Source organism: Capricornis sumatraensis, chromosome 17, assembly GCF_032405125.1.
Source record: "Capricornis sumatraensis isolate serow.1 chromosome 17, serow.2, whole genome shotgun sequence".
Lineage (NCBI taxonomy): Eukaryota > Metazoa > Chordata > Mammalia > Artiodactyla > Bovidae > Capricornis > Capricornis sumatraensis.
This window is the reverse complement of record NC_091085.1, coordinates 72,761,155-72,905,333: the sequence shown is the minus strand read 5'-3', so window position 1 is coordinate 72,905,333 and position 144,179 is coordinate 72,761,155. Positions and strand designations below refer to the sequence as shown.

Here is a 144,179-nt window from a genome sequence, read left to right as displayed (position 1 = left end):
ATGGGTCTAGTCACTTTAGCAACTGGGTAGCATTTGCTGAAACAAATATGTATACCCTAAGAACCAGTAATTTCACCACTCCATATGTACCCTAGAAAAATCCTAGCATAAAGGAACAGTTACATTTTCAAGTTATATAACACTGTGCAGCTATTAAAAAGAGCTACATGTATGTATGAAAATATAAAGCTCCTGAGAAAATGATAAAGCCAAAATAAGAATTATATAAGCAGTATAATTTCATTTATATAATACACACAAATACAACACAAAACATTATGGTGTTTGTGTTGTATAAACACATATACATATTTATGTAAGGCAGGATAAAAGCACTGGAAGAAAACCCTAGTATCTTCTTTTTAAAACCTGAAATGAAATAAATAAATAAATAAGTAAAACCTGAAATAACAGGACTTCCCTGGTGGTCCAGTGGTTAAGAATCTGCCTGCCAATGCAGGGGAAATAGGTCTGATCCCTGGTCCAGGAAGATCCTACGTGCTGCAGGGCAGCTAAGGCCTGTGTGCCGCCAGTGCTGATCCAACGCTCCAGAGTCCAAGCGCCACAAAAGAAGCCACCATAACGAGCAGTCCGTGCACCGCGACCAGAGTAGCTCCCGCTTCCCGCAACTAGAGAAAGCCCGCATATAGCAACAAAGGCCCCTTTTTTCCCAGGGAAATGCTATCCATTTGCAAATATACAGAAGTATTTTAACTTTTAAAAAAGAAAAGACACAGAGGTTCACTCTCATCACTCCTACCCAGCACTGTACTGGGCCTTCTCACCAGTGCAATATGGCAAGAAAAAGAAATAGGAGATATTGGGAAGAGTAATTGGGGGGAAAAATTATTCATAGTAGCAACAATACAAAACTGTCAGGAACTCAGGAATGAATTTAATTAGAATGGGGAAGATGAAAAAAGTGAAATAAAAGTATTGAAGGGCACAGAATAAATCGTGAATAATGACAACGTATGCACAAATTCATGGATACCAAAGAGACGACATCATAAAACTGTCAGCTTCCCCAAATGATCTATAAAACTTAAATCAGTTTTTATGACAGTCCCCCTATTTTTCATGCAACAAGATAAACTGATCTCAAAAAGTTTATAGAGAAAAAAAGCAAAGGGCCAAGAAAGCTAAAGACAAAATGAAATTACCTAATAAAAGATAAGCCAGGGATATGAGCAGGCAAGTCACACAAGAGCAAACACAAGCAGCCAATAACCAACTGGGAAGGTCGAGCATGCCCTCTGCTCATGAGGGAAAGACAAACTAAAACCACGAGACACTGCTCTGCTTTCATCATGCTGGTCAAAATGAAGAGGCCAGCTGATGCCAAGTACTGGCGAGGCTATGGAGCAACTTGTATATGCTCTTGTATACTGCCGGTGGAGTGTACATTTGCAAGCCCACTTGGCCCTCTGTCGTCAACTCTGAAGGTGTGCACAGCCCCCAGGGCTGCCATGCTTCTGCCACGCTCCTTCCTGGTGTGTATATGCTCCAGGGCACCAATTTTGAAACGGAGGTTTCCACTGGTGGTTGCAGAATTTATACAGTGAGTCATGACCGCAGTTTAAAATGATGAAATAGCTAAGACAGTTGTCTTTTGTTTTTTTCAGCTAAGACAGGTTGTTTTATTTTTTTGGAAAGCATCCTAGAAGTACTGTGTATCTGTGTATGTATGAGTGTTGCGCTGGGTCTCAGCATAACATGCATTTCTGATAGCTGGTGGCAGGCAGGTCAGCTTGAAAGCCTACACGCTAAAGAAGTGTTCAGGGTGGGACGTGTACAAGAATGTACACTGCAACAGTTTGTGAAACACTGGAGGCGGCAAGCATCCACGGGAGGAAAGTGCACACATAAACTCATACAAACAAATACGGTGCAGCAGGTAAAGTGCTCGAGACAGAGCTAAATGCTTCAACACGGATAAATCTCCAAAATCTACAGTTGAGCTGGAGAAGGAAATTGTAGATTAGTATGCATAGGATGATAGAGATGCTAAATGTGAGCTCATGCAAAGAATGCTCACAGGAAACATACATATATTTTATATGGTATATATGCATGCATAGATACATATTTGTGTTCACAGAAAATATATATTTTAATATATGTATTAATAGTAAAAATCTTGCATGGGGACAATTAATGCAAATTCAGGGGGAGTTACTTCTGAGGAGGGTGTACAGAGGAGAGAGGAGAGGGATTGGGGAAAGGGTACGTGGTGAAAAGGGCTTCAACAGTATTTTTAATATGTTTCCCTTGGAGAAGGAAACGGCACCCCACTCCAGTACTCTCGCCTGGAGAATCCCATGGAGGGAGGAGCCCGGTAGGCTACAGTCCATGGGGTCGCAAAGAGTCGGACAAACTACTACTACTATTCCTTTACAAAAACCAAGGGCTTCCCAGGTGGCGCTAGTGGTAAAGAACCTGCCTGGAGACGGTTCAATCCCTGGGTCGGGAAGATCCCCTGGAGGAGGGCATGGCAACCCACTCCAGTATTCTTGCCTGGAGAATTTTTGAGCAAACAACAGGAGAGAGTGAAGGACAGGGATTGCAAAGAGTCTGATACGACTTGGCGACTGAACACCACAAAAAACCAAAGCAAAATGTTAAGATTTTCTAAAAGTGAGGGGTGGGTCCATAGATATCCTGTCATTCCCTATGAATGTTTGAACTTTTATACAATTATAAATTATAAGGAGGCAATCTGATTAGGTAAAACAAACTTTGCTTTTAAATGTTTGGGTTGCAAGTTTCCAAAATGACCCGAGCTACTGGGAGATTTTCCAGAACAGCTATTTCAACTGCGTTTCAGGTTGGAGGTTCCTAGTAACCCAGTAAGGGCCAGAAGAGGGGCTGAAGGGAGTAGGGTGACAGGCACGTGCCCAGGGTGGCTTAGTTACTTGCCTCTGAGCAGCTGGCTTTTCATTAGCTTCCCTATTTGGGCACCAAAAGATCCTAAGACTAGAATAAGTTTGTAAACTATTGCCCTAGGCTACCCCAAATAAAAGGTAGGAAGCACTGGGAGCAGGGTTGGGAGGAAGGGTTGGGACTTCGAGGTCAGCAGATGGAGACTCGTATATGTAGGATGGATGAAGAGAAACGTCCTACTGTATAACACAAGAAACTCGATTCAGTAAACATCCTGTGATAAGCCATAATGGAAAAGCTTAGGAAAAAAGAATAGATATGTAAAACTGAATCATTCTGCTGTAGAGCAGAAATTCACACAACATTGTAAATCAACTGTACCTCAGTGAAAAAAACAAAGCTACAAGGCTTTGCTGTGGACACTATCAGGATAAGCCTGAGGCAGCAATCCTATAGGGAACGAATCTGCATCTCCCCAAACGGCTTGATCACACTGGATGATACACTCTGGTTGGGGAGCATATACAGAGGCGTAACTCTATCCGCCCAGAAAGCAGAGCCACACTTCCGTGTCATCAAATGCCTAATGGGCTCCAAGAACACATTTAAATCACCTTGAGCAGATCCAGTAAAGTGCCGCTAACATCGCCTTTGTGTCTGAACAGACGGTGAACTTCCTACTTACAATGCAAAGAGGGAGAAGCAGATGTGAGCCTGCCGCTTGTGACACCCAGGAGAGCTCACCGTAGACACTGGACTTGCAGTGAATTCATCAGAATTTCTTCCCAAAGCCAACACCTGTTTCCGCCACTGCCTTCCACTGGGTCACCCCACCCTTGAGCTGGCTCACTGCCTTCATCTGGACCACTCCAGTCATTCCCCCATCTCCAGAGGCTTTGAAGGGTAGGTGTGAGAACCTACCGGTCTCTGCGATGGAAAGACAAACATCAGAAGCATGACCGGGTTCATAAGCTCTTTAAGAGAACCAGCCCCTCTACCCAACCTGGAACAGACTTCAACCTCTAAATGGACTTTGGTGGGTTTTGCTCTCTTTCCCATCTTTAAGAGCCCTTCTTGGTGGTCATTGACTGTGATCAACATAGGCTTCCATTTCTGCACCCAGTGGGGGCTGATATTAAAATTATTTCACAACCAGCACGCCATAGCAGCAATCATCAGAATGGATGCAGGCTACCAAAACAACAGGCACAGCCAGACCAGTGCCTACAGGCCTGCAGCAGCCTCAGACCAAGTGGTAGAGAAACCTTATCTTTGTGGAATTTCATCCAGGCTGCCTCTGGGCTCAGCAGCAGACACATCTTAAAGCTCCCAGCTAGAATGGAGAAGCATCTTCTTGCTCGAACCCCACTTTTCTACATTCCCAACAGTAGGAAACTGTACTGCCCGTCAGCTACTTCCAAGCTCTGAGAGGTCACCTGAGAAGACTTTTTTTTTTCTTTCCTGAGTAGACTATTCAACACAGAATTATTGAACATACGCTCTGTGCTGTGTCCACAGAATACGCAGCACTGATCGAGTATTGGTGGCCTCGGGGTTAAATCCAGCACAAAGGTACGTTCAGTGTGGCCTGCATGGGGCTTTTAAAAATTGTCAGTCTGAAGACAGAAGACCTAAATAGACACTTCTCCAAAGAAGACATACAGATGGCCAATGGGCCCGTGAAAAGACGCTCAGTATCGCTCGTAATTAGAGAAATCAAAACTACAGTGAGGTATCATGTCACACTGGTCAGAATGACCATCATCAAAAGGTCTGTCAAGAATAAGTGCTGGAGAGGGCGTAGAGAAAAGGGAAGCCCTCCCACGTCACTGGTGGGAATGTAAATTGGTGCAGCCACTGTGGAGAACAGCGTGAAGGCGCCTTAAAAAATTGAACTCAGAACTATCCCATGATCCAGCAGTTTCTCTCCTGGGCATATATCTTGACAAAACTCTAATTCGAAAAGGAACATGCGCCCCAGTGTTCACAGCCGCACTACTCACAACAGCGAAGACAGAGAAGCAGCGTAAGCGTCCATCAACAGACGAGTGGATAAAGAAGATGTGATACGCACACACTCACACAGAGGAATGCTGCTGCTGCTGCTGAGTCACTTCAGTCGTGTCCGACTCTGTGCGACCCCACAGACGGCAGCCCACCAGGCACCCCGGTCCCTGGGATTCTCCAGGCAAGGACGCATGGAATGTTAATCAGCCACAAAATGAATGGAATAACGTCAACTGCAGCTGCATGGATGGACCCAGACATTATCGTACTAAGTCAGTAAGCCAGAGAAAGACAAATAACCATACAATGGAATCTAAAACATGATACGAACCTGGAATCTAAAACATATGATGTGTGGAGTCCAAAATATGATACCAATGAACTTATTTACAAAACAGAAACAGACTCACAGACATAGAAAGCAAACTTAAGAGTTTCCAAAGGGGAAGAATAAACTAGAAGTTTGAGGGGAAAAGATACACACTACTGTCCATAAAATAGAGAAACAACAACAAAGACCCACTTTATAACACAGGGAACTATATTCAATCTCCTGTAATAACCTATAATGGAGAAGAATCTGAAAAAGTGTGTGTATATATAAATCGCTTTGTTGTACACCAGAAACAGAACACTGTAAACAACTACACTTCAATTTAAAAAATTGTCAACCTAAAAAATTAGGGGACACCACGTGCAAACCTGGATTTCCAGCTTATTTTGAAAAAACGGCGATTTCTGGCCACATGGGGCCAGATTTCAGCAAAACAGCAAATAGGCTGGTGGGAGGCTTGCTGCCGTCAGCCCCCAGGGTCGCTGCTCCCAAAACCAAGCAGGACTGCCGCTTGCTCCCATCACTGACTCTGCACTGGGTGTGTTTTTATGCTAAGAACTAGTCCCTGCTTTCATGTCTCTGTCAAAAGTGGGAAAACAAAAGCCAGACAGAGAGAGCTGAATGATTTTTATTAGCCTTGGCCACCTGCCTTGTTTATGTTACCTGACATGTTCCGCAGGCACTTGAGTTTGTAGCTCCCAGAACACAGTGATGCCAAAAAAAAAAAAACTTTAAAAAATGAATTTCTGCCTCTGAGAACTTGCAGGAGTGAGGATGAAACTTGACAAGCTTCGGAGCCAGCAGAGGGGAGGAAGGAACAGTGAGTGCAAAAGGCTTACAAGTGTGAACAATCTGGGCATGTTTACAAGTGGACCCAGGGCGGGACAAATTGGGAAATGCGGATTGACGTGTGTAAAGTGGATAGCTAGTGGGAACTTGCTATATGGTCAGGAATCTCAGCTGGGTGCTCTGTGATGACCTAGATGCGTGGTGGGGTGGAGGTGGCAGGGAGGACCAAGAGGGAGGGATGTAAATATGCATCTGGCTGACTTCACTGAACAGCAGAAATTAACACAACAGGGTAAAGCAGTGACACTCAAAGAAAGAAAAAAAGAAAGAAATGGCAGGAGGCCCACATGGCTGGGGGAAGGGAGGGAGAGGGCTTTGGAGAGAGAGCAGGCTCAGATCTTTTAAGCCCTGGGAAGGAGCTTGGGTTTTATTATAAGTGGCCTGACCTGGGTTCCACTCAACACCACGCAGGCTCTTGAATGAGTCTTGGTTACTGGTCCTTGTAGATCAGGTCAGGGTGGTGCCAACAGCAGGGGAAGAGGAGAGGTGGGTCAAAAGATCCCCAGTTCACCCTCCAGGAAAAGGAAACCACATCCCAGCGTGGATGAGGAGCCAGGCTCAGGCGCAGGGTCTGCTGACAAGGGCTATCTATGGCCAGACATCTCCAACTTCAGGGCAGAAACGCCTCCTGGTTCCAGGAAGCCCAGGGATGCAAGCAAGAAAAAAAAAACCTTCAGGATCTGGTTTGGAAGATAAGCTACTTGGATGTGGACTCAGAACTGCTGAGATGGAGTGAGGGCCCCGATCTGATCTTACTGGAATCTGCAACTCTTGTAAAATGCTGCCCGGGGCATGACTCACAGAGGTGGTGTCCAAACCACTGCCTCCATCCCGGCCCCCCAGGCTCCTCCCTCTTTCTGCAGCTGCAACCCGAGAGGCCTCTGCTCCCTCCAGGGAGGGGCCCCGGGACCTGGCGTCAGCTTCCTGGCCTGGCCAGCTGCCTCTGCACACTGCAGGTCACCCGGATGTCCTGGATTTCAGGGCAGAGCAGCATGTTGGGAGAGTCCAGACAGCGGAAGTCTCCTCGTCTCAGGTCAGGTTCCTAGAGGGAGCAGGTGAGCCTGCGGAGACACAGCTGGAAACCACCTGGGTCACTGTTACAGGCTCCCGCTCAGCTCAGTAAATAAGCCTAGGGTGGCTCCTCAGACCTAAGTCATCTTTGCATTTCTTATTAACGAGTTTGGTTTTCATGCATCTGGGAGTTTGCAACAGCCCGAACCAGATGCACGGGGGTTTAGGTTTTTTTTTTTTTTTTTTTTTTTTTTTGCAAGCTTCTATTTTGCTGTCTTTGGCTCTGCACTTCCCCCTTGCTTCTTTCTACCTGTCTGAGGTAGTCATTTAACAGCCCTACTAGATTCTATCTAGCTGATTCCATGGTGGCGTGGGAAGGTGGCTGGGTCACGACGTGGTAGCAACTCAACCTGCTGGTTGACACGTACACCCTCCCTAGAACTGAAGCGCTGTGTATTCCAAGTTCCTCGGAGTCTTCTGATGGCAAAGTTGTCATGGTTTTTCTTAACCTGAGATGCACTGTTGGGATTTTTTTTTTCCCTTTACAAACTCACACTGCACTTGGTGGGAAAAAGCAAGGAGCTTTAGACTCAGATCCAGGTTTGAACGCCCAACTCCATCCATCACTGGCTGTGTGGCCTTAGACAGGGGTTACCTGAACTCTCTGAGCCTCAGATGTCCACCTGTCAAAACAGGCTAACTACCAAGTTCACGGTATGGCTGTAAGGACTCAGTGGGGTGACATGAATCCCTTACACGGTCAGGTCTAGAGCAGATCCAAAATATCAGCATCCTCCTGCCCCCAGCCTTCTTATTCCTACATTTCAACCCTTTTTATCCATGCTGCTGCCCTCAGTATCTTGCTTAACCACAGAGGAGTTGCTGTGATCACGCAGTTCATCGCCCTTCACAGACTCCACTACTCCTCAGAGCTTCAGCCAGCATGGAGCCCTTGCCAAGCCTTCTAAAGGGTGTGTCCTATAGAGTGCAATGTTTGGAGCACCATGTTGATTTGAGAAATTGGAAACTCAGAGCGATGGACTGGAAGTACAGAGGGGAGGGGGGACGTGGAAGAGACTTGGGGGATCAGAAAGGGCTGTGAAAAACCACGGGACCTGCTGAGAATCGCAGGGAACAGCCCTGATGAGGCTGGCCAGCAAGTGCTGGAGAGATCTACCTGGCACACAAGAAGGACACCTTCAATACGGCTCAATGAATGAACCTGGGAGGATGAAGAACTTCTTGACGAATGGGCAAACCAGCCAGCAGCCTCAGGGCAGTTAGAAGGATTGGGTTTTTGCTCAAATGCCACTGACGAAAGAGGACCTCCTTGGCCTGGGACATACAACAGCCCTCGAGTCGATGTCCTGCCTGGCTTCCCCCAGTGCTTACCACCATATTGCATATTTATTGTATATTTATTGGTTTGGCTCCTCCACTAGGATACAAGCTCCAGAAGGGCAGGGACACTTGGTCTCTCTTGTCCCATCCTGCATCTCCAGCTCCTAGAACGGAGCTAGGCACACTGCAGAGGCTTGGTACCTACATGTGAATACGTACGTGACTGAATATATGAGCGCCATCAAGGGGATAGGTGGGGATGGGAGGACCCTGGAGATAGATTTGCCATGGTTCTCAAACCTAGGATGTCTCAGGATCAGTGGGGCTGGGTTCAAACGGGGATTGTTTGGCCCTGTGGGACTCAGAATCTGAGGGACTGCATTCACCAGCTCTGCAGACTGTTCTGAGGACCTCAGGTGTTTTGAGGGTCCCACTGACAAAGCGTGGACTTGCCTTAGAAGTTGCTGGATTTCCCCCCATCACTCTCCCTCCTGGAATGATCTTCCCTGCACTCATCTCAGAATCACTTTGTGATATCCAGGTGCTCACCTTAACAGCTCTTCTATATACAAATCTTGATCCATCACCTTGGGGAAGCCCACCCAGAGTAACTTGATGAAGAAGCAGTGAGAGCTTTCTCCAGATGGCTCCATTCCCAGATGCTGCTCCTGGGCTCCCCAAACACTCCTTCCTACGAATTCTAGTTGCCTGCACACTATGAAAATTAGTTATTTTCACCTTTAGCTATCTGCTGTTCAGTACTTCATGGCTCTGGGATCTTATTTCTCAGTGAATTTCTGTGTCTGATCTGCCCATGGTAGACAGCACCCTTGGAGGACAGGGACTGCCACTTTTACTTTCTGTCTTTCCCTGAGTGCCAGCTGTCTGAGAGGATGCTCTGTGAATGCTCGTCCCTCACTGGCCAAGTAGCAGCCACGGCCAGGCAGTGCCCAAGTGCCTGGGACGTGAAAATGATGATGAGAGCGATAACAGGAGCAGCTTCTCAGCTGTGCAGCCTCTGAGCGCCTTCCTTTCCAGAGGACCGGCGACTTGGTAGAAGAGGAATTTTCCGATTGTTATGTAACTTTCACTGTTTCTTCCCTACTCTTTGGCTTTCTTTCCTGCCCCAATAACGTGATCTGTCCCTAAAGGAATTTAATCATTTAGCCCGAAGAAAAATATGCCCACAGTGTGAATCTTTCGGTGCACTCGGAGAGCTGGAACTTTGCAGGCAGAACACATGGGGTGCTGATACCTTCACCTCTGCTGACTCACCTTCCACTGACAGCAGAAATCGGCAGGACAGATGGCTCTGGCCCTCTGCATGTGTGGAAATGTTATTTTACTTCTGTGCCCGTTGCTCACAATAAAAGCAATGGTGAAAATAATTAAAAGCCCACCATGCCCAGCCGTCAGTTGTTGCTGGTGGGGGTGATGTATGTATGTATGTATGTATGTACTCACGCGTGTGTGTTGCAGCAAACAGTCTGATTTTTCATGAACATGCTTCCGACGCTCCTTCAGTTATTCTTCCCAACCCCAAACCAAAGACTCCTCCTGTCTTTCCTGTCTCCATCGCTGGCCCCCACCGGCCCCCCCACCCCAGCACCCGTTTTGAATATTAGAAGCCAACTCTGATTTCCTTCCCCTTGCAAGTGCTTGCTGCAGCCGGTGGACACGGCCCCCAGTGTCTCTGCCATCAGCATCCCTCTTTCCCATTCTCCTGGTTACCGTGGCAATTCCCAGCTTCACCATTCCCCAGTCAGTATCCCCCCCATCCATTCACCCTGTATATCACCGACAATTTCGGCTTTCTAAAGCAACTTCTTAGCTTCCCTGATGGCTCAGCTGGTAAAGAATCCACCTGCAATGCAGGAGACCCTGGTGCGATCCCTGGGTTGGGAGGATCCACTGGAGAAGGGATAGGCTATCCACTCCAGTTATTCTTGGGCTTCCCTGGTGGCTCAGCTGGTAAAGAATCCGCCTGCAATGTAGGAGACCTGGATTTGATCCCTGGGTTGAGAAGACTCCCTGGAGAAGGGAAAGACTACCCACTCCAGTATTCTGGCCTGGAGAATTCCATGGACTATACAGTCCATGCAGTTGCCAAGAGTTGGACACGACTGAGCGACTTTTTCACTTTCAAAAAATCCCTGGTTTCAAAGCCTCACAATTTACCCATGGAAAAGATATGCAGATTCACTGGCTTGGTTGTCAAGTCCTTCCAAGGGAGCCCCAACCAACCTGGCCACACTCATCCCCTCTCCTCTGGCATCTAGGTATTTTCACAGGTCGTCTCTAGGTCCACGGCTGCCCTCCTTTATCGTCATGTCTGTAGAAACCCCGTTCACTACGCCAGGCCTCACAGCGTGACCATCAGTGGGTGCGTCAGTTTAGTCAGTCCTCACTGTTGAGGGCTCTGGGCACGGCGCTAGGTGCTGGGGATTACAAAGATGAAAAAAGCATGGCCCCTGCTCTCAGCGGAGGTCACAGTCTAGTAGAGGAAAGTGACGAGGGAGCAGTCAGTAAAGCTAATTGCTTCAATAATTCAGATTTCTGTGCAAGCAGAGAAAAGAGGTACCTGACTTTGACCTTGCTTGCGGGGCCAGGATGGTGGGAAGGGAGGGAAGTGGATATGGAGGGAGTGGTGCGGGGGCAGTCAGTTGAACGTGAAAGGGTGGCCCAGGAGCCCAGGAAGGAGATGAAGCAAGCACAAGGGGCTGAGGGAAGCCCAGCCAGGTGCTCTCCCACCTGGGACAGCTGGGAACAGGGAGCACAGAAACCCTGGGCCTCAGCCAGTTCGCTGGAGAGAGGAAGCGATGGGAATTGTCTCCTGGCTCTGGACGCTCACTGGTCAAAGTTTATCCCTTGGGGCTTTGAGTCCCTATTGAGGCCTCTTGAGAAGCTGCTGGGGAGATCAGATCCCAGGTCCTGATACCTAGAGCTTCATCAAGGCCTAGACATGATGGGAGGCGCAGTCTCCATGAGGCTGGTGTGCCCGCGGACCTGGGTACCAGAGCTGCTCTGGCTCCTACACGGCAAGTGCAGTGGACGGTGTGCCTGATTCTGGCCTCACTCGGGAGGTGGTGGGGGGCAGAGGTGGAGGGGGGCAAGGAAGTCAGCAATGGGGGCCGTGGAAATGGGTGATGATGGCTGGGCTTTCCAGGAAGCAGAGCATCAGTTCTGAGCAGTACCATCCACCTCTCGAATTCTCATTTATCCCTATGCCTTCTCATGATATCTGGCTTCCAGACCATAATGCCTGGTCTCTTTTTAAAAAACAAAGCTACCACATGGAAGGTAGATTTCAGGAGGGCAACTCTAGAGGGCAGAGAGATTAGCTAGGAGGCAACTGCGATTATCTTAGTAAGGGATGATAAGCATCTCAACTAGGATGGTGGCAGTGGTGATGGAGAGGAGAAAACGAACCCGGTAGATATTTGGGAGGCAAAGTGAACAAGATTTGATGGCTGATGGAAATGGGGATCTTATGGACTGCATCGTGCCCCCTCAATTCATATGTTGAAGTCTTAACCCCCAACATAATGGTATTTGGAGATGGGGGCCTTGGGTAGGCAAGTCACAAGAGCAGGCCCCTCATGATGGGATTAGTGCTCTTACAAGAAGAGACACCAGGGAGCTAGCCCTCCTCCTCTCTCTCTGCCTGAGAGAACAGAGCAAGAAGTTGCCTATCCATAGTCAGGAAGAGAACTCTCACCAGAATGCAACCATGCTGGCACTCTGATCTAGGACTTCCAGACTCCAGAACCAATGGGAAAATAATTTTCTGTTGTTTAAACCACCCAGTCTATGGTACTTTGTTATGAAAGCCTCAGCTGACTAATACATGGAGGTTGATGAAGAAGGAATTAAAGTTGATTCCAAGGTTTCTATCTCGGGTAACTGGAAGGAAAGGTGGCGATTTCAATGTGCGAAATGGAGAAGGCAGAGGTTTTTCCATTATTTGAATCATGGGAAAAACCAAGGGAACAAGGCCACTGGTTTTGAACGACCCAAACAAAACCCAAAGGCCAGAATAGGAGGATGCAGTTGACATGTTTTTATATCGCAAGAGAAATTTCAAAAATTCTCATTTGTCTAATTCTTTTTTGAATCTATTTTTGAAAAATTAATTAAAGGAGATGAAAGGAAAAATCTCACCTTCTGGTATGCCAACCTGACAACGGGTAAAGAAAAGCATTATCTTTCATTTCACGTTACCGCCTTACAGAGTGGATTTAAAAAATAGATATATAATCATCCCAGTTGCTGAGCTCTTTTTTAGCTCAGAGAGTAGGAGGTAGACAGGCATGCAAGAGGCTCATTTAGCAAGTGTATTCCCAGTTATGCTGCTGCACTGTCCTGTGGAGATTTAAACTCTGAGAACAGCAAACAGGCTTTGCTGTCCATAACAAAGCCACGTCTGAAGTCAGGAGCCCGTGGATCAGGAATCTGCTTCAGCCAGTATCTCCCTGGGACTGATTGTTAAAGGGCAGACTCCAGACAGCATGCTGGGATCCACAAACGGTGTCAAGCCGTTCTTCCTCTCATTCACCTCCCATTGTCTTCTTTGCCAAGTTGTGCTATTGTTTCTCTTTCAAATCAGGTCTTAGAAAAACACGTTACAAGGACAGTTTTGGACATCTTGAGATTTCCAGCAGCTCTTTCAGTAAGTGCTGTTCTGTTCCCATGGCAACCAGCAATGTTTTGAAGAGGCAGTGACAGGTTCAGCACAAACCAGCGACCATGGGGAGTGCGTGTCAAGTCTACCGGCTGAAGTCTAAGGCAGAATTACCACCTTCTAGGGCTTTCCTTGACACAGCCAACCTGACCTTCTAAAGAAAGAGAAACAGAATGATGACAAAGTCTTTCCCCATCCCCACTTCCCGGCATTCCAGGCCTGGATTCAGTTTCTCTCTCCATCAGCAAGTCGTTCTGACTGTCTTCGGTACTCCCACTTTGAAACCACTAGCAGAGCAGATGTGGGGATTGTGAAACATGTGTGATCGCAGTGCTAGCGAGAGGAGACGTGCTCTGGCAGGGGACGTGACTCGCCCATTGGCTGGCATTTCCTTTCTGTGGAATCCATTCCCAGAGAGCCTAGCCTGTCTTGCTAGGAAATTTCAAGTTGGATTAGTTGTTTTAAGTATTAGTTGTTTTAAGTGTTGGTTTCTATTGCATCAAAAAATAAAATACTTAGGAATAAACCTTACCAAGGAAGTGAAAGACTTAAATGAGAACTACAATAAAGGAAATTAAAGATGATTCAAAGAAATGGAAAGATATCCCATACTCTTGGTTTGGAAGAATATTATTCAAATCACCATACTACCCAAAGCAATCTACAGACTTAACGTAATGCCGATCAAAATACCCATGGCACTTTTCATAGAACTAGAACAAATAATCCTAAAATTCATATAGAACAATAAAATACCCAGAGCTGCCAAAGCCATCCTGAGGAAAACAAAAGAGCAGGAGGCTAACCCTCCCAGACTTCAGACAATACCATAAAGCTATCACAGTCCAAACAGTGTGGTACTGGCACAAAAAGAGACATATGGACCAATGGAACAGAATCAGTTCAGTCGCTCAGTGTGTCTGACTCTTTGGGACCCCATGGACTGCAGCACACCGGGCCTCCCTGTCCATCACCAACTCCCAGCGTTTACCCAAACTCATGTCCATCGAATCAGTGATGCCATCCAACCATCTCGTCCTCTTTCGTCCCCTTCTCCTCCTGCCTTCAATCTTTCCCAGCATCAGGGTCTTTTCCAATGAGTCAGCTCTTCACATCAGGTGGCCAAAGTACTGGAGTTTCAGCTTCAGCATCAGTCCCTCCAATGAATATTCAGGACTGATTTCCTTTAGGATGGACTGGTTGGATCTCCTTGCAGTCCAAGGGACTCTCAAGAGTCTTCTCCAGCACCACAGTTCAAAAGCGTTAATTCTTCGGTGCTCAGCTTTCTTTATAGTCCAACTCTCACATCCATACATGACTACTGGAAAAACCATAGCTTTGACTAGATGGACCTTTGTTGGCAAAGTAATGTCTCTGCTTTTGAATATGTTGTCTAGGTTGGTCATAACTTTTCTTCCAAGGAGCAAGTGCCTTTTAATTTCAAGGCTGCAGTCACCATCTATAGTGATTTTGGAGCCCCCCCAAAACAAAGTTTGTCACTGTTTCCACTGTTTCCCCATCATTTGCCATGAAATGATGGGACTGGATGCCATGATCTTAGTTTTCTGAATGTTGAGTTTTAAACCAACTTTTTCACTCTCCTCTTTCACTTTCATCAAGAGGCTCTTTAGTTCTTTGCTTTCTGCCATAAGGGTGGTATCATCTGCATATCTGAGGTTATTGATATTTCTCCCGGCAGTCTTGATTCCAGCTTGTGCTTCATCCAGCCCAGCATTTCTCATGATGTATTCTGCATATAAGTTAAATAAGCAGGGTGACAATATACAGCCTTGACATACTCCTTTCCCTATTTGGAACCAGTCAATTGTTCCATGTCCAGTTCTAACTGTTGCTTCCTGACCTGCATACAAATTTCTCAAGAGGCAGGTCAGGTGGTCTGGTATTCCCATCTCTTTCAGAATTTTCCACAGTTTGTTGCGATCCACACAGTCAAAGGCTTTGGTATAGTCAATAAAGCAAAAGTAGATGTTTTTCTGGAACTCTCTTGCTTTCTAGATGATCCAGCTGAGCATCTGGAAGTTCACAGTTCATATACTGTTGAGGCCTGGCTTGGAGAATTTTGAGCATTACTTTACTAGCGTGTGAGATGAGTACAATTGTGCAGTAGTTTGAACACTCTTTGGCATTGCCTTTCTTTGGGATTAGAATGAAAACTGACCTTTTAAGGCCTGTGGCCACTGCTGAGTTTTCCAAATTTGCTGCCATATTGAGTGCAGCACTTTCACAGCATCATCTTTCAGGATTTGAAATAGCTCAACTGGAATTCCATCACCTCCACTAGCTTTGTTCGTAGTGATGCTTTCTAAGGCCCACTTGACTTCACATTCCAGGATGTCTGGCTCTAGGTGAGTGATCACACCATTGTGATTATCTGGGTTGTGAAAATCTTTTTTGTACAGTTCTTCTGTGTATTCTTGCCACCTCTTCTTATATCTGCTGCTTCTGTTAAGTCCATACCATTTCTGTCCTTTATCGAGCCCATCTGTGCATGAAATGTTCCCTTGGTAGCTCTAATTTTCTTGAAGAGATCTCTAGTCTTTCCCATTCTACTGTTTTCCTCTATTTCTCTGCATTGATCGCTGAGAAAGGCTTTCTTATCTCTCCTTGCTATTCTTTGGAACTCTGCATTCAAATGGGTATATCTTTACTTTTCTCCTTTGCCTTTTGCTTCTTTTCCATTCACATCTATTTGTAGGTAGCTACAAATACACAAATTTTGTATTTGTGTAGGTAATTAGTTCCTTTTTAAGGTGAACAGTATTCTATTGTATAGATGCACCCAATTTTGTTTATCCATTTTTCTACTAATAGATATCTGTCTACTAACAGACATTCCACTTTTTAAGCTATTATAAATAGTGCTGCTATGAACACCCATATACAAGTATTGGTTTGAGTCCTGGGTTTAAGTTCATTTGGGTCTATATCACCCAGAACCGAATTGCCTTGTCTTCTGATAATTCAGTGTTTATCTTCTGGAAGAACTGCCCAGCTATTTCCACATGGTTATACCCGAGTTCCAACTTCTCCACAATCTTGCCAACACTTACTATTTTCTGTTTAAAATTATGTCTATCCTTAGAGGGTGTGAAGTAACTCAATAAGTTTTCTATGTGTTCTTTCCCAAACACACGGAAAAGTTAAAAAAACAAAAACACAACCCAGAACACCTGTGTTCCCTCCACTTAGCTTTAACAATTTGGATTTGCCCGAGTAGTTTCTTATGGTCTTTCAACCCGTTCGTCCACCCTGGTAATTTTCTGTAAACTAGGAATTTTGTCTAAAACCCTGATAGGTTCAGGTGAAACATCTCAACATTTTAAATAATAATAGCAGATGAGAGTACTAAGTACTTACTAGGCTTCCATTGTTCCACAGACATATTCTTATGGAATCTCAGAATGAAACAGCAGTCGTCTCTTTCTGCCTGCAATCCACCGTCCTCTCTTCTGACCACAACACTTTGACTTTCTTCTCGGAAACCACAATTCCTTTGCTGGTCCTCCTGCTTAAGCGATGCAGACCCCAACCCTTAACACCGAAGAAGCACCTGTTAAGGCCTAACAACAACACCCGCAGTGATTGGCCAGCCAGAGGCATGTGATCTTCTTGGGCCAATGAGACACACTTGACTAAGGCGTAACAAAAGTCTCAGTGATTGGCCAGCTAGAGGCACGTGATCTGCTTGAGTCAATAACAGCCAGCCTTTGAACTACTCCAGTTAATAGAGTAGAAGGCCTTTAATTGTACTACTTCATTGTTCTTTTGGAGAAGGAAATGGCAACCCCCTCCAATATTCTTGCTTGGAGAAGCCCATGGATGGAGGAACTTGGTGGGCTACAGTCCACGGGTTGCACAGAGTCGGACACGACTGAGCGACTTCACTTTCACTTTCACTGTTCTTTTATGTAAAGAAAGTACTGCCAAGTAGTTATGAAAGGGCATCATTTGTCAGATTTACCCTGAGTTCAGAAATGTGCACATGTGAAAACAAGGACTTCCCTTGTGGCGGATTGGGTAAGAATCCACCTGCCAATGCAAGGGACAGGGGTTCAATCCCTGGTCTGGGAAGATTTCGCGTGCAGAGGGGCAACTAAACCCCTGGGATCCAACTACTGAGCCTTCGAGCTGCAACTACTGACACCTGTGTGCCTAGAGTCTGTGCTCAGCAGTGAGAGAAGCCATCGCAATGAGAAGCTGGTGCATAGAAACACAGAGTAGACCCCATTTCCCCCAAGTAGAGGAAAGCCTGTGCAAAAGGAACGAAGACCCAGCACAGCCAAAAATAAAAATAAATTTTAACTGTGGAAAGTTAAAATGTCTCAGATTGCTGGCCATCTCAGCCTCCCTAGAGAAGAGCTGTCTGAAGAGTGGGGCAGTATTTTCTGGGGAGAATTGTTTAATTCGCCAAGTCCTTTATCCTCGTCTCTAGTGACTGGAAGTGGAGAAGGAAATGGCAACCCACTTTAGTGTTCTTGCCTGGAGAATCCCAGGGACAGCGGAGCCTGGTGGGCTGCCGTCTATGGGGTCGCACAGAGTCGGACAAGACTTCAGTGACTTAGCAGAAGCAGCAGTGACTGGATGACAGCTGGGAGGATGCTGGCTGCAGTTCTGGAGGCTCAGAGAGCCCATCCAGTGTCCCCCAGCACGTGCAGAAAATGCCCTGTACTCACCCATCTTCCCTAATGACCAGGGTCTCTTGGGGCCCCAAATTTTCAGAGACTTCTCAGACTCCATTTTGATGGTGGCAGGGTTGGGGAGGGGGCGGAAGCAGCATTAGAAGCAGCTTCACGGTTCCCAAAGGCCGTCTGCGATGGGCAAACATTCCCACGGGGACTATGGATGGTGGTTCAGGGCACTGGGAGGGAGGTCCCAGGAGCCACCATACCCCCAGAGATCTCCAGGCATTAGAGACGTCAAAAATCAGAATGGTTGAAGGGTGACCACTCAGCTGTGTGATACTGGGCAAGTTACCCAGCCTCTCTGAGCCTCAGCTTCCTTATCTCTACTGGTTTACCACTTAGCTGAGAGACTTGATCACAAATCCAGGCAGACTGCGGGTGCTTACCACTTGTTAGCTGTCACTCTGCCCAAGGTCATCCAGACCTTAGGGCTCAGCCAGCCTTGAACCCAGGGAGGTCTGGCTCTCCTGCGGTGTTCTAACACCTCCCCAGGACCATTTCGCAGTCTAGCTCTCCTCCCTCTTCTCCCCAACTCTTGTCACTACCTTAAACTCACAGCTAAATTGTGATAAAAGAAGGTTTTGTGGCAAATGGCTCAGCAAGATTTAGAAGCAACTTCTGGGAACATCTGCGGCACATGTTGACAAACTCCAGAGGACAAAACTGGGATCAACTCAGCTCACCGCCAAGATTTACAGTGGGGGGTGAGAGGGGCAGGGGCGGGGGGCCTGGGTGTGGGGTCACACCCACCCGCCGGGCCCTCCAGGGCCCTCCCAGACCCTCCAGTTGTGTGTCTTTCAAAATCAGGAAGCTTAGGATTGAGGTTTTTGTCCATGCTCTTTCTGTTGGGCATCTCAAAGGTCAAAAGATATTTTAATGGAGGTGGACACAGGAGAAATCCAACGATGGATGTGCGAGGCAGGTTTCCAGGCAGCCGGAGAAATGTGCACTGCCTGACAATAAGTTCGTGGGAGACGGAGCTGGTGCGGGGGTGATGTGGTGGATGGAGGCGGGGGCGGGATACAGGCAGACATCAAGAGAGAAACGGGGACAGAGGGAGAAACAGAGAGAGACCGAGGGAAACAGAGACACAGAGAAACAGAGAAGAGACAGGAACAGAGAGAGACAGAAACACACAGAGAAGGGCAGAGAGAGAAGCAGAGACGGAGAGACAGAGAGACAGAATCAGGAGAGAGGGCAGAAAGAAGGAGAGGACAGGATATTTATTAACTTCAAGAGAAAGAAAAGAGAGAGCCAAGAAAAAAGAGGAGGAAAAAAAGGGGAGGGGGAATTTGAGGTGAGAAAGAGACAAAGATTAGGGAGAAAAAGGACACAGAGGAGAGAAAAGCTGAGGGGAGGGGAGAAAGGAGGTGGGAGGGCTCTGATTCGCCGGAGAGGCCCTTTTCCATATCTGTCTCCAGTGTTTTCCCTCCAGTAGGAGGGCTAAATTAGCAATAATCTCAGGCTTGTGGAAGCTCCATACTCCAGTCTAGTATCCAGGCTGTGTTAGAAGTTTAGGGACCCGCGTTTTTGTCCACCATTTCCTGCCCGGAGGTAGACCCCTCTCCCAGGCACTCAGTGCTCTATCCCAGGGCATGACTTTGGGAGGACCCTGTGAGACATCCATAGCTGGAACCGAGCATATGATTTGCAAAATGAAAACAGACCCCTTGCTCGAAAATTAAGACTTTCAAGACATTGGCAGCTGAGCAGTAATCCAAGTATGGGGTTCTTCCAAGTACAGGATACCTACCACCCCCATATAGGTACTGCAAGTCAGTGGGAGAGGAAGGAGCCCAGGGCCTCAGGGAACAGCGAGAGGCACTGACTCTACTGTGGGCTTCTCTGTTGATTTCATTCATTCATGAAACAGATATTTAAGACTGCTAGCCTGCGGCTACAGTCTTAACTATGGCAATAAACAGCGTCATTTCTCAACTCTTTTCACATGCTAAGCACTTTACTTGCATTGTTTCATTTCATTCTCGTTCATAAAAAGCCAAGGCTGTTATTACTTCCAGCCCCATTTTATGAATGAGGAAACTGAGGCCACTGGTTGAAGTCCCAGAGCTATTAAGTGGTAAAGCCACACTCTTTACTGTCAAGGCCAGTCTGTCTCTACTCCTCTTCCAAACAGGACAGGAGACAGAAACTGAGGCTCAAGAAAAAGGCGCGTCAGCGTCAGGATTTCTGGTGAACAGGGAGACTAGATCGATGGAAAGGGGAGTAGCCTGAACAGGGGTGGGTGTTTTCACAGAAACAGGGGCTTTTTCACACCCTGGGGCATGGGCAGGATTGAGAGGAAGCAACAAATGCCCCCCCCCCCCCCCCGAGGCACAGCCCTAAGAGCACAGGAATGAGCAGAGTTCATAAATTCAGCATTTGATGTGCAGTGAAACCCTCAGGTGCAAGGAGCTGCAGTTTCGTAAGCCTGGTTTGTTTTTTGAAGTCGCTAACACACCATATCAGGTTGCCCTGCCGTGGGCACCATTTGATGGCTATCCTCCAGAACGGGGTTCTAAGCCTGGGGGTAGGAGTGGGCTCCAGTTCTTCTGGGTTTGGGTGTAGCTTTCCTGGTGGGTACTCTCCCCAAGCAGATCTGGAGTCAAGACCTTTTGGTCCTTCCCTCTCCCTCCCCACCACAGCCCCCAGCTCTGTCCTCAATGTGTCTTTAGTCTTTGGGAAAAAACTTTAGCTAAAGAATAAGTTTAATCAGAGGAATGAGAAAAATGCAAGAGCAAATTAAAAGCTGTCAGACAAGACAAAACAGTAATTGTTTAGTCATTAAGCACAGTCAAAGACCCTCCATTCTTACTCAAGGGCTATAGATAATATTCTGAGCCATATCCTGTGAGCTGTACTTGATACTGAAACCCACACCTGGCGGAAGAAGTTAACCACATGATGACTGGACTGTAGCCTGGACATAAAGTGAAGTGAAGTTGCTCAGTTGTGTCCGACTCTTTGCGACCCCATGGACTATAGCCTACCAGGCTCCTCAGTCCATGGAATTTTCCAGGCAAGAGTACTGGAGAGGGTTGCTATTTCCTTCTCCAGGGGATCTTCCCAACCCAGGGATCAAACCTGGGTCTCCTGCATTGCAGGCAGCCGCTTTACTGTCTGAGCCACCAGGGAAGCCAGGACATAAGCTGCCACAATTCCAAGACTTGGCCTCAAGGAAATAGGAACAAACCAATCAATCCTAGAAGTGAAGATTAACTGTACTTAAAGCAGCCAAGATGATGCAGGTCAGACCACCATGTGACTAATTTCTAGGAGGCTGTCAGAGCGGACAGTGCTGTTTCTGCATGTACCCCCCCCCCCCCCCAGCCTATAAAAATTCGCGCCCACTGATTGTCAGTGGAGGGTAGTCTGCCTTTGGACAGGCATCCACCCTCCCCACTGGATGCCAGCATGCAACATAAAGCAAACTTTCCTTTCCACCAACCTGGTCCCTTCAATGGCTCTTGAGCTGTGAGCAGCTGGACCCTGACTTTCAGTTACTAAAAATGACACTAAAAGGGATTGTTTGGGAGGCGATTCCGGGAAGCATCTGAAGGACAATAGGCAAGAAACCCTCAGAGGGGAAGGAAGACCATAAAGAGTGTGTTCGGAGCACTGGGCCACCTGATGCAAAGAGCCAACTCACTGTGAAAGACGCTGGTGCTGGGAAAGAGTGAGGGCAAGAGGAGAAAAAGGCAGCAGAGGAGGAGATGGTTAGATGACATCACTGACTCAGTGGACATGAGTTTGAGCAAACTCCAGGAGACAGTGAAGGACAGGGAAGCCTGCCATGCTGCACTCCATGGGGTCACAATGAGTCAGACGCAACTTAGCCACTGAATAACAACTGAGCACTCGGAACTCTGGGGCCAGCATAGAACATACCTCAGTTATTCCTCCCAAGGGAAGTGAGAACTGTGATATTAATCCCTCAACTCCATCCCTCATTGGCTGAGAGCTGCTCCCAGGTGTATCTCTCTAGCACATCCAGATGCCCTGTAAGCCACATGGAGTGTGTGATTCTTACCTGTGGGTCTTGACATTCAGTATACGAGTTATTACTAAATATAAAATACTACAAATTTTCAGATATATGTTTATGCTTTGTGAATATGACTGCCTGAGTATGTTTGGGGGGACAGGCAGGAACACAAGATCTATTTTCTCAACTACTTGACATAAAAATAATGTTCCATTTAGTACTATATCTTTTAGTTTCAAGGGATAGAACCCAACTCAAGTTGGCTTCATCCCAAAGAGAAGGTTTGGTTCAGATGATTCCAAAGGCCAGTAGAAGTGAGTCTGACTTTCACTCCAATCGGATCCCAGAGACTCAACCACCTCACCAGGAATCGTGTCTTTTTTTCCACTTCTGGGCCTTGTTTTTCTTGGTCTTCTTTTCATTGTCAGCCAAGCTTGTCCCACGTGGAAGCAAGATGGCTGCCAGCAGGTCTGGGCATCCCTCTTGCAGCCTGGCAACTCCCCATGGAGACTGAGCCTGTTTCCCATTGGCCCACTTTGGGTCATGTGATCATCTCTGAGCTAATCCTGGAATCTCTGATTGGCCAGGCTGTGGTCTGCTCCAAGAGTCAGGCTGTAGGGTGGCTCCACCCAAGCACGTGGACTGAGATCTTCTCTCTCCCAGTGGCTTCCTGAAGTAAAATGGGGAGCTCTTAGAAAGAGAAGGGATCCTGGGTTTCCATTACAACCAGCATGTGGGGTGCTTTCCACGTAAAAGGAACTTTCCTTTTGGAAAATGTTGGGATATAGACCAAAATGTACCAGCATTTTCTTAAGAGATAAACAGTTGGTTACCCATGATTTGGGGATAAAATTGTGGTTCTTGCCTCATAAGCTGATGAAATCATTTTGATTATATAAACCTCCCAGAGGAACCTCCAGTAGAAAATAGTTGTAAGTCAGGAAGGGGGCACTGTGGGGGAGGGAAACTGAGGCAGATTGAGTACATCTCCATTGTAGAGAAGAGGTTCAGATGCAAGAGTCTCCTTCCAGGAGGGATCCTGCAGTACCGCGGGTTAAAGTCCGACTGATAAGAAAAAAAGACTCTGGAACTGCTGGCAGAGTCTTTCAGATAAATAAGCGCAGCGGTTCCCTACTGATTGTCCTTCACATTCTTCTTAGCTTGTGACACGCCATTCTGCTGCAATAAACAACCTTGTACAAAAATCCTCCACCCCTGGTGCCTTGTATTTCTGTGGGATAAGTGGAATAAATTACGATGTCGCACACCATGGGCTATAACTCAGCTTTAGAAAGAATGAGCTGGAGCTTTGTGTAATGTGACCTGGCGAGATGCTCAGGATAGATATGTCCTCTCGCTATCAAGGGGGATTTTTAAAAAGCAAGGTGCAGAATTTTTTCTCTTTTTTGAGGAAAATGAAATCTCTCCTTTGTGTTTTTAGGAGCGAAGGGAATGGCGTGGAAGGAAACCCATCGCATCGTGAATATCACTGTTTTAAGGATGTGGGACTAGACTTGAGAAGGTTATTAGCTCACTTGCTAGTCTGGTGGGTTGTGCGAATTGTTTTAATCTGCCTGGGCTATTTCTGTACACGTATATATTTCACGTGCAAGCAAAAATGTAAAGACAGAAACAAATATGTGGCATTTATGAATGACCTCAAAGTAACAAACTCTACCCTTTCTGCTGACCCCCACTTCTGAAACAGTTAAGGAAGGAGGTCCAGGTTGGGGGTTGGGGAAATGAACAGGCATATCTTGCTTTTGCAGAAGAGGGTGGTAGGGTTGGTAGATAAAATATCCAGTTAAATGTGAATTTCACATAAAGGATGAGTACATTTTAGTATAAGTATATCCCTAACTGCACTTTCCCACTGGCTCAGCTTGGGTCATGCTACCATCTCGGAACTAATCAAGGAAACTCTGATTGCTCAGAGGGTACTCAGGTGCTCACAGACTCAGAACTTACTTACACTACAGATTTACATATATTTAAAAATCTGATTTTCAAATGTAACTGGTGTCCTAGAGTTTTATTTTCTAAATTTGGCGACTCGATGTGAAAGGAAGGAAGGTGTCCGGTATGGGGTAGGGGTGGTGAGCAGCGGGCCCCAGTTCTATGAGCGGGAGAGCACGCTGAAGTCTGGGGAGGGAGAGCGATGAGGACAGGTGCCCAGGAACCTGAGACTCTTGGGGACAGAACTGGAGACCGAGGATTTAAAATAAGTTTCCTTGGCAGATACGCCTCCCCCTCAGTTCCCTTGAGGGACCGTCAATAGAATTCGATTCTCACCAGGCTTCCCCTGGTGGCTCAGATGGCAAGGAATCCACCTGCAATGCAGGAGACCTGGGTTCAATCCCTGGGTTGGGAAGATTCCCTGGAGAAGGAAATGCCTACACATTCCAGTATTCTTGCCTGGAGAAGCCCATGGACAGAAGAGTCTGGCAGGCTAGTCCCTGGGGTCACAAAGAGTTGGACACAACTGAGTGACTAACACTTTGTGAACTTAGAGTGGCTGAGGATGAAACTACATGAGCCCTGGGTCCAAGGTGAGCCCATTTTTTAACCATAACACCTTTGGCCCGGGTCTATCTCGTGGGCAAGGAGGAAGAACCAGGGACGTTTGTTTTTCTTTCTCTGTCAAGAGTCAAGGGCAGTGCACTCATCCTTCAAATTGAAAACCATTGTATCAGAAACAATGCATCTAATCGGATGACTTTGTCCAAAGGGAATGACCCACAGGCCGTGACGCGTGCCTGTACTCCTTTAGGATTAGGCAGACCTTCAACTAAAGCCAGGCGGAGGTTGCCACCTGGTGGATGAAAGCTACCCAGACCCTTGCAACCAGTCATACTTTGGTTGATATTCTTTCTTCACAAATATTTAAGAATGCTTGTATGTGTCAGGCAACAATGTTGCCAACAGTAGTATTAATAGCATTGTCTTAAAATGGGAATTTCCGAGACTTTCTGGTGGTCCAGTGGTTAAGACTCTGCCCTCCTAATGCAGGGGGCCACAGGTTCCATCCCTGGTTGGGGAACTAAGACCCTGTCTGCCATAGGGTGTGGCCAAAAAAAAAAAAATAGATAAAGGATTTTTATTGTTTTTTTAAGTTGTGCATTAAAAAATAATTAAAATGGGTATTTCTTAGTTGAATGTAAATAAAAACTTAGAAATGTGAGGAAATAAAAAATAGGTCTTTAAAACTTGTAAGCCATGAAATTCATATTAAAACTACTTTTTCTGTCCTGTGCCATCTTTTAGGTCAGAAGGTTAGTAAATCTTGGACAGGCTCATAACAAGGAGCGAGAAAGATGGGGAGAAGAGGGAAAACAAGGGAGGGAGGTGAGAGACTTGGAATGGAAGGTTGGTGGGGGCACAGGAGCTGAAACGTTGATAGAACTTCCAGAAAGTGGCATGTATACCTTATCTTTGCTTTTAGGTTCTGCTTGGGTGAAATATTTTCTCTGTTTATACAGTTTCTGAACATACAGAACCATCACCTGTGTTCATGGAGCTGGTTTCCTGTATTATTATCCTTGGGACAGGTAGGTGGATGTTGGCGCCATCAGAGGCCCAGAGTTTTCTATCCACTTAGTGTCTGTCCATTCTTAGCGTCTTGCCTTTGTCCTCATGCTGGAGTCTTTCATTGCACGATGGACACTCAAGTCCTGAAGCATCATGACTGGGCTCAGAGAGGAGGAAACAGGCAGCAGGGCTGTTGGTGCTGTATCAGCCGAGTCTGTCCCCTCTTCCCAGGAAGGCAAAGACTTTCGTAGACAACCCTCCCTCCCCAGAAACACACACACACGGAGCCAACTTCAGCTAATGCTCATTAACCAGGAGTTAGAGGATCAACCCTAACGCCAAAGGAGGCTGGGGAAATGGGTAACAGGACTGTCATAATTGAAACCAATGTTTGGGAACACATGTAAGAATTAAAGATTTTAAAATTAAAAAAAAATAATAAAATAAAATTAAATTAAATTTAAAAAAAGAAAGAAAAAAAAAAAAAAGAAACCAACCGTGACCTTTTGTTGGAAGATGGGCTCATGGCTGCTGTTGTTGCTGAGCAAAACTGAGGTTCTGTTAGCAGAGAGCAGAGAAACAGACATTGGATAGGGTGACTTTCAGTATCTGCCCCAACATTCTATCACTTTTAAGACAGTAACGTTTCCTCCCACACACAGGGATATAGAAGCCCCATACCAGGGCGCTTCATAATGACGTAGGAAGATATCTCCTCCCTATTGGGGTCCCTCACCCCAATACACTGCTTATCATTGATTGAGTCAAGATTCAGACTCGGAGCTCTAGCTCCTAACCACTGCTGAGTCCAGCCAAACACCCCCTGGGACAAAGCCAAGTGAGGCTGACGCTGCGTTCAGGGCGTCCACGGGATAAAAGCCTGCTTGGGTTCCTGGTGCTCCAGGACGGAGCGGCACTGCTCAGGCTGGCCTGCAGGCATTCCTACCCTGGACATGGACCAGGAGCCGGACCTCCTGCATCCCTTCCCTCATGGACGAGCTGTGTGGACTTGGGCGGGTGACTTGCCCTCTCTGAGCCTCAGATGCCACATCTGTAGGAGAATGACAATAATTTTACTAAGAGTAGAGCCCAAATGAGAGATTAAAGGGCATCAAATACCTAGGAAACCCAAAAGAGAGAGGGCTTCCCTGGTGATTCAGTGGTAAAGAATCTGCCTGTCAATGCAGGAGATGCAGGTTCGATTCCTGGGTGGGGAAGATCCCCTGCAGAAGGAAGTGGCACCCCACTCCAGTAATCTTGCCTGGGAAATCCCATGGACAGAGGAATCTGTCGGGCTACGGCCCATGGGATCACAAAAGAGTTGGACAGGACTGAGCGACTCAGTTCAGTTCAGTCGCTCAGTTGTGTCCGACTCTTTTCGACCCCATGAATCGCAGCACACCAGGCCTCCCTGTCCACCACCAACTCCCGGAGTTCACTCAGATTCACATCCATCGAGTCAGTGATGCCATCCAGCCATCTCATCCTCTGTCATCCCCTTCTCCTCCTGCCCTCAATCCCTCCCAGCATCAAAGTCTTTTCCAATGAGTCAACTCTTCGCATGAGGTGGCCAAAGTACTGGAGTTTCAGCTTTAGCATCACTCTTTCCAATGAAATCCCAGGGCTGATCTCCTTCAGAATGGACTGGTTGGATCTTCTTGCAGTCTCTCAAGAGTCTCTCAAGAGTCTCAAGAGTCTCTCAAGAGTCTCAAGGGACTCTCAAGAGTCTTCTCCAACACCACAGTTCAAAAGTATCAATTCTTCAGCGCTCAGCCTTCTTCACAGTCCAACTCTCACATCCATACATGACTACTGGAAAAACCATAGCCTTGACTAGACGGATCTTAGTCAGCAAAGTAATGTCTCTGCTTTCGAATATGCTATCTAGGTTGGTCATAGCTCTTCTTCCAAGGAGTAAGAGTCTTTTAATTTCATGGCTGCAGTCACCATCTGCTGTGATTTTGGAGTCCCCCAAAATAAAGTCTGACACTGTTTCCACTGTTTCCCCGTTATTTGCCATGAAGTGATGGGACCGGATGCCATGATCTTCGTTTTCTGAATGTTGAGCTTTAAGCCAACTTTTTCACTCTCCTCTTTCACTTTCATCAAGAGGCATTTTAGTTTCTCTTCACTTTCTGCCATAAGGGTGGTGTCATCTGCATATCTGAGGTTATTGATATTTCTCCTGGCAATCTTGATTCCAGCTTGTGTTTCTTCCAGTCCAGCGACTAAACAACAACAAATTTAAAATATAGAAAAAAGGGAAATGGCACACAGTCAACAAATGCTAGTGTCTATTACTATAATGGTTATTGTTGCTATACTCTCCTGGCAGCGGTCTCATTGGTCACTGCCTTAGGGTTTTCTTGCTCCTGGCCCAAGGCAGCGCATCCTGCTGTTTGTCTGAAGCACATTTACTGGTGCGGGTGGGTTCCAGTCTCAGGAGAGTTCTTGTCTCTCCACTATTGTTCTAAACCTGCAGGCAGTCGGGCCTGGGAAACACTCTCGGTTTCCGAAAGTATCCTAGGCACACTACCTTGACTTCTTTATCTTGTCTGTCCTCCAGCGCCTCTGTTCCAGGACTGATTGAGTGACAGGCCTATGGGTGAGTCAGCCCCACCCTGGTCCCGCCAGCGGCCCCGCCCCCTAGGAAGCTTCTCCCCAGAGGACCTATCAGAAGCCCCGCCCCTTCGTTTCATCGCGGAAGATGATTGGACAGCTGCGAGGAAGGAGCACGCCCCCACCACCACAGGGATGCTGCCACACGTGCCTCCCCAGCCCTTTCTCCATTTGTTGTGAGTTGTCCCTGAGATCTAGAGCGACCTTGGAGACCCTGTTCCCCTAATCCTTGAGAATTGCTCAAGTTTTGGATTCGATTCCCCACGTGGCCGCCAGAGAGAACGTTAAACATAGAGTCCACTCCGGTCTCCCTGCTTGGCGTCTGCCCCCGCCCACCCTCTCTGCCCCTCTCCCGCCAAGCAACCCCCTCGCTCCACTTTCCAGCCACACTTGCTTTGTCCTTCAAAGAGGACAAACTCCCATTGGCCTCCCTCTGCCCCAGGATTCCCCAACAGCCCGGTGTGGGTCTATTCCTCTAAAATCACCTCCTTGATCGGTCACCCCCAACCCCCTCCACACCTGGCTCCTGCCGGCACTTGTCATTCTTGGCACGATTTCTCTACTTTCTTCTGGGTACCACCTGGAGCATCGCTTTGTCAAACGGAGACAGGCTAGTGATGGTTAACTGTTTGTGTCAACTTGTCTGGGCTAAGGGATGCTCAGCTAGCTGGCCACACTTCATTTTTAGGTGCGTCTGTAAGGGTGTCCCCCCTAGAGATTAGCATTTGAATTGGGAAACTGAGTTAGAATATCACCCCCACCTAGTCAGGTGGGCATCTTCCAATCCACAGAGAACAAAAGGTGGAGGATGGGAGAATTTGCTGGGCTTGAGGTGGATCATCTCTGTTCTCCTGCTCTTGGACATGGATGCTGCTGATGTGTCCTGGATGGTGGTGTGTCTGATGATGGCAGTGGGCACAGTTCTGCACCTTCCCAGAACCATTGCCGAGTTGGCAGTCCTGCCTTGGCATCAAAGTGTCAATATGTGTCACCCCAATCAAATCCCCAGAAGCAGGAAACAGTTCCCTCAGTGCCATCCTGGAGTGTTTATAACAAAACCCCCGTAGCTTTGACTCTTTTTCATTTGTTTTATTAGCATCAATATATACAAAGTGGAAAATGACTTTATTATTTTAGCTTAGAAAGTTTGTTTTGCATTTAATTTGGGCAAAAAAAAAAAAAAAGGAAATGAAAACTCCCCAGGAGAAAGCCTACCTACCTTTGGGGCCTCTAAACAACTCAATAAAACCTGACCTCAAATGACCCAGTGACCTCAAAAAGCATAGGAAAGTCAGACCCTTTGGGTCGACCCCAAAGGAAAGGTCATTTTTACCTAAGGCTCACCCTCAGCCTCAATCTACCCATGTGTTTGCCAAGTCCCATCTGCTTAAACAACCATTTGGGTCACACAGCCACTTCGTTTCCTGCTAGGCTGTTTGGCAGTTTCCAAAGCTATCAGCCTGAGGCTCTCCAAGGAGCTGGCTTCAAAAGATAATTTTTTAAAGTATGTCTGTGGAACTAAGTAAGGATGGCCATCAAGTAGCAACCGGAATACTTATCTTGACTAAATAATTCTACCCTCTACCCCTGAAAAAAGCAGAAGGATGAGTTCCAAGCTGAAGAGGATTGAGTGTGTGCCTTTTAAAGCACAAGGTGGTAGCTGGCAGATACAGCTTATACGAATTAGCATGTAATACACACCATCACATGCATTCTTCGAAGCTCGAAATCTCTGTAAACGTATTTCCCCGATGTTTTACAAAGGGTAGCTAGTAGGAAGGTTCAGTCCATTCTCGAGTTTCTCAGGATTGTAGCCTATTCAAAAATATTTAATCCCAGCAGATTTTAACATTGATCTTAGAAAAACAGACAGGACAGGAGCTGAGGTGATATGCCTGGTAAATTTTTGGCACAATTATCATGATTTGTTTCACCTTTACATATTACAAAGACACATTCAGATATTTGAAAAAGAAAAAGAGACACCAACCTGTCCTTCAATCACACTGTACCTTGTCAAGCTTGCACGATCCAACTTTCAGCTTAAACAAACTTTGAAAACATGGTTACAGGGGCTGTACTACTAAGACAGAACTGATACATTGGAATCCTGAAAAAAAAAAAAGAAAACAAAACTCCACCTCTCTACTCCTTCCAACAGCCAATAAGAACGCCTAGGCCATGGCTTGGCCAGTTTTAGGGAATGGGGTTAGAATAAAGATTTTATTTTTTGTCAGTCTGTATGAAAGGCAAACATTTAGTGTTCACATAACCACAGTCTGTTCTAATATTAAATGTCATTAATAGACTTCTTCATTCTGGATGACCCAGGGTTAGGGCTAAATCAGCCACAAATAGATATCAAAGCAACGACTGGATTCTGCCCCCCCCCTTTCTTTTACAGGGTTTGCATTATTTACGTTGCTGCTGTTTCTCCAGACATGACGTTGCTCACTAACAGTCTGGAACATCTCTCCTCTGGCTCTTTCATCGAATGGGGTGGACTCTGGGCGGCTGGAAGGCAGCGCTTTATGGCCTCTTGCTGTGCATCACAAGTGCACACTGGAAGGAGCAAGTGTGCAGGATCCTTTTCCGGCAGAAGGAAAATATAGTGGGCCTCAGACCCCCCGAGACTGAGGCCCACAGTCCTGCTGGGAGGAGGGTGTGTGTGTCTGTGTCTGCAAAGCCAACTGCTCTATTCTGTTTCAGAGGCTTTCTAAGCAAGCGTCCAAGACATGGACTCCAGGCCATTGCCCCAAAGGCAGGGAAGCCCAAAAAGCCTTTTTATGTTTGAAAACCGGCTGATTTAAAACAATTCTAGAGAGCATGAGAAGGTGCCAAAGAGGACCCCCAAAGCCACCAGGCTGGTACACCTCTCTGAGCCATCGGCCATCACTTGGGAGATGAACTAGCCTCACGTGGACTATTACTTCCAAGCATCCTTACCCCTTGCCTTCTCTTTACACCTATATTTAGAAAAAAAAAATCTTCCAGATAATCACACGCTCCCCAGTCCTACTGGGGTGGGGCAAAGGACCCTGATAAAATACCAGGATGCTCACAGGATTAATGAGCTGCTGAGAATCCCTTTCTGGCCTGCAATTTCTCCTTCCCTCCTCCCTGGAGTGCAAATCGTATGATGGGATGCCATGGGGGTTTTAAATCCCCGTTCCTGTTCCTAAGTACCTTCATGGTCAAGCATTCACACCACCATTCAACATCTGGGCAGAGCTTCAGAGAACAGAAAAGGAGTTTCTTCCTATGCGACCCTCCCTCGAAAATACTTAAATGTAAGGGTCTTCTGAAGGTGCCACCTTGCTTGAATCTCCACTATTTTAAGGGCTCTGGCATTCTAGCATCCCGGGAGGGAATCAGAGCTCATCCCTGGATTCCTCCCATGCAACTCCACACCCTTTTAGCTATGCAGGCAACATTCCTCATGCCTCCAAAGCACACGGATCAATCATCACAGCTTGAGGGTGGCCTTGCTGAACACAGTGATCGATTCTGGCCCTGGGGGCATAAATTACCTGCTCTTTCATCATTGGAAGAGTGTCACGGAAAAGAACATTTTATCCACTCCATTCCCTTACCCAGCGATCCCCCTCATCCAGTTCTTCACTGGACCTCACTCAAATCGCTCATCTTCTCTGAAAACTTTGCTTTGTCACCTGTCACCTTTATAGAAAGAAAACATTTTCTTAGTTTGCCAGCAGCCAGGGAGGCTGGGGTGGTGAAAGAGAATGTTCATGTAACAACTTTGCTGCCCTCAGAGGGGCCAGGGGGGAAGAGGTTGGGGCGAGTCCTTTGAGAAGCCCAGGAAATTGGAAGGAAGGACGCAGACTGATTTTGGAGCAGAGCTGTTGAAGTCTCCATGCCAAATTCCAACCCCAGTTAATCCAACAAGAAATACCCCTTTCCAACCTAACCTTGGGACTTAGATTTGTACGAAAACACCATGGGCATGGATCCTGAAGATGCATGCAGTTTGATGCAGCCATAGTTGCTTATGGGAGAGACAGCCTGCTGTGTTCTGTTTATTCCCCTCTTCCCTCAGCTGCTGCGTTTGCCATTTTACAGGTCCTCCACCCGCCTTCATGACCGAGGCTGTGCCACGAATTTTGCTGCAGCTGCAATACATCCGACCACACACCTAAACTCGATTTTAAATATAATAAATACAGCGAAGAAAACAGGAAGTCTCCAGTAAAGAGTCTAAAGAAAAGCCAGCCAACACTCCGGGGTTTCCATCAAATGCCACATGGTCTCTGGATGAGTCTCTCGAGGAGGTTGTAGTTGAGTTCGTATTTTTAAGTTCCCGTCTCACATGGAGCTCCCTCTAGATGGAAACTTCATACTCTCTGGTTTCCTGCGAGACAGAGAAGCACAGATCTGGTGACCTCTAGTGTGGCAGAGAGGTCCTGGCGTGGTTCTGGATCTCCACTCCTCCCTGTACCCGACACTGGACAGAGGACTTTGCAGAGCTCTGGGCTCTGGCCTTGACCTGCTTTTGCCGGTGGATTATGGTAAGGTGGGGCTTGAAGAGTGTGTGTGTGTTTCTGCCTGTGTCTGCCCTTCTGCCATCAACAGAAGCGGAGCATGCCTTGATGGCCTCTAGCACCATCGAGATGTTGAGGAGAAGATGAGAGTTCTGGACAGCAGAGTTGGGTCATCGGCCAACAAGCCAGTCCCAGATGTGTACGTAAGGGCTGCTGAGCCAGGACTACTGCCCAGCTGAAACTAGCCAAAAACATTGTCCCATGGATCGATGAACAAATTAACGCTTTTTGGTTTGACCAACTGACTTTAGGGGCTGTTTGTTACTCAGAATTATCATAGTTCTAGGTGACTGATACACAAAAGTCTAATATGCATAATGATACACATAAGTCTTAATAAGGTCTACTTTCTAAAGTACTATTTTTCGCCCACTTGACCTTCTTTGAGGATTCAGAAACAAGCTACATATGACACAAGACACATGACTTTGTCTTACCAGTGGCAAATCTAAAATGACCACAACATGTAGGCAGCAATCAGTTCCATTTCTCCAATATTCATTGAGTGTGTGTGATACACTCCAGGCTCCCAGGGCAGAGAAGGGAGATACAGGAAGTTAGAGACTTGGACCTGAAAGGGGTTGCTGTCATATGCTTTAATGGAAGTCTGTATTTCCCACTGGGTCAAGACAGATAAGCAATTCTGTCTGTTTCACGGTAGATGAGACTGTGGTGGGAAGACTCCAAGGTGGTCCTCATGATCCCCACCCTCCTGGTTTTCACATTCTTGTATGATCCCTTCCCCTTAACTGTGGACAGAACCTATGATTTGCTTCTAAGCAACAGAATACACAAAAGGTGTCAGGATGTCACGCCCATATTTTATATTATATAGGACTGTGGCTTCCTCTTACAAGGGGACCCTCTCTCTCTCTGATTTTGAAAAACCAAGCTGCTATGTTGTGAGTCGTTCTACGAGAGGGACACATGGAAAAGAACTGAGGTTGACAGCCTACAAGAAACTGAGCCCCTCGGTCCAACAACCTGCAAGGAACTGGATGCCATCAGCATCCACGTGAACTTGGATGTGCTCCTTCCACAGTCAAGCCTCAGATGAGAATGTAGCCTCGACTGACACCTTAACTGCAGCCTGTGAGTCCTGGAGGAGAGGACCTGCATAAGCTGTTCCTGGACTCCTTACCTACACAATCTATGGAGTAATAAATGGGTGCCTTTTCAGGTTCCTAAATTTGCAATAATACTGTCACACATCAATCAATAACCAGCGCAGGAGCTCAGAGTAAGTGGGAGTGCAAGAAGGTTAGTAGGGACAAGGAACAAGTCAAGTTTATGCCCCCCAAATATTGGGAGACAGTTGTACGCCATCACACAGTGAATCTGAAGGGCTCTGATGCTGCAAATCCTGAGTAGTCTTCTGGGGTCTTGGTGGGGGTCAGCCACTGGCCATGCCTTTCTGTCAGTGGCATTGTGAGCAAGAGGAAATGAAGCCTCTTGTTTTGACGTCCATGAGTTCAGAGCAAAGAGGGAGATCCCGGGGAGAGAAGGGAGACCGACTCACCCCCGTCTCGTAGATGGGGTTGTCGAACTCGGTCTCCACGGTGATCTGGCTGTAGGGGTGGGAATACATCAGAGGCAGGCGGAGGTTGGAGTAGGAGCGGCACCTGGAGAGAGGCCGTCAAGGAGAGAGAAGTGACTTTTCCTGGACAAGGAGACCTCAGCTTGCTGGTTGTTGGGGGGTTGAGAGCCCCCATCCCCACCCGGAGCCCCGCCGAACCTGGTGATGTAAATGTAGGCTCCTCCCAGCAGTAAGGAGATGATGAGGACGGGGATGAAGATAGCCAGAGCCATGTTTCCTCCTTCCAGAGATGTCTCTGCTGCCGCTTCTGCTACTAAACACACAACTGGTAAGGGTACCCGGCGCCCAGCACGGGGGCCCCACTCTCCCAGCCCTGCACCCACTCCAGGAGCTAACGCCAGAGTGGGTGAAAGACTTCCTCCCTGGAGAGCTGTCTCCAGAAGGGAAAAGAGGCAGAGACCGGAGGAAACGGGGCTGGTCCTTTGCAACAGAGCCCAGACTCAACCCTGGATGGGGTGGTCATAGACACCACCGAGAATTACATGCTTTTAACTTCAGTTGGTAAAGAATCCGCCTGGAATACAGGAGACCCCTGTTCGATTCCTGGGTCAGGAAGATTCCCTGGAGAAGGGATAGGCTACCCACTCCAGTATTCTTGGGCTTCCCTTGTGGCTCAGCTGGTAAAGAATCTGCCTGCAATGTGGGAGACCTGGGTTTGGTCCCTGGGCTGGGAAGATCCCCTGGAGAAGGGAAAGGGTATCCATTCCAGTATTCTGGCCTGGAGAATTCCATGGACAGTCCATGGGGTTGCAGAGTCAGACACGACTCAGCGACTTTCACTTTCAACTCGTTTCTTCCGGGGAGGGGCGAGGTGATTAAAAGTTACAATCCGGTTAAAACCCAATCCAAGGGAAGACTTGCAGAAAACTCGCAATGTGCTAACTGGAAAGGCAGATTTGCTCGACTTCAATGGAGAAGACAGGGTTGTGTCTAGAATGGCGGGTCCCCCCAAGACCTGCTTAATCAGACTCACCAGCAGAGGGCACTGGGCAGCCAGGTCAGTGCGCGGTACCCACACGCCTCATGACACCCCAACTGTGCCAGCTCGGGTTTGATTATCAGAGGCCGCGGCTGCACGTTCCCGAGTAACCCTCTCGGCCTCACCTGGAGCCCCTCACTACCTCCCAGTAGTCTGCAGAAATCACAAGAACTATCAGAACTGACAGCGGATGAGATGGCTGGATGGCATCATCGACTCCACGGACAGGAGTTTGAGCAAACTCTGGGAGATAGTGAAGGAAGGGGACCCTGGTGTGCTGCAGTCCATGGGGTCGCGAAGAGTTGGACACGACTGAGCGACTGAACAACGACAAAATCATAATTCAGTGTGGAGGTGAAGGGGGTATGGGGGTGTTTTCCCAGCAAAGCCCCACATCCCTTTTGGACACTTGACCTCCGTTTTCCTCTGCCATTCTCTGTGGCCACGTCTAACAGAGCTCGCCTGCATGCCAATCTATAATCCATTAACTGCCACTGTCTGGGCCTGAAAAATCAATTTTAATACCTATGATAAATGTGTGAGCACAGAACATCACAATGGCATCATGCCCTCCAAACATCATGCCCCCAGGCGTTTGAGACGTTCTCTCGGTTCACCGGTTGGTGGAAGACAGCAAAGAGAGGGCCTGAGTTGAGACTGACAGCATAAATGCCCTCTTTTTCCAGAGGACTGGCTAATACAGGCTCTGTTCCTGTACACACTTGAGCCCCAGTTCCATCTGCGTGGATTAAAAATGTCATCTGTTGCAAGAGAGTGCCACTCATGACATGTAATTCCTACCGCCCCAGATTCTAAGTGAACTGCGTATAGTCAGAAAGACAAGCGGCTCCAAAAATAATTTATAAGTCATCCAGTTGGTTAAACTTAAAAAGATGGGTAATTTGTTTCGGCCGTGCTGGGTCCTCGTTGCTGCACAGGCTTTCTCTGGCTGCGGCATGTGGGTTTCTCGTTGCTGTGGCTTCTCCTGTTGTGGAGCACGGGTTCTAGGGAGCACCGTCTTCAGTAGCCCTGGTGCACAGGCTTGGTTGCTCCGGGGCACGTGGCATCTTCCTGGATCAGGAATTGAACCTGTGTCTCCTGCACTGGCAGGCGGATTCTTTACCACGGAGCCTCCAGGGAAGCCCTAGCACTTTTTATTTTTATGTTTTAACAAAATATTATTATTAGTTTTCCTGACTTGAGTGGTTTTGGACCAAACCAGATAAAGGTTATACAGAACAGAACATTTTACATATGAGAGGGGTTGAAAAGGAAAAAGAAGACAAAATCCTGTATCACTTTTAACATCTGTTCCCCATTAATAAGTCTCGCTTGGTAATTTCTAACCAAAGAAGAGAAAACAGGGACTTCCTCGGCAGCCCCTTGGCTAAGAATCTGCCCGGCAGTGCAGGGGCCGCGGGGGCCAGGGTTCGATCTTGGGTTTGGGAAGATCCCACCTGCCGTGGGGCAACAAAGCCCTTGCGCAGGCTGCGCGCCCTAGAGCCCGCGCCCCGCAGCAAGGGAAGCCACCGCGGCAGCCGCCTGTGCGCCGCAGCCTCCGCGCACGGCAGCTAGAGAAAGCCCGCGTGCAGCAGCGAAAGCTCAGCACAGCCACAATCAGAAACACACACACACACACACACACACAAGGGGGGGGGTGAGGTGGGGTGGGGGGCCCAGGGATAGCTATATTTGGGGGAAGAAAAAGATGGAGGGAGAACCAGGTCACAGAGCATCCCCCAGGGAAGGGGTTTCCCTCCTGAAACCAGGAGCCTGCTCAGCATGAAAGGTGAGGCTTCCCTGGATTTAGTTCCTCAAATAGCACCACATGGTTGAAAAGTCTGACAAGAGGAGCACGTCTTTCTCAGGCATGTGGACCCCCAGATGTTTTCTGCTCGGCATCATGAACAGAACTGGCGTCTGATCTCTTTCGGGTCATGGTTAGGACCATAAGTTGCAAATGCAATTTTTTTTTTCTTTACAGTATCATTTGTTTTCAAATTAGCTTCAGCAATGTGAAGGCAGAATTTTTGCTTCATTTTTTTTTAAGCACCTGGATAAGGATTTCCAAGGGCCTTCCCTTGCTTTCTGCTATTAGCTTGGTTAATGAGGTGTTTTTCTTCGTGGGACTCACCTTCTAAGGCGTGTTCAAAGCTGTCTTGATTAACTGAAAGAGAAAAATTAGAGCACTGGTTGGTGTCAAGTGAATTCACTCTGCTCGTATGAAACGAAGGTGCCCCTCGCCCCCCGATTAAGTGCCTAAGTCCATGCCCTGCTTTGCTGAAGTTAGGGCTGTATTTGTTTGTTTGAAATCTTGGGCTACTGGAATTAGTGGGGATGCCTGGCCTCATTCCCTCCCTATGTTCCTTAGAGAAGATGAGACATATGAAAGGAACAGGGCAGAAATCACTGAATACTCACCACGTGTCAGATTCTGGGCGTCAAGGCCTTTATGTATATTTGCGCTTAACATGACAATCCCATTAGGTGCTTACTATTATCATCTCCATTTAACAGATGAGCACACAGAGGCTCAGAGAAGGGAAGTGATTTCTCTGACACCACACAGCTGCTAAGCAATGGAGGCAAGGTTTGATCCTGCTTGGCTTCCTGCGGCCTCTGCCCTTAACTACACAGTTTGGATCTCTTCAGTTTTTGTGTCCGACAAAGCCTGACGGATGGTGAGCGGTGAGACAGAAATCTCCAGTCCTCAGCCCAGCCAGAGGGGAACCTGTTCTCCTGCTTGAAAATATGCATTTATGTGAGCCTTTCTAATTTCACTGTTCTTTTGTATTGATTCGGAATATAGGATTTATATTCCGTATTTTCATTCATCTACTGCCTTAGACTGGAACTCTCTGGACTTTGTTTATTCACTGTACAACTGCTCTGGAGGTTGAGGATGCTGGAGGCTGGCATCTTCACACTTTGGCATCTAAGTCATCATGATAACTGAGCACAAAAATACACCCACACAGGGACTTCCCTGGTGGTCCAGTGGTTAAAACTTCACCTTCCAATGTAGGGGTTGCTGGTTCGATCCCTGGCTGGCGAGCTAAGATCCCGCATGCCCCGTGCCCCAAAAGCGAAATCATAAAACAGAAACAAGATTGTAACAAATTCAATAAAGACTTTAAAAATGGTCCACATCAAAAAACTCTTTAAAAAATATACCCACACAGGTGGGGTTCAAGGATGAAAACCCCCAGAGTGAAGGGCTTTGATGAAAAGATTGTATGATAAGGTAATGAGAAGCGGTGACCCCCCCAAAGGCTCAGCGATCCTCATGTCCTACCTAATACCAAGGCTTCCTAATTAGAGCTTTGGTCAAAGTGACTCTGACTTCCATCATTACCAAGTGATGATAACAAAGCCCCTGAAAAAATAGTGTACTAACTCATTCACCGACCCCAGCCATCTCTGGAGCCAGGGCTTCAGGAAAATGGAAAGATTAAGGCAGATGTGTTCCACCCAAGACATGAATGGGGCCTTGACTGCGTGTCTTGGGGAGGGCACGTAAGCTTCCATGAAACCTTAGAGATGGAAGGAGATGTGGAGCCAAGTGTGATCAGTGGCCTTGTGGGGGGTGGGGACACATGCCCAAAAGCAGCTTCCTGGGCTCTTTTCTGGACCTGCCAGGGTGGTGTCTTTGGGGGTGCATGTCTGAAACTCTTGCCAGTTCCCCAGGATTCTGAAGCTGCTGGCCCAGCCACTGACTCTCCCTTAGAAGCCCTGACCTCAGTTCAGTTCAGCTGAGTCACTCAGTTGTGTCCGACTCTTCGTGACCCCATGGATCACAGCACGCCAGGCCTCCCTGTCCATCACCAACTCCCGGAGTCTACTCAAACTCATCTCCATTGAGTTGGTGATGCCATTCAACCATCTCATCCTCTGTCATCCCCTTCTCCTCTTGCCTTCAGTCTTTCCCAGCATCAGGGTCTTTTCAGATGAGTCAGCTCCTTGCATCAGGTGGCCAAAGTATTAGAGCTTCAGCTTCAGCATCAGTCCTTCCAATGAACACTCAGGACTGATCTCTCTTAGAAGCCCCGACTTGGGCTCACCCAGTTATCTCACACAAAGGGAAACCAAGGTCGGAGGTGGGGGGTGTGGGGCTCACCCAAAGTCATACAGGTGGTCCAGGGCAGAGCCAGGCTGGAGCCTGGGTCCCTAAGTCCCAGGGGGTGGCTTTATATTGGTGTTCAGTCATTTCTCCAACTCCAGACCATAAGCGATGAACCTCACGTATATTTGGGGAAGAGGAAGTGATTTGTTATTTCCTCGCAGAGCTTGGGGTAGGTCTCAAGAGTGGCAATGGAGCAGAGAGACAAAGGCACTTATCTCCCAAGGCAGTGTCTTTCCTGGTGGGCAGTCTGTCACAACTGAGGGGCCAGGACCAACTCAAACCTGGTGGGGTTTCAAAGGCAAGGAATTCACCATTAGCAGAGGTGGGTGCAAATCCTAGATTTATCTTGTTACCAGCTGTGTGGTTTGGGGAAAGTCACTTAACCTCTCTGAGCCTCTCTGTCCCCTTTTGTGAAATGGCTCACCGATCTCAGAGTAGAGTCATGAGGCCTCCATGAGGTGATTCGGGGAAAATCTTTTTTCTATGGGTAAAATTCACATTAAATTAACCATCTGAATTCTGTGTCCAGTTCAGGGGCACTGATTACATTCACAGTGCTGTACAACCATCACCTCTATTTAGTTCTAACACCTTTTTGTCATCTCAAACACAAATTCGTCCTTTGTAAATAATGCTGCTCTGGTCGTTTGCGCCAGTGTTGGTCTGAATACCTGTTTTCACTTACTCTGTGCCTATACCAAGAAGTGGAAATTCTGGCAGGGAAAGTGTTTTTAAGCCCTAATGCTGAACTTCATGAACAGGCATTTGGGGATCTGCTGAAGTTATGGGTTCCCAAGGAGAAATGTGGAACTGTATGTCTCTTTTCCCCTGGGGAGAGAATTCAGAGAATTTCTGCCTGATTCTCAAAAACGGTATTAATATCTTAAAAGGTTAAATCCACTTGCCTACAGCATTGAATGTATTTAGGATACGATTAAGAATCTCACACCTCCAAGATGCAAATAAGCGGACCCAAATCTCACTAGGTGCGTCATAACTTAATTTCAATGGTTAGAAAGAGTTCACTGATTCTAAAATACATTTCCCCTCTCCTACCCATCTTGGAGATGGGGGTGTCTTACAATCACAGGGGTGTTACAATCAGGGCCACCAGGTGGCGCTCACGATGCCTGCGCCTGTGCAGCCTTCAGTCCAGGACCCTTCGGAGATGGGGGTGAGCATCTCAGGGGAACACCCCAGAGATGACAGGGGAATACCCATCACCCTCGGGAAACAGGTGGTTGTGAGAAGGGGCTGCAGGCGGCGGGAAATGTTTAAGCCATGCTGTCCAAGCTGGAGTCAAAAACAGGCAGCCTCTCTTATGATAAAAATCGAAGCTCATTTAGGAAGTAGAAACAAAAACGCTAAGCACGGAGAAGGCACGGTGTCATAGTTTAATTGGTAGCGATTTCCTTTCTCAGAGGTGCAGAAAATAGCGGCGGTGTCTTAGTTGTAGCGCAAGTAGCTCGGCTTTTTAAAGCAAATTTAGAGTCACTGCAAGTCGGTCCCCATGACTGTGGGAGGGGGCGGGGTTCTTTACCTTTGCAGACGGGCAGCGGCCCGCTCCAGTGGGACGGCTGTCCCAGGATGCAGCGGATGGTCACTTCGCCCGTCAGCTCGAAGCCCTCGTAGCACATGAAGGTGAGAGACTCTCCAGGCAAGTAGAGCCGTTTGTAGAGGATTTGGTACCCGTTCTCCGGTAACCCTGGGTTGTCACAGGCCAGGGACTCCTCCGCTGAAGTGCAAGCCAAAAGGAGCTCTGATGAGAGGACGCAAAGCTCTGGGGCCTCCCATTCAGAGAGCGTGTGATCTGAGGCCAGGCTCTGCAGCCTTATTTCTCTGTAGCCCCGCCTCGCACTGAACTGTCTGAAATTCACCTTTTCCTCTCCCACCTCTGGGCCTGGGTTACATGTGGGCACAGTAGAATGTACTAAGCTGTGGAATCTGGGTTAAAAAATCTGGGTTCTGCTATTTGCTAGCTCTGTGACCTCCAGAAAGGGCCACCACCTCTCTGAGCCTTAGTTTTCTCAATGGTAAAATAGGAGCAGTACCTATCTCACAGGGATTTGGAAGATTCAATAAGATCATGTGTACAAGTGCTCAGCATGCCCTTGAAATGGAGGTACTCAGTAAACGATGGACTCGGTAAATTATTAACTATTCCTCCTGCTTCTCAACTTGCACCTCACCTGCTCAGCCAGTCTGGGTAAGTCTTGTCTTTCAACACGCAGTCCTCATGTCTCCTCCTCCAGGAAGCCTTCCCTGATGCCCCCTACCGCTAAGTGAGTCACTAGTCTCTTGGGTTCTTCCTCCACCACAACACTGCCTACGCTGTACTGTATTTAATAACAGTCCCTCTCACTTGAGATGAGCCTGTTAAGGCATACCCGAACCCTGTTAAAGCATACTTGAAGCTCAGGGCCTGGTATACAGAAGGAGCAGCATAAACGACCTCAAGAGATACAGTAGGAGCATCGTAAATGATGCCTACTAGCTTAAGAATGATTGGAGAGTTGAACTGCTGGTTTAACCCATTCCAGGGCCAGCGTGTGATATAGCTCCTTTTCAGCACCTGGATGGAATGGACACCCAGCGAAAACTGCTTTGCATACAAGACTACAAATCCTGAAACATTAAAACACGTTGATTATTTAAAAAATTAGACCCTGGTAAAATCTATAATACAAAATGGACCATCTTAACCATTGTAAGTGTGCAGCTGAGGAGTGACGAACACGTTCCCACTGTTGTGCCATGTCCAGAACTCTTCATATTCCCAAATGGAGACTGTCCCCATCGAACACCGACGCCCCATCGCCGTTCCCAACCAGCCCCTGGCAACCACCATTCTCCTTTCTGTCTCCATGCCTTTGACTGTTCTAGGAACAGTATGTAACTGGAATCACAGTTTGTCTTTTTGTGACTAGCGCATTGCACTTAGCATGATGTCCTCAAGAGTCATCCCTGCTGCAGCAGGTGTCAGAATCTTCTTTCTTTTCAAGGCTCAGTCATAGTCCATGGACTATGATGCTTAAATGATGTTTACTCCTTGGAAGGAAAGTTGTGACCAACCTAGACAGCATATTCAAAAGCAGAGACATTACTTTGCCAACAAAGGTCCGTCTAGTCAAGGCTATGTCTTTTCCAGTAGTCGTGTATGGATGTGAGAGTTGGAATATAAAGAAAGCTGCTGCTGCTAAGTCGCTTCAGTAGTGTCTGACTCTGTGCAACCCCACAGAAAGCTGAGTGCCAAAGAATTGATGCTTTTGAACTGCGGTGTTGGAGAAGACTCTTGAGAGTCCCTTGGACAGCAAGGAGATCCAACTAGTCCATCCTAAAGGAAACTAGTCTTGTATATTCCTAGGAAGGACTGATGCTGAAGCTGAAACTCCAATACTTTGGCCACCTGATGCGAAGAACTGACTCATTGGAAAAGACCGTGATGCTGGGAAAGATTGAGGGCGGGAGGAGAAGGGGATGACACAGGATGAGATGGTTGGATGGCATCATCAACTCCACAGACATGAGTTTGAGTAAACTCTGGGAGTTGGTGATGGAGAGGGGGGCCTGGCATGCTGTAGTCCATGGGGTCGTAGAGTCAGACACGACTGAACGACTGAACTGAACCGAATATTCCATTGTATAGAGAGACCACATCTTGCTTATTCATTCACCCATCAATGGACAGTTGAACGGCTTCCCCTTTTGGCTACTGTGAGACAATGCTGTTATACAAACATGGGTATGCAAATCCCTCTTTGAGACACTGCCTTCAATTCTGTGGGTATATACCCAGAAGTGGGATTTCTAGACCGTATAGTAATTCTAGGTTTAACTTTTTGAGGAACCTCCATTCCGTTCTCGGCAGGAGTAATACCCCTTTGCATTTGCACAGAGAACGAAGGTTTCAGTTTCTCCATGCCAAATCCTAAAACATTTCTTTCCTTCTAGATCTTGCTTTGCTGTACAAAGACCCAGGTCTTTACACATCACGGCTGCACCTGCCATCTGTGTTTCAGAGAAACCAGCTTCTGTCAAGAGCTCTCGGTGCTCATTTGATTAGCAAAACTTCTCGGAAGAGATGACATGCTGTCTCTTTTACCTGAAGGATTCCTGTAATATCTGAGTGATTTCTACAACTTAGTGGTATTATTCTCCAGCTTGTCATCAACCTGACCCTTCAGGCCCTCAGCTTAGAACATGGAGTAGGCAGTCTGTTATTATTTCATAGCTGGTGATTCTGTTCCACTCGGGGATGAGGCAGGTTCTCCTGGTTGGGCTGTCACAGCTTTGTGCATTGGCTTCTTGCCCTCCTCTTGGCTGGTTCCTGGCTTCACATCGAATTGGTCGTATAGGGCCAGGTGGGTTACACTGTTTCACCTGTTTGCGCTTTGTTGATTCTGTTCCCTCGGCCCGAAATGCCCTTCCCCTTCCTATGTAAAGGAGAGTACAGTGGAAAGGCTAAGACAGACCTCAACAATCTTCACCTGCTACATTAATGCTCTTTGTAGCAGGACCTGTGACTCACTTCCAACCAATAAAATCACAAGGAGAAACGCTGTCACTTCTGTGAGGATGTTACCTAAGAATGGTTTTGTCGTGCTGGCGGACTCTTGTCTTCGGAGCAACAACTGGCCATGCAGCAAGGCACTGAGGGTGACGGTAGCAAGGAACTGAGTGCTTCCATCAACCACGCAAGCTGGGAAGCGGCTCCTTCCCGTGCTGAGCCGTAAGACGAACCAGGGAACCCAGTGAAGCCGTTCCCCTGACTCCTGAGTGGTATCTGCAGTGCGGCAGAGTGGCCAGAAGGGGGCACTGGCAACTCAGAAGACTCCCGGCCCACAAACTTCCCCTGGAATTTTCTTTCATAAATGAACGGATTAATGAATATAACAAAATAATTCACTGAGCACCTTCTATGTGCCTGTCACTGTTCCTGGCCCTGGGGAGATAGCAAGTGACAAAGGACAAATTCTAAGACCTGGAAGCAAAGGACGATACAGCCAGCAGGAAGAGGAGAGGGAGGTGTGTCCAGCTGTTCTCGCCTGGCTTCATTCGAGAATCACGCTGGGTTATTCAGTGAGCTGGCTCTGCCCCCTAAGGTATTTTAATCAGTCCCCCAGAGCATTCTTTTTAAAGTTCCACAGGTGATTCTAAAATCCAGCCAGCAAAGACGACATACTGAGGGCCAAGAGGCACACGAAAAGATGCTTCACATCGCTAATTATTAGAGAAATGCAAATCAAAACTATAAGGGACCACCTCACACCAGTCATAATGACTGTCATCAAAAAGGCTACCAACAATAAATGCTGGAAAGGGGGTGGAGAAAAGGAAGCCCTCCTACCCTGTTGCTGGGAATGTCAATTGGGGCAGCCGCTACGGAGAACAGTATGGAGGTTCCTTAAAAAATCTAAACATGGAGTTACCGTGGGACCCAGCAATCCCGCTCCCTGAGCATACGTCTGGAGAAAAGTCTAGTTCAAAAAGATACATGCAGCACTATTTACAACAGCTAAGACATGGAAGCAATCTAAACGTTCATCAGCAGAAGAACGGATAAAGACGACGTGATACATTTAGCGCTTCCCAGGTGGTGCAGTGGTGAAGAACCTGCCTGCCAATGCAGGAGACACGGGTCCGATGCCTGGGTTGGGAAGATCCCCTGGAGAAGGAAATGGCAGCCCACTCCAGTATTCTCGCCTGGAAAATTCCATGGACAGAGGGGCCTGGTGGGCTACAGTCCACGGGGTTGCAAAGAGTCAGGAGTAACTGAGTGACTGAGTAGGCATGCCTACATGCAAGCCGTGGAATTCTGAGCTCAGTCACTCAGGCGTGTCTGACTCTCTGTGACCCCACGGACTGTAGCCCACCAGGCTCCTCTGTCCATGGATTCTCCAGGCAAGAATACTGGAGTGGGTTGCCATTTCCTCCTCCAACCATGGAATATTACTCAGCCATAAGAAAAAATGAAATAATGCCATTTGTAGCAACATGGATGGATCCAGAGATTATTATACAAAGTAAAGTCAATCAGACAAAGACGAGCATCATATGGTATCAATTATATGTAGAATTTTTTAAAAATGAGGCAAATAAATGTTTTTACAAAATAGAAATAGACTTTAACATCCAGCTAGAACTTTCGGGTTGAACGGTTTAGACTCAGAGCTGCTGCTTTGGTGTCTTGGAATGGTTAAGAAATTAACCACTTAATCCATTAATTTCCAAAATAGTCAAACACCCATTCTGTACCAGATGATTTGCAAACATTATTTCTAATTTCCCCCCAAATCCTTAAAGATGATAACAGTACTGACCAGAATAGCCAACATGTACTGAGAGCATTTTACGAGCCAGGCACTATTTGGAGTTTTTCTATCTACATGCTTAAACACTTAGTTGTGTCCAACTCTTTGTGACCCCATGGACTGTAGCCCGCCAAGCTCCTCTGTCCATGGGATTTTCCAGGCAAGAATACTGGAGTGGGTTGCCATTTCCTCCTCCAGGGAATTTTCTCAAATCAGGGATCGAACCTGAGTCTCTTATGTGTCCTGCATTGGTGGGCAGATTCTTTACGTTAAGCACCACCTCTTTTAATTATTACAACAACCCCAAGACACATTGTTATGGCTGTCCTCATTTTATATCTGTGCAAATGAAGAACTGTTGGGGTATCGCACTGGGTAACCTGTCAAGCCAGTGCGTGGGAGAGACAGGATTCAAATCCAAGTGGTCCTAATCTTCTGTTAATCACTACACCAGAGAGCCCATTTTACAGATGAGGAAGCTGAGGCTCGGGCAAAGGTCTCTTATGAAAGGTACACAGGAAGGAAGTGGCTGAGTTGTGGTTTGATTCTCTGCCTCCAGAGTCAGTCCGATTCAATTTTGACCCAATCATCAGTAACAGTGAGAAGAATTTCACATGGAATTCCATCCCTGGTAGAAGCCAACCGTCTTTGAAGGCATCTGTGTTTATCTCCAGTTCCCAGAAGATGGCAGGAAAGTGACATGGGAAGTGACTTGAATTTGAAACTGGAGGCCAGGCTCTGCTGTTCGCTTCACGTCTCTGGACTTCATTTTTTTCCTCCCTGTTAAGTGAACGGACTGGACCAAGACCTCATCTGTGAGCTGAGATGTGGCTGGACAATGGCATTCCCACTGTGAGAATGTACTCACACTTTGAAATAAGATTGATTAAGGCAGGTATTTTCCAACCTAGATGCTACTGACATTTTTGGGCTGGGTAATTCTTTGTGGGAGGGGGGTGGTCCTGAGCCTTGCAGGATGTTGGGCAGCATCCCTGGCCTCTGCCCACTAGATGCCAGCATAACCTCTCCCAACGACAACCGAAGATGCCTCTGGAAACTGTCACTGACAGCTGTCCGCTGGGCGGCACACTCAGCCCAGCTGAGAATCACTCGTCTGAGGTCTAAACAATTCTGATGGTAATCCTTGTGATGTCATCCTGACCTCTCCCAGGAATTCAAGTGAGTTGGACTTGTGGCTTATAGACATAACCACCAAGCTACCCTCATTCCCTCCCAGCCACTCCTCTCTCTCCTTTGGCACAGGAATAAATGTACATTTATGGAGCACATGTGAGCAAAATGCTCAAAACCAGGTTGCTTGCTTATTGCTATGAATGGTTTATAACACACTCTACAGTAGTGGAGCATTGAAACTGAGTGGTAATTAGCAACCGGTGTTAACTGAACACCTATTATATGCTAGACACACGGTTATGAGCATCTGTATCTATTGTTGTCATGATCCATTTTTCTGATGACACCAGCTTTGGCTTGTTTAAGTTGCGCAGCTGACAAGCGGCAGGGCAAACCTGACCTGCTGGATTCGAAGTCCTGTGCGCTTAATGGCTCTGCATAGTGAAGGTTCGTTCCAGTTGGAGCTGGTGGTAAAGAACCTGCCTGCCAATTCAGGAGATGTCAGAGACGCAGATTCGATCCCTGGGTTGGGAAGATTCCCTGTAAAAGGAATGGCAACGTGCCCCAGTACTCTTGCCTGGAAATCTCATGGACAGAGCCTGGCGGGCTATAGTCTGTTGGGTCGCAAAGATTTGGACATGACTATAGTGACTTGGAGAAGGCAACGGCACCCCACTCCAGTACTCTTGCCTGGAAAATCCCATGGATGGAGGAGCCTGGTGGGCTGTGGTCCATGGGGTTGCGAGGAGTCAGACACTATTGAGCGACTTCACTTTCACTTTTCACTTTCATGCATTGGAGAACGAAGTGGCAACCCACTCCAGTATTCTTGCCTGGAGAATCCCAGGGACAGAGGAGCCTGGTGGGCTGCCGTCTATGGGGTCGCACAGAGTCGGACACGACTGAAGTGACTTAGCAGCAGCAGCAGCAGCAGCATAGTGACTTCGCACCACACACATCGCTTTCTCAGAGACAGGAATTTCTAAACGAAGACAGGCACCCTGCTGCAGCCTGGCATGCTGCCTCAGGTGAGGCTGCTGGGGACAATTCATCAATGGAAACTTTTACTATGGCCACCGTTTGGCTATGTGGGTTCAGTTCAGGTCAGGAACTTTCCAGGTCTTGTATTTGTGGGTTCTGGGCTATGAAGGGCCAGGGCCTCTTGGGGGATCCCTGCAAGCCTCCCTGGAGATTCCATCCAGAAAACCCTCACTGACTGTCTCAGGTCGTCATGACTTTTCGTGGTGTGGTTTATGTCTTCTGGATGGGATTCCCAGGAGCCACCTACCACGCTGCCTCCAAAGAAGGGAGGTTGCAACGAAGCCGCAAAGTGCAATAAAGACCACGTTAGTACTGCTAACCGTGACAAAGACAGTAACTGCAACAAATACTGTCATTTTTTTGAGTCTGCTGGGACCGAGGGATATGACCAAATGGATACATTCCTAGTAAGTGTGTGACTCTCTGAACATAAAAGCAGGTCATTTCAATCAGCTGCAGCAAGTGCTGTGTGGCTATAGGTGCCGCGGGAGCACGGAGGAGGGAAGCGTGACCTCGCCGAGGCAGGCAGGGAGGCCTTCCTGGAGGAGGTGATGCTGAAGATTCACTGTTATTCCTTTTACTGACTTGTGTCTCTTCCCACATCTTCAGTAGATCCCAGGCTTACTGACTATGAGGATTGTGTCTGTTTATATATCGCTGTGTCTTTTGCTGTATTTTCAGGACCTACCACCACTATTCCCAAACTATGTACCGTGGTGCCCCGGGGTGTCACCATGAACTCATGAGGGTGCTGTGAGGTTTTTTAAAAATGTGGAGGAGACACGGTGACACCTTCCAGACCCATGTGAACTCCTACTTTGAGGAAGCTCACAATTTTAACACCAGACTGAGCTATGTCCTTTTTGATGATGCTAGGTTTTCTCTGGTTGCTCTGCTAAAAATCAAGGGCTGTGACAAAATCAAGGTGGAACAGGGGATGCAGGTGGCAGAGCCCAGCCTGATGCTAAAAGACTGAGACGTTTGGGAGAACCCAAAAGGCACATACATCCCCACAGTAGTAATTGTGTTATTAATTATAGATAAGTATTATTTAAGAATGAAATAAAATACAATCCTTTCTCTGAATTCATGGGCATTACTTTTTCAAGCAACTACCAAGTTGTCAGGATATAGCTACTTATTAAGTGGTTTGGACCTAACTGGTTAATAAGTATAACTGCTAAGTGTTCTAGCCTGGGAAATCTATGAAACAATCCTGGCATTCTAGAGATTCTGTGAGTTGAGAAAGTTTGGGGGCCTCTGTGTCAGCATCTGCTTGCGTATAAGAGGACTCGTTCAATGACTGAGCTACATCCAATAACCCTGCATGGTAGGAAGCAGTAATCCCCTTTTCACAGATGAGGGACCGAGGCCCAGGTCCCCTATTTGCCCAAGGTCACCCAGCAGAGCCAGGGATGGGTCTGATGGCAAACCCGACTCTTCCTTCTCTCCTGATCTGTCTCTTCTTCAATTGGCCTGGGATAAAGGAACCAAGAGTGAGAAGACATGGCTTTGAGTCCCAGCCTGACCAAATCATGGCATTGGCAAGTGACTGTGAACAGTGGCTGAGGACATCCCGAGCTTACACAACTTGCCGTCTGCTTCCTGATTCTCTTGGTGGAAGATCTTGGTCAACAGCAGCGCCCCGGAGCTCTGCCGAGGAGCTATGACTGCAGAGAGGTGAGGCGGGAAGATGATGCTTTGGGGGTTAATCAGGCTTGAGCTGGAATCCTGAGTGCTTCCCTTGCCTGCTGTGTGACTTTAGGAAAGGTGCTCACCCTCTCTGGGCTTTCTCAGCCTGCTTTCAAGTGGACACACACAGCTCATGCAGTTTTGTGAGTTAAATGTATGAATTTTGGGGAAGGGCTGGGCACAGCCACAGTGCCCATCAAACTGGGGCTGTTTCCTTGGCTCGGTGGAGGAAACCGCTTAGGGCTGCTTTAGGTTCAATAACCTCATCCTCATCGCGGAACTGGGATGTAGCCTCCCCCTCACTCTGGGTACCTCGCTGCTAGACTCTGACCATCCTCCCATCTCACGTGTCATCTCCTGTCGGCCTCGCTGGGCCTGGAACGATGCTGGAACCCCACACCAGGTTCTTCCAGCGTCTAGCAGGAGGACGGCATGTCTCCTGACACCGAGCTTGACTCGTGAACTCATTAGCACGGGTGTCAGGGACGCCTTCTCACCAGAGCACTGTGGATCCCGGGAAAGGCAGCAGCCCCGAGGCAGGGGGCTGCTTTCTGGGAAGCTCAGCAGCTGCTGCAGCCCGGAGGGCTTTGAAGACTGTGCCTGATGAGTAAAGGGCCTTTCCTTTCTTTTTTAAAAAATATCTCCAGCCTTCAGTATTTTTAAATCAGCATCTATTTTTAGCTTCTCATCTGTAGGTCTCAGCAGCTTGCATGACTCAAGATGCTTTCCACCACCCCCTCCCACATTGGGTGCGGTTCACCTTCGGGGCTTCCCTGGCGGCTCAGCAGTAAAGAATCCGCCTGCTAATGCCGGAGGCCTGGGTTCACTTCCTGGGTCAGGAAGATCCCCTGGAGAAGGGAATGGCAACCCACTCCAGTATTCTTGCCTGGAGAGAATCCCATGGACAGAGGAGCCTGGCGGGCTACATCCATAGGTTTGCAAAGAGTCAGACACGACTGAGCATCTTTCACTCACTCACAGTCACTGGGGGAGGGGGGGTGGGCATGAGATCTGTATTTGCTTCCTGGGCGGCTGTAACGAAGGTCACTAACCAGGGGGCTTAGGACAAAAGTCACTCCTTGTCTCCTAGCTCTGGAGGAGAGAAGCCTGAAGTCAAGAAGGCAGCAGGGCCCTGCTCCCTCCAACAGCTTCAAAGGTGGGTGCTTCCCTGCCTCTCCCCAGCTTCTGGTGGTTGTGGCTGTTCCTGGCACCCTCGACGCGCACGTGTGAAACTCCCATCTCTGCTTCTGTCATCACGGGACGCTCTCCCAGCATCTCTGTCTCCATCTCAGACCAAAATCTCCACTTTACTACACTTGCTTTTATCGTGGTTGTCTGGACCCGAACCCACAGTAATCTCCAAGGTCTGCCTGTATCTGTTTATCCAATGGAAGAGGACAAGGATTTTCTGGTTTTCCAATTGTCCTCCGACGGCGACGGCTTTTACCCGTCTGAATGGCAGCACTGCTTGTTTGTGTGGCATGAAAAAAGTCCATGAAGCCTGTTTGGAAGATTCGTGAGAAGTGATAAAACATAGCCGCTGGAGGGAAAGCCATGTCCGTAAGCTCGTTGCATCAGATGTAGATGAAGTGAAGTGAAAGTCGCTCAGTCGTGTCTGACTCTTTGTGATCCCATGGACTATGCAGTCATGGAATTCTCCAGGCCAGAATACTGGAGTGGGTAGCCTTTCCCTTCTCCAGGCGATCTTCCCAACCCAGGGACTGAACCCATGTCTCCCGCATTGCAGGCAGATTCTTTACCAGCTGAGCCACCAGGGAAGCCCCTAGAAGTAGATGAGTTTCCAGTAAACATGAATAATCAACATCTGCCTTCTTGTTGTTCTGACTCTGGATTCTCCGATACTATCGGAGGCCTCAGTGTGGCTCTGGGAGCTTGGGCTGGCTGAGGATTTGCTAGAAACACATGCACGGAAGACAGCACACAAACAGCAGTGTCGCCGACGCCTCTGAACCCCGGACGGTGCGTGAGGCTGTGAGCCTTCTGCAGAGCCTCAGGCTGTCCTTAAGCAATGGGTCCCATACCTCTCAGCACATCGAATCCCTGGGGAGCTTCTGAAACTCAGGCTACACGCCAGACCTACGGCATTCGGATCTCCAGGGAGTTTTCAGACATTCTAGACAATTCCCATGCGCTCCTGAGGCTAAGACCTCCAGACCCCTGCTCTCCACCTCCTTTGCCTGGTGAGGATATGGTGTTATCCTTCCATTCTCAGAGTGACCTTAGGAGCCTTTTTGGAGTTTTTATGGTAGAGAAACCCCCAAAAGAGTTTTTTTTTTTAACGCCAAACATTTGTTTTGATGGCTCCGTAGAGGAGGCCAAAGAGTTTAAATCCACTCTATTTACTGCCCTGTGGGCTGCTTGATTTTAAGCACGCAGGGTCAGGCCGGTCTGGGTTTGCCTCTGGCCTCCTGCGTAACTAACTAGGCTGTGTGAGCTGGGGCAACGATTTCACCTCTCTGACGGAGACGGTACTGCTGTGCTCACAGGGCGACTAGAGGAGGAAGAGAGGGGATCCTGGGAAAGGACTCAACCAGTGTGTGTGTGTGTGTGTGTGTGTGTGTGTGTGTGTGTGTGTGTGTGTGTCTCTGTGTGTGTGTGTGTGTCTGTGTGTGTGTGTCTGTGTGTGTGTGTGTCTCTGTGTGTGTGTGTAGGTGTGTGTGTCTCTGTGTGTGTGTGTGTGTGTGTAGGTCTCTGTGTGTGTGTGTGTCTGTGTGTGTGTGTGTGTGTGTAGGTCTCTGTGTGTGTGTCTGTGTGTGTGTGTAGGTCTCTGTGTGTGTGTCTCTGTGTGTGTGTGTGCGTCTGTGTGTGTGTTAGTTGCTAAGCTGTGTCCTTGGGACTCCATGGACTATAGCCTGCCAGGCTCCTCTGTCCACGGAATTCTCCAGGTAAGAATACTGGAGTGGGTTGCCATTCCTTTCTCAGGGGATCTTCGAGAACCAGGGACCGAACCAGGGTCTCCTGCATTGCAGGCAGACTCAGCACAGTGCCTGATAAACTAACTGTAAATCTTAACCATGTGCTGACGTTTACCATAAATGTTGGAGTAGCAGCACCCTCAATCCTGTGAGCTGTGGTCCTAGGATGGTAATCATAGGTCATAGGTCATAATCATAATAAAAGCTCCCAACAGTGGGTGCTGCCTCCTCACAGCCCAGCCCTCCACCAGTAGGAAAAGGCAGCCAGCCCTCCCGGCGGAGTCCCCCGGGGGCTCCAGTCAGTGCAGGGGACTCACAGACACAGTGGGGCAGGCGAGAGGTCCAGATGGGGCTGCCGGTCTCACGGCTGTAGCAGGTCAGGAGGGAGCTCCCTTCCAGCACGAAGCCCGGGTTGCAGGTGTACTGGATGGTGGTGCCCACCAGCAGCACGGGGTCCGAAATCAAGCGGGTCGAGTGGTCCACTTCCCCGGGGTCGGTGCAGTACATGACTGTGCAAGACAGATCAGACCAGGCGGGCGTTAGGGCCGCACGACCATCGGTGTGCTGAGAACTATAGAATGGTCTAGAACACTCCCCCACTTTGTCTTTTCCTCCTTTGAAAGACAATGCACGTGGCTGGGGAACAGGCCAGGACAAAAGAGACTTGATTTTAATTTCGCTTTTAAGAACTGGCGCCCCTGAGGAATGTTTGCGTCAGGGTGCGAGGACCCGTATACAAGGTTGCACACTGTACCTAAGGGTATTTGTAATGGAGGGATTTACGGTCTGATGACCTAAAGGAAACAAAAACCAGGATGGCTCTTACTTTTCTCGCAGAATGGGGGGTCGCTGCTCCAGCTGAGGTCCCACTGGCAGGTGAGGGTATCACTCCCCACGATGTCGTAGCCGGGGTCACACTGGTAGGTGATTCGGGCCCCCCTCACGAGCTCCGTATGAGAAGTGGTTTTCCAGCCGTTCTGGATCTCGGGCAAATCAGAGCAGGAGTCGTTCCTTGACACCTCTTTAAAATAAAAATGTCATCCTTAGACGGGAAGGTGGCCTCTCTGTTGGGGGTTTGTTTTATGAATGTCAGAGGAAGAGCAAATAGAAGATGAGGAAGCCTCTGGAAGTAAGCAATACAACTTCTGAAACCTGGCAGGAACTCTTAACCTGCAGGAACTCTTCTAGAGGGGGCTTTTACAGTGACTTCTTCCCACTGTGGATGTGTGACCTCCGGCCCCAGTCAAGCCGTCGGATGACGGCAGCTCCAGCTGACACCCTGACCACAGCCTCACGAGAGATCCCAACTCCAGGCCATTCAGTGTGAGCTCCTCAACTCTCGACTCACAGGAACTGTGAGACAGTAAATGCTTATGGCTAATTCGGGCACGGGGAGTCCTCTGTTACATAGCAGTAGGTTGCTCCTGTCCTCAGCCTTGAGCTTCCCAGGCGGCTCAGTGGTAAAGAATCCGTCTGCCAACGCAGGAGACACAGGTTCCATCCTGGGGTTGGGAAGACGCCCTGGAGAAGGAAATGGCAGCCCACTCCAAAATTCTTGCCTGGGAAATCCCATGGACAGAGGAGCCTGGTGGGCTACAGTTCACAGGATCACAACAGTTGGACATGACTAAGCGTGCATACATGCCCATAGCCTCAACCTTGTCCTAAGAAACATCCGTAGATCTATGGGCTTGATGGATTAGTCGTACACATTTTTTGTACTGCAGATTGAGACAAACACATAACTATTAAGATAGACATAACTATTGGTTGCATTCTTCAAATCCCATTGCCTGCCATCAGTGAACATTAACCACACTCCAGAAAATGCTACACACAGCTTATCATCACAGAGTTTTCCTCCAGAGTAACTCTGATTTCCTCCTGCCAACCTTCATTACTAAGGTAGCAGTCCAAAGCCCACTACTATGACTCTCGCTTCAGAGTGCCCACTGCATAGATTTTGAGACAAGAGCTAATTACACCATATAATTAATTTGCGGCTCTTCTGTGCTTCTGGGGGAAGCAAAGCACCTCCTCTGTCTGCGGGATAGTCATTCTGAGAAACAAGCAATGGTTTTTCCCCGGGATTTCATCATGATTTTATTTGAGGGAAGGAGATCTCCTGGGTGTCTGTGAGAAGGAGGGGAGCGGGAAACGGCTTCTAGAATTGCCTGGTGGGGAGCAGAAGCCTCTATTTTTAGGCCTTTGAAAAATCAGCCAAGCCCTGGATTTGGGACACAGCTGCAAAAGCTCAGACTCTGGATGAAAGAGGAGAAATGGGGGCAAAGACGGAATCTGCGGTCTGTCTCTTGCCAAGAGTTTTGAGACTGGGAACGATTTGCTTGCCTGACTTATTTTTTTGCATCTTTTAAAAAAAAATATTTATACTTTAATTAGTACAATTGCTTGGCAATGTCATGTTAGTTTCTGCTGTACAACAGTGTGATCAGCTATACGCACACATATATCCCTTCCCTCAAGCGCCTCCCTCCCGCTCCCCTCCCGCCCCTCTGGGCTGTCACCGAGCGGAGCTCCCTGAGCTAGACGGCAGCTTCCCACTAGCTGTCTATTTCACTCCGTGCTACTCGCTCCATCCGTCCCTCCCTCTCCTGCCCCAACGTGTCCACGTATCTGCTCTCTACGTCTGCATGTCTGCTCCTGCCTTGTGAATAGTTTCATCAGTGCCTTTCTTCTAGATTGCATGTATGTGTGTGACTTTTCAATGAGCTGACACGACTACACATTTCCACAGGGCCTCCCGTCTCCTCTGGGGCACTCATCATGTTTGCCATTACTCAGCGCTGCCACCGTGCCCCAGGGCCTTGGCTCAAAGTGTGGCCCCACGGTCCACTAACTGGGTGGCTTTGGCCCAGTCACGTACCCTTCTGTACTTCAGTTTCAGATTCAGGAGGCCCCCTCTGGAGACCCTGCTTCAGGAATCTACATCTTCACCAAACGTCCTGGGGGAAGGTCCTGGCATGATCTGTTCCTATGAAACCTCGTTAACTTTGCTAAACTTGCCTAGGAGTCACGTAACTTCCCTTCTAATTTTTTGTTGTTATCGTTCGTTTTTTGGAAGCTGTGTGATGCCTGTCACGTCAATAAATATCTCGGAGCCTCACTGTCCTCAGTCATAGAGTGGAGACGAGAATCATGACCCCGACTATCCCGAGAGGCAAGGTGGAAACTAATTAATGTGCAGGATACGAAAATAACACTAATATGAGACATATGGACTCAGTGATTTGTTTTGACTAAGACGTGAGTGCCTACCATGTGGCAGGCTCCAGGATTTAGGGATCTGAAGTCACGGCTCCATTTTCACGGTCAAGATCAGCACGATGGTCCAATTTCTGGCATATGTATTGAGTACATGCCACCACTTCCCAGTCTTACGCTAGCAGACATCACTAATCAATCACAGCAACTTCTTTCTTTGGGTCAAGCTGAAATCTCCCAATCCTTTTCCACACAACACTCCAGGGAGCCACAGTCATTTGATGGGAGCTGACCCACAATATGGAGCTTATTTATTATCCTGGGATTAGAGGAATAAACACACAAGTGACCAATATCTCTCTGCAAAACACTGCTTACTCATCTCTGCTTTTTAATTCCCTTCCCTCCCCATATGCTTGGCCGCAGACAATAGCAAAACATAAGAAGCAATGAGGAGACTGGGTCTTTGCCTCTGTCTGTGCAGAGAAGAATTATGGGAAGGCAGAACCATGTAGGTTCAGGGTTCCCATGGACAGTTCTGACAGCATCCAGGGAAGATAAGCCTTGGCTACCTTGCAGAGCTGGGGTCAGGCCTTGAGATCAGTCCAGGAGCTTCAGAATCCTCTAGATGACCAGAGAAACCCCCAACCCTCCCGTTGGACCCCTCTACTGGGTGGGAGTTGCATCTACGTCTAGCTAAATCTAGAGCCAGTGTAGCAAACACCTCTCCCGTGCCCATGACAGACATCACTAATCACTCATGGCACCCTTTCCCACTGACTTCAGACCTGGCTTCCTCTGAAGTCAACACGGTCTTCAGGCCAGGTAGTGATGAGCAATTGATTGACATCGAAATTAAACACAAGGCTTCCTCAGTGGTCCAGTGGTTGAGAATCCACCTTGTGATGCAGGGGACCCCAGTTTGATCCCTGGTCTGGGAAGAGCCCACATGTCATGGAGCAACTGTGCCTGTTGCACCACAACTCCTGAGGGGTATAGTTAGAGGCCATGCTCTGCAATGAGAGAAGAGGCCCCAACAAGAAGCCTGCACCCTGCAATTAGGGAGTAGCCTCTCTCGTAGCCACACCTAGAGAAAAGCCCATTTGCAGCAACCAAGACCCAGCACAGCCAAAAAAAAAAAAACCTGTTAAAAACATTAAATACAGAAATTAGCTATGTATTTCTTTAACAGAAATAAGAAAAAACGGAACTGTTCTCTCTTTTTGTGTTACCTATATGAGCCAGGCTGTGCACCCCAGGGAAGCACTTGCTGGAATCCTATGCTCATCAGGATATGGTCCTGCTATTGTCTGCTAATGGGACTCACTCTCCCATTTTTAGTAACTGGCTCAAGGGCAGGGAAAGAATTCTATTTGTTTCTGTATCCTGATGCCTCGCACAGGGCCTGGCATGAGTTTGTGAACCAGATTCTCTGGAAACAGAGACAATGCATTTGAAGAAGAAATAAAATAATACACACAATAGCGCTGGCCAATTTCAAATCGTCACCCGAATCTGAGTTTCTCAGCATCAATTAACAACAACACCTCCTCCTCAAGGTACTGCCAAACTGAACACTGGCCGGAATTTCTGGTCAACCTCAGGCAGCCTTGGAGAGAGTCCGATTTCCATCATCAAGCTGAATGCAATTTTGGAAGACTGACTTGGGTACCAGAGGAGACAAATGAGCTATGACCTCATCTTCCAGGAGGGAGGCAGGTGGGGAAGGAAGGTCTAAGGAGATGGATTGAGGCTGAGTCACCAGAAACTCTCCCTCCAAAGGCAGCTGACTCCGGAGGGCACCTGGCTGGGAAAGCCTCTGCCCAGGGCATTGGCCGGTAAAGAAGGCATGGAAAGTGGCGGCAATAACACTCTGAAATACTCAGCACTGCAATCAAGGGTAAAAAGGCCCCTGAGACACATAAAAAAGAGGACAGACACTTGTGATTGCTTTTCTGAGAGATGCATGCAGAGCAGGGAAGGGATGGGGAGTGTCCACCAGCTGGAAGTAAAAAGCAGGGGACCAAGAGGGCTATTTTGAGACATTATTCGGCCATCTTCTCTGTCTGCCAGCTGCCCAAATAAAGTCATATTCCCTGCCTCAACAACAACAACAACAACAAGCAAACACCACAAAACAAGTGCAAGGGACTTATTTTCAGACACAGGAAGCTCCTTAAGACAGCCAATGGCCAGGGAAGTAGCTGTATTCTGGAGGCCAGAGAAGGTACAAAGAGAACACGTCATTGGCTGAATATGGGCAAAGCTTCAAGCCAATGGGAAGAACCAAAGACATGGTATCGTGTTCAGGCAAGATTACTGACTGGAGATGTATTATGGCCACAGGAGGAGTTAAGTTCCTGCAAAAATCTCCAGGTCAATAATGTGTTAAAGTCATAATCTACTAAGTCCTGGCATCAACCCCGTGGAAGAGGCATCACTATTTCCATTTTACAGATGACAACAAGGAGGCTCAGAGAGGTTAAGTGACTTGCCCAAGGTCACACAGCCATTGATGACAGTACTAGGACTCGAATCTGGTCCTTCCAAATAGAGAGCCCACCTCTTAAAAAAATGAAAACACAATGTATATTTCCTGTGTCAATATATTAAAAAAACTCACATAGTACAACACTCCCCAAAAGAGACATCTGGAGGGAATGGTCTTGGCTTGCATCTAAACACAAAGACAAGTAGTAGCTGGCTGAAACACTTACCGATGTAGCTCATGATGAATCCCTGGCCCTTCCCAAAGATGAGCCCGGCGGGGTCCGAGTGGAATTGGATGGTTAGGTCCGGCGTGGAGGAGTACAGCTTCTGGGGGCCGCTGTTTCCCAGGTACTGTCCCAAGATGTGCGGCATGACCTCGTCCCCATCGTAGATGGTCAGGATGTCACTATTGCTGAGGTTCAGGCTTGGGGGACAGAGAGAAGAGGAGGTCGTCTTGAGAAGCCAAGTTACAGGCATTCAAGAAGACCATTATTTTTTTTTTTTCCAGGCAGCACTCCTTTTCTTGAGATATGCTATGTGGTCAGGGCCCAGGCTAAGAGGTGGGGGGGCGAGGGAGCCACAGGCTGAACCTGTAAATGGCACGTGCTGGTCCTTCCTGCACGCAGGAACGGATCTGCGGGTGGACTGGGCTTTTGAAGACTCATTCATGAAAGGACCATTCCTGCCGAGAGGTCACCGCAGAGCCAAGCGCTGCAGAGCCAGTAGGATTGCCTTCAATGCCCCCGTCATTAACAACTCTTCCCTTGGGGAAACAAGTGCTGGGCCCTGAGCCGCCTGCTGGGGGGTGTGACATGGGTCTTCCATTTTTCTCTGACGCAGAACAAACTGACTGCTTGCTAATTATATCCTGCCTCCTCATATTAAGCGAAATGATCTTTCCACTTGTTATGTGGCAAATGCCTCAAAATCAGCCAGGTTATCTATTATGTTTAGAGGATGGGACCGCGGGTGGGGTGGAGAAAGACGAAAGATGCATGGAAGATGCTCCAACCTGCCGTCACTATTCATAGCAGCATGGGATGACACACTTTTAAAGACCCAAACACAAGACGGTACGCTGATGAAGGACAGTTAACAATCCAGGAAGCCCTTCAATAAGGCCCAGAAACCAGTGCTGTGGCAGGCGTGCTGGACAAAACTGATCTCTGATTGTAGGGACGCCAGATAATTCAGCTTTGGCTGCATCAATCAAAGCAGCCCCGACTGTGTCCCCCCCTTTCCTTGTGCCCCCTCCCTAATATTTCCAAGCATTTACTACGTGTTAGGGCTTCCCAGGGGGCACGAGTGGTAAAGAGCCTGCCTGCCAGTGCAGGGGATGCAAGAGACAGGGGTTTGATCCCTGGAGGAGGGCATGGCAGCCCACTCTAGTATTCTTGCCAGGAGAATCCTATGGACAGAGGAGACTGGTGGGCTACAGTCTGTGGAGGTCACACAGAGTCAGACACAATTGGAGCGACTTAGCATGCACGCAGCATGTGCCAGGCACTGTGCTGTGCTCAGAAGACAGGAGGAGTCACAGAGCAGTGGTCTCTGGCTAGAGAGCCAGGCAGACTAGAAAGCCAGGCACTGTGGCAGGAGATAGCATCATAAGTGCAGAGAAGGGAGTCTAACACAGACGGGGGGTGGGGGGGCAGCATGGAAGCCTCCCTGGAGGAAGTGGTACTTGCTTGGGACCCTCAAGAAAGAGAAGGGAACCACAAGGCAGGCATGCAGGAGAGGCAGAGAGGGCAGTGCCTGCGGCAGAGGGAAGAAGGGAGGAGGGTCACGACTTCCGAAGGGACACACCTAGCGGTCCCTGTGCCCAGTTTTGGGAACAGACGTGGGAATGAAGACTAGACCATGAGGGATTTAGAGAGCCAAGTTTAGGTCACCTGGGTGTCACCTTGCAGGGGATGGAAGACATGAAAGGATATTAAACAGGAGCATCCTGCCGGACCAATTCACTGCCAGCGGAGCGGCGTTCCAGGAAACGGCCCTCAGTGACGTTCTGGGAACTGATGCGGAATGATGACAGCCTCCCCCCCAAGCCCCCACCACAAGCTTCAGCCAGTGCCCGAGGGCAGTGTTTGCTGCCACTCTGGGAGCAGGGAGGAGATAAGAAAACTGCCCATGGTGGTGCTTCAAGGGGTAAGCACAAAGCAACACAAACACAAACACAAACACAAACACAAACACAAGGGCTGCTGCTGAAGGTCGGCTTCCAGCAGACAGGGGATGTGCTTTATCCACCACGATTCCTCACATCTGGTTGTTTCAACGAGTGGCTTAGGGAGATTCTAATTGCCCCCACACCCTCTCTCAGCTTCCCCTGCACCACTCCCCAGAATATCCTCTCCTGAAAAAGAGTTCTGCGCTTGCTTTGCACACAGGGCTTTAAGACTAAGCTCCCAGACTCTGCCTATCCCCCGCCAGTTTCCAACTAGATGACAACCTCTAAACCCCTATTACATTGACATTCTGGAGTCACTACCTTCTTCTGCATACAGTAGGTGCTCAGTAGATGCTATGCTATGAGAGAGCCTGCTGGAGAGTCTATTTGGCAATAGAAATAGTAGGGTTAATGTCAGTGTTTGAACTATGGAAGAGCCTCTTAACTCTAAGTACCATGAAAACATCAATGGCTCACGAAAGCGCTGGGTCAGGCCAGTAGGAAACACAGCAGAGTGGAGATGTTTATTCCATAAGCCGACTTCACAGCCAATTCGCTGGTAACAGCTTGCAGACAGTGCATGACTTCGCTTTATTCTATCTTTCATCTCAATGATCTCAGTGCAGCAGAAGCATCTTCTAGGGTGCAAACACCTCTCATTCGAAAACCCAAGAGCAACTGTCTGTTCTTTCTAAAATAGGAAGGAACAGTGCTCTGAGAAGGGCACACAGCCTTGGGAACCAGAAAGGTCTGGTTTGATTCCTGTTTTGACACTTTGATGGAGGGCGTGTGGTTTTTCTGAAGTTCCTTGCCTATGAATTGGGCTTACCATTTCCAGTCTATGTCATGGGCTTTCAGAGTGAGGTAAGGGATACCAGAGATCTGGGATCAGATTCTAGGTTCACTGATAGCACCTGAGCAAAGTCTGTTCATTTGAATGTTATGTCATGTTGTGATGTTATTATGGGCATCATCACCACCACCATCATCACCATCACCAACACCACCACAACCATTATCATTACCATCAACATCACAACCATTATCATTACCATCAACATCACAACCATTATCATTACCACCACCATCACCATCACCACCACCACCAACACCACCACCATCAACACCATCATGACCACCATCAACACCACCACATCACAATACCCCCTTTGATGATTACCAAGAAAACAGTAATGACAAAAATCAGCCTGGAGCTGCCTGCCTTCCTGGGGGCAGAACAAAGGAAGAAAGGGGAGGTACTGGGAGTGAGCCGCCCATCACTGGCAAGAACAGAGATGTTTCCCAGGTCTGGATGTGAACCCTGATGAAAGCAGCCCCTGTGCATCTCCTCAAAAATGGTCCCACCCTGAAAGGGCAATAGAATCCAGCAGCGGGCAAGGTCCAGACCATCCAGGCTCTGCCAATATCAAGTACACCCCGTAAGGGCGAGGAAAAAAGAGTAGCACTCTATCCCTTCCATAATGTAACAGGGTGGTGACATTTGGCTCTCCTGTGAGAAAGCAGCAGCCCAGAGCCCCTTTCTCATTGCAGAATTCCCAGCCCAAGAAGCCCTGTAGAGGGAGGGGTGAGCTTTTACAACAAATAATGTTTAGAGCTATATGGTTATTAGACTCAGCTACATTTGCTGTGACCAGAAGGCCCATGAAAACAAAGCTTTCAACCACAGAAGCGAAACAATGGAGAAGGTGCATGAAGGACAGCGGGAGAAAGAACGGAGGTACTCTCTCCTGTGTCCTTCTTGCTCAGGCGCTCAGTCGTGTCCAACTCTCTGCGACCCCGCGGACTGCAGGACGCCAGGCTTCCCTGTCCTTCTGGATCCAGCTTTGAGAGGCTGGTTCCAATGATATACACAAATGCTGGTAATTGATTTTCCCTCCTGATCCAAAGACGAGCCTGTGTTTTTGCTTGCCTATTCAGCTGTGTTTGATACACTGACTTCATCCAGGGCCCCTGCCGCTGGGCCACCCCCCAGCAATCGAGAGGAAAACGCAGAGACTTAACGGCGGGCAGATTGGCCACAGGGCAGAGCAGGGCTTTCAGCAGGGGACAGAAGAGAGATGTCAGCTAGATACAATCCGAGGAGGCGCCGAGAAATCAGGATGTCAGTTTGACTCCAGCGCCAACGGGAGATGGAGAGGTGCTGGCAGGCAGGTGGGTTTGATCTGACTGGAATCGGGTGTAGCAGGTCCCCCGCAGGGAGGATTCCACGGGAAGACAGAGCTCCCCACGGCCAGCCCCTGCCTGCGCCAGCCCCCCTTAGGTGTCAGAGGGAAAGGCTTTCCTTGGGCACAGGGGTTTTGAGCTCCTGCCAGAAGATCGCAGCCTCTGCGTCTCCTTCGACACAACAAGCCATCTCTTTCTCCTTAGTCTCTGCCACTGGCTTTTCTCCACCTTTCAGCTGGATTGTGGGGCGATCTGAAGGCTTACTGACTCGGTCCTTCCCTGGCTCCCACCCCTCTGCCAGCAGCGGTCAGGTAAATCCTTCCCAAACACAAACCTGGACGCCTTCCCTCAACAGTTCAATAGAGGAGCAAACAAGGTCTATTCACCCAATGGAATCTTATTCAACCATGAAAAGTGTCTGGGGACACTTAGCATTTAAGTAACGCTACCGGCTCAGTATTACCCATTCAAACAGCAACCCCACAAGCTAAGGCGTATTACCATTTCCTCACAGAGAAAGAAACTGAAGGTCAGCCAGGAGAAGTCATCTGCCCAAGGTCACATATGAATCAGACCTTGGATCAAACCTATGTCTGTCAGAGCCCAAGATACGAACCACTGTTTCATACAACATCCCATGAAAGTCCCACACAGACGTGTCCCAAAAGTGTACCCAGACAAGGACCTATTGTATAGCATGGGGAACTATATTCAATATTTTGCAATAATCTATAAGGGAAAAGAATCTGAAAAAACACGTATAACTGAATCAACTTGCTGTATGTCTGAAACACATACAACACTAATTCAACAACACTTCAATAAAAACAAGAAAGAAAAAGTATGCTCAGGTTCTGTCTTATCTCAGAAAATGCAAATTAACAGTTACAAGTAAAACCTGCAGAATGAGGAAGCCTTGTTTCACTGTGCCCCTGCATCCCAATATGCCTTTGGTTCACATGATGTCATCACTAGAGTTCATTTGAATAGTTCTTCTTTCTACAGACTCCTCACGTAAAAAATATTTCGTCTCCTAAACATTTTACATTTCTTGGTCACAAATTTGTTTCATCTTGTTGCTGATGGCGTATAACAGAGTTTGTGATAAAGTCAGTGTTAAACTGATTACTTGGTCTGGGTGGTTTTATTTTAGTAGAATGAGATTTGTTACAGTTTTGCAAATATTTTAAGAGTCTGGAAAAGATGCTTAAGAAACCGATATAGCGGTTGCCTCAATGGAGGGGGCTGTTTGCCAGGGAAGGGCGGGAAACTTGACTTTCATAGTAGACCCTTCTGTACCTTTGGGGTTTGAATCATGTGGGTATTTTACCTCTTTACAAAGGATAAAAACAGCCTGAGGGACCCTCATCATAGCTTCCGCAAGGGTCTAGAGAGCCAAAGTTGAATCTGACATATATTAGCAAGTGTACTTCCTCTTGACCAGCAGAGGGCAGTGTGCACTTAAGCGAGACACAGGCATCTCTTTCCTCTGCAGGGCAACCCCATCTCCCCATCCTCACTCCAACAAACCAGGACCCTGCAAGTGGGGAGAAGGTGGTAGGTGAGCTTTGTAACTGCTGAGCTGTAGTTAATATTCCATAGAAGGCGCAGAAAGAAATGATGAGCAAGCCACCTTGCGTTTCTTATTCCTTTCCTAACAAACACCTGACCTTTGCTTAGCAATCTCGCCTTTAAAAGCCTCTCCTGAGTAGTATTCACAAGACGATTTGCGGTAGACAAACATCTTTGGAAATGTCTAATGGTTATGTATTTATTTAAATATGAATTAGAAAAATATATAAATATACAGTTTGCACATCAAATTTCTCATTTCATGGACATTATCTTGCTTAGAGGAAGCCAAGTGAAAAAGGCAAGCCAATTTAAGGAGGGAAATAAAAAGCAGCTGGTAATAGAATTGGACTGTGGAAATAGCAAAAATTAGCCCACAGAATTCCACTAAGTTTTTCAGCCTTCCAAGACTTCCAAGGGGTCCATGGGGCGGGGGAGGGGCAGGCAGCCCACCTCTTCTGTCTCAAACATCTTTGGACACCAGATCCTTTGCAGCCTCAAGACCTGCCTTAGCCAGGCTGGTCCTCTAATCTGGAATGCCTCTCCTCTCTGCCTGACGTCATTTTATAGGTCCCTCAGCACTTCCTACACCCTCCTGCATTTATGGCCGTATGATAGCTAGCCAAGGCTTTCAGAAGGCTTCCTCAGAGCCAGGAGCTGTTCTTAGCACTTCACACGCACCCCTTTGTTTTATCCTCAGGTGAACTCTCCAAGAAGCATTATTCTTACCCATTTCACAGATAAGCAAACTGAGGCACCCAGAGGTGAAGAAACACGCTAAAGCTCACACAGCTGGCCATACGGGAGAGCCGTGTAGTTAGAAGGCGTGATTCTAGCACTGAACCGTGGGACTCTACCTGCCTATGTTAGCTCTCATGACAGGCTGTGAGCTCCCTGAAGGGACATGCCCAAACTCAGGGCTTCACAAAGGTGAAGTAAATGCCATGTACACAGATGAATGATGGAGAATTTATTTCTGCTTTTTCCAGGTGAGCAAACTGAGGCTCAGAGGGATTCAATGACTTTCTCAAGAAAACACCACCTTGCAATCAAGTCAGGACCTCCACCGGACTACAGAGATGGGTGATCAAATATACCGTTGACTTTAAATAAGGGAAGAAAGAGGAGCAGAACCCAGAAATGCAGTTGTAAGTGCAATACAACTTTTATAAAACACATATATTTTTTCTGAAGGCCTTAAGAAAAAGACTTGTTTAGAGTTCTTTTGTATCCATTCTCTCTTCATATCCCCTCAGCCACATGGTGAGGAGACCCGAGAAAATGAAATCCCATTTCACAGAGGAGAAAACTGAGCCCACAAAGGCCTGGATCCCAAGGCCTCGGCTCCTTCACGAAGCCACACGGCCGGTGCCAGGCGCTCTCTGGCACCGTGGAATTGCTGAGGGACCCTTTGGCCCAGGGCTAATTTGGTTTCAATTTAATTTGATAAAATAGCAGGTGGGACAAGAAACCATGTTACCTCCGGGGAGGGCAGAGAAAACCAATCTCTCTGGCTCCCTAAAAAGACCCATGAAAGCATAAAAAGTGAACAGGTTTCTCATTTCCTTCTCTGTCCTTCCCCATTTCTCTGCTTTCTTTCCTTCCTTTCTCTTCCAGATGCTCACCAAGAACATGTCTGTGTAGGGCTCAGACCCGGCCTTCACCCAGTCCCGGCTACACAACAGAATCTCTGGGGAGATTTAAAAACTCCCAATGATGTCCAGGCTGCACTCCAGGTCAACGGGACCCTCAGCATCTCGGGGCGCAGGTCCCGGGCATCAGTGTCACTGAAGTTCCTCAGGAGGCTGTGCTGGCAGCCGGGACTGACAGCTGCTGCCCTGGAGGTTTCGATGTGGGTGAGACCCCACCTCTGTTCTGCCTCTCTTTCCTCCTTTTCCTCCACTTTTCTCCCTGCCTCGACCAATTCCCCCTCGGATCGCCAATGAGAAGGAGAAGAAAGACACCCCCCCGCTTCACTGAACGTGCCTTTCCTCTGGGATCACCCCACGGGCTAACCTGCCACATCCCTGGGCTGAGCCGATTCACAACACGGCAGGCAAGGCTTTGGCAAGATCAACAACACGGCACAACACTCCCAGCGCTGCGGACCAGCGGCAAAGCCCACACTTCTCAGCTGCCTTGCTGGGAAAGCAGAGAGAAATCAGTCTGTAACCACCCTGGCGTTTTTTGCTCCATCTTGAGAGGCAGTGTGAAGAGAATGAACTCTGGGTTCAAGTCCTCAGTGTGCTGGTTTCTAGCTAGGCGACCTTGAGAAAGTGACTTAATCTCACTGATCCTCAGTGTCCTCACCTGTAAAATGGGGATAATATTGTTGAAAGCTGTAAACATTATAATCAATGCCAGGAATTCAATTAACAGAGCATGCTTCTTTTTGTCTGTGAAAAAAATATATTCGTAATGAATTATACAGCCTGCTAAGGGGAGAGGGTTGTGGTGTCAGGAGATATCATTGAGAGCACCCCCCTCCCCCGTTGCTTCTTTGCTTTGTGACTATGGACAAGGCACTTGCCCAGCCTGGGCCTCAGTTTCTCTATATGAAAATCTCAGAAAGCACCACTTGTAAAAACAAAACAAAAAGCAAGGCAGTGTGGCCACTGTTAAGCAGCCACAATTCCCTTCTGCTTCATGCTTCCCTTCTCCCTAGGAGGCCGGGCCCCCATCTTCCCTGCCCTCTCCATCACTAGCAGGTAAGGGATGGGGCTGAGAACTCAGGGATTCAAATACAGGCTGGTGAAGCTTGGGTCTCCCACACCCAAGGGTGGCCAGAGGTGGCCTTGTGGCCCTTCTCGGACTTCCCTGTGTGCAGATGCCCACATCGCTCCCTCTTTCTGGACAGGAGTTTCTCCACATTTATATAGTTAGTGGGTGGGACCAGAGGCCTTCTTCATTTTAGGACCTCTGAGTCAGGGTAAAAGAGTTGAAATTGATAGAGTATAATTAAAGCATAAGTTAGAGTTTAATTAAGGGTGGGTTGGGACTTGTGGTGTGTGTGTTGTGTTGTCTGTGTTGTGTGTTTTGTGTGTGTAGTGTGTGTGGGGTATGTGTGTAGTGTGTGTGGTGTGTAGTGTGTGTGGTGTCTGTAGTGTGTGTGTTCTGTTGTGTGTGTGTGGTGTTTGTGTAGTGTGTGTGGTGTGGTGTGTGTGGTGTGTGTGTAGTGTGTATGGGGTATGTGTGTAGTGTGTGGGGTGTGTTGTGTGTATTGTGTGTGTAGTGGGTGTGGTGTCTGTGTAGTGTGTGTGTTGTGTTGTGTGTGTGGTGTGGTGTGTGTGTGTGATGTGTGTGTGGGTATGTGTGTAGTGTATGTGTTGTGTGTGTTGTGTGTGTAGTGTGTTGTGTTGTGTTGTGTGTGTGGTGTGCTGTATGTGGTGTGTGTGTAGTGTGTGTGGGGTATGTGTGTAGTGTGTGTGGTGTCTGTGTAGTGTTGTGTGTCGTGTTGTATGTATAGTGTGTGTAGTGTGTGTGTTGTGTTGTGTGTGTGTGGTGTGCTGTGTGTGGTGTGTGTGTAGTGTGTATGGGGTATGTGTGTAGTGTGTGTGGTGTGTTGCATGTGTAGTGTGTGTGGGGTATGTGTGATATGTGTGGTGTGCACGTTGTGATCTGTATGTGGTGTGTGATGTTTGTGTTGTGTACGTGTGTGACATGTGGGGTGTGCATGTATCTGTGTGGTTGTGCATGCATGGTATGTGAGTGCACACATGCGTGCACACACACACACTCCTGTGCAGAGAGACGCAGCCCTGGGCCCCATGGTGCTGGAGGAAGATGCTCCAGGCTGTCGCAGCGGGAGCTGACAGCTGCTGGATCTGTTTGCTGTCACTGAGTCCCCATCATGACACACCCTCTTGAAGACACCCCCTCGTACAGCCTGGTATGGCTCGTCTCAGCTGCCAAAACACATCCCGTGCAACCCAGGGCAGGCTCCGGGAGGGCAGGAATGGTCCTCCAGGAAAAAGCCAACCGTTGGGAACCTCGAGGGCTCCCCTGGGCTCCCCCTGGAGATGTGACGTAGCTGCACAGAGGCCCCCCGGCCGCCACAGGACCATGCTTGGAGCCTCTGCCCCTGCCTGGCTGCCAGACCCCACCATGTGAACTTGTGGGTTGTTTAGAGAATTAACTAAGTTGACAGAGGTGATGTACTCTGAAGAGTTTGGCGTGCAGTAAATGAGTGCTTTCTCCAAGCCTCTGATAAGCTAATGCAATGCCAGGCACGTGGTAGGTCCTCACCGAGCACCGGCTGGAGAGGAAGTGCCAGGGTCACTGCACATCAGACAAGCGGTGCGGCTCGTGGGACGTCAGATCTAACTCCATCTGAATGCCGTGGGCTCCTAGGTGAGCACCAGCAAGGCAGGGGCCAGGCTTGAGATGGGGGGTGGTGGTGGGTGGTCCCACGGCTGCAGATGCCAAGGCTGCGAAGAGCTGGCACAGCCGAGGAGTGGAAAAGGGCATGTGCTGGGGAGGACCTGTCCTAGGACTGCGTTTCCCAGTTACCACTCACACCAACAACGGGGGAAGGGGAGTGATCAGCCAGGCAGGACGTCTGGGGAGTGCCCTAGGATGAAGCTTCTTCATCCCTCAGTGCCCGAAGTTGGGGGCAACATGTGTGTGTGTGTGTGTGTGTGTGTGTGTATAGTTGTATAATAGAGCTCAATTTGTATACACATCATGGAAGGAGTTAATCGTCATCATCATCACAGCTGCCAAGTGGACTACTGAGTGTGTGCATGGTGTCAGGCCCTTGCCAGGAGTTCCACCTTCCCAGGAACTCTAAGAGGTGGGGACTTTATTATTATCATCCTCCTTTTAAAGACAGGGAACTGAAGCTCACAGAAGTAAAGTGATTCATCCAAGGTCACAGAGCCAATGAGGTGCAGAGTTAGGACCTGAACTCAAAACTTCCTCTGTTGTTGTCGTTCAGTTGCTAAGTTGTGTCTCACTCTTTTCGATCCCACGGTCTGCAGCACAACAGGCTTCCCTGTCCTTCACTATCTCCCGGAGTTTGCTCAAACTCATGTCCATTGAGTTGGTGATCCTCTGTCGTCCCCTTCTCCTCCTGCCTTCTTCAATCTTTCCCAGCATCAGGATCTTTGCCAATGAGTCAGCTCTTTGTATAAGGTGGTCAAGGTATTGGAGCTTCAGCTTCAGCATCAGTCCTTCCAATGAATATTCAGGGCTGATTCCCTTTAGGATCAATGGGTTTGATCTCCTTGCAGTTCAAGGAACTCTCAAGAGTCTTCTCCGCACCATAGTTCAAAAGCATCAACTCTTCAGTGCTCAGCCTTTTTTATGGTCCAGCTCTCACATCCGTACATGACTACTGGAAAAACCATCAGTTCAGTTCAGTTCAGTTCAGTCACTCAGTCGTGTCCAACTCTTTGCCACCCCATGAACTGCAGCATGCTAGGCCTCCCTGTCCATCACCATCTCCCGGAGTTCACTCAGACTCACATCCATCGAGTCAGTGATGCCATCCAGCCATCTCATCCTCTGTCGTCCCCTTCTCCTCCTGCCCCCAATCCCTCCCAGCATCAGAGTCTTTCCCAATGAGTCAACTCTTCGCATGAGGTGGCCAAAGTACTGGAGTTTCAGCTTTAGCATCATTCCTTCCAAAGAAATCCCAGGGCTGATCTCCTTGCAGTCCAAGGGACTCTCAAGAGTCTTCTCCAACACCACAGTTCAAAAGCATCAATTCTTTGGCACTCAGCCTTCTTCACAGTCCGACTCTCACATCCATACATGACCACAGTAAAAACCATAGCCTTGATTAGACGGACCTTAGTCGGCCAAGTAATGTCTCTGCTTTTGAATATGCTTAACCATAGCTTTGACTATATGGAATTTGTCAGCAAAGTGATGTCTCTGCTTTTTAATATGCTATCTAGGTTAGTCATAGCTTTCCTTCCAAGGAGCAAATGTATTTTTAAATTTCATGGCTGCAGTCACCATCCTCTATGACAGGCAAAAAGAAAGCCTTTTCCTCTTCCTGAAAAAGTCTCAGGATCTTTTGAGAGTGCCTTCCACATGTTAAGAAGCATCAGGTGGAGAAAGAAACATTTTCTGATTCTTTATGCCAGGCACTGAGCCCTGGGTAGAATTTATAGCTGTGGGATATAGGCAAGTTATTTCACTTCTCTGGGCCTCAGTTTCTTCATCTGTAAAATGGGGACAATGATAGTCATCTCCTAGGGACAGTTGTGCACAGGGATATCATTTGGAGCTTCGGACTGGGACCAGGAGACCTGAGTTTTCACCCCTACTCTTTGTTGGGTGTGGTAGCTTGAGTGCAGAAATGATTTCAAAGCTATGGGGGCCCCTCTGTGTCCAGACCCTTTGTAGGGAGGCTCTCAAACATCTGCCACCAAGAGATGGAGTCCACTTCTCCATCCCCTGAATCTGGTCTGGCCCTTGCTTTGTGATTCGCCATAGGATACCAACAATGTCACACCAATTCCTGGTCTAGGCTCACTCAACAGGCCATGAATGCTTCTGCTCATGGCTGTGGAATGCTGGCCAGTCACTACAGGAAGGAGCCCAAGCCAGCTGTTGGACGATGAGAGACCCACAGAGTAGAGGTGAGCCATCCAAGGCTACGGCTGCCTAGACTGACAGCCAGCCCACCCCAAATACGTAAGGCCAGCCGTGGACCCATGGGGCCACCTACCTAGTCCATAGTTGCCCACAGACACAGGAGGGAGTCAGCTCAGACCAGGAGAACCCTCCTTGCTGACCTGCAGACTCATGACACAAACTTGCTGTTTCTTATCACTGAATTTGGAGGGGTTTGTTATATGGCAATAGCTGACTGAGAAGGCAATCTCGGAACAGTCTTTCCCCATCTCTGGGCCACAGTTTCCTCATGTGAAACAGGGTGAAATTTGGCCTCTATGAACTGTGCTGCTCGAGATTCCCTAGAGTGTTTGGCTCTGGAAAAAAATCCCTTCTCTCTCCAACACTGGACTGGAGGGCTTGCTTTCTATCGTGGCGATTTCTCTTCATGATTTATGCTTGCTGTGTGGACATGGCTTCCCTGGTGGTTCAGATGACAATCTGCCTGCAATGCAGGAGACCCTAGTTCGATGCCTGGGTCGGGAAGATCCCCTGGGGAAGGGAATGGCAATCCACCCCAGTGTTCTTGCCTGGAGAATCCCATGGACAGAGGAGCCTGGCGGGCTACAGTCCACGGGGTGGCAGAGTCGGAGACGACTGACCGACTAACACACTGAGTGTCTGTGCTTCTTGGGGGCTGCCCTCAACTCTTTAAAAATATATATTAGTGGCATGCAGGAGCTTTGTGTCATCAAGCAGGATATTTCATTGCAGCACATGGTCTCTCTAGCTGTCGCTGTGGGCTCTCTAGTTGTGGCTGTGGACTCTCTAGTTGTGGCTGTGGGCTCTCTAGTTGTGACTGTGGACTCTCTAGTTGTGGTGTGTGGGCTCTCTAGTTGTGGCTGTGGGCTCTCGAGTCGTGGCTGTGGTCTCTTTAGTCGTGGTGTGTGAACTCTCTAGGTGTGGTGTGTGGTCTCTCTAGTTGTGGCGTGTGGTCTCTTTAGTTGTGTGTGGGCTCTCTAGTTGTGCTGCGCAGGCTCGAGTGCTTGCGCTCAGCAGTGGTGGCACTTAGGATCTTAGTTCCCCAACCAGAGATCGTAACCCTGTCCCTCATATTGCAGTGTGGATTCTTAACCACTGGACCAGCAGGGAAGTGCCTGCCCTCAACTCTCAGCTCTCCCTTCTTGCTTGGCTTTTGGGCTGAGTTCTCACCGCGCAAAGAAGCTATATCTGTTTGATGAACAGGAGTACCCCTGGACAGGCACTTAATTTTTAGGGCTTGGAATTGACTTAGCGCAGAACGGGTTGGCAGCAGCTGAAGAGACATATTCCATAGCTATCAATCATATAGTTACTGGGGTTTGTTATTAGGTTCTTTTATTTCTTGGCTGATGGATTGTGCTGGGGTCCATAAACAGGGAGAGATTTGGGGCTGTGCTCCACTGTGGACCCAAGAAAAGCAAACTGGAGCTAGGCTGAAATTTCATTTTTCCAGATATATATATATGAAGTAGGTGTCCAGGAAAAGGGAGGAGGGCATCTCTTTGAGCCTCACTTTTTCCTTCTGCGAAATGAGTCAAGGGGTTTCTCCTTTGCTGAACACCTCATTACCATTTACTGTGCGGTTATAATATTGGATTTTGGCCCCAGAGACCTGGGTTCAAATCCCGCTTGTTTTCTTTCTAGCTGTGTGACCGTGGGCAAGTGACGTCACCTCTCTGAGCCTCTTGAGTTTTCCCATCTGTAAAATGGGGGCAATCACAACGCGATCACACACGTTTCTCAAGTGAGAGGTAAATGACGTGAAGGGCACTTAGTGGCTGGCAAACAGGAAGTGCTCAATGAATTTAGATACTGATTTTGACGCCAATGATAACTGCCATCATCATTCATGAAATAATTCCTGCCAAGTGTCTGCCATAAAGTCTGGCATATAGTAGGGACGACTATTTGCCAGTTTGATGCCAGAAACCTTACTGAGAACTTTACATGTTGTTTAATAAACATACACACTCAAGATCTCTCTCTCTTTTATTCAACAGATATTTATTGAGCACTTACTGTGTGCCAGGCCCTGGGGATATAAACAAAATATCCCATTGCAAGGCAGCCACCTTCTGTCACCTTCCTGAAAATGCAGAGTCTGTAAGCAGCAGAGTCAGGGTTGAAAGGAACTCCCTCTGACCCTAAAAGAGGTGATACCCACTCTAATGGCAGAAAGTGAAGAGGAATTAAGAACCTCTTGATGAGGGTTAAAGAGGAGAGTGAAAAAGCTGGCTTCAAACTCAAACTTCAAAAAATGAAGATCATGGCATCTGGCCCCCTCACTTCATGGCAAACAGATGGGGAAATGTAGACGCGCTGGCAGATCTTACTTTCTTGGGCTCCAAAATCACTTCGGATGGTGACTGTAGCCACAAAATTAAAAGACACTTGCTCCCTGGAGGAAAAGCTGTGACAAACCTAGATGGAGTATTAAAAAGCAGAGACATCACTTTGCCAACAAAGATCCATATAGTATAAGCTACTGTTTTTCCAATAGTCATATATGCATGTGAGAGTTGGACCATAAAGAAGGCTGAGCACCAAAAAATTGATGCTTTCACACTGTGGTGCTGGAGAAGACTCTTGAGAGTCCCTTGGACTGCAAGAAGATCCAACCAGTCCATCCTAAAGGAAATCAACCCTCAAAATTCACTGGAAGGACTGATGCTGAAGCTCTAATACTTTGGCCACCTGATGCAAAGAGCCAACTCACTGGGAAATACTCTGATGCTGGGAAAGGGTGAGATAGAGGATGAAATGGTTGGATGGCATCACTGACTCAATGGATATGAGTCTGAGCAAACTCCAGGAGATAATGAAGGACAGGGAAGCCTGGTGTGCTGCAGTCCATGGGGTCCTGAAGAGTCAGACACGACTTAGCTACTGAACAACAACTCTTTGACTCTAGAAGCTTCGTGTCTGGCAGGCGGCACCTCCAAGCTTGTGGCCCCAGGGCTCAGCTCTTGCAGCCACGCTCAGGCTGTCTTTCAGGGCCTAACTCTAACTTGCTGTGTAGTGCTGGGCAAGCCACCTTCCCTCTCTGGGCCTCCTGCCAGGTATTCCATCCTCGAGCCTCTTCTCCAAGCACGCCTTAGTTTCTTTATTCCCTGTTTTATGCTTTACGTTTTGAGAGAGCAAGAAGGAAAAAGAAGAGAGAGGATTCAGGGACTTCCATGCTGGTCCAGTCACTGAGGCTGTATGCTCCCAACACAGGGGGCCAGGGTCCAATCCCCGCTCAGCGAACTAGGTCTCTTAGCTGTGGTAAGACCCTATGTGTTGCAAAGACGACCAAAGATCCTGTGTACTGCAACTAAGACCCTGGCACAGCCAAATAAATAAATAAATATATTAAAAAAAAATTCTGAAGGATTTAAAAGATTCACATCCAGACGCACTTTAGGGTAAGCAGCGGATTCCTGACGGAACTGGGAAGTACAAGGTGGGTCAGGGACTAGGTATTTTGGGTGTGAAGGAGGTACAGTCTGGGGGCTCCTGACTCATCTCACCCACCTTCTTACCTATGATACTGACAACACAATTAGAGGGTTCTAATTACTGCTGCTCCTTGGAAGAAAAGCTATGACCAAGCTAGATAGCATATTAAAAAGCAGAGACATTACTTTACCGACAAAGGTCCAAACAGTCAAAGCTATGGTTTTTCCAATAGTCATGTATGGATACGAGAGTTGGACCATAAAGGAGGCTGAGCACTGATGAATTGATGCTTTTGAACTGCGGTGTTGGAGAAGACTCTTCAGAGTCCCTTGGACTGCAAAGATATCCAACCACTCCATCCTAAAGGAAATCAGTCCTGGGTGTTCATTAGAAGGACTGATACTGAAACTGAAGCTCCAATAGTTTGGCCACCCGATGCAAAGAGCCAACTCATTGGAAAAGACCCTGATGCTGGGGAAGATTGAAGGTAGGAGGAGAAGCGGACGACAGAAGATGAGAAGCTTGGATGGTATCACTGACTCAATGGACATGAGTTTGAGCAAGCTCTGGGAGTTGGTGGTGGACTGGGAAGCCTAGCTTGCTGCAGTCTATGGGGTCACAGAGTCGGACAGGACTGAGCCACCGAACTGAACTGAACTGAAATGAACTGAACAGGGTAACTGCTGCAGTTCAGGGCATCCTGTAACACTGCTTGAGTCCTTTGTTCACAGGGGCCGCTCGGGCAATGCCCTTCTGCCATTACAGTTTGACCAAAGGACACTCCTCAGAATCCTGCTTGGAGGCCACCCTCTCTGTGACATTTCCATAACCCCAGTGCCCCAACCCACCCCCTCCAGCCACAGCACTGTGCCTGTATTCCGCGGGGTTGTCTGTTTATGGTCCTACTTCCCTTCCTGACCTGTGAGTTGTTGGAGGCCTGGGAGCCTTCTGGCTTCATCACTGAGACATATAGCTGATGCCCCCAAAAGGCTGTTCAAGTCAATGCAAGTGGAGGCTACGGTGTGCACACCAACCCTGGCTCTGTCCTTCCCTAGCTGTGACCTGAGGCAGCCGCTTCACTCTCTGTGGTGTCATTCCCAAATCCACGAAGCAGTGGGGATCAAGACGGACTCACGAGGATCCCTGGCACCTGCAGTCCTCATTTGCTGCTGCTGCTGCTGCTGAGTCGCTTCAGTCGTGTCCGACTCTGTGCGACCCTAGAGACAGCAGTCCACCAGGCTCCGCCGTCCCTGGGATTCTCCAGGCAAGAACACTGGAGTGGGTTGCCATTTCCTTCTCCAATGAATGAAAGTGGAAAGTGAAAGTGAAGTCGCTCAGTCATGTCCGACTCTTCGTGACCCCATGGACTGCAGCCCACCAGGCTCCTCTGTCCATGGGATTTGCCAGGCAAGAGTACTGGAGTGGGGTGCCATTGCCTTCTCCAATGAATGAAAGTGGAAAGTGAAAGTGAAGTCGCTCAGTCATGTCCGATTCTTCGTGACCCCATGGACTGCAGCCCACCAGGCTCCTCTGTCCATGGGATTTGCCAGGCAAGAACACTGGAGTGGGTTGCCATTTCCTTCTCCAATGAATGAAAGTGGAAAGTGAAAGTGAAGTCGCTCAGTCATGTCCGACTCTTCGTGACCCCATGGACTGCAGCCCACCAGGCTCCTCTATCCATGGGATTTTCCAGGCAAGAGTACTGGAGTGGGGTGCCATTGCCTTCTCCGAGTCCTCATTTACGAAGCGCCAACTACATGCCGGGCCCCATGTGATGTGCTCTGCGTACGTTATCTCTAAATTTGGGTAATTACCCCTCTGCAATTATCTCTGCTCACATTAGCACTAAATTATGTAATTATTATCTCCATGTAATAATGTTCACGTTCATTATCGCTCTCTGGGATGAATGATGCAGCTCAGGGCCCGGCACGCAGTAGGTCTTTCATAAATGATGACTAATTAGAGCCGCTATCCTAATGCCCACAGCATCAAGAGATGGGCCCAGAAGACAAGAGGGAGAAGAGTCTCCTCTCGCGGGCCACAGGTGGCTGAGGGCCTCATGACTCAGCAAACATTCCAGCACCTACTACAGGCCACCTACCCAGCTGGTCCAGCAGCGCAAACTCCTTCCCCTTCCCCGATGTGATAAATAACAATTGCAAACACTTAGGCCACGTGAGGGGCCCTGAGGATGGAATTATTTTTACTATCAAAGCCAAATTGGTTTACTAAAACTGTCAGCGGAAACCAAGCAAGATAAATTAAAGCCAGCAGCTCCTGGGCTGCGTGGCTTCCTCGCTAGTGAGATGCTATTTTCTCTCCCTCCGTGGGAGGAAGCGGGCGCCAGGCCCAGATACTGCTCTGCCAAGTGTGTGCTGGGGTTTGCCATGGAGAGACCCGGGCTGGTGACCCCGAGGGCTCAGCTCCCTCTTGCCATGCTTTAATCCTGTTAGCTGCCTGAACCCCTTCCCTTGCTGCCTGGTTTGGGCACGTCCAGACTCCCTGATGTGGCCTTCAAGGCCCTGCCTGATCCCACGGCTTCCTCATTGGTGTCGTGCCCCCTCTATCTCTGAGCTCCAGACAAACAGGCTAGGTCCTCTCACAGGCTGGCGAAGACCCCAGGCCCTGGAGACATGGCAAGCAGAGTTTGAATCCCAGCCATGTGATCACAGTCACCGTTCTACTTCTATGCACGTGTGTGTGTTAAGTCGCTCCATCGTGTCTGACTCTTTGTGAACCCCATGGACTGTAGCCTGCCGGGCTCCTCTGTCCATGGGATTTGCCAGGCAAGAATACTGGAGTGGGTTGCCACTGCCTTCTCTAGGAGAGCTTCCCGATCCAGGGACTGAACCCACATTTCCTGCATCAGCAGGAGGATTCTTTACCACTGAGCCACCTGGGAAGCCCTCTACTTCTATGAGTTTATTCATCTGTAAAGTGGAGATAACCACCAGACTTGCTGCCTGCGTTTGTTCACAAGGGATGTGAATGCCTGGGATGCAGTAAACGCTCAGCATATGTTCCATGTTATGGATGAATAATAAGAGAGTCACGCTTCCTGCTTCTGGACCTTAGCACATGCTGTTCCTTTTGGCTGGAACACTGTTCCCTCCATCTTTGCCTATCTTCTGCCTGTTACAGTTCACAGGCAGTGTGCTGGAACCAGTGGCTCCTTCTGGGTCATACGAGCTGATTGTTAAGGGTCCAGGCATTTGGTGAGCGTGTTGATGTTGTGTCGATTGCTTGAAACTGGTTTCACAGCGTAAGTATTTACATCGAGGAAATTGGCAAATGCTGCACATTGGGGAGCTGCTCCCCAGCCCACCAGCCAAGAAAAGCCACTGTGGAACCTTGACCAGCATCCTCCTGCTCTAGAATAACCCCATGTCTTTCGGGTCTGAGCAGCTAGCAGGATGGACGACTCCCTTCTGAGATGCGAAGATGAGTCGAAACAGGTTTGGAGAAAGGGAATCAAGGGGTTGAAGTCTGGGGACTTCACTGGAGATGCCTCTTGGACATCGAAGTAAAGAGGTGAGAAAGCAGGTGGAAATAAGGTGAGCTATATAATAGCTGGATATTCCACCTAGGATTACTTGGAGGAGCAAATTAATTAACCCTTGAGAATAACCTTGCAGACAGTAAGTACTCAATGATGAAAAATAGCTTTCCTCACCACCTCCATGAGAAACGACCTTAACCACTCTCTAGACTTGTAGTTCCTCAAGTCCGAATCTGGTAGGGAGATACTTCTTATAAAGAGGGGGCATTATTTCTAAAAAATTGAATTTATATTAGAGAAATGCAAATCAAAACTACCATGAGGTATTACCTCACACTGGTCAGAATGGCGTCGTTAAAATGTCTAGAAATAACAAATGCTGGAGAGGGTGTGGGGAAGAGGGAGTGCTCCTACACTGTTGGTGGCGATGTAAACTGGTGAGTCCCGCGGGGAGCAGAATGGAGGCTCCTCTTAGCACTGAAGCTACAGCTGCCATACGATCCAGCAACCTTACTTCGGGCACACAGCCTGACAAACCTATCGACATAATTTGAAGAGATAAATGCACCCCAATGCTCACTGCAGCAGCGTTCACAGCAGCCAAGACATGGAAGCAACGTGAATGTCTTTCAACAGGTGAACGGATAAAGAAGAGGTGGTGCACATACACGCGGCAACGCTCCTCAGCCACGATCAGGAACGACATGCCGCCACCCGCAGTGACCCAGCTAGACCCAGAGATGGCCACGGTAAGTGAAGCAAGTCAAAGGCAAACATCATACGACATCACTTCTATGTGGGATCTAAAACACGACCCAAACAAACGCATCAAGGAAGAAGCAGGCACACAGAGAACAGACTTCCGGCTCCCGAGGGCGAAGGGGGTGGGGGAGGGAAGGGTCGGGAGTTCGGGATTAGCAGATGCAAACTGTTATACACAGGATGGATAAGAAACAAGGGCTCATGGTAGAGCACACGGAACTGTATTCAATATCCTGCGATAAACCATAATGGAAAAGCATGTGAAACGATACATGTAACCCCTACCCAGCCTCCACACTCCAGACACACTGAACTCCCGTTTAGCCACTAAGTGGGCCACTTTCTCTCTCATTTCCAGACTTTGCACATGCTGAACTCACTGTCTGGACCCTCTTCATTTCTCTTCATGACTTGCGTATCTTCTTTCATCCCATCCCAGAAGTCACTACCTCCTGGAAGCCCTCCATGATTTCACACAGATGCCTGCTCTCCCCATCATTGCTCTTATCACACTGCACAAAGTTTCATGTCCTCATTCACTAGACAGTAAGAGCGGAGACTGTTCCACCTTTCTCACAACTGTATCTCCAGTGCCTAGCCTAGTGCTGCCACACAGTAAGTGCACAGCAATTTTTTTCCCCCCAGAGTTTATAGAGACCAGTCAACCCACTCTTTTCCAATATAAGCTTTACTGCTGAGTTGGCAACTATCAGAGCCTTTTCAGTGCTTGGCTCATAGCAGATACTCAGAAAACATGTCTTGAATGAATGAACACTTCATTCCAGGCTCTAGAAGTCAGACAGCTAAGAATGGGAGAAAGGGGTGACTTATCATTGAGGAGGGAGGGAGGCACTGGGCAAGGGAGGCTTAACTCCTGCCTCCAGTAGCCACAAAACACCCATGTTCCAGGAATCTCATTATAGACGAGAAAAGCCAAGGCCCAGAGAGAAGTCCAGAGTCTCACAGCTGGAGGTGGAGGAGACGAGACACAGGTTGGCCCGACCCCAAGGCCACCAAAGGCAACTGTGCAAATCTATGACTCAGGGCAGCCTCTGAGGACACTCCTGCCTCCAAGGGACTGCTCCAAAGACAGTCACTCATAGTCTTGCAAATCATCTTCCTTTTGCCAGGCTCCTCTGCAAAGCCAGGCAACCCCAGAGTTCTGCTTCCCAGTCAAGTGGGTTCTACTTCAGGCTTGTGGGGACAGCTGACCCCCAGAGGTCCTGTCTGCATCCAGAGAGGCCCTCCCAAACTTGGCACCCAACCATGTGTCTGAGTCTGCTGGCAAGCCCTTTCTTCTGCTTTTCTAGACACCACTGTCTGTCTCTGTACCCTTCTCCCGATCCCTGCGGGCTTAGAGAGGGCAAGTTCTGGATGGAGCATCTAATAGGTTCCCTCACTGAGTATTGGAAAACAGACACACAGCCAGGGAAAGTCTATTCGCTATAACATGTCTTTTTCATTCGGCAGTCACTGTCTGAGCATCTGCTGTGTGTCAGGCTCTGTGTAAGATGCCGGAAGAGAGATGAATCAGACCAGGTCCTGACTGCAAGGACCTTCTGCTCTAGTTGAGTGATCAGACGGGAAAACAAACTGCTGTGTGTGTTAGACTCCCTCCTCCTCCTGACCATCCTGGCCATCTGGGCCTCTGAAAATGCTGTCCTTGCCCTGGCACAGGGCCTTCAGGGGATTCTGTTCCTTTTGAATATGTTCACTCCAATTCATCTTTACATTCTGAGCTTTCTCAGATCCTCCAGGAAAAGCTTCTCTGACCTTCCTCTTGACGTCAGATCTCCATTATAGAATCGCATAGCATCAGGTGCCTTTCCTTACAAAGGTCCATTTACAAAGTTACATTGATGCATCTCCTCATTTAGTGCATGCTTCCTGAGCAGACTGAATTTCCTGAGGACAGGGGCTCTTTCTGGGTGTATGTTGTTTCCCCACCATAGGGACGCCAGTTATTTGCACAGCCCCTGACACACAGGAGGTGCTTGCTTAATAGTGGTCGAAACAATCAAGCAGGAGCAATTTCTTCCCCAACTGGCTAGACCTGGGGGTCCACCCATCAGAAACACTCACAACTGGATGTCTAAGAAGATCCGCTTCTCCTCGCTGACATGGATCTTCCAGATACAGTCTTCACCTTCCACGTAGGGCTCCGGCCAGTTTGGTGACAGCACCACCCCGGCCACGGCAGACAGCTCCCCACCACACATGGCTGTAAAAGGCACAGACAGACAGACATGATGCAGAAGGAAACAGATATGGCATAACAGCGAGGAGTGTGGGCTATGAGACCAGACAATCCATACATGTGTGGAAGGATTAAATTCAGACCGCCACCTGTCTCCTCCAGCTGAAGGCTGGCAAAGGCAGTATAAGGACATTGTACTGAGGGTTCTGCAACCCTGGGATTCAACCAACTGAGAAGCAAAGTCTGAAAAAATTCCAGAAAGTTTCAGAAACCAAACCTTGAATTTGCCACTCACCAGCAACTGTTCACATAGCATTTACATTGCATTTAGGACATTCCTGTATCATTTACATGGTGTTTGCAATTGTTTACTAGTATTTACTTTGTATTATAAGTAATCTAGAAATGATTTAAAGTGTATAAGAGACTGTGCCTTTTTATATAAGGACTTGAGCATCCATACATTTTTATATTGGGGTAGGGGGTAGCGCTGGTTCTGGAACCAGTCCCTTGCGGATACTAAGGGATGGCGGTCGGTCTTTCAGGACCAAGGACAGAGCCCAAGGTTTCAAGGAACTCTTCAACAGACTCCCCCTTGAGCAGGGGGTGTAGTGACCAAGAGCTGGTGCATTTGAATCACGTGGACCTGAGTTCGAGTCTTGCCTTGGCCACCGAAGGATCTGTTGACAAGGCATGTAAGTTCTTGGAGCCTCAGCTGTCTCCCTCTGGACAGCAGGGAGAAACACCAGTGCAGGCTTCACTGGATAATTCTGAGGCTTAACTGAGCTCATGGATGTCAGACACGGCACAGTGCCAGGCACAAGGTAAGCATTCAGTAATTCTTAGTTAAGGTTACTGTGGAGGGCCCTGGCTCCGAACTGGAAGTGGAGATGTGTGGTCGCACTTAGCCCTTTAAATTTCACTCTGTGTTTGCCGCTTTGGAAAGTTCTCAATGTGGCAGAGGCCAAAGCACCAATAAATTCCGCTCTGTTAAACCAGCACATTTAATACAGGGATCAATCCCTCACCACGGCAAGGCTATGACTTCACGCCAACTGCCATCTGAGCAGCGGCTGCCAGGAGCCAGGGCTCTGTTCATTATTCCACACTCCCCACATGAGTTCAGGCTTGGAGTGGCTCAGCGGGGAGGGCAGGCCATTGGGTGTCCACATAGCTGAGGGTTCCACAGAGCTAACACTGTCCAAAGGGGAAAAGAGCACAGCTTTCGAAGAACAGAGAGACCAGAGTTCCATGCCTGCTTCTGCCAATTACCCTCAGTCTTCTGAGGCATGTCACATCACAGCTGCTATTTCTTTGTCTGTACCTGGGATCAATAATAATATGCTCCTCAGGTACTGGGCTTCTCCAGTGGCTCAGCAGTAAAGAATCCTCCTGCCAATGCAGGAGAGTTCAGTCCTTGAGTTGGGAAGATCCTCTGGAAGAGGAAAGGGCAACCCACTCCAGTATTTTTGCCTGGGAAATCCCATGGATAGAGGAGTCCGGTGGGTAACAAACAGTCCATGGAGTCACAAAGAATCAGACATGACTTAGCAACTGAACAAGACAGGATTGTGGTGAGGATTAAATCATATAATGCTCAGAGTGCCTGCAACACAGTTTTTTTTTTTTTGCACTCCTCTTAACAACTATTATTATCATCATTATCATTCATTAGACTCAGGGTTGCCATGTGCTGTTGGGTGGGCTGTGCACTGCACAAGTCTGCACAGCGTATGTAGGAACTGAACTCCATGCAGAGATCATCTCACCAAGCTGTGCATGATGGGGCCTTGTATCTGGAGGAAGGGGCCCCTTTTCAATTTTATCCATTTTGTAATTTTCTCAAGGATCAGCAGCAAACCTGACCCAAAGAAGAGTGAGCCCTGGAAAGGGTTCTAATCCTAGAATCGGTACACAAGCTGGATCTCTTCATCTGAAGGAGTGGAGGGCCCTGGGACACCCTGGAGGGAGGGCTGTGACCCACTCACCTCTGCACAGGGGCTCCGTGTCGTTCCAGTACGGGTCTCGCACGTTGATGCACTCAATGATGGCCGGGCCCTGCTCCAGAGAGTGGCCGGGGTCGCAGGTAAACTCCACTATGGTCCCGATGTTATAGGTCGGGTCGGACGTGGTGAAGTTCCCGTTCTGAATGTAGGGCTCGTAGCAGTGGCCTTTCTCAAAGGCTGGGCCAGAACACAAGAGGGCAGCTGCTCACGCGAGTCGGGGGAGGCGCGCGGGGCTGTGCCACAAAAGCAGGCGCCCCTCCTGCTGCTAGGGAAGCCCCATGGAAAACGGGTACCAGACCCCCCACTTCAGCTCCTGCTGACCTGCTGAGGGCCCTTGGCCATTCACCTGGCCTCTCTACCTCTTTATTTTCATATCTGAAATGCGAACAAGGACCGTTGCCTCCCCAGCCCCAAAGAGGCAGCCTTTGGGGGTCCAAGGGGCAGTCTAGCCACGGCCTCTTCTCCAGTCTTAACAGGTCACATTTCTGCCTCCCAAGACCCAGCCCTGCCATGCTTCCCTCAATCCCACAGCGACAACCCAGCAGAGGGAGCCGCTCCCCAGGACCCTCACCCTCAAATCGGATGTTGAAGGCTGAGGCCGCCGGCGGCTGGTGGGACGTGAATTCGATGCGGATGGTGTGGCCGTCGCTCAGCAGGCCCTCGAAGGGGACATTCTCGGTTTGGAAGGAGTCGTAGAGAAGAGTGGACTTGTTGGTCAACCCGCTGTAAACCATCATCCTGGCAGTGCGGAAGGAGATGGGGGTCAATGAGAGGTCTCCAGGGGCCACTGACACGCAGCAGCAGGAGGCGTGTGCTGTGAGCGCCCGCTCTGGGACCGCATTCCCTGACTCACACCCCGACTTCACCCCATACTCACCAGGATACTCTGCATCATCTCACCAAATTTGTCTCCCTTTCTGTACAATGCTTATCCTAGACTCATGCATGGATTCTGAGCTTGTAAGGAAGATGCTGTGTATAATGTAATGACCCACTGAATTAATAGATACCAATTATTTATTACTAATGTGGGCTTCCCCAGTGGCTTAGCAGTAAAGAATCTGCCTGCAATACAGGAGACGAGAGCGATGTGGGTTCAATCCCTGGGTTGGAAAGATCCCCTGGAGGAGGAAATGGCAACCCATTCCAGGATTCTTGCCTGGAGAATCTCATGGACAGAGGAGCCAAGCAGGGTGTCCATGGGGTCGCAAACAGTCGGACACGACTCAAGCGACTTAGCAGTAGCAGTATTTATTACTCACTAAGAAGTTGGATGATTGGGCTAATAACATTCTTGAAACACTGATACACACACACACACACACACAAATACACATGTAATCACAGTCCCACCTTTAAATTCTGAGCTGTGGGACTTTGGACAAAAACATTTTACCCCACCGAGCCTCAGATTCTTCATCTGTAAAATGGGTACAAGAGCGTGGGGATTAGAGGCCAAGGGTATAGTGTGCAGGTATGCAGGTCAGACGACCAAGTGTTGGACCACTACCAGGCTCTGCCACTGACTCTTGCCTCCTGAGGACACTGTGTGTGCAGTTAGAGGAGTCCCACCTTCCAGTCCCCAATTTCCCATCCACTGAGGTTACACAAGTCTCAACCCATCTAGGACCTCACTTTCCACAGTCCTGAAAGGAGGGGTCACAAAGTCTTTCCTATCTGTCTTCCAGGGGGGCTTTGAAAAGATGAAGCACCCTGAAAACTGAAAGGTATCAGACATGTTGACATTCTTAGTGTTATTAAAACCCTTTGGCACTTGACTCTTCGCTAGTGGCAGTTTTAAAGAAATTATGCAAAGATGTGGAAGGAACCAGAACATAAATTGGATCACTTACTTTTATGGATGGAATCATAACTAGGCATTTTTAATTTTTCAAGTTTTTTTTTTTTACCATGACCCATATAAAGGGTTTATCATATGAATTTCTAATGTCATCAAAATGTAGAAATGTTGGAGTCTCAGTCGGTTTATTCTGCCTTGTGTCCACTGTGATTCAGATAAGGAGGGGGCTGGGGTAGAGGCCAAGGGCCTCTTCACAATCTTCTAATCCCTCTTGACTTTATTGTGTCTTTGGGGCCATTCCCAGGACTCTTCTTTAGGAGAATTGAAGCCTTTGGCAACAAAGGTTGCTCCAGGGCAAATCCTCAGGATCTCAAAATCTCTACAGTCAATGACTCTTCCCAAGATAGCAGTTTTCTAGCTATGTTCTCTAGAATGTCTGAAATAGTGAAGAGTTGTATCTTAAATCTATGTATAGTCTATGGTCAAACGGGCTTGGAAAATTTAAATGAAAATTAAACATTTTCTTCCCTTGCAGGACTTGTCAGTGCCTTTGCCAGTGAATGTGCCTTGATACCAAGATAGAGCCTGGGTATAGTGTCTCCCAAACATATTTGACCAGAGAACCCACTTTCTATGCTGCATATTATGGGACCGGAGTTTAGAAAGACTTCATTTTGGGGGGGTGCAAATCATCTTTAAAATTTCATTTCACTCCTCTACTCAAAATCCTTCCATGACTCTCTACAGCTTCTAGAAGCATCTGGCAGCCAAAGCCCTTCAGAAGATGGCCCACATTTACCTCCTCATCTTTGTCCATCTCCACTCCTATTCTCCCTGCTTGGGCGAGCTACTCCATCCACTCACCGTATTTTGGGTTCCCCGAGTGAATCTCTAAGGTTTAGATCAAGGTCCCATATCTTACATGGAGCCTTCTCTAGCTCTAAGCTCTTGCAACTGTGGTATTTAAGCTGTTTTTCCTCAATAAAGTCCACGGACAGATAAAGCTCCCCTTTCTTCTTAGCACAGCGAGTATCTTCGCTCCTGTGTGTGTGTGTGTGTGTGTGTGTGCTTTGACCTTAATGAGCGACCCCAAACTTCTTTCCCTAGAGACACTTGAGCACTGGTTTTTCCTGGTGGTTGTCAACACCTCCCTTTCATAAACCTTTGCAGGGCTCCACAGAAACACCCAGTGAAACTACAGTGTCCAGGTGTCTGTCGGCTCATTTATCAGGATTTCATAAACTTTCAGAAAATACTCATTTTGGTTAATTTTTCTTTCTCTCTGCTTCTCACTGTCTGGTCTAAACGTACACTTGGTTTATTCCCAGTACTCTTCAGAAGAGGCAAACTAGAGGTCTGAATGTTAAAAAGCATTCATCACTGAGGGCTCCCAGGTCTTGCTTCTCAATGAGTCTCCAGGGGGAAGAGACTGGGCATCTGTTTTTCTTAAAGGTTCCTGAGGTCATTCTGATGCTACAGAGAATCCACGCTCTGAAGCCCCTATTAGACACCTTGTACTTTAAGGCAGTGATTTATTGATACAGAGTTGTTCAGGATAAAGCTGAACAGTTTGGAGGGAAGTGGACTCCAGAGTTGGGTAAATTATTCAGTTGTCTGGTATTTTCTCAGAATCCTTTCCCAGAGGTTAATGGTTTAGGTCTGAAGCTTCAAAGAAGCCAGGACACCATAATTCTAAGTTGAAAGTCGGACAGACTCCAGGACTTGAAGGTGCTGGCATTCTGTGGGTGCCCTACCCGTACCCCTCAGCACTCTTTGCTCACCCAGTTTTGGCCAGTTTCCAGAGTCTCTGAGAATCAGCCAGTTCAGCCAGCTCAAGCAGTGAGAGCAATGCTGGGCAGTCAGTGTGTCCAGGAGCACCCCTCCTCCACAGTGGATAAGTGGGTAGATAAACACCCCAGCTCCCTTGCCCTCTGACAGGAAGTCTCTGAGCCATGCTAAATACAGCTTCCTGGGGGACCCCTGTAGATAAGACACCTGACTATTAACACACACTGTATCTACTCCCTTTTCTTCTCTGCTCATTTTCCTGGTGCTTTCTAGGATCAGCTGCTAAATAAACCACTTTCTCTCACACCATTGTCATCCTGTTTCCAAGGGAACCCATTCCAACACAGCAATTCTAAGCAGCCAAGATCCTAATTTTCTAGAATGTTTCAGAATATTCTGGAATAAGGTCTCAGCTTATCAAAGTTTTCCGATTCTGGCTTCTGTGCCTATTACTTAGCATCGACGGATGTGCTCTTAGCTAAATCCTCTCTTGTTATCGAAAGTTCCTTCATGTGCATACATCTGGTTTTTGAATCTCAATTTCCTGTCACACCAGGAACCAATGTTCTTCTCTCCCATTCTCCTTTGAGGCTAATACATAATTTGGGCACAGAGCAGGTGCTCAGGAAACGCTCTCTCCTTGCTCCACTGCAAAAAGGGATGTGCAGGAGAAGGGACGAGGCAGTGAACGGTAGGGGGACTCCCTTCCTGCCTCTCCCCCGTACCCTGCTGTGTGACTGGGGCAAGTCTCTTCCCCTCTGTATGCCCTGGTTTCCTTATGTGTAAAAGGAGGAGATCAAAACTGATGGTTTCTAATATCCTCACCTCCCTCCCCAGCTCTTCCTTTCTCGACCTCCGTGAGCCAACAATTTAGCCATTTCAAGACTCCAGATCCCAAGCCACATCCTAACAGTCTGGGAAGGCATGAGGCCGCTGGGGACCCTCAGGGGTTTACCTGTCTTTCTCGTGCAGTGCCAGCCTCTCAAAGTGCAGGTGCAGCTTCTGGCCCTCTGGAGCTTCGATCGTCCACACGCAGAACTGGCTCCCACTGGCATTTGCAGAGTGACTTGGGGACAGGACGCGGCCGATGGTGGCGTTGTGCACAGCCCCTCCACAAGGGGCTGGAGCCAGACAGTAGGGGTGGGTGGGCAATGAGAGGATCGCGGAGAGAGAGAGAGAGAGGTGGAGGGGAGGATAAGTGAGTGTTTTATCCTTCTCTGACCCCAACCCCTTAGGAAGAGGAAGACCATGGGCAAGTCCCCTCCTCCGGAGACAGGTTCGTTCTGTTTGACAGGAGATCCAGTCCCACGACTGGAACCACTGCCCCATGCGTCCACGGCAGGGAATGAATGACTGTGCCTTAACGCACTGGCTGTGCCCTGGTTCTCAGTTACAAAATGGTAATCAAGAAGGACATAAACAGGCAGTTCTCCAAAGAAGAAGTCTGCTTTTAGTACTTAGTTAAGCACTCAAAAAAGTCAGCCTAACAATAAAAGAAATGCAAATCTAAACTATATTCTATCTCCGTCCACCTAATTGGCCCAGATAAAGAGCAGCAATAAACGGGGAGCGCCATCTTCAGTGATGAGAAATGGTTGCTCTCCATTCAGGCCTGGTTAGAATGCAAATTGCTATGACCTTTCAGAAGGGAAATCTGATGAAAAATATGGAAAATGTATTTAAACACTTTGACCTGGTAATTAAGGTTCTGGGGACTTATGTCAAAAAAAGATTTAGAGAGTTTCACAAAAATGTATGAATGATGATGTTCACTGTTTGATTGCTTCTAAGAGCAAAACACTGAGAAATAACACGAATGTCCACTTACAAATGCTTGGTGAGATGCATGCCATTCATACAGTTTTTAAAAACCTTGTTATCAAAGAGTACTTCAGAGTATAGGAAAACGCTCTCTATATTTTAAGTGGGGGGAAAAAAAAGTTAGAAATGGTCTGCCATACCTATTTCAACGAGCTATATGCAAAGATCAATTGAGATCAGGGGTATAAAAGTGATTTGTCAGACTCTTCAGCACTTTTGTATTTCTTGGAAATACATTTTTTTTTACCAGAGTTATATATTACTTTTATCATAAAAACCTAACATACATGAAAAAATGGTTTGTGAACTGAGAAGAGTTCTGCAAATGTTGGGAGGCAGTTTTATTCTTAGAAGATATTTGGCTCTCATTAAATGTTTGTTGAATGACTTCATGACTAATAAAAAATTGCAGAGATGAGAAAGGCCAATAGCTCCCTTGCCTGCTCTGGACTCTGCTGTGACCTACAGCAAAGATGTTGCTAGGAAGACTTGCACTTTTTTTTTCAGGACCACGGACAGAGTACCGGCTCCTCCATCTCTGCACTCTGCCTCCTGTCCCAAAGTGGAGGTTGAAGTCTGCCCGGTGTCACTTACCCGCTGTGGATCCAGGACAAGTCACGGCAGCTCTCCGAACCTCTAGTAAAGCGGTGATAATAATTCCTCCCTCCTTATGGACTGAGATGAGAAGTGAAACACTGTGTCGAGAAGGCTTGTCGCCACCCCTGGCACAGAGTAGGTGCTCAGGACGCAGGCAGCCTCATTGCCCTACAGCTCAGGGGCCAAGGAGATGGACGAGCTGTCCCTGGTGGGGGGCTCCAGCCATCTGTCCTCTCTGAGCGGCTGGCATTTGCTGCCTCTCTGCTCCCCTTCCTTGCCTTATTAAGCCGACTGATGACTCTGTTTGGCTTCAATTTGCCAGCCGTGGCTCCCCATCCATCTTTCTTAGCACAAATTGAGGCTTAATTCCTCTCTGATTTCATACATAGATAAAAATTAACTCGAGGGAGGCATGGAGACCAACTGCCCTATGGTTTGGATTTTTCTTTTGTTTTTTTTAAACACACACACACACACACACACAATTCTGAACAGCCTTGTGAGAACAATACTGCAATAATTAAATCTCAGAATTTACCATCAGCTCTCATTTGCATCTTGAATTCTAGTGACTACAAATGCCTGGAGGGCAGGAATGACGTTTTTCTTATTCCCAGTATCCTGTTTATACATGGCTCATGGCCTGGCCCATAGTAGGTGCTCAGTTAATGTGAGCAGCCTGTGCTCTCCTGGCCACGGTCAGGACTTTTGAGAATCTAACAGGGTACTACTCTGTCGATAACTGAGGAAGGTCAAGGTTGCGGCCACTGGTGCAGAGAGAGTGCAGCATAGTGTGCTTCTCAGTCTATGATGTGCAGCAATGAACCACAAAAAGAGCAAGCTAAACGTAGATTTTTGATTCACTTGGTTTTGTGTGGGGCCCAGGATTATGAATTTCTAATAACCTCACCAGTCTGCACTTTAAATAGTGAATGTGTAACGGAAACAGCTCAAGAGAGAAGGACGCTAGATCCAGTTCAGTTTCTATCTGGTGACTTTGAGGAAGAAACTTCACCTCCGTGAGCCTCCGTTTCCTCATCTGTGAAATGGGGATAATGGTTCACGCCATGTAGGACTGCTGTGAGGATTCATCTCAGCCCTGGCTTATGGAGTGGGCTCATAATATGGCAGCTGTCACATCAAAAGCTCAAGCAACAGCAACCAGAAAAAAAATCCCCCATAAATTAGACTTTGCCAAAATTAAGGACACTAAGGGGGTGACAAAGGATGAGATGGTTGGATGGTATCACTGACTCAAAGGACAAGAGTTTGAGCAAACTCTGGGAGATAGCTAAGGACAGGGAAGTCTGGTGTACTGCAGTCCGTGGGGTCACAAAGAGTTGGACATGACTTAGCTACTGAACAACAAAAAGCACGCTACTGAGAAGCGAAAAGACAACCCACAGAGTGGGAGAAAATATTTGCAAATCACATATCTAATAAGACTCTAGTAATTAGAAAGCATAAAGAATTCTTACAACTCAAGAAAAAGACAACTAAATTTTAAAAATGGGCAAAGGACTTGAAAGAACTTTTCTCCCAGAAGATACACAAATGGCCAACAAACATATGAAAGGATGATCAATGTCATCAGCCACTGGGAAAAGGCAGAGTCACACTAGGATACCTTCACACTCACTAGGATGGCTGTCAGAATAAAAAGAAGGCATGGAAAAGAAGTGCTGGTGAGGATGTAGAGAAACTGGTACTTTCATACACGGCTGGAGGGAAAGGACATGGTGCAGCCAGTGGAAAATGCTTCGACTGTTCCTTCAAAACTGAAATGTGGAATTACCACGTGACCCAGCAACTCTGCTTACGGGTATATACCCAAGAGACAGAGAAGGCAGTGGCACCCCACTCCAGTACTCTTGCCTGGAAAATCCCATGGACGGAGGAGCCTGGAAGGCTGCAGGCCATGGGGTCGCTGAGGGTTGGGCACAACTGAGCGACTTCACTTTCACTTTTCACTTTCATGCATTGGAGAAGGAAATGGCAACCCACTCCAGTGTTCTTGCCTGGAGAATCTCAGGGACGGGGGAGCCTGGTGGGCTGCCATCTATGGGGTCGCACAGAGTCGGACACGACTGAAGAGACTTAGCAGCATATACCCAAGAGAAATGACAACATATGTCCACGTCAAAATGTTCACACACGTGTTCATAGCAGCACTATTCGTAACACCTCCAAAGTCCAAGACAACTTGAATGTCCCCCAATAAGGGAACAGATAAAACGTGGTCTATATAATGGAATATTATTCAGCCATCAAAAGGAATGAACTTCTGATACATGCTACTATATGGATGAACCTTGAGAACTCCATGCTGAGTGAAACAAGCTGGATTCAAAATATCACATAATGTACGACCCCAGGCATATGAAGTGTCCAGAATAGGTGAATCTGTAGAGACAGAAAGCAGGGGCTGGACACAGGGGGAAACAGGGAGTAACTGCGAATGGGTCCAGAGTGTCCTTTAGGGGGTGATGAAGGAAGTGGTGATGGCTGCATGGTACTGTGAACGTCCTAAACGTCACTAATGGTCACTTTAATGTCACGTGTATTTTTATCATGTAACAAAACCGGCAGCCACCACATTTTCGGAGCAGTCTCTTTCCTAAGGTCAGTCTTAGGCTTCCCTTGTGGCTCAGACAGTAAAGCATCTGCCTGCAATGCGTGAGGCCTGCGTCAGGAAGATCCCCTGGAGGAGGGCATGGTAACCCACTCCAGTATGCTTGCCTGGAGAATTCCACGGACAGAAAAGCCTGGCAGACTACAGCCCGTGGGGTCACAGAGAGTCGGACGTGACTGAGCGACTAACACTTTCCCTTTAACCCCCTGGGGGCTGGTCTCTCCTCTCCTGGGAGACCGCCCATGGCGGGTCCGGCGGAGGCTGGCGTGTACCTGAACAGATGGGCTCCCGGCTGCTCCAGTGGGGCTTGGAGGCATTGATGCACGTCAGCGTCTTGGCGCCCTGGAGCTCGTAGCCCAGGTGGCAGTGGAAGTGGGCCTCCCCGCCTGAGTGCAGGTCCATCACCGTGACGTCCCCGAAGTCAGGCCGGCGGGGGAAGCTGCAGCTTAGCATGAAGGCTGGGGAGAGATGCCGGGGCAGACAGTCGTTTCTCAGAGCAGGAGACAGAGAACGCGACCCACATCCCGGGAGCTGGTTTGTGCTGAGGAGAAAAGATGAGGCCCCCAGGGACTCCCGAGTGCTAAAGGAGTGTATTTCTGTGACTCGACTTGATCACGCGCTGCTGAGACTGCCAGATGAGCACTTTTCTCTAGGCTCAAAGCTCACCCTGCCCCCAACCCTGCCTAACCGGAGACAGCAGGTTTGGGGTGTCCCCACCCCTCCCCCGAGCCTCTCTCCTTGTGGAGACAGAACTACTTTCTCCTTGAGCACAGGAGGGGCGGGATCACCCAGGTGGGTTAGTCCCACCCACATGAGCAGCTTAGGCTCATTTGTTAAAAATGCAGGCTCTTGGGCCAGGGTTGGGAGAACCAGTTCTTTAGGAAATGCCAAGGATGTGAGAGCTGGAACTAAGTCCCGGGAGGTCAGGGCTTGGGCTGTGGAAGAGACTGATGTGAACGTACGTTCTCTTACTCCATCACATAAAAACCAGGTGACCGTGGGAAGTGAACAGTGCCCTGAACTCACTCTCCTCCCCTAGGACTGTCCCTATTGCATGGGGGGCGGTAAGGATTAAATGGCAAACGCCAGAGGAGAGTCTCTTTAGGTCAACTGCAGTGGACAGAGCTTGCTGGATGGAGTGGCAGAAGGGTGCCCATGGCCACGTTGAGCTCCTCAAGTTTTATTTTGATAAGAGAATGCGGAGTCCATCCCTGGACTGTGGTCTGATCTCTCCTGCAGTTGAGGATTCCTGCATTCCCAGTACTCATGAGGAGGACTGAATTCAAGTTCATGGCTCAATGAGCTATTTTTTCCCCCATTTTTTAATTAACAAAGACAACAGATGCTCGTCTGCATACTGAGAAGGTGCGAGGGAACGGATACTCCTGTATACAGTCATCCATCTGTTTCAGAAACATCCAAGGGGAAATTTTTACATGAAGTATTTTTCCAGACATTTGGTCAATGTGACGTAAACGTGGATGGCTGTTGATTTCCCGAGGTGTGGCGAAGGGCGCCCCCCTCCCTGGCAGATACTTGGCACATATCCAGGGAGAGCTCCCAGGAAGGAAGCGTCCCAGGAGGTGGGGGAAAATGGGATGACATTGAAGGAGAGAGAGAAGGAAGAGAGAAGAGGGGGGGTGGGAATGAAGCAAGGGAGAGGTGCAAGGAAAGAAATGAAGGAAGCTGGGACTTCCCGGATAGTCCAGCGGTTAAGACTCTGCACTTCCAATGTGGGAGGCCATGGGTTCAAGCCCTGTTTGGGGAACTAAGAACCCATATGCTTTGCAATGCAACCAAAGAAATGAAAAGAAAGAAAAGAGAGAAGAGAAGAGAGGGAAACGGTAAATAGGAAACAAAAGGAGACCAGAAGCAGACAAATACAGAAGCGGAGAAGGAAAAAAAAAGCAAGGGACCCTGGCAGCAGAGGCTCCCTCCCAGAAGCCCGTGGGCCTTCATGGGATTGGTGTCAGATTCAGGGGCCATGAACTCGAATGGGAAAAGGGGGCTTGCTTATTCTTCACTGAACAGGTTCAAGGTTAACCGCAAAGGTAGACGACAAACTGTTACACAGTCACAGCACCCGTGGCTTTGTCACCAAGGGAATCAGATATGTTCACATCAAAATGAATATCTTGACATATTTCTTATGCTCCTTTGAAATTACAATAATTATCAGAGCCACTGGGAAATATGATTTAATGTGTTAATAAAGAAGCACATAGATTATGATATCATAGATCAGAGCAATGTTTTGACAAGTGCTGTTCAGTATGAACGGCTTCCTCTTGAATTGTATACATTTTATTTTATGCTCTTAAAAACACGAATCTAAGGGACTTCCCTGGTGGTCCAGTGGTGAAGAGTCCACCCTGCAATGCAGGGAAGCGGGGTCTGATCCCTGGTCAGGGAACCAAGACCCCATATGTCTCGGGACAACCAAACCCGCACGCAGCAACTAGAGTCTATGTGCCACAATGAATGAGCCGGCACGTCGCAATGAAGATCCCGTGTGCCGCAGCTAAGATGAGATGCAGCCACATTAATTAGTTACAGAAGGAATCGCGAATCTAAGAAGGGGTCCATGGTGTTACCAAACCGGCACAAAGCGGGTGGCAGTCCTCGGCGCTGGAGGGGAACGGAGGCCAAAGGTACATCTCAACAGCCCCGACCCGGCCTTACCCTGGTAGTGCAGCTGGAAGGTCCCGAGGCCGTCGTCCTGGAAGGTGCGGAAGTACACGGAGATGGTGTTGGTGGGGCTGCGGATCACCTGGCCCTCGACCAGGAGCGTGTGGTTGGCCAGGACGGTCAGGGAGGGGCCGTCTACCGCTCGGATGGAGAGCAGCTCACCCTCGGACAGATTCACGCTCTTCACCTGGGTACGGGCAGGGGCAGACAGGATCTGAGTCGTGTTTGAGACAGGGGTCCTCCCAGGCTCTGAGGGTCCCCAGGCAGCACCCCCTCAAGGAGCCCCTAGTGCATGGGATGGATGGGGGGCTGCGCCCCAGCCCCGGAAACACTCGGAGCCCTGGGAACCTCTGGGCCCCCTGACAGCTCCTGAAGCTGCAGGGGAGGTGCCGCAAGGATCTTCAGCCCCCTTTGCTGGGTCCTGCAGGAGAGGCTTTCTGGAGGCTGGCAGCTGAGACAGATTTTTCTGGAGCTGGCAGGTGGGGGTAGGGCTTTGATCAGATTGGGCCTGAGGTCCCGTCTCCAGGGAGACGGAAGAAGGCATTTCATCAAAGGTCAGCTCCAGGGAGGAGGGAAAATTTTTGTGCTGCTCAGGGTCCCCAGGGCCTAAAAGAGTGCCTGGCACATAGTAGGTGCTTGACTATGTGCTCGGCTTTGCAGACTGACTGAAGACATTCTTGCCCTTCTGCACAAACTGGGGAGGGAGTGCGGGGTCGGGGGAGGGGGCGGCCATCTCTAGGGCTTTTTCAGGTCCATGTTCTTATCCTCCCCAATGCTGGCTTCACTGGCAAAACCTCCTCAAAGGACTGTGTACTTGGTTTGCCGAGTCTGCTTTCCAGGCTTGGGGGGGGGAGAAGGGAGATACTTTACTTACAAGGATGGTGAACAATCGGAGGAGGGGGTGGGGTGGGGACTTTAGTCAGTCCCCAGTCCCCAGTTTGAATATTTCCACCTGCCGTAGCGGGGCCAGGGACTCCAGATCCTCTGCCTCTTGTGCAAACAAGGCAAGAATTACCCACGAGCCCTTCCCCTTTCAGCCCATATATATATATATATATACACACCTTACTCTTTTCTGCTCTTTGATGAACTCCTACTCATCTGCCAAAGCCCCACTAAAATTGCCCTCCTCTGTGAAACCTTCCCTGACTGCCAGGGAGGTTGCCTGTCCCTCCACTGTGATTCTACATCCACTGTGAACGTCTGTTAGAGGTCATTTCAAACGGCAGCCCAATGTCTTCATGTGCGTCTATCTCAACCATAAAACAGTGACCTCCCTTAGGGCAACCCCTGCACCAGTTTTGCACACCACCATGCCCCTCATTGTTACGACTGGTACATTATAGACGCTCACTGAAGGAATTCTGCTGTCCCTGACAAAAAGCGCCACACAGTATTAGACAGAGTGGATCTGTTCAAGTGGAGGGAAGTGTTCCTTAAGTGTCAGCATCAGATGAACTGCAACTTTTCTCCAGTTTAATTCTGGGAACGTTTATAAAGTACTGACCACATGCCACGTGCTGTGCCAAGCTCTGGGCACACGTTCTGCTGAGAGGCTTATCTTTTATTCTCTCTATAAACCAGAAAACCTTCCTAGGGTAGAGTTCTGCTTAGGTCATGCAGCTGACTCTGCTTAAAATCTTGGGGGCACTTTCTTGCCCATGAGAACAAAGCACATGCCCAGCCTTCTGCCCTTGGCCTGGAGGGGTCTGCCACCACATGGTACTGGCCTCCATTTCTGGCTTCAGGGCAGTCCTTTCCTCTCTCGGACAGTGAACCGGACAGGTCACCACTTGTTGGCATGTTGCCTCAGTGCATATAAAAAAGCGCTTCTAAAGATGGGGCGGTGGGTCGGCAATGGCCCAGAACGAGGGTGGGGATAATGGGTGACAGGCATTGAGCGCCCTCTCTCTCCCCTCTAGACTCTGGCTGAATACTCTTTGTGTACTATTATATATATTCCTCCCTGAAACTCCATAAAGTAGCAACATTTTTATCTCTGTTTCACTAATGGGGAAACAAACTCAGAGAGGTGGAGTCCCTTGCCCAGAGTCATGCAGCATTAACTGGTAGAGCTGGGACTTAAAACCCGGCGTTTGAGGATGATGCTACCCTGCTTTTCCCGTCTTAGTTTGCAGCCAAAAGTTTATGAATCAAATGAACCATGTGGGGCTTCCATGAGTATGTGTGTGTTCAACAAGCAGGATCTCACAGGACTTTCCTTCCGGGTATAACGGCTTACAATTTATCTATACATCCCCTTCCCTCCACGTGTGCCAAGGTAGTTCTTCTGAGTTGGGAACTCCTATTCAATCGCCAAAGTCCAGCTCAATTCCCCCCAGTTAGGGCAAAGAGAGAACCAAACCGGTTATGATGAAAATAAGCCTGACTCAGATGACCCTTCAGAGGAGATCTTCTGCGGGAAGAGGCAGCCAAGGCAGGGCAACTTCGTGGGTTACCTGGAGCTCCACCCCATAGCCAGTGTAGACTGTCGCGTTGTACGTGCACTCCAGGAAGTTGTGGAGGGGCAGCGGCGGGTAATCACTGGAGTCGATGTACCCTTCAGGATCAGAGAAGCTCACACTGCAGACAGCTGGAGGAGAGGCACTGGCATCAGGACACAAAGAGCTGAGATGTCATCTCTCAGGTGGGCTGCTGGCTGGAACAGCGCCTCTGAACACTGGTGTTCCCATCCCCACTGCTGCCCCTGCTGTTCCTCCTCCTTCAGCTCCACACTCAACATAATAATCAAATAGCAAGAGCTGACATGGGACTGATGTTTCACTCTTATCTTAGAGACAAGCAAAGCAAAGCTCAGAGAGGGAGCACATTTGGGCCAAGGTCACACAATGAGCAGGGGTCAGAAGCCCAGAGCTCCCAGTCTTTCCTGAGCAGCCACACGGCATCTGTCCCAGATCGACGTGTAATTGACAGCCGATGCCCCTGTGATGCGCTTGAAGATGGGATAGAAGACGGAAGAAAAGACTGGAACACAGAAGTGCATTCTATCAAGTTCACGCAGGGACGAGAGCAAAAGCACCTTGGAAGGCTAGGGCCTTCTCGACAGGTGAAAGGACTCTGTCCCAGGAGGAGCGGTTTTGAATCCTGCTCTTCAGCTGTGAGACCTTGGGCAGGTTGTCTGATGTCTTAGGGTCTCAGGGGTCTCATCTCTGAAAATGGGGATGCTAGTTTTTAACCCCAGGGTCAAGTTCATAGCTAGGGCTGCATAGGTGGTAACCAGTGGCAGGGCATGAACCTTCCCGGGGAGGGGGGGGTGGTGGAATGGGGCCCCCTCCCCCCATCGCAGAAGCTGCCACCTCACAGTTGCTGCCGGGCCGGAGGGGCTGGGGGCTGCCTACCTGGGGCCTGCTCGGTGGTGATGACCGTGGTGGTGATGATGGTGGACGTGGTGGTCTCCTGGCTCTCCTCTGAGGCTGACCCGGTCAGCTCGGTCTCCCCTTTGTCCATCAGCGTCCCGGGGCTTGCATCCTCGAGGGGAGCCTCTGGGGCCTCCTCGGGCACGGCGGGCGCCCCGGGGTCGGGGCTCTGGGGGAGCGTGTGGGCCACCAGCGGCTGCGAGGTGAAGGGGGCAATCTGCAGGGGCGCGGGGGTCGTGGGGACCGCGCCTTCCTTCCGCTCCAGCCAGAGGGGCTCCTCGGAGGACAGAGAGAGCGGGCGGGTCTCCTCCCCTGCGGAGGCCACGGGGTCCTGGTCACCGGGTGGGCGGGGCTTCCCCGGGGCGGAGGCCAGGAGACCCGGGCCCGGGGATGCGGGCTGGGACGCGGTCCTCTGCGTGGCCGCTGCGGGGGTGGCCTTCGGCCTCAGCTGCTTCCTGGCCAGGTTCACCTGCTTGAGCGAAGGCGGCTTCTTCCTGGCGGGGAAGGCGTGCCTGGTGCCCGGCTCCTCCGGAAGCGGAAGCAACGTAGACACAGCCGCCGGGTCTTGAGGCGCGAAGGGGACGGTTCCTTCCAACTCCGGCTCGCGAAGCTCATCCCCAGACTGCACTGGATTCAGAGGGGCCGTGGTCACGCTCTCTTCGGGGTTCTCCTTGCTCAGACTGCTGCTCCCCAGGATTTCGGAGGGCAGAAGGTAAGTATCTGATTGGCCGGCATCTCCCTCTGGGGGCTCATCTTAGAAAGAGAACAGAGGCCAGTTAGCTTGGGGCCGGGGACTTTGAGTCCTCTACCTGGCCCACGCTGAGGGTGGCCCCTTTAAGGTGGGACCCAAGGCTTGCCAGGATGCTGGCACATTTTGATCCGTAGATGTGGGGCTGCCACCTTTCTTTCCTTCCTTTTGCTGACTATGGAGACTTGGAGTGATCCAGGCCAGCCCCAGTTAAGCATTAGAGCTACAGAAATCGAGGACACAGAATCTCATGGTCCTAATAAGAAAGTAGAAACAATCATATTAAATGTGATGAATGCTTAGGAAGAGAGTAGCTCTGTGTGCCAAGAGGACAGAGAGGACAGGCCTCTAACCCAGTCTCTGGGCAGGACCACCATGTACAATTGGGCAGGTTGCTCACTGCACAAGGTCATCCTGGTAAGAGGATGAAAGGGGCTGTAACCAAGCCACAGTCTCTTCTGAAAGCTGTGTGCCCTGACTCAGGGCTGTATTGTCCCGGGACTGGGGAAGTTTGGATGTTTTTTGTGTTTTGCTTATTTTTAACTAAAAACTGTACAAGTGACCTTGTAGGAGACGCAGGAAGATTTGAGGATCCAGAGTTATGAGGCAGAACAGAGGGGTGTGGGAAGACCCTGGAGGCCTGGCTGAGGTGGATGGAAAAGAGGAACGAAGGAGAACAGGGGACAGAGGTGAGGGGGGGTGATTAGAGAGAAGGCTGGGGAGCAAGGAGGTCAGGGTCAGGCTTTGGTGGGCCTTGTACATCCTGCTGGTTCCTTGAGATTTATTTCTATCTTGAAAGTAAGGTGTGTAGGTGGTGAAGTCGCTCAGTCGTGTCCGACTCTTTGCGACCTCATGTACTGTAGCCTACTAGGCTCCTCCGTCCATGGGATTCTCCAGGCAAGAATATTGGAGTGGGTTGCCATTTCCTTCTCCAGGGGAGCTTCCCGAGCCAGGGATTGAACCCAGGTCTCCTGCATTGGAGGCAGACACTTTAACCTCTGAACCACCAGGGAAGCCCTTTGAAAGTAAAATCGCCTATAATTTTAAATAAGGGCTGGCCCAGGCCACTGTTTGGCAGAATCATGTCTGAAAGTAGCCTCATCATCCTCTTCTTTGACACTCAGTTCTGCCAAATGGAAGCTGGCAAATGGCTTTACCTCTCTGAGCCTCAGTTTCCTGAGCTGTAAAATGGGTCTGTTATCCCCTGTCTCCTAGGGTGGTCATCGTTCAAGAGGGTGATGTAGGGAAAGCAAACACACACATATGCACAAGTGGGTCCCTCACCCACAGAGAGTGCCTGGCGTCGGCTGCTGTCATTGTAATCACCCCTCAGCAGGGGACCTGAGCATTCAGAACATTCCAGATAAGGATCTCGGGATAGAGAGGAATTACGTCCTGGGGGACAAAGGACTGATCGCTGTCCTTGTCAGTTTCCCTGCAGAAAGACACTCGCTCAGCCACACAGTCTTGGGCCCTTTAGCACTGTTATTCAAACTGATCTCCCTCAGAAAGGTTCATTTGCTTTCATGGAGTCAGCAGTGGCAGAGGCTCAATCTGTCTAGACTGCAACAGTGTGCAACTGACATCAACAAATATTCCTGTGGTATAACACTGATTACCAGCCGGTGGGCATTCCAGGCTGATGGGAACACTGGGGCGGAAACAGACATCAGGGAGGAGACGGTGTGCAGAGGACCTGAACACAGATCCAGGTCACTTAAGCCAAGCAGGTTGTCTTGGTCCAAGGTGGGATGGATTGAGGCTTTGGGGTTAGACCCGGGTTCAGATCCCGCCTTTGACAGTTGCTAGCTGCATGGACCTGGGAAAGTCCATTAAACCTCTTTTATGTAACAGATCATGGGATCAGATCAGACATGGAGCTGCTGGAAAGCTGTAGCTTTTACGCTCACAGTCGCTTTTATCAGATGATTGGTACTGACCATCTTTGTAGACTGTTGAGTGAGAAGGCTATGGGGCAGAAAGAAGAGAGGATGAGAGTTCAATACACCTGGCTCCCAAGACCCAGCTGTGGTTCGGTGCACAGAGCTTGGATGCAGCCAAGGGCTTGGGGGACCTGCATGGTGGTCCTCTCCTGGCTACCACTCCCCATCAGAACTGGGTATGTTATGATAGCTAGGTTTCGTCTTCTCTCGGTGTGTCAAACAGACAGCTAGACTGGATGAAGTCTAAGGGTCCATCCAGCTCTGACATCATTGATTTTTCAAACAATCAGGTGACTGATAAGTATGCTTAGGGCCTGTTGGTAATCTTGCTAAAAAGGGCACAGTGACAACCTCAGTCCTGACTCGGGCTTGTGAGTTTTGTGGGGCCCTGTGGCTACATTAGTTTCAGGCAGTCTTTCCACAAAAATGTCCCCTTGATCACAAGGGACTGGAGGAGAGACAGGAAGAGGGAGTGGGAGACAGAGATGTTAGGAAAACAAGCTGTGTCAAAGGTGATAAAAGATTACAGATGACATAAAGCACGTTACTGTGCCTTGGTCATAACAACAGTGATATTTATAACATTACCTCCTGATTGCTTTATTGAGTGCTGAATATGTGCCAATATTTAGCTGAATATTTGTTAAACGCTTTGTATCCATTACTTCATTTAAGTCTTTCTCGACCTTATTGATTAGAAATCAGTATTCTTATTTTACGGATGGGCAGATGGAGGTTTGGGATATTAAATAACTTTCCAAGATCATAGGAAACAAAGCTGGGTTTCCTGCCTTGGTTTTCCTGATGGCACAGACCATGCTGCTGCCTTTTAAGAAATATGGGGCATATATATTTTAAGAAAACGCAGTACTGTCACCTGCGCCCTGCTTGTCTGCTTGAATCGGCCTCTCCCCACTGCAACACCCTTCTCTCCAAACCCTTGTGTTGTGTTTCTGCTAAGTGGGCTACAGCGTATTCCAACACCCCATAGATGATACCGCCATCCCTCAGTGCATTCCATGTTAAAATACAAATTGCTGGTCTCCCCTGCCAGACCCATCACATCTGGATCTTCTCTGAGCCCAGTGAGACCCAGCAGAGCTGGGGAAAGAGGAAGGAAACAAGAGAGAAATGATCCTATAATCAATTCCTGCCTCCCAATCACTGCTCCCACCTCTGAGAGCCCCAGGAAAAAACTGGTGCCAATCTCAGCAGCGATAAAGCATCTTAGGAAGCAAATCCATGGGAATGAGTCAGTCTTTTCCCCACTGAACACCTGACTCCCGGGAAGAGTTGTATATTTGCCGTGTCAATTCACCTCCCTGCCCCCAGTGCCCCTTACCCCTCCGAGCTCACACACGCTGTGGTTTGGCTGGCCAGCTGGCTCCAAGCTGAAGGCCATGTTCAAGAGAGATGAGTACGTATCTGTGACCTGAGTGTACGCAGCCTGGAGACGCAGCATTTGTTCTCGACTGGGACACAGGCCAAATGAGTGCCACGTGAAAACATGTCCCAGCGGGAATTAGTCAGATTCGATTCCACGGCCTCACAGATGCAGAGGCTTCACTTGCTCAAATAGGCTGGCTTTTCCCGGGGCTCCAGTGACAGCCGAGTTACATTAACTCCTCTTCCCCAAAACATTTAACTTCTTCAATCACCGTAAGCACATTTGGCTGGTTCTCCCTTTAATGTGGGCACTCAGCGCCCCACTGGGATGCTGTCAATCAACTACTGAGTGAAGGTGCTGGGTGCTGACTCTCCCTGCTGGTTGACGTCAGCACGAGAGAGTCAGCACTCTAGGACATGGTCCCTGCATTCAAGAACTTAGGAAGGTGTAGCAACAGGTCCTACTGCATTGCACAGGGAACTATATTCAATAACCTGGGATAAACCATAATGGAAAAGAATATGAGAAAGCATATGGATAACTGAATTGCTTTGCCGTGCAGCAGAAATGAATACAGTGTTGTGAATCAACTCTACTTCGATTTGAAAAAAAAAAAAAGGAAGGCAGACAAACAACAAAAACTCAACATGGGTACCAAACAGAAGAGACGGAGTTTTAATTACATCCTTATGCTGTTTTCCTCTCTTGAGACAGCATGGAGCAACATCGCAGGCAACTGAGCGTTTGTTCTGCCTTCCAAGTTGGGAGAAACACCTCTCTCTCTCTCTCTCTTTACTAACGTTGATGGGGAGATGGAAGATTAGACTTGGAAGCATGCCATTAAAGTCGAAAAAGCACGTGTTAAAAAGCACATGTTCGGAAGCCATGAAGCTGACGATTTTTTGTTTCAAACGCCCAGCAGCCGTGGAATGGCCAAGAACGGCCTGGAATCCGAGCAACAGCGGATCATCACGCAGGCACGGAAGGACAGACCGAGAAGTGGAGGAAATAGAAGCTGGACGATGCTTCTGCTATAATGTTCTGTGAAAACAGCAAGATGGAAAGTTCTACGGTGTGGATGCAAACAACTTGACGCAAACAACTCAAGCAAATGGCAATGCAGAGAGTCTTTTTTCGACTTGGAAGAATGGCCCCCAAGCATGGTCCTGGCTGCCTCTGGGTGGTGGGACTTCTGGAGATGTTTGCTTCCTTCTACTTGTGGGCATTTTCCAAAATGTGTGTAAGAAGTATTCAAAACTTCTTAAGAGAAAAAGAATTATGAGAGGAGGGTTAAATGCTGCGTTTAGCTCCTTGTGAGGCGGGAGAGCAGACACACGTTTGTGATCAGGGATGTGCTTTGCTCCCTGAGTCATTGAACCCCTGGGATGCGGTCTCCTGGTGGGGATGTCATTGGACTGTTCACAGTGGGTGCTTTTAGGAGGAGGGGATGGCAGGTGGATCGATGGGTATCTGTTTGCTAAACGGCAGTACAAAAATTCTGGTCACTCTTCTCTTCGACATTACTCATATCTGATTCAGTGGTGCGTTCTCGTACCTTCACTCTCCGCAATGAGGACTTGCTTAGCTCACGCTGGTGGGTTTGCCTGGCCTCATCAAGGGACAAAAACCCAAACTAAATGTCACCTCCTGCAGATGGAACGTTTCCCAGAGTTTCTGATCGCAGGGTATCCAGAGGAAGGGTTGGAGGTCTAGAGAGGGAAAACGGACTCCCCAGGGTCACACCGCCTGTTTGTATTCGTAACAAAACAATGAGGAGCACGCACCCCGCAGCTAGAGAGTAGCCCCTGCTCGCCACAGCTAGAGAAAGCACGGGCATGGCAACAAAGACCCAGCGCGGCCAAAAAGAAAGACTCTTAGAGGCTTGGAAAAAACCACACCCCAGCACATCAGGCAAAACCAGAAACAAGCCCAGGAACATCTGACTGCCCTGAAGTATGTCGGTTGATTCCATGCTTCCTACATCTGGGGGGCCGCAAGGGGCCATCCCATGCGTTGCAGGATGTTGAGCATTATCCCTGGCCCCCACTCGCTGCAGGACAGTAGCACCCTTCTCCCACCCCCTGGGGACAATCAAAAATGACCCCAGACATTGCCAAATGTCCCCTGGGTGGGTGGGTGGGGTGGGGGTAGCCAAAGACCCTCTAGTTGGCGGCCACTGGTATTGTCCCCAGAAGTGAACAGACCTTCCCGCTTCGTTCCTGGAGCTGATGTGCTTTGTCTCACTTACATTGTTGACTTTTAGGGCAGAGAAGGTCTTCGGCTTATCCCTACTTTACAGATTAGGACACTGACATGAGTGAGGGCAGTGTTTCTTCCTCTCACTCACATTTGGTCATTCATTCATTGAGCACCTGCTGTGGTCCAGATGCAGGCAACAAGGGGCTGGCAGGCAGAGGTCCACCCCGGAGAGCAAAGAGCCAGAGCGGATGGGTACAACCCTTCCCTTCATCCGGAGAGGACCCGGCTCACCCAGCCCACTCAGGCCTGCGGGAACGAGGCCGCTGCGGTGGCTTCAAGTTCTGATCACACCAGGACTTGGAGAGGAGTTTCCGGGACAGAAGGGGCAGAGACAGATAGAGGGGGTGGGCTTGGGGTTTCATCTCGGGCTTCACTGGCCGCCTTCTGCCTACACCCGGGCCAACAGTACTGAGGTTCAGACTGTGATTAACACCCTGCAAAGTGCCTTCCCAGCTGTGATCTCATTCCAGCCTCCAAACAACTCTGTGAGTTTGGTGTTTTGTTTCTTTCCATTTTATAGATGAAAAAAAAAAGTCAAGGCTCAGAAAGAGGAAGTGACCTGTCCAAGATGATTAAAGCAAATTGAGGCTAGGATTAGATACTTTCTGACCTTGTTTCCAGTGTCCTTTCCTCTTTCCCACATCTGCAGATATTTTTTCCCCCTATAAAATAGTTTATTTGCAAAATACAGGAATACTTGAAAGGCATGAAGTCAGAAGTGTCAGCCTTGTACCACCCTGACTCGTCCACTAGTCCTGCCTTCCAGAGGGAACCCCTGTTAATGGGATCTGTTTAACCTCCAAATAAAATTTATTGATGTAAAAATAATAAAGTATGTTACCTTAAAATGTGGGGCGGCGCACAGGAGTGTGGGCTTGGAGTCAGAATCACTGGGGTTCCAGACTTAGCCTGCGGCTAACTGCCCACGAGACCCTGGACAGCCCCTCCCTTCTCTGGGCCTCCTCTTTCTCATCTGTAGGATGGGATCACACACCCTTATCTCCTAGGGTCATGAGAAAGTACGATGAAACCACGAGTGTACAGAACAGCTCACACAGCAGCCATCAACTCTCATGAGCTCCTTTGCAGCTTTCTATTGGTCTGAATATTCACCGGATTATGACACTGTGTATACTGCCCTGTCACTAAGAAATGCATTTTGAAATATTTCAGTCATTCAGAAAGAGTTCAAGACTAAGCCAGCAAATACCCGTGTGTGTATACCTTTAGCTTAAGAAACAGAAGCGCACCAGTACAGTCAAAGCCTCTGTTTGTTCCTCCCTACCAGCCTCTCCTCCTTCTCCACCTCCTGGGAGTAACTACTGTCCTGAAGCTGGCCTTCTGCATTCTCATTTATTATGTGCATTACCTGTATTTAATATTAGTAGTTATCGTGTGTATTTATTATCCATGTCAATACCTCTGAGCACTATATGGCACTGTGCAGACTTTCTGCGTGAACCTTCCTGAAGCTTGCTCCTTTCTCTTTTCTTTCCTTGCCCTTTCTCTTATTCAACACTTTGCAATTCATCTACGTTGATGAGTGTGGTTGGGACTGATTCATTTTCACTGCTGCATTCTCCATTACGCTAGTGTTCCACCGGCATTTTTTTCACTTAAAGCCCATCATGGCTATCTTTTTGTCAGCACTTATGCAGCCACTTCATTCTTTTTTAATGGCTACATTAAAATGTGGGCTTCCCCGGTGCTATAAACACACACATGGTTGAACCAGGCCCTTGATTAACATTCAGGTTGTTACCATTCTCTCCCCTGTCATCCCAAATAACCCTGCAGTAGAGATGTATCTTTGGTGAACATGGCCAGGTAATTCTTCAGGAGCGTGTCCCTGAAGTTGCACTGCTCGGCCAAAAGATTTGCATATGTAAAATGTTGACACTGAAAAGGCACCTTCCAAAAAGACATGAGCCTGTTTGTTCACCCTGCCGCCAACTCTACACAAGATTGCTACTGCCCACCAGGCTCTGTCTATGCATAACTTCCAATGACTTAAAAAAAAATTTAAATATATTTATTTATCGTTGGCTGTGCCGGGTCTTCATTGCTGCACAGACTTTCTCTAGTTGTGGTGAACAGGGGCTACTCTAGTTGCGATGCATGGGCCTCACTGTGGCGGCTTCTCTTGTTGTGGGGCACAGGCTCTGGGCACGTGGTCTTCAGCAGCTGTACCGTGGGGGCATCCGGAGGTGTGGTGCTCAGGCTTAGTTGCCCCGTGGCATGTGGAATCTTCCCAGACCAGAGATCAAACCGGTGTCCCCCTGCATTGGCAGGTGAATCCTGAACCACTGGACCAGCAGGGAAATCCTTGCAGTTGATGTCTAACTCAACCATCTGGGTCAGATGGATCCAGGCACAGTGGGTTTCTAGAATGCCACCTTCCAAGGTGATTCTGAGGTGCTTTCTCGCTTTCTCTAGTTGGTGCTGAAGCTGTGTCCAGGGTTGGTCCTGACCTGTTGCCTGCATCATCAGACTTTTACTCCAGAGCATCCAGGAAGGCCACCTTCCAAGGGTGCTTCGGAAGCCTGCCCCACCACAGCCTGACTTCAAGTCACAGATCAGGCTGGGGATGGGTGGCTCAGGAAGGCTATGGATACTGTGGATGCTGGGGCGGGAGAGCAACAGACGTCCCATCTGCACAGCAGTAGATTTCCAGGCAGATGAGTTGCTTAGTCAGGTCCCAAAATAGAAGGACAGCTATGGTCATGACACCCACTGGGATGGTACAAAGTATTCACAGCACAAAGTATTATTTCTATTAGGAAAAATATGCAAACAGTTGACCTGCCTGTCTCTAGGGGGCGAGTTAAATGATTGTAGAAACACAGTGGAATACAGGCAAGGTTCAAAGAGATGGGATGACGTCATTGGTGAATTATGTGGTGAGTAACCTGGCAAGAACATTCAGAATTACATCTCCCCTTTGACTCAGCAAGCCCACTTCTGGGAATTTATCCTGCAGACACAGGTCTGCCCACATGCAAAATGATGCACACACAAGGTTAAGCGATGCAGCACTGCCTGTTGTAGCAAAAGACTTGGAGACAAACCAAGTATCCATCCATAAGGTTAAGTCAATGACAGAACATCCAGACAGAATGCCGTACAGCTGCAAGAAAAGGGTGGCGAGACTGTCTATGGACCACAGAGGAGGGAAGGCAAAAGTTTCTGCTAGGTTAAAGAGCAAAGTGCAGAACGGTATGCAGAGTCTGTTGCTTTTTGTGTAAAAAAAAAAAAAAAAGAGAAAATAAAGCTACATATGTTGGCATTGGTTAATATGTGCATAAAGAAGCTTTGAGGGGGTGGGAGGGAAGTTCACGAAGGAGGAGATATATGTATATTTATAGCCGATTCACATTGCACAGCAGAAACTAATACAACATTGTAAAGTAATTATCCTCCAATTTAAAAAATGAAATTTAATAATAAAAAGAAACTTTGAAAGTGGTTATGGGGAGGTGGGGCATTGGAAATTGGGAGGATGACCAGAAAGAGTGGGAAGGAGAATTTTCACTGTACATTGATACATATATATGTATCTATGCATATGTATATGTACATTTATAGCTGTACGTCCTACTCAACAACTATGTAACTAATTCAAAAATAGCATGAAGAATGGCAGAGCTATGTGCCAAGGCAATTCAGTATGAGCTGAAAAAAAATCAAGGTAGAGTGGTGGGTATACGAGCTCTCATGGGAGTAAAGGGAATACATTTGAGCCAAGTAATGGGAACTGCCTTAGCAGAGCAGGAGTAAGGCTTGCAGTGGAAGAGGGAAACACTTTTTACTGCAACTTTTAAATAGTTTGATTAATTTGTAATGTGCATGCTGTAACCAGAGATCAAATTGCCAACATCCATTGGATCATCTGCCTCTTGAGAAACCTGTATGCAGGTCAGGAAGCAGCAGTGAGAACTGGACATGGAGCAACAGACTGGTTCCAAATAGGGAAAGGAGTACGTCAAGGCTGTATATTGTCACCTGCTTATTTAACTTCTATGCAGAGTACATCATGAGAAATGCTGGGCTGGAAGAAGCACAAACTGGAATCCAGATTGCCGGGAGAAATATCAATAACCTCAGAAATGCAGATGACACCACCCTTATGGCAGAAAGCGAAGAAGAACTAAAGAGCCTCTTGATGAAAGTGAAAGAGGAGAGTGAAAAAGTTGGGTTAAAACTCAACATCCAGAAAATGAAGATCATGGCATCTCGTCCCATCACTTCATGGGAAGTAGATGGGGAAACAGTGACAGACTTTATTTCTTTGGGCTCCAAAATCACTGCAGATGGTGACTGCAGCCATGAAATTAAACGATGCTTACTCCTTGGAAGAAAAGTTGTGACCAACCTAGACAGCATATTAAAAGCAGAGATATTACTTTGCCAACAAAAGTCCATGTAGTCAAAGCTATGTTTTTTCCAGTAGTCATGTATAGATGTGAGAGTTGGACTATGTAGAAAGCTGAGCGCCAAAGAACTGATGATTTTTGAACTGTGGTGTTGGAGAAGACTCTTGAGAGTCCCTTGGACTGCAAGGAGATCCAACCAGTCCATCATAAAGGAAATCAGTCCTGAATATTCATTGGAAGGACTGATGCTGAAGCTGAAATTCCAATACTTTGGCCACCTGATAGGAAGAACTGACTCATTTGAAAAGACCCTGATGCTGGGAAAGATTGAAGGTGGGAGGAGAAGGGGACGACAGAGGATGAGATGGTTGGATGGCATCACTGACTCAATGGACATGAATCTGAGTAAACTCTGGGAGTTGGTGATGGACAGGGAGGCCTGGCGTGCTGCAGTCCATGTGGTCCCAAAGAGTCGGACACGACTGAGCGACTGAACTGAATAATTAGTAACAGTAGTGAACTCCCTGAGGTTTGCCATCCCAGTTTCAAAGGAGAGCAGAGAGCAAACCCCAGCCTTTCTTCAGGTTTTAGACGGTTCTCACCTTTCCACAGGCGACGGGGCAATGTGCATCACTCCGTCAGGGAGTGATCCACTTCTCTACCCCCCAACCCCCAACCTCAGAGTGGAGGGACCATCTGATTGGAGGTGTAAGGGAGGGAGGTACTCGGGATGTCTGATATCCACAGCATCCCGTAACCAGGGCAACGTCGCTGGACCAAAAGCCAGCAGTGTGGCTCCCCCTGTCTCTCTGTCTTTCCAGACTTCTCTCCTCGGGCCTGGGTACCTGAATCAAAGTCACCCGAGAAGGGCAGGGCGTAGGCGCCCCCCTGTGGTCTGCAGCCCAGCTTCACGGGCCATCAGGCCGGTCCCATAGGCTCCAGGTGCCTGCTTCCCCGCACTTGGTTAAACCAGGGGAGAGGGCCACTGAAGGGAGTGACGACCATCCCCACCCTGTGCACTGACTAAACGTAGAGTCCAGAGTCTCGGCAGAAGCTTCTCCCGGTCTCACGACTCGCTTATTATGTCTTCACCTGGCACTTCACACTCTTCACGGGAGTATGGAATTTGCAGCTTCATCACGTGGCCTGTGGAGGGCTTATACCTTCGTCAGGACAGATGCGAATCTTCATATAGATAGAGCTTTGCGAGGCGTTTAGCAGGTGCTTAGGACATCATGAGGTCCCCTTGCAATCCAGGAGTTCTAGAATTCTGAATGTGGCCGTGCCTGGGTGGTGGGGAGCAGGCTGTGGACATCACACACAGCATCACGTGCCCTCATTATGGTACAAGCTACTCTGGTCCAGTCCTCAGCTCTCACAGAGCCGTTCTCTGACTTCCTTTGTAAAAACCTCTATTTCTTCTCTGATCTTTATTATTTCCTTCCTTCTGCTGAGTCTGGGTTTTGTTCACTCTTCTTTCTCTAGCGTGTTAAGGTGGCAGCTGAGGTTGCTCACTTGAGACTTTTCTTGTGCTTGTTTTTTGAGGAAGGCCTGTATCGCTCTGAATTTCCCTCCAAGAACTGCTTTTCCTGCACCCTGTAGGCTTTGTATGGCTGCACTTTCAATGTCATTTGCCTCAAGGCATTTTTAAATTTCCATTTCGATTTTCTCACTGACCCATTGGTGTTTTTAGTAACTTCCTTCCCTTTCAACCAATTTTCTCTTCAAGACTGAAATGGACACACTTCTATTCCACATCCTCTTTCCACCTGCAGATGGGCTAATTGACAGGGAAGTGAACGCCAGGAAAAAGCGAGCAGGCTGGGATCAGGGATTCACCATTCGTGATCCAACACTTCCATTGTGGGGGCACAGGAAAGGCCCAGGACCCCCTGAAGAGGAGAGGCAGGATTGGGTCCCCTCAGCATGGGAGTGGCTGGCATCACCTGGATCGTCTAGCCATCCTCTCCACCAGGCTTAGACATTCATCGCTGAAAAAAGAGTCATCTAAGGAGATTATTTCCGGGAGCACCACGTTGTCACGGACAGAGCATGGGAAACATCCAGGGCAGGCCAGACCCTGTGGGCAGTCAAGGCACCAGGGTTCCTTTCTACACAGTCCAGTGGGGGAGCTGGATAAACTCAGCTTTTCATTTTTACAAAGCACCGAGGAGGCCGAGTGCCACCATGACAGAAGAGACAGCAAGTTGTATCTTAAACAGAGATATTTTTAGTTGTCTTGTTATTCCTACAGCATGGTTATGAAAGCCCCGTTTCTTTTCTGGACTTGACCTCATAAGTCCAGCCCCTTCCACCCCCAGCAGGTCAGGGAGATCTTTCCAAACCACCCCCTTGCAGTGGTAGGTGTCTCTCCTGGATTTTCCCGTCATTCTCTTAACTCCTAACAGTACCAAAGAGATACTCTTCGATTTTGTCACCTTATCTTGATTCCTTCCAAAAAGATAAGCTGCCACATAAGTCAGGCTCTCCTATTTGGCTGGCGTCTTCCCCGTTCTTCCTCACTAGGAGCAAGTTTCCCGAGGACCGCAGTCGGGTCTGCTCCATTCGTCACTGTCACCCTGGAACCTCTTCCATGACCATGAGCCTGACACACAGGCGGCCTCTCATCAAAAGCTAGTTAATGAATCATGGTCACGCCTGCAGCACTGTTGAGAATAAGACTTGGAGTCTGAGATCAAGTCCAGCTCTTTAAGTGAGGGATTACAGACCAGCAGACTGTCAGCACTACAGGCCCCCATGAAGGGAAATCCTGAGGGCTTCCCAGGCGGCTCAGGGTAAAGAATCCACCTGCTGGTGCAGGGCACATGGATCCCTGGGTCGGGAAGATCCCCTGGAGGAAGAAATGGCAACCCACTCCAGTATTCTTGTCTGGAAAATTCCTTGGACAGAGGCGCCTGGCAGGCTACTCTCCATGGGGTTGCAAAGAGTCGGACGTGACTGAGCACACAGGCGAATGGAAGTCCTTAGTAGACAAAGATGTTCTGGTTTAAGGTTTTGAGGGTGGGAAGCTATTCTCGGTGAATGTCCATACCTGCTCGTGCTGACTACACAGCAGAATTTCATCACGGTGCAAGCAGGGAGCAGGAAGGCAGCCCATTCCCATTTAGCAGTGGGAGGGCAAATGGAAACCCAAATCATGAATTTGTTTGACAGTCTCTTCATTTCCCTGGCACTGCTCAATATGCCATAGTCATATGGCTGGAGGGGAGATTTTGGTGTGGTGTAGATATCACCTGAAAAAAAAAAAAATCAGCCCTGAATATTCACTGGCAGGACTGATGCTGAAGGTGAAGCTCCAATGCTTTGGCCACCTAAAGCGAAGAGCCAACTCACTGGGAAAGACCCTGATGCTGGGAAAGCTTGAAGGCAGGAGAAGGGGAGGACAGAAGATGAGATGGTTGGATGGCATCACTGACTCAATGGACACGAGTTTGTGCAGACTCCAGGAGATAGTGAAAGACAGGGAAGTCTGGCGTGCTGCAGTCCACGGGCGACAGAGTCGGACACGACTGAGCGACTGAACAACAGCAAATATCACCGCAAAGAGCACCCCAGCTGTACCTGTGAGCAGACCCCCTGACTCACCCCCACTCCCCCAGCGCCCCCCAGGTCTGCAGCAGAAATTCAAGGGGCTCCAGGGCACTTGGAGCAGGTGTTAAAAGGACAAGCTTGTAAAGAAAAGACTCAGTGTTTCCGCTACAAGAGTAATCGTCCTCTGTGATCTGGCGTCTCCCCCACGAATGGGCCTCCTTTGTAATTCGTGTTGGGTTCGGAAAGCCTTGGACATTCTTTTATGTCCAGTTACGTCTCATCAGAGCAATGCTGGGGGTACATCCATCTTCCCCGTGAACGAGCCCAGATAGCTGTTGGCATGGGGGTGTGAGCCTGCCTTTGTGTCTTCAACAATCTGATTAACTGTGGCTGACATCAGTGCCAAGTGATTAGCATTTAATCACCTCCATCACCACGCCCACCGCCCCCCCTCCCCGCCCCCAACCCCGACTCCATTCACATCTCATGGGGCTGCGACGTTGTGATTTCTTGCCAGTAGCGAGGGGGAGAGGAACTCAGTGTGATTTATTTGTGTACAGGAAACTCAGTGAGTCATTGAGAGCGGGTTGGGAGACAGACACGCAAGACAGCTCTGAGAGGAAACCCACGGTGGGACATCTGTCTAGATACAATTACCTATATAGTCACGTAGACAGAAATCAGACTTGGGAATGGACCCAGATGGTCCTGAGTGAGTTCAAGAGACATCATCAGGACGCTTCCAATTTCCCTTCACCTGTTTGCTCAGGTTCACAGACAAGAGTAAAGAGCAGATTGCCATCCGGGGATGCTTCTGTGACAGGCTCAGAGAAGAGAAGACCCAGGGACTCGGGAGACCTGGGTTCGGGCGCTGGTTTTACCACCAATTTCCAATCCGCCTTAGGCAGATGCTACCTCTCAAAACCTAGCTTCTTGCTCTGTAAAGTCAAGCCAGTCATCTTTGCCTGGTCACCCTCAGAGAAACAAAACTGGGGCAATGGCAGGGGTGGGGAGTGATGTGTAAGATTAACTTTATAACCGTGAGGCTTAATTTGTTTCATTAAAAAGCTGAAGGGAGGCCTTTCTTCAGACAGAATGTGAACAGCAGTGACTTTACTGGCTGGGGAGAAACAAAGCATTTCTTGGCTTTACTTGCAACACTGAAATGTCCCCAGCCCCGCCACCCATGTCCTGAAATGTAGCTACTGTTATCTTCATTTTAATGATGAGGAAACACAAGTACGTGGTAAAGAGCTAGGATCTGAACTGGGGCCATCTGACCCTCACAGCTGTATTTGTTCTGTGTCCCTCCTCCAGTTGATCCCTGACCGTGGCCTGGCAGCTTCCAGAGCAAATGTCAAGTGTTACCCACTGCTGACAAATTTCAGAAGATCTGCTCCAGCTGAGAGGTCCCCAGAGATGGTGGAGGACACTGACTGTGCCCCGTGGGTAGCAGAATGCTGGTTGCTCCTCCAAAGGCCCAAACTACAGAGAAAAGTGGAAGAATAGCTTCTACAAAGGTAAAACGTGAAGAGGTCGGGGAGGCGGCCCCAAATCCCCATTTTACGGGCAGCTAAACTGATGCTCATAGCATCTGGTCCCATCACTTCATGGCAAATAGATGGGGAAACAATGGAAACAATGAGAGACTTTTATTTTGGGGGGCTCCAAAATCACGGCAGATGGTGACTGCAGGCATGGAATTAAAAGACGCTTGCTCCTTGGAAGGAAAGTTATGACCAACCTGGACAGCGTATTAAAAAGCAGAGACATTACTTTGCCAACAAAGGTCCATCTAGTCAAAGCTGTGGTTTTTCCAGTGGTCATGTGTGGATGTGAGAGTTGGACTATAAAGAAAGCTGAATGGCAAAGAATTGATGCTTTTGAACTGTGGTGTTGGAGAAGACTCTTGAGAGTCCCTTCGACTGCAAGGAAATCCAACCAGTCCATCCTAGAGGAGATCAGTCCTGAATATTTCATTGGGAGGACTGATGCTGAAGCCGAAACTCTAATACTTTAGTCACCTGATGCAAGGAACTGACTCATTGGAAAAGACCCTGATGCTGGGAAAGATTGAAGGTGGGAGGAGAAGGGGACGAAAGAGGATGAGATGGTTGGATGGCATCACCGACTCAATGGACATGAGTTTGTGTAAACTCCGGAAGTTGGTGATGGACAGGGAGGCCTGGGGTGCTGCAGTCCATGGGGTCGCAAAGAGTCGGACACGACTGAGCGACTGAACTGAACTGTAGCTGAAGCTTATGTACAAAGGAAAAGGCAGGATAGGAAGGTGAGGGTGCCTTGTTAACTCACCCTACGGCCTTTGGTAAGCCCACTCTCATCTCTGGGCCTCAATTTTATCCTCTGTTTGATGGAATCATCTCTTCCAATAAAACCCTAAGACGAAAGACAGTGTATGATGTCGTACAGTTAATAAAGAGTCAGCTCTGCCAGTCTGGGCCGTCCCTAGCCTGCAGAACCCTTGCCCCTGGCTCCTGGGGTGTACCCTTTAGGCCTGGAGGGAGAAACCGTTTCTACTTACCTTGCATTTCTCCCCTCCTCCCTTTCAGACGACTGTGTCCATGCCAGCTCCAAACCTGCTAACGTCTAGGTCAATTCCAACAGGGACTTAGGCCAGAAATTAAAAAGCAGAGATGTCATTTGCCAACAAAAGGCTGTATAGTCAAAGCTATGGTTTTCTAGTAGTCATGTATGGATATGAGAATTGGACCATAAAGAAGGCTGAGTGCCGAAGAATTGATGCTTTCGAACTGCAGTTCTGGAGAAGACTTGCGAGTCCCTTGGACTTCAAGGAGATCCAACCAGTCCGTCCTATAGGACATCAACCTTGAACTTCCAGTGAATTCATTGGAAGGGCTGATGCTGAAGCTGAAGCTCCAATACTTTGGCCACCTGATACAGGGCCGACGCCTGATGTTGGGAAAGATGGAGGGCAGGAGGAGAAGGGGGTGACAGAGGATGAGATGGTTGGATGGCATCACCGACTCAATGGACATGAATTTGAGCAAACTCCAGGGGACAGTGAAGGACAGGGAAGCCTGGTGCACTGTAGTCCATGGGGTCATCAAGAGTTGGACACGACTTAGCGACTGAACAACAGCAACAACAATCCCATTCCGTTCTGTCTGGTCCTGGGCTGTACATCCTGTCTCATTCCATCCCCTCCCAGCTCACTCATCCCCTCCCATCCCATTCCATTCTATCCCGTGTATTGAGCACACACTGTAGGTCGGGGGAACATAGGAATGCATGGCACAGCATTTCTACCCCGAGCCTCACTCAGGTCAAGGTTCTCACCAGGCATAGATGAGCTCAGCTCATCCGGGGGAGAGGGGTTGGCATCATCCGATGCCAAGCCCCAGGCTCCTCCATTCTCTAACCCCTGGGCCTTGATGTCTGCCTCCTGGAGGCCGGCCAGCCTCTGCCCAGAGCCTAATGAGCTCTTGCAGCCAACAAGAACAACGCCTCGGGTGTGCAGGGGCCCAGGGCCGAGCCAGCACACAGAGCCGCCCTTCACTCCCAGGCCTGCCCGCTGGGCAAGGTGGTGGGCACGAGGCTCCGGGAAAGCGCTGGGGTCGGGGGGCAGATTTGATGGTCTTCAGAGTGGCTGTTGTCGGCCCCCGAGGCTGGCAGGGACTACACAGAGGGCCTCAGTGCCCTGGTGCCCACCTGGCCCCCTTCATGGGCACTGTGCCTGCCCACACTGGCGCCAGGCCATCTCCCTGGGCTGGGGGCGGGGGGGGGTGGTGGGGGGAAGGATATCTTCTATTCACTTGGCAGCCGACTCTGCCAAGGTTGGCTCAGCACATGTGGACTTGTGACACGGAGAAAGAGAGAAGGCTGAAGGAGGAAAGGGGCTAGGCTCTCTTGTTCAGGAACAATAACCTCAGCTTCATTCATTTTTACAGCAGCCACCACTTTTGGAACCTTAGGGGGTGCAGCATTTCACACACACTGTCATTTAATCCTCACCACTGTTCTGCAGCAATGGAACTGTTAGTCTCCCCATTTTGCTGATGGGAAAACTGAGGCTCAGAGAGGGAAATTCACTCACCCACGAACACACTGGGAGAGGGTGGTAGAGCAGGGACTCAAAACCAGGTGTGTTTGACCTGTTCGCCCCTTAACTTCTAGCTCTTCCATTTCAGGGCCTGTGTAAAACATGCTAGGTCCATTATCTGACTTAATTTTCACAGTAGCAATTTGTTCCTTTGTGCATACCCTCATACAGTTCTTCAACAAACTCACCAAGATCCCACCGGGTGCCAGGCACTGTGCTCAGAGATGTGGAAGGAGGAGTATAAGACGAAAGAAGTCTCTGTTCTCAGAGCAGGTGGAAATGAAAGGGAAGGTACCTATCTCCAGAGCCCCTGCTTTTCCTTCAAGTCACCCACACCCTTACTTCTGCCTGGACCGTGTAGGTTTTCCACTTGTCATGAAATAACCAGACGGAGCCTTGCCAGGGAGTAAGAACATTGGGTGAGAACTCGAGTCTCCGGTGTCCAACACCCAAAGTGAGGATAGTCATGCAGACTGTGCTTAAGAGTCCCTTGGTCCCAAACATACATTTTCATCCTTTTCATAAGCCTTACTTGAAGTGTAACCTATGCAGAGAGAAGTCTACTCAAGTCTTTCTCAAAAGTCTACTTAAAAGTCTTTCCCAAGCTGGACACACCTGCGCAGCCAGCAAACAGATCAGGAAGCAAAATGCTGCCAGCACACACTGGATCTGCTGGTAACACCTCGCTCCCAGGGAACCCCAGTTTTGCGCTCTGTTATGGAAGATTTCGTTTTGGCTATTTGTGAAGTCATTGGGTGATTAGGCACCATGATCTCTTTTGTATCCAACTTCGTTCGTGTTCTTTTCTGTGTCTGACTTCTTTCACTCGTTATATTTGTGAGATTTATGCGCGTGATGGCATATAATGGTGGTTCACTCCTTTTATATCGCTGCATAGTATTCCATTTGCGACTCCATCGTGTATTATCCATTCTGGACATCTGAGTTGCTTCCAGCATTTGGCTATTATGAGTAGTACAGCCGTGAACATTGTATTACGTGTGTGTTTGTCTGTTTTTGGTGCACATGTGTGCTCATTACTGCCGGGTATATTCCCAATGGAATGCTGGTAGCACAAAGTGGGATGTTCATCTCTAGTAGAGACGGCCAAAGCTTCCAACTGTGATGAAAAAATTATCCAGCTGCTTTCCTATGATGCGGTAAACCAGCAGACCAACAGAAACCTAATGTTGTTTGTGGAAATACTAATAATGACTATTTTTATTGCTGTTCTGTTGCTCCTATCTTTCAAGGATTGGGAACAAAAGCCCACGCTAAGCACCAAATGAATGGTTTGGATATAAACCCTTCCCAAGTGCACATTCACAGAGGCTAATCGCACATTATTCCAATACCAATTTCCAGTTTCCAAGGGTCGGCTGGCCACGCTCCCTCCTCATTTTGGTGTCTGGATCGTTAGTGGACATCTCATTACATCCTTGAATGGGAATTGTTTCCTGTAGCCCTTTACTTAACTAAGTGTAAAATGAATCCAAGCCCAGTGGGAGGAGGCTGTGCTTGCCTGTAATGAGGCTTCGAGATGGCTATGCACGTAGAGGGGCGGGAAGGTGGAGTCGGGGGGGCAGGAGTCCAGGCATGGGGGGAGCCACAAGCAGCCAGGAGACACCAGGAAGGCTTCCCCATGAGAGCCAGCCTTAGGGAAGCAGGCTTTAAGCCGGAGGCAATGTACCCATGCTGTGTACCAACTTGACCCCCTTGTGAGTGAAGAGATGACATAGGGAGTATAGAGACGGAATCAGACAATTCTGCAGTGGTCCAAAGTTTAAGTCTCCCCTCTTCAAGGCACTGGAGACATCTATTCTATTCAGTACGTGCACGCATGCTCAGTCACTTCAGTTGTGTCTGACCCCGTGGACTGTAGCCCACCAGGCTCCTCTGTCCCTGGGATTCTCCAGGCAAGAATATTGGAGTGTGCCGCCATGCCCTCCTCCAGGGGATCTTCCCAACCCAGGGAGCGAACGCACGTCTCCTGCACTGCCAACAGAATCTTTACTGCTGAGCCACCAGGGAAGCCCCCTAATCAGCATTCTTGCCTGTTACTATTTCGCTGCCATGTCTTTTCTGGTGTTGTTACTGCCACATGGAATTGTTAACTTCCCGACACACACAAGCTCACACACACATCACAACCATCCACACCAACATCTCTGTTTCCAAAATCTCTGCTGCACCTGCTATATTGCAACTTAGGCCTATTGCTTTTGCTACTATTGCGTGGTTTTTCTTAGAGGCAAAAGAATCATTTTTTTAGTTGGAGGAACTGAGCTCATGGAGAGAAAGTGACTTATCCAATGTTACCTAGGAAGTAATGAAGATGGCGGCATAATAGTAACATCTCAGTAATAATAATTGAGTCTCTACTGTGTGCCAAGAGCTTCAACATGCCACCACACATCATCCGATTTAATCCTCCTGTGTCAGGCCCCGTGCCTGCTCCATTTTATAGATAGGGAAGAAAAGTTATGACCAACCTAGATGGCGTATTAAAAAGCAGAGACATTACTTTGCCAACAAAGGTCTGTCTAGTCAAAGCTACGGTTTTTCCAGTAGTCAGGGATGGATGTGAGAGTTGGACTATAAAGAAAGCTGAACGCCAAAGAATGGATGCTTTCGAACTGTGGTGTTGGAGAAGACTCTTGAGAGTCCCTGGACTGCAAGGAGATCCAACCAGTCCATCCTAAAGGAAATCAGACCTGAATATTCATTGGAAGGACTGATGCTGAAGCTGAAACTCCAATACTTTGGTCACCTGATGACAAGAGCTGACTCATTTGAAAAGACCCTGCTGCTGGGAAAGATTGAGGGCAGGAGGAGAAGGGGATGACAGAGGATGAGATGGTTGAATGGCATCACTGACTCAATGGACATGAGTTTGGGTAAACTCCAGGAGTTGGTGATGGACAGGGAGGCCTGCAGTCCATGGGGTCGAAAAGAATCAGACACGACTGAGTGACTGAACTGAACTGATAGGTAAGGAAACTGAGGTTCAGAAAAACGAAATTACTATCCAGAAGCTTCTGAACTCAAACTCAGCACTGTCCCCAGGTTTGCCAGCTCAGGAGCAAGTTTTTTGTTTTTTGGGTTTTTTTTTTTTTTTTTTTTGTAATTTATTGGCTGTGCAGGGATTTAGTTGCAGCATGAGAATTCTTTTAATTGCAACATGCGGGATCCAGTTCCCTGACCAGGGATTGAACTTGGGCCCCCTGCATTGGGAACGTGGAGTTCTAGCCACAGGGAAGTCCTGGGCAATATTTTTAAGCATTTCTTGTATTTCCTGGCTCTCTGACACTTTCTCAGGGCTCTCCTTTGTGATAGCATCCTTCTCCTTGGATGCCCTCTCCTCCGTCTCTTCCCGGTCCTCACCCTTGGTACACTAGGCTTGTAATACAGGAATGAAAACCCACTGGCTACCGTGGGAACAACTTTGGTGGGCAAGATAATGCACTATTGATCTTCCCACGGTAGATTTGGTTCCTTGCAGCCGAGTGGAAGGGAGATTAATGCAGGGCCCCAGCAAATAGCAAACAGCATCTGTAAGGCAGCTTCTGTGACAAGCAGGATAACATGCTTTATTAGCCTCATGACAAGACAATGTTTTACCATAATTTTTGATCAGAGACTGGGTGATGTCAGTATCAAAATAGGTTTGGGATGCGGTCACGCTGGATAAGTAGCAAATGAAAAATGAAGTTGGTGGTGGGGACTGGCAGGTCGGGGGTAGAAGTTAAACTCTGTTTTCCAAAGCGACACAGAAAATGCAGTGTGATTGCTCAGATCCCCAAACTAGGAGGCTGGGGTTCCAGTGCTGACTCTGGGGCACTGACTCTGGGACTATTATGCCTCCATTAAAGTCCCTGATCTTCTGCTAAGCTTTGGGCATCGCTCTCCCTGAGACCAGTGTTTCTCAAGAGACCATCTGCACCAGGATCTTCTGGATTGATTTTTTAAAAATGCAGATTCATAGGTTCATCTCAGACCCTGTAAATTAGAATTTGGGTGGAGGGGTGGGGCCAAAAGGAGTCTTCAATTTTACCAAGTACCCTCAATGAGCCGTATGCCGTTTAAGCATGACGTTTCAGAGTCATTGCCTTGGACTGCCCTGGTGGTGCAGTGGCTAAGAATCCGTCTGCCAATGCAGGGGACGCAGGTTTGACCCCTCGTCCTGGGAGATGCTACATGCCGAGGAGCAGCAAAGCCCGTGTGCCACAGCTGCTGAGCCCGAGTGTCCTAGAGCCTGTGCCCCGCAGCAAGAGAAGCCGCCACAGTGAGATGCCTGCTCACGCAACTGAGAGTGACCCCCGCTTGCCACAACTAGAGAAAGCCTGCAGGCAGCAACGAAGCCCCAGTGCACCCCAAAATCAAGAAAATAGTTTAAAAAAGAAGCACGGCTTTCAGGAATTCTGGGCATGGAGAAACTTACATCCCGTAACATCCCCACAACTGTGCCATCACCCCAGTACAGCTGAGTTGAACCGCACTGCAGTTAATCATGGAATCTTTGTGCAACACTTTGCCACACACACTGCACAGTCACATTCCCTGTCCAGTTTGGTTCTGGAAGAATCTTGTGGAGAGAAATAACCCTTCCCATTTTACAGAAGGGAAAACTGAGGCTCGGAGATGCAAAGGGCTGTGCCAAAGGCTTCATTTCCACTACACAAAGCAGCCAGCACTGATTCCCTTCCTTTCCTTCCAACACATCTTGCTCTCTGGCATTTGCCCAAGGCTGGTGGTTCTAAGGACTTCAGCTGGGGGTGATTATGGCCCCACCCCTGCAAGGGGACAGTTAGCAATGTCTGGAGGCATTTTTGGTTGCCATGATTGGGGTGGAGTCTAGTGGGTAGAGGCCAGCTCCCTCTCCAAGAACCATCTAGCCTAAATGTCAGTAGCGCTGAGGTGGAGAACCAGGACCTACATGCCCTATGTCATCCCCCCTGATTTTATTCTAAATTCACTAAGACGCTTCTGGTGAGCTTAGGCTCTGGATCCCTCTAGCTGCTGAAGGGAGGGGGACTTTAATGAAGAAAAGGTAAATTCTGGGAGACCAGGTTAGGAAGCTGGTTCAATTGTTACATGATCTTGACCGTGACACCCCTCCCCATTGAGCCTCAGCTTCCACTTAGGTAGGACAGGGGTGAAGGGACGAGGCTAAACGAGACTTCTCTCTCGCTTTCAACCTGTCCTGTGATCTAATTATGTCTAATCTTCCGTTCATGCTGGGTAACCTCTTTTGGAAGGCGAGACAAGAGCTGAGAGGCTGGCGTTTGTGAAAGGCGAAGTTACAGTGCATTTTGGCCGATCCATCTTCCCACCTCATCAGCCAGATTGGTTCCGTGTTCAAAAAGGAACTCCCAAAGCACTGAATGCTTTGGAAGGAAATGGGATTGGAATTTAATTGATGGCCCGGGCGGTATGCCACGGCTGTTAAATTACCCTGAAAAGCCAGCCCATTGTTCTATACAGAAGCCGCATGGCTTTGTTTGGATAATGCTGTGTGTTTGAATTCAGCTTCTTTCCCGCTGGACCCACTGTAAGTTAAAGCCTCTCTCTGATGATGCCAGTGGGCCAGATGCAGGCCAGGGTCCCGACGGCCTTCACGCACATGCTTGTTGGGAGAGTCCTGAATTCAGCAGAGCCTCCGCATCGAACGCCTGTGCTGTATTCTCTCCAGGCGCCTTCACCACAGTCCGGGTGATCTTCTTTGATCTGACCACACCACCCGCTGCCTTGAACCCCCCGCCACAGATCTCTGTCACCTATGCCAGCCACCCCCAGGTTCTGAGGGCTAATGAGAGGTGTGCCACAGGAGTAAGTTTGGAGATACACTCTCCTCCTCCTGGGCAATGCCCACTTTCACGGTCCGGCTCTGGCAAATCCTGCTGCAACAAGAAAATGCGTCCAGCTTGACTTGAACCATGTTTCCCAAATCGTTGGCATATGAATCCCCCTCCCACTCTCCTTTTTATCCCCATCTCTCTGTGTCTTATAAAATAGGCTTCCACAGAACTCCAGTCTGAGAAGTACTGATCTGTAGAGAAGCACCAAAGGCTCTTCATGGAAGGGTTCGTGGCTACCTGGCCAGCCTCATGTCCTGTCTTCCCTGCTCTCACCCTATGGCCATTTCCAAATCCCTGACATTTCCCCCAAACCCATGTTTTGGAGGCGCAGGCAGTAAATCACAGTGGTTACAGCCAAGCCTGGAGTCAATGAGTCACTGAATCACGTTTTTGACATTTTGACATTTCCTAGCAGTCTGAGCTGAGAGCGTTAACCTCCGTGACCTCAGTTTCTTTACCTGTGAAATGGGTATAAGAGCACCACCTCATAGGTAGTTGTGAGAGTTGAATGAGCAGATTATAGAAAGCGCTTAGGACATAGTGTTCTCAGTTGCTTCAGTCATGTCCAGCTCTGCAGCGTCATGAACTGTAGCCCGCCAGGCTTCTTTGTCCATGGGATTTTTCAGGCAAGAATACTAGAGTGGGTTGCCACGCCCTCCTCCAAGTAGGACATGCTGCTGCTGCTGCTGCTAAGTCGCTTCAGTCGTGTCCGACTCTGTGCGACCCCATAGACGGCAGCCCACCAGGCTCCCCCGTCCCTGGGATTCTCCAGGCAAGAACACTGCAGTGGGTTGCCATTTCCTTCTCCAATGCATGAAAGTGAAAAGTGAAAGTGAAGTTGCTCAGCCGTGTCCGACTCTTCGCGACCCCATGGACTGCAGCCCACCAGGCTCCTCCGTCCATGGGATTTTCCAGGCAAGAGTACTGGAGTGAGGTGCCATCGTCTTCTCCATAGTAGACCCTTAATAAATGTTAGCTGTTGATTTCATTATGGATGGTCCCAGCTATTGATGGCTTGACTTACAATTTTTCTACTTTATGGCAGTGCAAGAGTGATATACATTCAGTGGACACCATGCTTAGAGGGTTGAATGTGGATCTTTCCCCAGGTTAGTGATAATGTGGTCCAATCCTCTCTTGATGCTGGGCAGTGGCAGCAAGCTGAAGCTCCCAGTCAACCATGCAGTCACAATCAGCACACTTAAACCACTTGGTACCCACACAACCATCTGGTTTTCACTTTTAGTACAGTATTCCATAAACTTAATCAACAATTGTAAAATTGTAAAAAGGTTTTGTGTTACATGATTTTCCCCAACTTGAGGCAAATGTTAAATGTTCTGAACACATTCAAGGGAGGCCAAGCCATGATGTTCAGTCAGTTGGGGTATAAATGCATTTAAGCTTATGATATTTTCCACGTAGGATGGGTATACTGGGATATAACCCCATGGTAAGTTAAGAAAGATTTGTATGCTGCTCTGACTTTTTATACATTATCCCCTCTGTTGGAAATACCATCCCACCTCTTGGCCATCTGGTAAACCTCTTCTCAGTTTCAATATCCCAGCCCTGATATCATCTCTCTGTAGAGGCTTATTCTCATCTCTTTGGAAGAGACAGGTGTCCCCTGCCCTGTTCTCCTGCAGGATCTTGCCGGCCTGCTTGCCTTCCTTCCCGCCTTTATCCATTTAGTTTAACCGAGCGCCTGCTCTGGGCCTGCTGTCCTCAGCACTGGGGACGCATTGGAGGCAGCGCTGATCTGGTCTCTGACCTCCTGGCGCTGGAAGTCTAGAAGGAAAGACAGATGTGAAACAAGAGCACAGAAGATCAGCTGCCACCAGGATGGGAGCTACGGGGCCTCTTACCAGGGCTCTGGTTTCTATTCTTGCTCTTAGTATATGCTGCATTTTAATGACTTGTTTTCAGGCGCATCTCTCCCATCAGACAGGGGGCCCCTCCAGGGAGTCTGACTGAATGCCTGGAACACGGAAGATGCGCCTGAAATGTTTACTGAATGGGGGGTGGGGGCTGGGAGCAGGAGCGGCTGGGAATGACCCTCATCCCTGTGTCCCCTTTGACCAAACATACCTGCCAGCTACTCTGACAGTTTACCACCAGTTATATCATAAACCCAAACCCTGAAGGAGGAGAAGAGAGAATGACCTGGTTTATTCTGTTTAAAGAACTCAGAGTTCCCAGTGCCCTGGGTACCTCTCAGAGCTCCATTTTTATTTCTTAAAGAAAGATAATAAACCAGGTTAGCACTAAAGAAGATGAATAGGCAGAGAAACAGGCTGACCGGCGGTCCGCTGCTCTCCGAGGCGCCATCCTTGTCAGTTCCAGGGAAAGGGAGGGAGGAAACGCAGGATTCCTCAAATACCTCCTCTCTTTCTGAGGTGGGGAATAGGTAATCGTCTCAATTAAAATACAGACCAGAATATTTAATGGCACGGAAATTGATTCTGATGCGGTTTAAATAAATTCCCCCTGGGGAAAATGGGTATTACTTGGCCTAATTTGGTGGAAGTGTTCATTTTCTTCCCAGCCCAGAACTTGAGTACGTGAGGTTCCGTTCACAGAAACACAGACCTGAGTTTGTGTCTGGCTCAGAGGACTCTTCCAGGGGATGAGACGAGAGAGGAGCCCAAGCACAAGTCAATGAGAGCAGAAACCTTGCCCCAGCTACACCATCCTCGGCTCCTCTGAGTGCATTTCCATGGGAAGGATCTTCTGGAGGGTGGGTCTCATGGTCCGGCAGCACTGTCTATGATGTCACTGAGAGTGGGAGCCGAGTGGAGGAGGGGCCAGTGATGCATGGGCCTGTATGATTTCCCCAACCCTAGCAAAGCGTCTAGTGCAGTGTGAACACACCACACCCTGTAGGAAATTCACGCGTCGGTTCTCTCTAAATTGCCTTTCTTGGAAAGAGGGTGTGAGGAAATGAACCTGCGTTTGCTGCTCACCAGACACTGCTGGGCTTCGCTGGTGGCTCAGGGGTAAAGAATCTGCCTGCTAATGCAGGAGACCTAGGTTTGATCCCTGGGTGGGGAAGATCCCCTGGAGGAGGGAATAGCCACCCACTCCAGTATTCTTGCATGGAGAGAGGAGCCTGGTGGGCTACAGTCCGTGGAGTGACAGAGAGTCGGACATGACTGAGTGACTAAACGGCAGCAATAATAAGACGCTCCGCTAGGCCCTTACAGCTCCTCCGTGCAAGTCCCGCATCAAATATTATCACCGGCAAAGGGAAGCTCCTGGGCTGAAAGCAGAGGTAGGCAAACCACAGCCCAGGAGCCAAACCTGGCTCACCATCTGTTATGGTAAATAGTTTTATTGAAGCAAAGCCGTGTTTACCCTCTTACATAGAGTCTGTGGCTGTTTTTCTGCTGCCATGGCAGAGTTGAATAACTGTCCCAGAGACTGAATGGCCAGCACAGCCTAAAATATTTACTGTCTGGCTCTTGGAAGGAAAAGTTTGCCAACCTCTGTATTGAAGTATGAATACGTGAAATTACCATTTTAGCCATGCAAAGAAGAAAAAGGTAAAATAGTGGCAATTTCACGTGGTTCGATCTAATGCCCCATTTTGGTGTTAAACCCCATTAAACCCCAAGGTGTTACACCCCAAGGTTGTATAGCGTGTCCCATTCATCCTCCTCACTTGCCTTTGTATCGTAAACAGAACTAAGGGTCAGAGAAGTTAAGTGACTTGCCCAAGGTCACACGGCTGGAAACTGACAAGATCAGGACCCACACTCAGGAGCCCAGCTCCAAGATACCTGCTCTTCCTGCTCGCCACGGCTCCTCCCAGGGAGACCTGGCAAGGTCTGTGCTCTGTTGTCAGTCTCTGTGCCCTGGGAGTCACCAAATATTAACATCCTTCCCCACCGTGCTTATTGCAGCGAGTGCAGCCTCAGCGTCTGCCAAGAATCCAGAAATGAGATGACCCTGAGTTGATTCTTTGTGTTACTAGCAGTAAAACTTGTGATTGGAATCCTTGATCTGAGAGACGGCCAGAAGTCATCTCATCTGTCCAGGTCGAAGGTTTCAAAGTTATCGCGAGAGCAACGAGGGTTTTAAACATGGGGGGAGGGTAGAGGTGACGCAGCCAGCTGTGCAAAGATCACTGTACTTTCTGGCTGCAGCTTGGAGCGGGGCAGGGGTGAGAGCAGAGAGACCCATCCAGGTGAAAGATGACAAGACTTGGGCAGTGCAGCCAGAAGGGCGAATGAAACCTAAGACAGGTCTGCTTAGAGCCAAGAGGTCTTGGGGTTGGCGGGGTGGGGGGGGCGGCGCGTGGATTGAAAGGTGGCAATAATGGTGCCAGGCTTGAGTCTGAGCAATCAAGTGGAGACTGAGGACTTCCCTAAGAAGGACAATTCTGAGTGAGGACTAGTGTTGGGAGGAAAGTTGGGTTTGTTATGTAGGTCACTGAAGAAAGGGGAAATTATCTCAGTTGGCTGTTGGAAGAATAACTGAGATAGTGTTTGTGCAGAGCTGAGCATGTTATTGGTATTCTATATATGCAAAGTTTGAGAACGTAGAAGGATTTCAACAAAGGCACGGGGCAGAGTGGAGAGAACGTGACTTCTGCAGACAGACGGACTCGAATCCCTGGTCTGCCGCTTTCTCTCTCCTGCGACTCTGGATGCTCTGTTTCATTCCTCTGAGACTTGGTCCCTCTTCTGGAGATTTGGATGGGTAGACACCGTGCTAAGTGATTGACACACCTGTCCACACTGACCCTCCCACCTGCCCTGATAGGTAGAGGCTGCTACTGCCCGCCTTGTGCTAGAGATGAAGACAGCGGAGCTCAGGAAGGAGAAGCCACCTGCCCCAGGTGCCACCACAAGTGGCGGAGCTGGACTTGGCGTCTAGGCCCGAGGGCTCTGCAGTGATTCTGGTCTCCAGGTAATAATGCCCCCGCTCCCTCTTGCGCTTATGAAAAAGAGATCAAGGGAAGGGCTAACATGGTGTCTGGCACCTAGTGGAGGTCTCAGGCCGCACGGCAGTGCTGAGAGGTCTCAAGTCCTTCCCATAAGAGTTTAGGGGAACAAAGGGTAGGTGCTCTGGGAGGCTTCCTGGAGGAAGTGGTATTAGATCTGAGACAAAATGGTAGTCATTCTAGGAGGGCAAGTCTATGGGAAGAGGAGAAGATGCTTATGGATGCTCTAGAATACAAAATCAGTCATTTTGTAGATCATAAAGGAACCAAAGTTCTTTGCTTTGTGCTCAAACCATCCCCTCTTCCTTCTGATTTAGCAGCCTCAAGCTGGTCTCTCTCTTTTTTTTTATTTTTTATTGTTTTTAAGCTGGTCTCTCTTTAGGGGCTGAGCTTTGTCAAGATAAGTAAGTTGGGCTTCACACTTTGGGCTCCTGGTACCACCACCCTCCATCAAACTCCGCACACTTTCGTCCTCTTTGTCTCCAGTGGCGACCTTTTTCACTCAGATTTCAGGCTCTTTGCTTAAACATCACCTCTGCAGCTTTTTAGACTAGGTCAGTCCCCATTTCATGCTCCCTGAGCTCCTGTGCCTCTAATTACTTGCTCAACGTCTGTCTCTGCCCTCGGAAAGAAGCCCAAGAGTAGAAACAATATCTATTTTTACAAAACTAGCCCTTGCAGCAGCTCTGAGTCAGGCGCACATAGGAGGCTAAATAAGTGCTTGAATAAACGAATGGATGGGTGAGTTTGTATACCTCATCTTGGTTCTTTTCCACGCCTGGATTAATAACTCTCCCTTCCTTCCTTCCAGGGATTTCTATAGATTGCCAGGAAATGATATGTGGCTGTCTCATGCCTACCACAGTGATCCAGAAGGCTCATATTTACCTTCCAACTTAGAAGAGTCACAGCTTCCTTAAAAAAAAATACCCACCAGCCTAGCCCTGGTCACTCTGGAACTCCCCTTTCTTCCTAGGATAACCCAGCTCCCTCCTCCCTGGAGATGAATTCAAATACTCAGTCTAGGCTTTTCAGACCCTCCAGTGCTGGACCAAGCGTGAAAGTGAAAGTCTCTCAGTCGTGTTGGACTCTTTGCCACACCATGGACTATACAGTCCATGGAATTCTCCAGGCCAGAATCCTGGAACGGGTAGCCTTTCCCTTCTCCAGGGGATCTTCCCAAGCCAGGGATCGAACCTAGGTCTCCTGTACTACAGGCGGATTCTTTACCAGCTGAGAAACCTCCCCAATATTACCTCCTCCCGACCCCTGATCATTTAGGCTGTCTCGCCTACACGCCTGGAACCCTCACGACTGAAATCCTGTGGTCCCCTTTGCTGTTCCCCCTTGGTCAACCCATCTCCTCCTCAAAGCCACCCCCAACCACCCCAGTCCAGACTGGCTGCTCTGAAACACCTGTATCCATTCTGTCCAAACCCTTCCTTTGTGCCATTTGATCTGTGTCTGCTCCAACACCCCAACTATATTCTCAGAGAAGAGGAGGCCTTGTCTCGGCCAACTGTTTTCTCAGAGCAACTAGTGCCCTATGCTGCACGAGGTCATGCTACTTATGGACCGCCTGTCTGAAACACACCCATGCCACCTGGAGCTGCCCTTTCAGTGTCTGACTTCCCTGTTAGACCGTCCGTTTCATGAGGGCAGGGCATCTTCACTTCCGCTTCCTGACCCGCTGCCGTGGAGCAAGTTCTCAGTAAGTGTTTGTTGGATGAATGCACCAGATACCTGTATCACCCTGACGTTTCTCTCTGCACTGCGTATCTTTCCTCCCCTAATTCGATCCCTAATGATGGCAAATCAGCATTTGGTGGTGGTGGGGGGGATAATTTCCCTCCCCGAATTCTCAGGAGGAAATCATTTTGTAATCATTCAAAGCATAATCAAGCCTTCATAAAATTACACACCTGCAGGGCCACACGTAAGTCATGGCTCCATTTTTTTTTTTTTCCTTCAATAGGACAAAGATCACCAACTTTAAAAAAAATTTTTTTTCAAGAAGCTGAGAGAAACTATGAGTTCTGGGAGAGGGATGACAGACATGATCTGTACTCTTGAATTACAAGGCATGTTTAAGATCCCCTGGAGAAGGGAATAAGCAACCTACTCCAGTATTCCTGCCTGGAGAATTCCATGGACAGAGGAGCCTGGCAGGCTACAGTCCATGGGGTCTCAAAGAGTCAGACACGACTGAACGACCAACACTTTCACTTTTCCTACAGAAGACAGTGATTTGAAGGATTGTGCCCTTAAGAGCTCCTACCCCTGTGTTAAGACCCTTCTGGGCATCTCTCCAAGTCCAGTGTCCTCTTCACTTCCCTGACCCCCTTTCCTGCCATGCTCTCTCCTGCTAGCCCATTCCTCATACTCAGTTTTTTTCCTCTTCCCCATGGATCTGTGACCTTTGTCCTTTCGTTGCCAGCTGAGCTAAGAAGGAAAGCCAGTGAGAGCAGAGGGTCTTGCAGCTGTGAACTCATGGGTTCCTCACCTTTATCTGCCCTCCCAGCTGCCTTTTAAGATGAAACTCTATCTTGAAACTCATTACTGTACACACAGATTCCCCCGTCCCCCAAGTCTCCAAGTCTGTCCAGGACAGAGGGAAATAGTAATCATTTACATCAAGGCTGTCTATTGTCACCCTGCTTATTTCACTTCTATGCAGAGCACATCATGAGAAACGCTGGGCTGGAGGAAGCACATGCTGGAATCAAGATTGCCGGGAGAAATATCAATAACCTCAGATATGCAGATGACACCACCCTTATGGCAGAAAGTGAAGAGGAGCTAAAAAGCCTCTTGAAGAAAGTGAAAAAGGAGAGCGAAAAAGTTGGCTTAAAGCTCAACGTTCAGAAAACGAAGATCATGGCATCTCATCCCATCACTTCATGGCAAATAGAAGGGGAAACAGTGGCTGACTTTATTTTTCTGGGCTCCAAAATCACTGCAGATGGTGATTGCAGCCATGAAATTAAAATATGCTTGTTCCTTGGAAGGAAAGTTATGACCAACCTAGATAGCATATTAAAAAGCAGAGACATGACTTTGCCAAGAGAGGTTCATCTAGTCAAGGCTGTGGTTTTTCCAGTAGTCATGTATGGATGTCAGAGTTGGACTATAAAGAAATCTGAGCACCAAAGAATTGATGCTTTTGAACTGCGGTGTTGGAGAAGACTCTGGAGAGTCTCTTGGACTGCAAGGAGATCCAACCAGTCCATTCTAAAGGAGATCAGTCCTGGGTGCTCATTGGAAGGACTGATGTTGAAGCTGAAACTCTGATGGTTTGGCCACCTGATGTGAAGAGCTGACTCATTTGAAAAGACCCTGGTGCTGGGAAAGATTGAAGGCAGGAGGAGAAGGGGATGACAGAGGATGAGACGGTTGGATGGCATCACCAACTCGATGGACACGAGTTTGAGTGAACTCCGGGAGTTGGTGATGGACAGGGAGGCCTGGTGTGCTGCTGCTCTGGGGTCACAAAGAGTCGGACATGACTGAGCGACTGAACTGAACTGAACTAATCCTGCCTCTCTTGGTGCCAGCCAATTTCACCTTCATAGTCTAACCCAAATCATAACCCAGTGCTCTTTCATTTCTCTCATGTGGGGTGAAAATATAATGCCCTCCTCACGTCAGCGACTGTGGGGGTCTGATGGAAGCTGTGATTCTGGAAGCCTTCCATTTCTGCTTCCTCCTCTTCCGCTCAGCCATGGGGTCTTGTAATTGCTCATCCTTTCAGCTTCACCAGGTCCTCTATCCCCCCGCCCGCTCCCACGCCCACCGGCCCAGCTACCGTCCTCGTGTGCCTGGATGGTTATTACATCCTTCTCATTGGCTGCCCTCAGCCCACTCTCTCCCTCCAAAAGATCCTCCTTTCTCGATGATTTTTCTAAAATTCAAATACAGCCATAGTACTCCTCTGCCTAACAACTTATTGATCAGAGATGTATTAAAACATCTTCTGTTACCTGAACGTTATTGATTGGAGTGTCTCAGCATTCACTTACATAACAAATCCTTGGCCACAGACATTAGTTTCTGCAAAAATCCCCAGGTCAACAATGTGTTAAAATCCTTCAGATTTTACCCTCAAATATGGTTTGACTCCTCCGAACACCAGGTGCATGGCCTTTCAATTCCCACCCAAGCCTACATTTAGAGCCTCAACTCCCTGTGGGTCCCTACTCCAGATCCTTTCTGATTCATTATCCAATGATACAGAATTAAACACACATTTCTAGATATGTGCAGTATAAGCATAGTGGTTAGGAATATAGGTCCACCCGTCAGACTGCCTGGGCTTGGATCCAGTTCTGCAGTTTGCTAGTTGTATGTCTTGTCCTTGTACTCATTTTCTCATTTAAAAATAGAAAAAGAAAAAAAAACAACAACGTAGTAGCGCCTACTTCAGAAGGCTGCTGTAGCGTAAATGAGATCATTTACACAGAGGTCTTAACACAGCACACACCTTTTAAGAATGTTTTTGCACTTGCTGTATTCCCTGGGCCTTAGTCCACACTAGTGCTTTTGCCCTCTCTTCGCCTGGTTAATTGCTAACTCTTCTTCTTCTTGAAAAAAAAAAAAATTATTTATTTGGTTGTACCAGGTCTTAGTTGCAGCTTGTGGGATCTAGTTCCTTGACCCAGGATCAGACCCAGGCCCCCTGCATCAGGAGTGTGGAGTCTTAGCCACTGGGCCACCAGGGAAAGTCCCTAACTATTCTTTTTCTTTTTTTTTTAAATTGAACATAATTGCTTTACAGAATTTTGTTGTTTTCTGTCAAACCTCAACATGAATCAGCCATAAGTATTCTTAAACTCTCAATTTAGGAAGCACCTCCTCCAGGAAGCCCGTTTGGATTCTCGGGCCAGATTAATGACCCCCTGATGCCTGTTCATGTCTCCCAATGACCTGTGACGATGTGTGTATCTGACTCACGCCATGTGACTTAGGGGCCGTGTCTTCTCTCTCTCCACCCTCAGCGCCTGGCCTCCACTTGGGGAGCATCTGTCGAATGAATGGACATGTAAGAATCTTACTTTCCTATGAGCCTGCGTGTATTTCAAGGGTAGAGGCTGCTGCTTCTCTCCCCGCTCCCCTGCCGGCAGCTCTCCACCCAGACCTGGGCAGAGTGGATGCTCACAAAAGCCTTTTTAGCTCGACTGAATTGGAAATGACAGACCCATTCCAGGAGTCCTCGCGTGGCCATCTTGATGCGGGGAGAGGGTGGCTGGTTGGCAGGAGCGCGCCGATAAAGCGGGCCAGAGTTGGTATAAGCCATTTATTCTGAAAGAACGAAAGCTAATCTTTCACAAGCAGTCTGGTCGGATCCTCGTTTCTAATACAGATGCTATCAGGGTCTTTGATGTGATAAGCTCTCCAGGGTTTCTGTAAGACTCTGAATGCTGGCTGGAGTTAAATGCCTGTTCTCTTCTGAGTCCCAGCAACTCCCTCTAGACCAGTGAGCTGTGGATGTGCTCGATGGCGGGGACAAAACCAGATTCTCCTTGCAGGCTGGGGTCACGGAAATGGTGGGGGGCCTTAGCACCCCCTGCTTCCTCCCCCCGGGGCTGCCCCTCTTCGGCCTTCAGATCTCATCATGAATACCTTCTCAGAAGGGTCTTCTTCATCCACCTTAAATTAAGAAGTCTTTATAATTTTACTGATGCCCCATTTACTGTGAGTCCATGAGGGCAGGAGTCATTTCTGTCTGGTTTCCCATTATATCCTTTGTGCCAACGCAGTACTTAGCACATAGTAAATCCTCAGTAAATATTTATGGGAACGGATTAATGGATAGGAATTCGGAGTGCTGGGAGACCCTAGGGGGCCATTTCAGCTCTCTGGCTTCTTTCCTCTGTAAAGCGAGAGAGTTGAATGGGATTTTGTCGGGTCCCTTCTGAGTCCACTGTCTGTGAGCTTCCAGGAATGAGATCAGGGAGAAAAGCGTCTCACATTGGATGTCTCTCCTCTAAAGCTAGAGCCTTGCTAGGAGAATTCACCTAGACTGGGATTTCTCAACATCAGCAGTCAGTGTTTGGGCTGGAAATTTCCTCGTGGTGGTGGTGATGGCGGGGGTCACCGCCCAGTGCACTGGAAGGTAACGAGCAAGATCTCTGGCTTCAGCCCACGAGATGCCAGCAGTAGCCCCCCAAACAAGTTGTGACAACCCCGGATCTCCCCAGACATTGCCATACATCTGTTAAGGGTGCGTTGCTCCCCACCCGCATTGAGAGCTCCTGCCAGGGACCACGGAGGCCTGCCCTGATTTGAGGTCATGCTGAGGCGTCCGGACTCTTTCCTTCACCAGGAGCATGTCTCCCCTTTGAAGGACTCTCAGCAGCTGCCAAGCTCCCTCCCTGGTAGCGGCCCTCAGACGTGAGCGGGTATCAGGATTCCCTGGCAGGACCCATTAAGAGCCAGACTGCTGGTTCTTGCCCGCCCCACTCCTTCTGAGGCAGCAGGTCTGGGGATGGGTTGGAGATTCTACATTTCTAATAAGCTCCCAGGTGATGCCACTGCTGCCGCTGGTCCAGGGACCAGACTTGGAGAACCGGTGCCCTAGGGCAGTGATTTCCTCACCTGGCAGGACACGAGAGCCACCTGAACAGATTCTGCCAGCCCAGGTCACACCCCAGCCCACTACATCAGCATCTTTAGGGTGGCACCGAGACAGCTGTGCTTCCTAAAGCTCCCGGTGCTGCAGACAAGCCTGGGATCTCTGTCCTTACAGCACAGAGCGAGCCATGAGCACCGTCTCTACGCTTTCTGCATTCTGCTCATTCATAAGGAGCCCTTGGACCATACCGGCCACAGGGAAATACTGCAAGGGAAGAAACCTGCTTTCCATTCGTGTGTCAGTCCCCTCTCCACTCAGTTGGCCTCTTATCCACTTTGTTGATTCACTTATTGGCTCATCTCCCTGTCCCCATGTGTCTTTGTCAGTTCTTTTCTGCACACGCCCCTTTCATCCCTTAATACCCCACCACTTATCTGCTGCTACTCCTTACCTAGCCTCTTATTTATTGCCCTTCTCCCCACCCATTGGTCATTCTCCTCCCCCATTTTTAAAATTCACTCATTTATTTTCCTGTCTTGCTTTGCAAGCAGGGAGGCAGGGAGCTGGATGACTAAGATGGCAGACCTTTGCACATGGAACTCTCTCCCCTGCCCCGCTTCCCCACCTCCCCTCCTGATCCTCCTTGAGGTTTCAGAGTCATCATCACTTCCTTAATCTCCCAGACAGGCTCAAATCCCTCTCCTGTACTCTTACACCCCTACAGCTCCCACAGATGTCATTTTACAATGACTTTTAAATTATGTGATCACTGTTTGTCATCTGACTTCATTAGGGCAGAGGACCTGTCTATTTCTGCTCTCACTGGACTGCAGTGTCTAGCCCAGTGCCCGCTCTTGTGTTGAATGAATACTGTGAGGCTGCTTGGACACCTGACGCAGGGCACCCTCCCCTGTCTGCCTCTGTCAAGGTCCTTTGTCCTGGCAATTAGTGGACACAGAAGTGACAGCCCCAGGACTCTTTCTCTAGCAACTGTGGGCCCAGGTGGATTATGAAATCACCTGGAAAAGACAGAGGCAAACCTAGGCCCTGTCTTGGCAAAAGTTAACCTTGGTGGTCAAGAGCGATTTCTCAGGTTGGTCTCAACTGCTCCATCTCAACCCAGGATGTTGAAAAGGCATGCTATCTGACATTTACCCTTCAGAGCAACTGATTTTAGGTTTCTCTCTAGGCCTTCCAGACTTCCCTGGTGGCTTCCAGGCCCCACCTACCAATGTGGGAGATGTGGGCTTGATCTCCGGGTTGGGAAGATGCCCAGGAGAAGGAAATGGCAACCCACTCCAGTATCCTTGCCTGAAAAATACCATGGACAGAGGAGCTTGGTGATCAACAGTCCATGGGGTCAAGAAAGGGTTGGATACAACTTAGTGACTATTTAACAAGAGCCAGGCTTTCCAGGCCTGTCTAGGTGGGAAAGCTGTAGGGGCCTAGCATAGACTTCCTGAAGTACTCACCAGACTCCTGGGAGGAACACAGGGCAAGTTTGTAAGTGCAGACGCCTGGATCTAAGATGGGTAATGCCTTATGATGCCTACATATCCCTAGGCCAAAGGGAAATGGGCCGTGGGAGAGAATTCCAAAGTGTTCTCTAGAACTGGTCTGCACAGCACACCCCAGGCTGGCTTCTTAACCCTAGTTAACCAATGCAAGTTAACTTTAGAAACCGGAAGCTCCTGACTTTCTCACCAGCAATGAGCTAGGGGGACCAGGTAACAGAATTCTGAGGACAGGAAATTAGGGGTGAATGGATCAAGAAGAGGAGGTGCACGTGTACACCATGGAATGCTACTCAGTCATGGAAAAGAATGAAATAATGCCATTTGCAGCAACATGCATGGATCTGGAGATTATCACACTGCATGAAGGAAGTATGTCAGAAAGACACAAGTACCACATGCTATCACTTATATGTGGGATCTAAAGTATGACACAAATGAGCCTATAAAACAGAATCACGGACACAGAGAAAAACTGGTGGTTGCGAATGAAGAGGGAGGTGCGGGAGGGAAGGGTTGGGGGCTTGGGATTAGCGGATGCAAATTTTGTATATAGGATGGACAAGCAACAAGGTCCCACTGTCGAGCACAGGGAACTATATTCGATATCCTGCGATAAGCCGTAATGGAAAAGCATATGAGAAGTATATACACGCCCTACCCAACCTCCGGAGGAAGGGCTGGGAGGCTGGGGTTAGCAGGCAGAATATTTTCTATATAGAAAAGATAAACAGTAAGGCCTTACTGTACAGCAGGGAAAACAGTATTCAATTTCCAATGATAAACCATAATGGAGAATCTAAAAAGAATGTATGTATATCTATCTATCTATCTATCTATGTATATAACTGAATCAATTCACTGTGCAGCAGAAATTAACACATTATAAACCAATTCTACTTCAACTGAGGGGAAAAAAACAAAAAGAATTCCGAGGACAGGAAACAGCCTCATATTCATGCCTGGAGATACCCACTGGCTGACAAAAAGCTATGCAGGATGCCCCCCCTGCCTGGGCAGCTGTCCAAGGTCCTAGCTTTGCTGGGATTGTATCAATATTCCAGACCTTCCTCCCTATGACCCCTGACTCTGACCCTCTTTCCCAAAGCCCCCCACTCCACATGGGCCAGGTACTCAGTTCCTCCTGGTTGGGAGGGCCGGCCCAGGGAAGCCACTGCCTTGGCAGTATTTATCTCATGTTCGGTGCTCGGCTAAGGGCTTCGCCACGTGTGCTGGTTTCGGGGGGACATGTCTCCCTCCTTCCCTCTCTTCCATTTCCAGCGCTGGCTTTGACTAATGAGCATCTTCGTGTGTGCAACTCCACTCCCATTGGACCCACTTCTAAGCACAAGTTCCCCAGGACGAAATCCTTTGGTCAAAGGGCATGCAGATGTTCACAGCTCTAGCTGAACAGAACCGCCACACTGCTTTCCTAAGGGGTCTTTCAAATTACAAACGTCCCTGCTTACCAGTGACACAGTAACCTTGCCAGCACCCAGCCTTATTGGTTCAAACGTTTGAAGCTAATTCAGTCAGTGCGCTGTGATCCCTCAAGGATACCATCAGGTGCATTTACTTGACCCCTGTGAAGGATGGACCTTTCCCATGAGTTTTCCACTCGTGGCTTATGGTGGTGAGTTATTTAATTATGCACTCTATTTGTGATTTGTGGTCTAGATTTTCAAAAGGATAACTGTGAATAAATTATACTATAAGCCTGTGTTTATCAAATCTTTTCTTTTTCATTATCACCCATCCCAGCAGGCTTTTAAGATAATTTTTTTCCATGAAATTTAATCCGGCAGCTAGACTATGTATCTCTTTATGTACTGTGTGTCGATCTGTGCTTTACACATACATGGGAACTCAATAACTAATTTTTGTCCCACTGGGGGCAATATTGCCGTTATTAAGAATGGATGCAACAAACTAAATTCAACTAAATAATTCAGTGAAGCATAATAATGAACTAATGATCCCGAACTAAACAATAATTCAGCTAAAGACATAAATTCCACAAACACTTCCTGGGACTGCCTTGGCGGTCCAGCGGTTAAGATGCCGCGCTTCCAAGGCAGGAGGTGCGGGTTCGGTCGTTGGTTGGGGAATTAGATTCCACACGATGCATGGCCAATAAATAAATGAATTAATTTAAAAAATTAACACTTCCTGGGAGGCTGATAGGTAGCAGCAATGAGTTAGTCACTGTGGATTCAAAAATGAAGACGGAAGGGGTCCGATATCTTTTCTTCTGTCGTTTTTAATGCAGATAGACGAGGCCATTGAGAAAGGGCATTGCAAGGGGGAGGCAGAATGGACTGCCTGAAAAAAGGTCTGGGAACAATCAAAACAAAACAAACAACAGTAGGAGCCGCAATGACAATAAAGCAGGTGAGAGGTTTGTGGGCAGAAGCATTTCAAGCAGGAGCAGAAGCGCGATCAAAGATTACACAGGAGCCATCCTCCCAGTGCATAAGGAAGGCAGCCTGCTGGCCAAAGGGGACCTGGCAGCAGGGGACCTGGTTCCAAGCCCAGCTTGTAATGGACAGGCCGTGTGACTCTGAACCCGCCACATCACTTTGGATTCCAACTCTGCAAAATCAAGGAGACTGATAAGACCCACCCCGCCAGGTAGGTCTGAGGGTTGAGTAAGATAATGCTGCATAAACTCTTAGCACAGTGCCTGGCTCGAACAGTTTGCTGTTAATACCACTGTGTTCATTTTAAGAATGTTGCCTGGAGGCTGTTAGACACTTGCCCAAAAGATTTTTGAAGGGTTCCAGATAGAGTGTGACCTTCTGGTGTGGCGCTGTCAGTATATAAAGTGGGCTTCCCGGGTGGCCCTAGAGGTGAAGGGTCCGCCTGTCAGTGCAGGAGATGCAGGTTAGATCCCTGGGTGGGGAAGATCCCCCAGAGAAGGAAATGGCAGCCCACTCCAGTATTCTTGCCTGGGAAATCCCATGGGCAGAGGGGCCTGGCGGGCTACAGTCCATGGGGTCGCAAAGAGTCAGACACCACTGAGTAACACTTTCACTTTTTCTTAATCCAGTATGACCTCATCTTAACCAAGTACCTCTCCAAAGACCCAGACATCGAAGTCGTATCCAGGAAAGGTCAACGTTCTGAGATTCCCGATTGCCATGAACTTGGAGCGGGAGTGATTAACCCAGGAGAGAGGGTGACTCACCTGAGGAAGCAAGCTCCGGTTCAAACCCAGATTCTGTAAAGCCCATGTCTGCGCTTTCGGCTATTCACTGTTGACACAAGTAGGACCTCTCTGCCTTCCCATGCCCTCGTCTACTTGGGTGTTGGGTGCACCTGAGCCAAAAAAGTAAAAAAGCTCTGGGCAAAAACAGGAAAGCCAGAGAGTCATTTCACATCATGGGATGAAACTCCGGGCCCCTTTTACCACTATGATGGAGCTCTCTCTGCCTCTCCATTCAGACCACACGAAACAACACAGTCTCGAAGCCTGTAAATCCCTCCAGTGTTTATACAATGCATTCACATATGTAGCACCCCAGAGTGACTGGTCTTTTGACAACTTCATGAGGTCTGAGCAGTCACCCCCATTTGTCTGATAGGAAAATGGAGACCCAGATGGTGCCTTCAGGAAATGCACTGGAAAAAATGGGCTCAACATCCCAAAGTGCTATGCTAACAAAGAGGTTTATTAATAACTAATTAAGAGCCACAACAATGACGCTAATAGTGGCTGCCTGTAACCAATGCAATTCTGTGCAATAAACATTTCCAGGCGTGGTGCTAAGTACTCAACCAATATTATCTCATTTAATTCAATTAACGATGACAACCCAGGAGAAATGTGGTGAGTTAATTGACTCTGTTGTGAGAAGTACTAGCAGGTCTGCAACGAGGATGCTCTTGCATCCTGGAAACATTTTGTTTTCTTCCTTTAGGCATTGGTGAGTGAAAGGGAAGAGGGACAGGCTCTCTCATGGTGGGGGGAATAATGGACTTTTCCACCGAGAGACACACGAGAGGGTCTGTTTCTATTTCCTTCTCCAGATTAACTGTCTCAGGAAGCAACATGCCCCCTGCTCCCCTTCCTTCCACTTCCCTCCCTTCCTCTCTTCTAACAAACACCTATGCGCCATTGGGGGAGGGTTAGGAATACAGCAGTGAACCAAACCTGGACTATGAACCTGCTTTTCTTCTACAGGAGGCTGGAGGGAGGAGAGGGGTGTGTCTCATAAGTGTCTGAACTCAGGATTCTCAATAGAATTTAGCATCACCTAGTTTGGAACTAGATGTACAACTCAGACCAGGGCTGGAAACTCAGGGACAGGGAGAGTTGGGTCAATTATTAAGACTCAGACAAATGAACACTTGAGGATTAACTTGCCTAATTACTCTCAATGCCCATAAGCAATCCCGTCTTGATGTGTAGATGATATAGTATTTAATTTCCTCGAGCTCTTTCCTATAATTATGTCTCAAAAAGAGAAGATGAAAGGGTACTGCGTTGTCTGCTTCAGTCTGACAATCTCACATTCTCCGCTAAGGGGACGGTTTACAGGATTTGATCTTTGCCCTCTGCAGCAGAGACCAACAGAGTAAGGGGTTATCATAAGAAGTACTAATACTAGCAATAATACAGTAAACATAGTAACAATAACAACAGCAATAATAATCAAGTTTAAGAGCTTGTGGTGCACAGGAAAGAGGTAACAGCTCCTTATGGCATAAGGACAGGGAGACCCAGAAGAAGGGAAGCGGCTCCCTCAAGGTCACACTCCAGGCCGTGGCCAGCCTGAGCAGAAGACCTGGTGTCCTGATACCAAGGCCAGCACTCTTTACAGACAATGCCAAAGAAAGCAATAACCACCAGCATTTGGTGCCATTTCCCCTGGGCCAGGCACTGGGTAGGCAGCTTGGCAAAGAGTATCACAAGTCATCACAAGGACCCTGAAAGGGGGCAATGTCAGCCCATTTTCCAGGCTATCCTAAGCCCCCATGGTATAGCATGCAAACCAAGGGACAAAGGCAGGCTTGGGAGAATCCCTGCCTGGAAGAGGGAGGAGGAAGGGGTACAGGGGCATCCCAAGGGCTGCCTGGGAGCCTGTATCCCAATTCCAGCTGAACAGTTTTGCCTCAATTCTCCCTACCTCTCCTTCAATCCTACCGCATCCCTGTCTTTCTAAAGTCAAGCTTTCGGCTGCCAGCAATGCTGGCTTCAAGGTCCACAGGAATGATGCCTGGGGAACTGCAGAGCTATCTTCACTATGGGCAAGCAAAGGTTGCCATGGAAACCCTTCATCCCTTCGCAGGGCTGCAGCCTGTTCTCCCTCCCCTGATGCTCTGTCCCTTGCTTTCCCACTACACAGGGGCTGGGTTGACCAGAAAGCCCAGATAAAAGCCGGGCACAATTGTGAGTCTTCCTTTGATGCATACTTGCCTCCCCACCTCTGGCCTCCTTCCAGTCTATCTTCTACGTGCTGCCCAAATGATTATCTCCTGTCCAGTTCAAGTCATGTCACCCCCCTGTTTAAAACCTGCCATGGTGCCCCAAAGCCAGAAGGAGCAAGCACAGACTCTTTGTTCTGATATTAAAATGTCCCCCTCCTTCGTAATAGAGATATACACAGGAGCATTAAAACCCCACCAGTGTGTGGGCTCCAAGAGGGACTAGGTCTCTCTTGCTCATTATTGCTTCCCTGGTGCCTAGCTCCAGGCTTACCACAGATACTCAGGAAGGAGAGAAAAAGGAAGAAAGTGAAAAATGCTGCCTTCTTATACCCTTAGCAGACCTCTGCTTCAGTTGTCCATGAGACAAATTCAAGTCTGACATACTTCCTCAAAGTTCTTCCTCCAAGACCAGGCAGGTCTCTTTCACAACTCTGCCAAAATCCCACTGATCCTTAGAAAGCTCAGCTCAGCTGCCACCTCCTCCAGGAAGACTTCCCAGGTACTCCCTTTAGAAAAAATGTCTGTCTATTCTAGAGCTCACTGGGGTGAGCTCTGTGTGTGCAAAGCACCTTTGCCTCTCCTCTGTAAGTACTTTGAGTTTCTTCATCCCTGCCCTCCCCACCCACCCCCCACCTCCCCCCGCAACCAGTGACTAGAGCTTAACACCATGAGGTCTCAGGAAGCAAACACATTTTGGATTTATTTGCATCAAAGGCCATTGTGACTTTCCCTTACTCCAGGGCTTCTTAGCTCATGGAAGGACAAGGTTCTCAACTTCCACCCACACTTGACTTGGGTGATGGCCCACTCTGCTGAGTTTTCTTCTCTGGGGAGTTTAGTGGGTTAAACAAAATCACCAGACCAAGCCCTTTGATGAACCTCAGTGCTCTCTCTCTTCTTTTAGTTGCTGTGATACCATCCTTGACTTCTTTGCAATCTGTTCTCCATGTATCAGCTAGTGATGCTTAGAAAACTTCAACCTCAACAAGGTCACTCCATGGCTCAAAGCCCTCCAGTGGCTTCCCTCTTGTTCTGAGTGACAGCCAAAGCCCTTGGTCTCTAGGATGACAGGCTGTGGACTGAGACACAAGAGGGAAATGGGGGCACGGCGGTCCTGGCAGCCCATCTGGGCAGTGAGTCTGAATGCCAGCTTCAGGGATAGCTGTGTGATTTGAGCAGCCGACTCCTCCTCTCTGAGCCCAGGGGACACCAGTGAAGGCATTTGAATCCCCCTATTATTGCCCCCCCCACCCCCACCCCCCCCGCCAAAGTCAATTTTCCTTGAGCTTCTTGGGTATGACGGTTGTCATTGATGTTTATCAATCCCTTAACACCCAGTTAATCATAGCATCTCACTCTTTTTAAAAAGTCTTTCTTGAATTTGTTAAAATATTGCTTCTGCTTTATGATTTGTTTTTTTGACTGCAAGGCATGTAGGATCTAACTCCCCGACCAGCATCCTGCAGGTTGAACCTGCACTCTCCACACTGGAAGGCAAAGTCTTAACCACTGGCCCACCAGGAAAGTCCCAGCATCTCGCTTTTAATAACCTTGAGGAAGCCAGGCTCAAACCCTGGGGCTCCGTTGTTCCGTGTGCTTAAGGTATGTATGACTTCTGAGCCCATGACGTTGACAGAGAGAATGCCAGCCCATGGCAGGAGGCAAAGAACCTCCACTTAAAATAAGACAGAAGCCTGAAAGCCCCAAAAGCTATTTTTAACTGAGTCTAGAAGTGTTTGTTTTTAAAATATCATGAAATGGTTATTACCGACCATTTTTCCCCCTCCTCCCGCCTTCTTCCCAAACAGGTGCAGTAAGATTAGTGGTAATTTAAAAAAGCAGGATTGCCTCCATGTCAATTTCTTGCTAATGAGCAAAACACGCCATGTAATTGCTACGTATTGAAGGAAGCAACAATACATCCTTGGAGGCTGTTTAATACACTGGGGCTTGGTGGAGCAGATGTTCTGAGACTCGCTTTCCAAGACGGAGGAGGCAAGCCCAGAGCAAGAAGGTGATGCTTCTGTTTCAGCTTGGTCCAACGCTGGGCCCCTTGGAGGGCGTCAGACAAAGCCACGTGTGTGTGACACAGCATGATAGGTTCCCGGAGGCAGAGCGGATGAGCTGGAAAACAGGTTGGGGCAGTATGGCAGGAGAGTGAGAGTGCCCTGCAACGTCTGGATCATAACAAGGTCTTGTATTTCAACTTGCAACAAGCCAGGGTTGTCCCCTGCTAGCTCCGTGATCTTCGGCATCTCTGCGCAGCAGCCTCATCAACTCGCAAATGGGGATCGTAAGACCCTAGTGCATCTGGTGGGGATGAAATGAATGAAGGACTAGGTGGGGATGCCTGTCTCTAAAATGCCCACGTGGACTTCCCTGGTGACTCAGTTTAAAGAATCGGCCTGCCAGTGCAGGAGACACGGGTTTGATCCCTGGTCCAGGAAGATTCCACTTAATTACTGAGGAGCAACCAAGCCCGTGTGCCACAACCACTGAGCCTGCGCTCTGAAGCCTGGGAGCCTGAGCCCTCGCCCTGCAACTACTGAAGCCTGGGCAGCTACAGCCCATGCTCTGCAACAGGAGAAGCCGCCACACTGAGAAGCCCAGTGCACTGCAGCTAGAGAGTAGCTGCCCACTGGCCACAACTAGAGAAAGCCAGGGCAGCAACGAAGACCCAGCACAGCCGAAAATAAACAAATAAACTGTTCACGTGACTCACTCCCCCACTGGGCGCATGAATGCCTGCAGAAGTCACCCTCCTCTGTCTGCATGTGGCAAGGTCCTTGGTGCTGGGGAACTGGTGGACGTGGGCATCAAATATCACATCTTCACGAGGCCTTCCCTGACCACCTCCTGGCTCAAAGAGGGTAAGATTTATCATCTGTATTTTTCTTTTGCTGATGAATTCCAAGCACATGAAATGGTGCCTGGCACATAGTAAGTGCCCGATTCCTCTTGACTAAATGATGCCTTTGGAATACCTACCCTAGCAGTAGCTCTCTAAGTGGCAGCACTTAAGTTATTATTTAAATTGCTCTGTACTTCTCTGGTGGTCCAGTGATAAGAGCCAGCCTTGCAACGCAGGGGACACTGGTTTGATCCCTGGTTGTGGAAATAAAATCGCACATGCCACAGGGCAACTAAGCCCATCCTGCAACTACTGAGCCTGCAAACTGCAAAGAAAGATCCCGTAGGATGCAACGAAGACCCAACGCAGCCATGTAAACAAATAAATAATAGCTTTAAAAGAACTGCTTGGAGCAAAGCGCTTTCACATTGCATTAAGTGTCTGCCGTCTGCCAGGCCCAGGAGCAGATGCTATTACGTGAATTATCTTCCCAGTGCTCCCAACAGCCAAGTAAGTCACGTACTGTTATCACCCCATTTGACGGAGCTCAGGGAGGGGAGGCAAGGCGCCCACACTCACACAGCTGTCAAGAGGCAGGAGCTGATTGCACATCGGTCTGTCCTGAGTTCCAGGTCCCCTTTACAGGGCCAGCCCCGTCATGGAACAGATGGTCACGGAAGTGCCTGATGAATGCCTCTTCCCTTCCACCAAGGAGGAGGGCTTGTTTGTTGAAGCCTTTCAACAAGGAGCCAAATGTGAGTGAGCGGAGAGGGCGCACGAGACACGGAACAGCGTGAACAAAGGTGTGGGGGGTCAAACCGGATGCGTTTCTCATGCCTCCACTCTGGGTCCCACCCCTGGGGAAGAGGCAGTGATGGATACCCAAGGAGACACACCCCCCGGGAGAGAAACAACACCTGGGAGAGGCCAGTGGATGATAAGGCAGAAGAGAATCATCCCATGATTCAGTGTTTGCAGCTCCAGAAACCCCAGCTCCAGGCTGGTGGAGGGAAACTGCTCTCCCTAAGTTAAACCGAGGCTGAGCTCTGTGTGTGTGTGTGTGTGTGTGTGTCGGGTGGCGGGCAGCCTGAGGAGGTGCTGTTGGAGGTTGGAGAGGGAAGAGGAGGACATTTAAGTGGCTGGCTTCCTGCCTGGGCTGTGTGCAGCAGCCCAAGCTCATGCCAGCAAGTTTCAGACGCACTTCTCCAAAGTGGAAAGTGACATGAGAGAGCGTTTTACGGACCCTGGCAGCTCAGGGCGGCAGAACAGCACAACGGTTTCACGTTGATAAGGTAACCAAATGGGATCAATTGCCCCTTGGGCCTGAGGAAGAGGCAGCAGGCAGAGCTGGAAGGATCTGGGGGCCGGGGTCTTGTCTTGCGTCTGTCTGTTCTCCGTTTCCTCCTCTACAAAGCGAGGGTTTGCGTAGTCCCTCCTCACGGACCGGATAGATGAAATGCTGCCTTGTGAACACTGAAGACATAGGGGGCAGGGACTT

At 48.7% G+C, this 144,179-nt stretch overlaps 1 protein-coding gene across 1 annotated transcript; it reads right to left on the bottom strand.

Moving 5' to 3' along the window:
* Window positions 1-32,280: 32,280 nt before the first annotated feature.
* On the bottom strand, window positions 32,281-105,855 carry SEZ6L (seizure related 6 homolog like). The gene is made up of 17 exons (XM_068989627.1): window positions 105,633-105,855; window positions 97,149-97,919; window positions 96,249-96,382; window positions 93,784-93,976; window positions 91,374-91,559; window positions 87,007-87,172; window positions 83,034-83,200; window positions 82,445-82,639; window positions 80,342-80,480; window positions 58,253-58,449; window positions 53,140-53,334; window positions 52,631-52,822; window positions 40,740-40,934; window positions 37,211-37,243; window positions 34,236-34,350; window positions 34,020-34,122; window positions 32,281-32,310 (listed from the first exon to the last, which is right to left on the bottom strand). Exons 1-17 carry the CDS (start codon window positions 105,853-105,855, stop codon window positions 32,281-32,283), a joined length of 3,234 nt encoding a protein of 1,077 aa, XP_068845728.1.
* Window positions 105,856-144,179: the final 38,324 nt, after the last annotated feature.

Bases quoted from the DNA above. Each gene is read 5' to 3' on its own strand.
- SEZ6L (XM_068989627.1), bottom strand. From the start codon at position 105,855: ATGGTTGAGTTAGACATCAACTGCAAGGATTTCCCTGCTGGTCCAGTG. The intron at 93,977-96,248 runs GTAACCCACGAA...GCCCGTACCCAG, and splicing joins GCTATGGGGTGGAGCTCCAG to GTGAAGAGCGTGAATCTGTC. The intron at 91,560-93,783 runs GTAAGGCCGGGT...ATCTCTCCCCAG, and splicing joins CTTCCAGCTGCACTACCAGG to CCTTCATGCTAAGCTGCAGC.